At 35.6% G+C, this 138,616-nt stretch overlaps 6 protein-coding genes and 1 pseudogene across 9 annotated transcripts; 3 read left to right on the forward strand and 4 right to left on the reverse strand.

Annotated features, from left to right (window-relative positions):
* Nucleotides 1-26,571: 26,571 nt before the first annotated feature.
* On the reverse strand, nucleotides 26,572-28,892 carry LOC122609145 (disease resistance protein RPV1-like). The gene is made up of 3 exons (XM_043782203.1): nucleotides 27,966-28,892; nucleotides 27,558-27,854; nucleotides 26,572-27,117 (listed from the first exon to the last, which is right to left on the reverse strand). The coding sequence occupies exons 1-3, from the start codon at nucleotides 28,890-28,892 to the stop codon at nucleotides 26,572-26,574; spliced, it is 1,770 nt and encodes a 589-aa protein (XP_043638138.1).
* Nucleotides 28,893-48,761: 19,869 nt separating this feature from the next.
* Nucleotides 48,762-52,672, reverse strand: LOC122606641 (disease resistance protein RUN1-like). Of its 2 annotated transcripts, none has more exons than XM_043779480.1 (4): nucleotides 51,761-52,672; nucleotides 50,615-51,677; nucleotides 49,810-50,124; nucleotides 48,762-49,342 (listed from the first exon to the last, which is right to left on the reverse strand). In XM_043779480.1, exons 1-4 carry the CDS (start codon nucleotides 52,315-52,317, stop codon nucleotides 48,902-48,904), a joined length of 2,376 nt encoding a protein of 791 aa, XP_043635415.1. In that variant the 5' UTR covers nucleotides 52,318-52,672; the 3' UTR covers nucleotides 48,762-48,901. The 2 variants fall into 2 exon arrangements, with proteins under 2 accessions (XP_043635415.1, XP_043635414.1); XM_043779479.1 differs by having other exon boundaries at nucleotides 50,576-51,677.
* Nucleotides 52,673-53,231: 559 nt separating this feature from the next.
* Nucleotides 53,232-99,385, forward strand: LOC122606642 (disease resistance protein RUN1-like). 2 transcript variants are annotated; one of them, XM_043779481.1, is made up of 2 exons: nucleotides 53,232-53,817; nucleotides 98,338-99,385. In XM_043779481.1, exons 1-2 carry the CDS (start codon nucleotides 53,342-53,344, stop codon nucleotides 99,131-99,133), a joined length of 1,272 nt encoding a protein of 423 aa, XP_043635416.1. In that variant the 5' UTR covers nucleotides 53,232-53,341; the 3' UTR covers nucleotides 99,134-99,385. The 2 variants fall into 2 exon arrangements, with proteins under 2 accessions (XP_043635416.1, XP_043635417.1); XM_043779482.1 differs by lacking the exon at nucleotides 98,338-99,385 and adding an exon at nucleotides 53,927-54,906.
* On the reverse strand, nucleotides 85,371-97,191 carry LOC122607044 (annotated as a pseudogene).
* A 2,348-nt stretch (nucleotides 99,386-101,733) lies between the features above and the next one.
* On the forward strand, nucleotides 101,734-103,802 carry LOC122607013 (pentatricopeptide repeat-containing protein At1g09900). Its single transcript, XM_043779931.1, has one exon. The coding sequence runs from the start codon at nucleotides 101,774-101,776 to the stop codon at nucleotides 103,556-103,558; it is 1,785 nt and encodes a 594-aa protein (XP_043635866.1). The 5' UTR covers nucleotides 101,734-101,773; the 3' UTR covers nucleotides 103,559-103,802.
* A 1,162-nt stretch (nucleotides 103,803-104,964) lies between these two features.
* LOC122607316 (CBL-interacting serine/threonine-protein kinase 8) lies at nucleotides 104,965-110,399 on the reverse strand. Its single transcript, XM_043780267.1, has 15 exons — nucleotides 110,109-110,399; nucleotides 108,793-108,855; nucleotides 108,620-108,691; nucleotides 108,436-108,543; nucleotides 108,271-108,345; nucleotides 108,137-108,190; nucleotides 107,887-108,012; nucleotides 107,710-107,799; nucleotides 107,446-107,568; nucleotides 107,164-107,283; nucleotides 106,603-106,719; nucleotides 106,200-106,256; nucleotides 106,012-106,086; nucleotides 105,801-105,907; nucleotides 104,965-105,218 (listed from the first exon to the last, which is right to left on the reverse strand). The coding sequence occupies exons 1-14, from the start codon at nucleotides 110,268-110,270 to the stop codon at nucleotides 105,803-105,805; spliced, it is 1,347 nt and encodes a 448-aa protein (XP_043636202.1). The 5' UTR covers nucleotides 110,271-110,399; the 3' UTR covers nucleotides 104,965-105,218; nucleotides 105,801-105,802.
* A 9,685-nt stretch (nucleotides 110,400-120,084) lies between these two features.
* On the forward strand, nucleotides 120,085-135,729 carry LOC122606650 (symplekin). 2 transcript variants are annotated; one of them, XM_043779491.1, is made up of 27 exons: nucleotides 120,106-120,516; nucleotides 121,501-121,660; nucleotides 122,228-122,320; nucleotides 123,147-123,246; nucleotides 123,356-123,524; nucleotides 125,806-125,977; nucleotides 126,138-126,266; nucleotides 126,983-127,492; nucleotides 127,885-128,505; nucleotides 129,736-129,804; nucleotides 129,873-129,983; nucleotides 130,097-130,336; nucleotides 130,436-130,483; nucleotides 130,880-131,026; nucleotides 131,354-131,518; nucleotides 131,629-131,691; nucleotides 131,767-131,877; nucleotides 131,969-132,052; nucleotides 132,141-132,188; nucleotides 132,361-132,435; nucleotides 132,668-132,763; nucleotides 132,872-132,952; nucleotides 133,036-133,107; nucleotides 133,411-133,455; nucleotides 134,540-134,623; nucleotides 134,723-134,826; nucleotides 135,184-135,729. In XM_043779491.1, exons 1-27 carry the CDS (start codon nucleotides 120,314-120,316, stop codon nucleotides 135,293-135,295), a joined length of 3,912 nt encoding a protein of 1,303 aa, XP_043635426.1. In that variant the 5' UTR covers nucleotides 120,106-120,313; the 3' UTR covers nucleotides 135,296-135,729. The 2 variants fall into 2 exon arrangements, with proteins under 2 accessions (XP_043635427.1, XP_043635426.1); XM_043779492.1 differs by lacking the exons at nucleotides 125,806-125,977; nucleotides 126,138-126,266; nucleotides 126,983-127,492; ... (17 more) ...; nucleotides 134,723-134,826; nucleotides 135,184-135,729 and adding an exon at nucleotides 124,051-124,342 and having other exon boundaries at nucleotides 120,085-120,516.
* Nucleotides 135,730-138,616: the final 2,887 nt, after the last annotated feature.

A 138,616-nucleotide genomic window follows, 5' to 3' on the forward strand; every position in this document is an offset into this window, starting at 1 on the left:
TGCAAATTCGTTCGAAATTCGTGTTAATTTGCGTTTTCGTGCTCTCCTTTGTGTGACACTTCGTGCTTACGTCAGCACGAGGTTGGTTTCGCTTGGTGCTTACGTCATTGTCACTTCGTGTCACGTGTGACTCGTGTGACTTTGTTTTACTTCGTGCCACGTCAACACGAACTACCCTTCGTGACTTAGGTTGTGACGCGTGTACTTCGTGCTTCATTTCGTGCCACGTGTACTTCGTGAAGTCATACAGCTTCGTGCCACATATACTTCGGGCTTCGTGCCACGTGTACTTCGTATCACACGAACTTAGTGCTATTTCGTTTAATTTGTCACCAAAAGATTCGAAATGACTACTTGACCAGCTGCCGCAAACTCACCCAATGCCTTACTTATCAGCCAGATGATCATGCATGATCATGAGGTTGGTAGGGGTAATACACCTCCAAAGCTTTTCCACATGGAAAATTATTGGATGTGGAAGAGACGTTTTGAAGACTACATTCGTCTCACTGACATGGAAATATGGCTAGTAATAACTCAAGGTTTTGATTGGCCTTCATATGAGAAGAACGGAGTAATCAGTAGGTATACTTATGCTGATATGCCTATTGAAGAACGTAAAAGATACGCTGTTGAGGGAAAAGCATTGTCTATTCTAACTATGGCCCTGCCTCAAGATAGTGTACATCTGTTTAAAAAGTACACTACTTCAAAGGATTTATGGGATGCTCTCGAAAGATATTGTGAGGGCGATGTAACTTTGAAGAAAAACTGTATCAAGCTTCTCAAGCGTCAATATGAAGCCTTTAATGGACTGAAAGGGGAATCTCTTGATGAGATTATTATTTGATTCAGTCATCTGACCACTGAATTGTCATACTTTGAAGTTGTTTATTCTCAAACTGAGCTAGTTGATAAGTTTCTGAATTCACTGCCTAAAACTTGGACTGATTATGTTCATCAACTTCAAGATGATCAGGAATACAGTGTTAGAGCACATAAAGTGCACAATTTGTTGTCCGATGCAATAATTCTAAAAAGCTAAGAAATTCGTACAATTGTGCTTACGAAGTTTAAGTTCGTAAGAACTATTAACTTCGTACATATATGCCTTACGAAGATTAAGTTTGTAAGAACTATTAAGTTAGTAAGGCGAAGATTAAGTTTGTAAGAACTATTAAGTTAGTAAGGCCCAGCCCGTTTGTACGAATTTGACAGCCTAGTCCGTTTGTTCAGCCTATAAATATAAGTCTTAGGTCACGAATTTAGGTTGATGATTTAGTTGCAACATAAAGTCATTCACTAGGTTCTCGAGGTAGAGATCTATACCTCGAGATACCGCCCAAACTATTCGTCTCAATGATTGTAATCCGTAATCATTGTAGATGTTGTTCATACGGATTCATCTTGTAATCATATGATTAATGATAGTATTTTTGTGTTTATCTCCTGTTCTTATTATCTTCGTGTGTGTTTATCATCATAGATGGATTCCGCACATCTATGATTGTTAGATCTCGTGTTAATCGATCCGAGAACGTGCTGAAACACGTTTTCACATACAGTACATGGGATTTTGAGAAGGTAGTCTCCAAGCTGAAGAACAGAGACATGAAGAGAAGGATAAAAGACACTCACTCGGATTTTACACAAGATCCATCCTTATATCATGCTAAGTCTGTTCATTTAGCAAGTTCTAGCTCAGGAAATAATGCATTTCTAAGTGGTGCAGAAGCTACACCAATAGTAGATGCTGATGGTATTGTCGGATATGTTGCTTATGACAATACAAATTCAAATGTTTAGAGCAATGCACAATCTTTCCACTCTATGCCAATGAGTATGAGTTCTGCAGAAGGAAGAATGAGTATTTACTCAGCCTTTTGTAATGCTCATGAAGCATTTATTGGGGGAAAGGTTACTGATCCTGCAGTAATTGATGAGGATTACAATCAAATAGATCCTGATGATTTGGAAGAAATGGATCTACAATGGCAGCTTGCTATGCTTACTATTAAGGTCAGAAGATTCACTCAGAGAACTGGTAGACCTATAGGTAATGGCACTAAAGGGTTTGACAAATCCAAGGTGAAGTGTTATAATTGCGACGGATTTGGTCATTTTGCAAGAGAGTGTCAACGACCTAAGAGGATTGATAATACTGTTGCTGGTCGTCAAAATTACAATCAAGGCGGTATTACACCAAATAATCATAAGACGCAAGCAATGATTACATATCCTGTTACTCCGCAGCAGCCAGTTTCGTCACCATTTTCGGAGTCAAAGGTTGTTGTTGTTTAAAATCTAGATGGTACTTATCAATGGGATACACAATCTGATGACACCTCGAATCATGCCTACATGGTAGAATTATATGATGAGGTAGCTGCAACAATTGATTATGCCGTGTACTCAAGTGAAGAAAGTGCATCTGAGATAGTACATAAGACTATGTGTAATGTTGCTGAGACAGTATGATCTGAGAGTGAACAAATGACTGCAGTAAAAGCATCTGAAAAAAAGGAAGAGTCATCAAATCCTGTTGATGACATTTCTATGAAGAGCATTGAAGAATAGATGAAGAACTTTGAGATACCTGAAGGTATGACAACTAAAGATTTTGTTGCACACATGGCAGATTGCAAGGCTGCAGATCAAAAGGTATCCTGCTCTTTATCTTCTATAATTGACGTGTGTAGAATGGTGTCAGATTTAAAACAAGAAGTATTGAAACTAAAAGAAAATTCAACTAGTTTAACTGCTGAAAATGTTATCCGTAAAAAGGAAAGTAATGAGTCTAAAGATTTTGATTTACTTCCACAAGATCACCAACAAACTGAATTAGTTTTTAATCCAGATGAAGTAATATACTATACTTTGAAAGACTGTGATACAATTTTCTATGATAAAGAAGTATCTATAAATCGGATTGAACCTAAATCAAGAATTGATAAAGTTTGGTGTGTGGAAAATAAAGAAGAATGGTTAGCTGAACAAATTCCATATAAGGATAGACATTATGCTCCTTTTAAACCAATAACAAATATGGAAGAAGCAATACAAACGCTTGATACCATAAATGAAATGAAGGATTATGGTATACCAATCCCTGAAATAGAAAATGGTAAATCTAGAAAACAACAAGTAAAGAAATGCTATACTTGTCGTGAGAAAGGCCATATAGCTATTGAATGTCCAAATAGGAAGGTCAAGAATCCTAAGAATGACAGTCAAGTCAAGTCAAAGGATGTTAGTGACATTCCTACTCCTAAAGGGAAGGGTAAACTAGTTGAACAAGTAGCTTCACCAAAATTTATGAGTGCATATAAAAGGGATTATTATGAGGAATATGCCAAAAGACATCCTGATAATAAAAATGCACAGAATTATGTTAAGATACTTAGAAATATGTCATATGGAGAGTCTACTGTTACAGATCAAAGGTTTATTAATAATAGATCTAAGACTCCAAAACGACAGGGACCTTCACAGAATACTACTTTTAGTAGTGTAAGTCTGAGTCGTTCTCGTACACCTCAAAAGAGTAATTCACCTAGGAAGATGACTCAACAAAATCGATCTCCTCCTGTTAGAATGAATAGTTCGTCTAAATTATATGATCGATTAGGGAGTCAACCTAGATTTGGTACTCACTCACCAAGGAATTCACCTCCTAAGACTCGTTTCACTTCATCTAAGAAACAGTCTATGACACCATCTTCACCAAGGCTCCATTAAAGAGCGATGGATATTGGACCGAATTAATCATTATAGATGAATTCGGCAAACCTAAACCTCAAAAGGTTTGGGTACCCTTCAGAAACTGACCATTTTATCGTCTAATGTGCAGAGAGAACCAAGGAAGCCTATTAGTCTTTGGTATGTTGATAGTGGATGCTCTCGGCACATGACAGGGGACAAGAACGTTTTGTCCAATTATAAAGATGTAAATGGGTCGTATGTTAGTTTCGCTGGTCCCAAGGGCGGCAATATCTCGGGCCAAGGTGATGTTGTCAATGGGAAGATTACGCTGGAGAAAGTCAACTATGTGGAATAGTTATCACATAATTTATTAAGTGTTTCTCAGATTTGTGACAAGGGTAACACTGTCCATTTTAATGAGAAAGAAGCACTTATATTGAAACCGGGATATGTTATTCCTGAAGACTGGATCCTGCTGAAAGCTCCTAGGAAGAGAGACATCTATGGCCTTGTGCTAGGTGTTAATAATCCAGAGGACTCTGTTTGCTTGTTATCAAAAGCAAACGAATCTGAATCGTTACTATGGCATAGAAGAATGGGACATATCAATTTCTGAAAGATGAATGACATTGTCAAACATGGTTTGGTTGACGGCGTTCCCATGAAACGGTTTGGAATGGAAGACATATGTGTACCTTATCTGAAAGGTAAACAGCAAAAGTCTGCACATAAACCGAAACAAGAAAATTCTATTGCCAATCCTTTTGAGTTACTTCACATGGATTTATTTGGTCCAGTAAATGTAAGAAGTATCGGTGGGATGCATTACTGTTTGGTGGTTACTGATGATTACTCGAGATTCTCATGGGTATTCTTTCTTAAGTTGAAAGACGAAATTCCGCAAATTTTGATAAATTTCTTTGTCGAAACTGAAAACATTTATGGAGTTCGTGTTAAGAGAATCAGAAGCGACAACGGAACTGAATACAAGAATAATGTGATGGATGTCTTTTGTTTGTCAAAGGGAATCCAAAATCAATACAGTTCTCCGTATGAACCACATCAGAATGGAGTTGCTGAAAGGAAGAATAGGACTCTAATCCAGACAGCTAGAACTTTGCTTGCAGATTCAGGGCTTCCTACTATGTTTTGGGCGGAAGCAGTGAATACAGCTTGTCATATTTTAAATAGGGTTACTGTAGTTAAGCGTCATAATAAGACATGTTATGAGCTTCTACATAAGAAGAAACCGAATTTACAGAATGTTGAACCATTTGGTGTACCGTGTACTTTCTTGAAGTATCTACCTCAGTCAAAGTTTGCTTCAAAGGTTGAAGAGGGATTTCTCATGGGTTATAAACCGGGAACATCAATTCGACGGGTTTACAATAAACTGACCGGCAAAGTTGATTTGGGAACAAATGTCAAGATTGTCAGTCATAAGCCCGCTATTCATTCTGGAAGTGGCAAAAACTTCAATTACGATAGTGTGTTTAGTTCACTACATGGTCCTGATTCTTATTCAGATCCTGAGAAAATTGACGATGTGATTATTTTAAGAGATCACATGGATAATACTCCTATATCTCCGCCAACTCGAAATGTCAATACTACTCCAACCAACGTTCAGTCTACTACTGATGTTGATGAAAGTGGTAAGGACAAGGATAAGACACCAGATTCAGACAATAATGAACCCGCAAACACTACACCACCTACTCCATCGAAGGTTACACTGCCTGATGATGATCCTATTTTTGAAGAATCAGAAGATGATTTCAGCTCTCCTGAGTTTCAAATTAGAACAAATTTAGGAGAAAGTTTGAATGTTGATTCGGTTCCTCAATATCGAATTAATAAGGATCGGCCAGTTGAAAATATTCTTGGAAATGCTACAGAACCTGTTCGAACTAGAAATTAGTTGAATAAGGATTTTACTAGTTTGTTTTGTGAAATGAAAGACACTGGATTGATAACTGAGTGTTTATATTCTGGTTTCATTTCACAAGTAGAACCTAAGAATGTTAAGGCAGCACTTCAAGATCCATGTTGGATTGAAGCTATGCAAGAAGAATTAGCTCAATTTGAAAAACTTGGAGTTTGGGAGTTAGTAGATGTGCCTAGAGGTAAAGAACCGATTGGAACTCGTTGGGTATATAAATGCAAACGAGATGACAAAGGGATCGTTACCAGAAATAAAGCACGTTTGGTTGTTCAGGGGTTTGCACAACGAGAAGGATATGACTATAACGAAACTTTTGCACCAGTTGCTAGGATTGAAGCTATAAGGTTATTTTTAGCTTTTGCAAGTTTCAAAGGTATAAAGGTGTATCAGTTAGACGTTAAAAGTGCCTTCTTGTATGTAGAAGTTAAAGAAGAAGTGTATGTTTACCAACCACCAGGGTTTGAAGATCCGAATTATCCAAGAAGAGCATATCGTTTGGATAAGGCTCTTTATGGATTGCATCAAGCACCCAGAGTGTGGTATGAAAAGTTGTCGACACATTTGTTGACAAATGGTCTTACAAGAGGATCGATAGACAGCACATTGTTTATCAAGTGGAAGAAGCGAGATTATCTGATTGTACAAGTTTACGTGGATGATATCATTTTTGTTCATCTAATATAAAGATATGCAAAGAGTTTGAAATGAGCATGAAAAATGTATTTGAAATAAGTGCTATGGGGGAATTGCAATTTTTCCTCAGACTACATGTAATATCCTATAAAATTAAAACACTATAATTTGATTAAACGTAAAATATTTAGATAAATCTCATTAAATTATAAAGCAAAGGGAAAGTATTATGTTAAGAAAAATATATATGTAGTTAGTTTGTGTCTAGCACTATGACCGAAATTTAAGAAAAAAAAAATACACTAACAAAATTAATGTCACATGCAGAAGTATAATAATACTCTTGCTCCCTTTCATGATATTAATAGAATAAATAAACTATAGTATAATAAAACTAAATTAAAAGCTAGTACTCATAATGATGCTTATAAGTGTATTATCAGGAGTAATCTTAATGAAGGGATAGTGGAAAATAAATGGCAATTACAACATGACTCTTGGTGGAACGAATTGAGTGATAATACGGACGGTTATAGCAATACATGTTTAAATAGACTAAGCAACTAAAAGAAAACTCAATCTTATAATTAACATAATAAAAAGGAACTCTAAAGAACTAAACTAGTATACTGCTTTCATCCGAAATTTTGTAACGAGATTATTTGTGAGTCCCTCGATAGCTACAGATCGCTTTCGAGATCGTCTATGATTATGTCGTGAGTGCGGAATCCTCACGAGATAACTAGTTTGATTAGTAAACGGGTATATCGCTAATTATCAAGTAAATAATCAGCCGTATTATGCTATATTTGTTTCTATATGGTATAGAACAAACTTAGATGTCTGGAGTACGTATCTGTCGAATGTGTTACCTGATTTTAGGGTATTCATTCGTATATATATGTTTCAGGTCGAACTGGGCTTGCTGGGCTTTGTTCTTACGAACTTAGCTGCCCAGCCCATGTAACGAAGTTAATCTTCGTTTGTACCAAACGAAGTTTATCTTTGTTTGCCTCTAACGAAGATATACCTTATCTTCGTTAGATACAAGACTTAGTTATATTCCTAAGTATTTCATCTTAAGGAATCCTAACACATATATGTTTGTACTTGTATATCACACAACAAACATCATACATAACACATATATATAACACCAAAACATGTAATCGATCATTACCAAAACATAAAGTCCATAATCTATCAATTACATATATAGATACGACATAAATTAACATAATGTCTCAATCTAAACGACATATCAAATCTAAGTTGCTGTTGTCACATCAACGTGCATCAACATTATTTATAAGTGGGGCTATGAAGAAAAAGGGATCTTAATAAAATAATGATGGTCATTCCTTAATATATTTAAGTCTCAATTGGAAGTATTTTGGGACTTCTTTTTTTCTTCTCCATGTGTACGTGACTAATTGTCAGAGAAAGAAAAGAAAGCAAATAGATAAAAGGGTTGGGTGTTGTAGGAGTCACAAGTATTATAGAGGATTCAATTTGCAGGCATCATTTCCTTTTGGTAAGTTTTGCTTTATAAGATTTTATGCTATAAATATTATGATGTTTTTACACCATATAGTTATTTTACTGGTCTTCTAGTTGCAAGCTATATTTTAGCTTTATTTCAAAAAAAATTGCTCATTTGTTGATATATAATTTGCTAGTATAATAGTATTCGCTATATCATATATATTTCAAATGTTGATTTAAATCCATTGGTTTTGTTTTAAAAGTTAATTATTGTCGTTTAAAAAGTCTTGCAAAATTTGTGTATATTTTCATTGATAAAATTGATTGTGGGTTGGGCATGAAAATTATCTTTCGTAATACACAATATATTATGGGGAAATCTTTTAGCTCCATAATTATATTTTAGTTTTATGAAACAGATTAATAAAACAACTACATAGATATTATTTTTGGATATAATTAACTAGTGGCATGAAACATATCAATTAACTAATCCTATTCGGTAACTCAAGATTTTATAATCAAATAAGTCCATGCAATATATAAAATAAATGTGTTAATGTCACATTTAACAATCTGTTCAAGTTTGATAAGTTTGATAAATAATTAGTATTTGGTGATGGCATTATGATGTGGAAAATATATATACGAACTTGGCTTATATATATTATTGTACAGAACGGTAAATTAGAATTCTTAAATTTTGTAATATACATCTGTAATAAAAAATAAAAAAGAATTTGTATATATAATGATAATATTTAAAATAAAGCATATATTAAACTCATAAAAGTATCAAGGATATTACATACTCCCTATTTAAATATATTTTGTACTTATACTTTCGTACTTGTTAGATTTGGATAGGTGATCATATTCCTTCGGTGATTCCCTCATGTTAAACATGTTAAATCTAATGAAAATTTAAGTTAATAAGCGTTAAATCAAGATTAATTGACAAAATTATGGTTCGGTCACTATTCACACGAAGCACGAAGAACATCTACTTCGTGCTCGTTTAATTTGAAATAGTATCACTTTCTGGGCATATAATCGAAGCAAAACAAGTCCAAGTTGATGTTATTTATTGATTTTAATTGATTTTAACATCGAATGGAGATGTTTTGTACCTCGTGTTAACTGGGTTCATCATGGCTCATGCTGACGTCACGACGAGGGAATACTCCTCGTGATGATGTCATCACGAAGCAGATGGGAAAAACCCTAACTTTTATTTTTGTTTATTCTAATCTTTGTTTTTCTTGTCGTTTTTGTCTGTTTTTGTGCAGGTATGGCAGGACAAGGTAATAACGCTCGTGTGTTCGTCAAGGAGCACATTGTTGCACTTGATCTAAGCATCACGCAGACGGGGTGCACTGCAGAGTGTTACGGTGTCCTACAGTTTCTTGCACGTTCTCGTGTTCATTTTGCCGTGACAGAGAACCCTCCGTTGGTGATAAGTCTAATTAGAGAGTTTTGGAACTCAGCCCGTTCAGTGCAGATGGGTGCTCATACATACATTCGCACTACTGTTGGAGGACGTTCATTCTCATTTTCTGCTGGAGACTTACGGATGATATTACACTTAGGTGATGTCGCGATAGAGCAAGGTCCGACTGAGTTTTCTGAGGAATTTTGCGACGGTGCTCTACGTCGTATGGGGTATACTGGAGCTATTTCTCACCCATACTTCAGGAATGATCTTCGTGGCAAATGGAAGCTACTTGCTTACTATTTGTTGAGGGCCATTAGTCATCGGAGTACAGGCTATGACCAGATGAATCTACAGAATGCTTCTCAGATGGTTACCTTGGTGCTGAACAAGCCATATAGCTTCTCTCAGTACATTTTTGATAATTTGGAGAAGCAGTTGAGGTCATTTGGTATAGACAAGAAATTCTTTCTGTTTCCAAGATTTGTGATGCTCATAATTCGTCACTATGCAGCTGATTTGCCATTTGACGGACCTACAATTAATTTAGGTCGTCTTACTTATAAGGCATTTGTTGAAAGTTTGAAGCACATGTCGGGAAGAAATGTTCCGATTGAGGTTGATAATCCACCTCTATTCGGACATTTGATTAATCCTAACTATGTTGTACCTCGACAAGGTTGGGAGGATGAAGAACCCGTTGCTACTGCTGCCGCTGGTGATGATCAGGCTCGAGAAGATCCTCACGAAGAACGAGCTGATCAGTTTGAGGGACTCAATGATGTTCCTCTGTATGCTGGAGATCTGGAGGATGATCCAGATATGGACGCTCTTATGCAGGATGTTGATGATCCCGCAAATCTTGTACCAACATCTACTGGAGTCTCTACTTCTACCTCTGCTCCAGTTGATGTTGATGTTGGTCCTTCTGAAGTCCCGGTTAATGTAGTTGAGGATTCAGAAGATGAAGAAGCGGAAGAAAGACTGCCAAAGCGAAGAAGAAGACATGCACGATCTCAAGCTGAAGTTGATAGAGAGTTTGCTACTTATTCTGAAGCCATGGAGAGGTCTCATGCACCTACTGTTGGTGATACTCCATTGGTTGCTGCTTTAAGAGCTTCAGTTTCTGATGTTCCTATTTCGTTGTCTACTACTTTTGCTGCTGGTGTTACTGTTGGGGAGAGAAGGTCGAGACCAAAGTTTATAATAAGGGGAATTGGTTCTCGTGCACAAGTTGTTACTGAGGCTACAACTGTTACGATTCTTACTGCTCCGGAGTCTACAGTTCGTCAAGAGCTAGAGCCGACACTTGTTGCTCCTAGGCCTTCATCTGCTCCCATTCAGGCGACAGTTCCTGTTTCTACAGTTATGTGCTCATATGCCTTCGTTTGAAGCTACGGTGCCACCTCAGGCCTCTACAGAGTCAAAGGTACGTCCCTTGTGCTGACGTCAGCAGCATGAAGGATTACCCTCGTGCGGACGTCAGCACGAGGTGAATTGACTTATTGTTAATTCGGGCCTAATTACGCGATTAAGGCCAAAGCCCACACAACCCAATACGTAACTAGTATAAATACAAGACCTAATCTACGAAATTTGGTTAATGATTGACGAATTCCTGAGAGTTATTCACGAATTAACGAGCTAAGGTTATTTGTTCCTTCGTGTGATCTTCTACACGAACCACAAGCCTTGTGCATCTCCTTGGGTTGGTTAATTGCTTATTAATCAACAAAAGGCAATAGTAATCTAGTTATCTCAAGAGGATTCCGCACTCTTGACATAACGAATCACGTCTTATTACGATCCACACAACAATAGGGCACCTTACAAGTTGTTTGCTGAGGGGGCGCCTAGGAGGTTTGCTTTGGCCCTCATTGCTGTGTTGGATAGGATGTGGAACCACTCCGACTCGGAGCTGGTTTTGGGGCACTTTGTTACTATGATCTATCGGCACATGGGCATTTTTCATACGGATGAGTGCCAGACCGATCTTTCGCCCCCTATCTTTCAGGAGACTTTGACTGAGGCCGAGTTGGTGAGGGCCAAGATTATGAAGAAGATGACGCAGACGGAGAATTCCAGACTGCTGGATGATACTGGGTTTGTTGCACCGCCTCCCGTTGTGGAGGGAGCAGAGGATGTTGAGATGAGGGATGCTCCACAAGAGCAACCTAGGAGGCGGGCTCCCACTCGTATAGACTTGACCCCATTGAGCACCCAGCTCCAGCAGATCTACGATGGGCAGCAGGCCAGCCGCCAGGCTTTCGATGACTACCAGCGGCGTATGGATCAGGAGGTGAGTTGGTTAGGGTCACAGCAGGCCCACACTAACTACACTCTTGATTACTATCAGCCGATGTGGTAGGCCCAGTACACGGGAACGGAGTTTGTGCGGCCTGACCCGATTCCACCTTTCAGCCCTCCACCTATCCGTGTCCCATCGTATCGACAGGATGGCGGTTCTTACTTCTTCACGCCAGCCCAGATGTCCCCACGACCCCATGACTTGGGAGGATCTCCCCGAGGGCCAGTTCAGTTTGGTCGATATACAGGTGGTGATGCTGGGATTTCCTCCTCCATGCCTAGTTTCTTTACAGGTGCCAGTTTTGGATTTGCTGATTTTCTTGGAGGCTCAGGAGGATTCGTTGCTGGAGGTTCTGGACAGGGAGATGATCAGCCAGGTGGCGGATATGGCAGCTCAGGTTCAGGAGGTACACCAGAGCAGGCTACCAGCTGGGTGGATGATTTGTTTGGCCCACCAGGTGCTCCGTATGGTTATCATGGGCAGCAACAGTTATGAGGATGACTTCCATCCGGTACCGTGGGATGGAGTCATATGTTGATTGATATTCATTCATGCTGATTGATGGAATACTGTACTTTGACACATTATCTTATTTCTTATTTCGTGTTGGTATCCACCCTACGGGGTGATGAACATTGTATTTGTTTCTGTTTCTTTTTCTTTTAGTTGTTGCATGAACAAGTAGATATACGTATTGCTTTGATCTATTTTGGGTTGTTTTGATGGAATTTGAGCAGGTTATTACATTCGATGGCTATAGCGCAACTCAAGTGTGTGGGGAACCCCTTGGATTCTCTTCTCATCTATTTTATGGCATCAATGTGTTGATTCTGTGATGGTGTGCGTATGCTAGCAGTAAGTTCAGTGCCTTATTTGTATTGCTATGTTTGATGCACACACTACTCTCGCACCTTCCGTTTTGGCACAAGTTGTTTATCCCGCCAACCAAATTGTCCTTCCTATTTTGGAAGTGCCATTTGTGACACGGGGTCGATAACTTGTTTCAAAACGAAATGTGTCCTCATTCCGGTATGTGCTTTTATTTTTCTATGTCGTTTACCCCTATTTACCTTTGTTTGACCGAATATGGACATTGAGGGCATTGTCCATCTTAAGTGTGGGGGGTGGCAAATAGGTTTAAGCTAGCGGATATATCACTTTTGTTGTTTTGTCATTGAGATTTCTATCAGTTTTGTTGATATGTCCCTCTCGTAGGCTTTTGGATTCTATCTAGGGGTTTGAGTGTCTCTTTTGAGCTCTTAACTGTGATGTGCATGTTTGAAACTGGTGCTATCAATTTGGCAGGATAATAGAAGTTGATATTGATTTTTAAACTTGAGTTGAACTTGTCCTTGTGGTAAATTGCTTTTGACACTTAATTGATTACTTATTAAGCAATTTTACTACAAAATGTTTCCTTGACAAAAATTTTTAATTGGCGAAGTGTGTCCTGAACGGTTATTTGGCAAGTCCTTCGAGATTGATAACATTACTTGCATACTTATATATATCCAAAACACCCAATTCTGAGATATCATCATTTCATATATAGTGTGTCAGGTCACGGTTTTGGTTTGTTTGCTTCGTAAATACGTCCCTCTCTTAGGCTTTTGGATTTATTCAGGGGTAAGGGTTTTCATTTTGATGCCCTGCACTAAGCTGTGCGTGTTTGAGGTATTTCTAAGCCATTTCCGGGTTCTTTTCTTGATAAGAGTATACCGGTGATGTGTTGATTCTAGAACTTGGCCTGGTGATCGTGACGAGTACATTGGATGACGAATTGGCATTTAGGTTTGACCATACTTTTTATTTCCTTCTTTTCATTTTTCTTTTGTATATCCATATCCCTAGTATACAACCTTATACTTATACTTGTTTATATTCACATAATTTTCTTTTCTTTTATACCTTAGCAATATATACACATATACATCACCATAACTTACCTCTCCATTGTATGAATCCACCTATCCATGTAAACTTTACCTCATTATACCGTTAGTCTAATCTTGGGGGCTATTGATTGTCAATGGTTTGTTTGGATGGTTTGGGAGAGTTTCAATGGGTTGATATGTGGAATATTCTTTTCTATGAGAATATGTTAATGGGTTAAGTTATTGAAGATTGTCTTGGATTGTTCAAACAAAGAAAGTGAAGTGTTATAGGCATGTTTATCAATGTAAGAGGGTATCTACTAGTAGAGTAAAAATGGTTCAAAAGGAATAAATGGAATAAAAAAAAAAGGAAAAGAAAGAACTTGGGCTACTAGTAGGTATTTCTCAACTTTAAATGTCTAGAAAGTTGTTGTATCATTAATTTTGGAAGATTTGGTTGATTATAAGTTGTTTGAAGTTGATACACCGCAATGGTGTCGGGATTGCTTGGTACTTTGGAGGTGTTCTCGGAATAGCATCTTATGGGTTAGTGGTTTGTTGGCAATCAATGGTATGGGTTGATTAGACTAATTTGTTCATATTTATTATAACTTAAAATATAAAGTCTTACCTTTCCACTTTCAATCGATAAACTTCCCACCTCCGATTGTACATATTCCTTATACATAATTTTAGTTTAAAACAACCCTTTATGCCTATTTTGACAATGTACTTGATCCTTGCGCCTTAATGGTGGAGTGACGATCTTGGTTCAAGCCTATGGTAAAAAAGTATACATCACGAATGAGCTATGAGTGATCCTTCATATATTCAACCCCGAAGGTAAGTTTGTTGGAGTAAAATGATATTGATAGGATCATTTGTTTTCATTTATGCTTAGTTGATTACCGTGGCTTGCGGATTGTTCAGGTATTGTCAAACATTTCGAGTTTTCATTTAAGATTAAAACTGCTTCACCCATTTTCTGTCATTTGACATGCTTGGTGTTGCTTGTTTTTGATACTTGTCACTTGTTTGATAGTTTGATTGTCAAGGATTACTTTTTCTTAAATTCTGGATTTGCTTGAGGACAAGCAATGCTCAAGTGTGGGGGATTTAATGTGACTAATTTATACCCATTACCCACATCATTATTGGCCATTTTACTATATGTTTTTAGCCGTTTTTGTATGCATTTGGCGCGTTTATGGTGTTTGTTAGTGTTTACAGGCTCTAAACAAGTTACGCGTCCATTTGGTACATTTTCGGGTGATTATTGGCCAGGAAGTATGTTATGTCGATGAGAGTTGATTTGAGTGGAAGATACGGCAGAGTTTGGCGAGTAATCGAGATCGAAATAAGTTGTCTCTATATAAGCTCGTGACTGCGCCGCAGTGGAGGTTGCCATGGCCACTGCGCCGTAGTCCTGATCCACGGAAATTAATGGGTAAACCCCCACTGCGCCGTAGTGGGGATGGCTAGGATTTGACTGTGCCGCAGTCAGCCGAAGTCAAGTCAAACAATACCTCACTGCGCCGCAGTGAGGGAAGTCTCAACTCCACTACGCCGCAATGGGTGCATGGGAGGACCGACCTTTCCTTGTTTCTACATCATATTTTGGAGGGGTATATAAACAAAACCCTAGGTCGAAAATCAGGCATCAAAAATCTTTCTAGGAGCTGTTCTACAAGGGTTCTTCTTCCTCCAATCAAGATTGTTTCTTAGGCGGATTCGTTGAAGATTCACGGGCACCCATCTAGATCGTATCTACTTATTGTCTTGCATTTTTATTTTCTTCAAACAAATGGTACATCATGTTTCTCTTCTATTTTATTCATTATTGTGAATTGATCATGAGTTGCTAACTGTTTAATCATCCACCTTGATGAAACTAGACGGATAATGTGATTGCAATATTTTTAATTCAAAAGGGTTTATTTAATTATCGTTAGTGAGTCCCTCGATAGCTACAGATCGCTCTCGAGATAGTCTATTGTTATGTCGTGAGTGCGGAATCCTCACGAGATAACTAGTTTGATTAGTTATCGTGTATATCGCTAATTATCAAGTAAATAATCAGCCGTATGATGCTATATTCGTTTCTATAAGCTATAGAACGAACTTAGTCGCCTGGTGTATGTGTATGTCGAATGTGTTCCTTCAATTTAGGGTATTCATTCGTATATATATGTTTTAGATCGAAACTGGGATTGCTGGGCTTTGTTCTTACGAACTTAGCAGCCCAGCCCATGTAACGAAGTTAATCTTCGTTTGTACCGAACGAAGTTTATCTTCGTTTGCCTCTAACAAAGATATTCCTTATCTTCGTTAGATGTAAGACTTGGTTATATTCCTAAATGTTTCATCAACAAGGAATCCTAACACATATTATGTTTGTACTTGTATAACACACACAACAAACATCATACATAACATATATATAACACCAAAACATGTAATCGATCATTACCAAAACATAAAGTCCATAATCTATCAATTACATATATATAGATACGACATAAAGTAACATAATGTCTTAATCTAAAAGACAGATCAAATCTAAGTTGCTGTTGTCACATCAACGTGCATCAACAAACTCCCCCTTGACAACAGCACCTTCGATTTCTTCAGTCTTCAAAATCTGGTCATCCATCAAATAACAATCTTCTGCTATTTGCATGGATATCTTCATGTAAGCAAAGTTGAAGAATCTTACGATAACGGCTTTCTTCATGCTTCCAAAACGGGAAGAATGAACATTATGTATCGTATAACTTCTTTAGATCATTTCTTGAGAAGTTCACCAACTGCATCGGATCATATACTTTTCTCAACAAAATCTTCTTCTTCAAGTCTGCATACATCTTCGCTTCACCAGAGTTTCGATCAATTTCCCAATTATCCATCTTGTCCAAGACGTCTTGTGCCCATTTCTTGGCAGGGACTTTGATCATACACTTGACGTCATGTTGAACATACTCAACAGTTTTATCTGGCTTGACCACTCTTTTCTTCGGTCTTGGTTCAATCTTAAACTGCGGTTTGTCTGAATCTTTCATGTTCTTTCTCAACCAGAAATCATTACGAAGATTCTTACCGACAACATCAGCTAAACCATCATCACTTGGATTGATAATCCAATTATTTCCAAGTTCATGTAAGTCTTCTTCACATAAACTCCTGAAATGTCTCTTACACCAAGCTAAGTACTGACAACCTTTTGGTCTTTTAAGAACAAACAGCTTCAGTTCATCATCATAGAACCAACTCCTGATGATTGTCTTGTACTTTGTAGCATCTTTGTCTGAGATATGAGTCCAATACAAATTTGGTTTCCAAGTTTCCCTATCAACTATCCATTCATTAATTCTTCTCTCGGGTACATTTCGATCAACCACATGTAATAGATCATCATCTCTGAGAGGAACTGGAAAATCATTTGGACTGAATGGTCTTGTCAAGTTAATCTCATAATCAGAAGGAATCAATGCATCACCATTCTTAGCATATACAACAAAGTGTAAAACTTTAGTTTGGCTACTGAATGGAACTTGAAGCATTCTTTCCCGAACATCTGATCTCTTCAGATCTAACACCCTACTTTCTTTAATCGATGGATCTTCAGGAATTGAGTCCTAAACTTCATCAAACCCATAAGGCTTCTTGAATATGTTTAGGTTTGGTTCAGGAACAAATTCACCTTCCTTGAGCTCATCACCATCAAAGAATAAATCTGTATAATCTGGATCATCTATTAAGATTTACACAAAATGAACACCAGAATACAAAGAATAATCATGATAATTATAATAAAGATGAAATGTAATTGTATTGAAATAAGATAGATTACATTTACATGTCATAACTTATTACATACAATCGAATATATACATTCTATCTAAATAATCTTTATCATAATCAAAATCAGAAACCTGAATCACGAGGAGAACCAGAAGAACCAGCACTAACACCAGAAGGACCAGCATGAGAAGTATCACCTCCTGTCTCCCCCTCAATCTCTACACCCTTTCCTTTGTCTTCAACTGGGCGAGAATCATTCCTATCACCAGCATTATCAGCATCATCATCGTCATTCTGACGTCTTGGTTGAACCGCTGACAATCTACAAATCTCTTCAGGAACTTCTCCCCCTTGATTCTTGACCCAGTTGATCAAAAATGTCAAGGCTCCTCGGGTATCGGTGAGATCAGACTCCAAAGTACGAACCTAAGTCTCGAGAAGATCAACACGACGAACAAGCGAAGAATCTGAAGGAAGTCTGTAGGATAAGGAAGGAGCCACCAGAGGACGCAGTACTGCTCATCATTGTGGTAAACTGTGGTGTCCAAGAAATCATCAACATAATCCACTATCTGAGCCATATCATCAACTATTTCAGCCAAATAAGCATTATTGGTCTCATCCTGTGGAAGATTCCAAACATAAGAACCATCAGGTTGAGCAGCTACGATAGCCTTGTGATTGCCATTTCCAGTAGTATCATCAGTCAACAAGAGAGCTCTACTTGCATTCTGATTAAATGGACGATTACCACCTCTATCTTAACGTGTAGGGGTAATATTGACATCTCTCTTTGGTCGTTGACATTCTTTGGCAAAATGTCCAAAGCCATCGCAGTTATAACACTTAACCTTTGACTTGTCGAAGCCCTGAGTACCCCCAATAAGCTGTCTACCTGTTCTTTGCATAAACCTTTGCACTCTCCTGGTGATCATCGCCAAATTCCATTTCAAATCCATTTCTTCAACATCATCTGGATCTATTTGGTCATAATCTTCATCAATGAGTGCTGGATCTGTGATCCTTCCTGCAACAAAGGCTTCATGTGCAGCACATATTGCGGCAAATACATTCATCCTTCCCTCAGCTGATTTCATATCCATGGGCATAGACTTGTAACCAGCAGAATTAGATGAAATGTTACCAAACTTCATATTTCCAGGCTTTGCACTTTCATTAGCCTTTCTAGCCTTGTAACCAGCATCAGAAGCCATGAAACCAGCAGAATCATCTCCATCCATAACACAATCAGAACTCTCTTTCGTGCCAGAAGTACCAACCCTAGAAAAGAATGCATTAACGTCAGCTGTTGGATTTTTCATAGTGGCATGATAAAGAGATAGATCTTCTGTGAAGTTGTCTTGGAGATCCTTTGCCTTATCCTTCATTTCTCTGTTTCTTAAAGTGGATATAACACCATCCATATGAAGAGTTGCATAATCTGCTCTTTCTTGCAATCCATGACGAAACTCTTTATAAGCTTTCGGCAAACCATCCAAGAATTTATCCACTATCTCAGTAGGAGTGTACTTAAGATCGAAATAAGCTAACTCAGCAAGAAGATGTTGAAATCTCAATATAAGATCCTCAACTTGTTCGTTCTTGGTAGCATTAAAGCAATCAAATTGTTTCTTAAGCATCTTAATTCTATTTTGCTTCAACAATGGATCACCTTCACAGTGAGCTTCAATAGCATCGAACAATTGTTTTGAAGTCTTGTACTCCTGTTTAGGAAACAGTTTAGGAAACAGGTGCACTAATTCTTGAGGAATGCACATCCGAAAAGTAGAAAGAGCCTTAACTTCAATAGCATACAAAGATTTTTCTTCTCCTTTTAACTCTCCTACCTTGTAATTAGTTGTAACACCGTTTACAGTAAGAGTTGGCCATTCATATCCTTCGGTGATCATTATCCACATGTTCAAATCTTCTCGTTGAATATAATCTTCAAATCGGCCTCTCCACGCCCAGAAGTCAGCCAATGAAACTAACTTCGGTGGAGAATTAGTACGTCCAACGAGATGATCATGATAGACAAGAGAATTCAGGTATTGTGCAACAGCAGTGTTGGTTGAAGAGGAAGCCATTGTTTAACGAAAATGGATGTGAGAAACGAAAATAGTTTTAAATTCGTAAGAGGAGTTGAAACGAAGATAGTTGCTAAATTCATTAGTTGAAACTTAACGAAAATAGATTTAAATTCGTTTGAAGGAATGGAACGAAGATAGGTCTAACTTCGTTTGAAGGAATTGAACGAAGATAAGGCTAAATTCGTGAGGTGAAGGTGAACGAAGATAACTTTAAATTCGTTAAAAGGAACTGAACGAAAATAAAGCTAAATACGTTTGAAGAGATTGTAAACGAAGATGAGGTTAAGTTCGTTTGCTAAATTCGTTTGAGAAAACGAACTTAGCGATTGTTAGGGTGTCGGGAGGTTTTTTTTGAGAGAAAATAATCAAACAAACGATCTCGAACCTTCGATAAGATATCGATTGGGTCTGATACCACTTGTGAGTCCCTCGATAGCTACAGATCGTTCTCGAGATAGTCTATTGTTATGTTGTGAGTGTGGAATCCTCACGAGATAACTAGTTTGATTAGTTATCGTGTATATCGCTAATTATCAAGTAAATAATCAGCCGTATGATGCTATATTCGTTTCTATAAGCTATAGAATGAACTTAGTCGCCTGGTGTATGTGTATGTCGAATGTGTTCCTTCAATTTAGGGTAGTCATTCGTATATATATGTTTCAGATCGAAACTAGGCTTGCTGGGCTTTGTTCTTACGAACTTAGCAGCCCAACCCATGTAACGAAGTTAATCTTCGTTTGTACTAAACGAAGTTTATCTTCGTTTGCCTCTAACGAAGATATTCCATATCTTCGTTAGATTTAAGACTTGGTTATATTCCTAAATGTTTCATCAACAAGGAATCCTAACACATATTATGTTTGTACTTGTATAACACACACAACAAACATCATACATAACATATATATAACACCAAAACATGTAATCGATCATTACCAAAACATAAAGTCCATAATCTATCAATTACCTATATAGATACGACATAAGGTAACATAATGTCTTAATCTAAAAGACAGATCAAATCTAAGTTGCTGTTGTCACATCAACGTGCATCAACATCGTTTTTCTGTGATCTTGATGATATTAATTCTTTTCATTAATTAATTTCGATATTGGTTGCATATGATTCTTCGTTGGTGGTACCAGTTGAATGTGTATGTGATTTTAAAACGGTTACTTATCTAGAAGTAATTATCACTAGTTCATGGTATGATAGTGAATGTCGTTTTAAGAAAAGATTAATTTTGTCAACGTGATTGATATCGGTTGTTGGTACCACGTTATTGTCACATAGGTTCAATTGATAATTTGATAGTAAATAAAACTGATTGTTAGAAGAATTGTCTTGGTTTTGGTGGTACCGGCTTGGGTAATTCGACTATTAGTTAGGTGATTCGATAATTTGTTCACGGTTGGTGGTACCACGTGAGTAGCTTAATCTTGTCACGATTATCTTTAAACTTCAGAGAATTTGTTCTTCGTTAAATGCAATCACAGTTGAAGTCGAGGGAAGTCAAGGTGGATGACTTTTAATTATATTGACTGAAGTGTTCTTTTAAATTTATGCAATCATTTTGCAAACCAATATACTTTATTTGTCAGAAGGATTTCCAAAGCAACACCCGTTTTCCAAAGCATTTTACAAGCAACTAATCATTTCTCAATCCCTGAGAACGAACTAAGACTTACCTCTTAACTATATTACAAACAATCGGGTTCACTGCCCGTGAGTGCGTAGTAGAGAGTTTTTGGGTAGTTTTAGTTTTATAAATTTAAAGCTCAATTTTGCACATCAGGACGTCTTTGGCTAAATGAGAAAATGTTAGGGATGCCAATTTGTTAAGTGCATCCGCTTTTTGGTTCTGATTCCTCCTTATGTGTTCTATTTCGAACGATCCGAAGCAATTTATCAATTCATGAACTTTTTCCAAATATTTTTTAATTGTTGGTTGTTTCGCTTCGAATTCCCCTTGGACTTGCTTGGCTACTAGCTGCGAGTCTACATACACATGTATGTGTCGGACTTTCATGTCCTTCGCTATCCGGAGACCTGCTAATAGTGCTTCGTATTCTGCTTCGCTGTTCGTTCTTTCGAACTTGAATCGTAACGCGTAGGTATATTCCTTCTCATCGGGTCCTATCAGCATTAGGCCTACTTCAGAGCCGCTCTTGCTTGACACCCTGTCAGTATATAGTTTCCATTTGTTGCTATCTCGCTCTTCGGTGATGGTGAGTGTGCTTGAGTGACTTGTGACCCCAATTTCCTTATTATGCCGGGTTTCTGCTATGAAGTCCACAAGCACCTGACCTTTCATGGAGCTTTGAGGACGGAATTCTATGTCGTTTTCCCCGAGTTCGATGGCCCATTTGGGTTTGAACAGCACCTGCTTTATTGGTTTGTCTGTTAGGACTACGATGTTGTGGGCCTGGAAGTATCGTCGGAGCCTTCTAGCGGTATGGACTAATGCTAAGACTAGCTTTTCGAGCTCCGGGTATCGCGCTTCTGCTCCTTGCAGGATCCGACTAACGAAATAGATGGGAATTTGCTTCCTATCTCTTTCAGCCAGCAGTACGGAGCTTACACATTCCTCGGATGCCGCAATGTATATATACAAAGTCTCTCCTGCTATCGGGGACGTCAGAGTTGGCAGCTCCACGATATATTTTTTCATCTGCTCGAATGCTTCGTTGGCCTCAATAGTTCATCTGAAAGTCTTCTTGTCTATGCATCCTTTAAGCGTTTTGAAGAATGGAAGTTGTTAATTTTCCATTCAGGCTTTGTACTTCCTTTATCGAAGTTGGCGGGAGCAGCTGCGAAAGTTTGTTAACTTATGACAGGTTGTCCTGGATCCCCTTCTTCATTATGTAATATCCTAGAAATTTCCATTCTTCCACGCCGAAGGAGCATTTCTTTGGGTTGAGTTTCATGTTGATTCCTCTCAACGTGTTGAAGGTCTCCTGCACATCTGTCAGCAAGTCTTCTTCGCTTCTGCTTTTGATGACCATGTCGTCCACGTAGGTTTCTGCCTAACTGGTGATGAAAGACCTTGTCCACGAGCCGCTGATACGTGGCCCCTGCATTTTTGAGCCCGAACGGCATTTTTGTGTAACAATATATTCCCTTGCTGGTGTAGAATGACGTCTTTTCCTCATCTTCTTTGGCCAACTGTTTCACATCATGGACGTGTTTCCCGTAGCCACGGAGGGACTCTATCGTCCCCACCCCTTCTGGGGTCAGAAACTTGACTACAGAGTGGATCGTAGACGCAACGATCCCCAGTATTTTCATAGCAAGTCTCCCCAATAGTACGTTATAGGGCGAAGGTGACCTTACTATAACGAAGTCTATACTCTCTGTCCTGATCGTCGGAGGTTGGCCAATTCGGATTGGTAAGCGAATTTCCCATATCGGCTAAGTTCGCTCTCCTGTGAATCCGATTAAGGGTGCCTTCGGGGAGGTTATCGAGCTCCGAACTGGATCAGGGAGCTGCAGAAAGCAGTGCTCATAGAGAACGTCACACTCGCTCCCTCCGTCTATGTACATCCTATGAACCAGGATATCACAGACTGCGATCTGTATTACCAGCGGATCCTCTGAGAAATTTTCGACTTCGTTGAAACCGAGGGTTATGTCGGCGATGACATCCTCGGCATCCTTTCTTTTACTGCCGATCTTGGGAGGGACCCAAAGCGACCTGTAACTATCGTTTTGGGTACTTCCAAGGTCTCGGTCGGCTATATGTAGTTCTCTTTGATCAATGGTGGGTTCGGGTTTGCGTTCAGGCGGGTCCCATGGATGGCGCCAATTTGTTTGATCAAATAATCACACTATGGCTCAACCGGAGGTGTGAGTTGGGTTGTAGGTGTTGAACGGCGATTCCCTTACGGTCAGAAGGTCTAGATAACCGCTTTACACCAAATGGTTTTTGTGGCTAAGTCGATTTGTTCGACTTAGGGTTTTATTTAGGGTTTATTCGGAGGTCGAATAAACCATGTGTTGGGGTTTTTAGTTTGTATCTGTGAATCCGTATGATCCTTGTGTCGTGAGGCTCCTCCTCTATTTATATAGAAGGTAGATAACTTGGAGAGGAGGGTAAGAGAATTAGGGTAGATCTCTTCATCTTTTGTGAATATCTTGTTTCCTTCTTGAGGAGATTTGTGGTAATCTTGTTACCAAGTTGTGTCCGAATATATCGGAGCCTCGATATATATTTAATATGTTGTTTTACGGAATAAATCTATATCCGATATTTATTTTATATCTCTTCGGAGCTCGGTATTTATTACCTTTGGATCTCCGGGATGATTATGTTTAGCGGAGGCGAAGCTCCATTATGGTTTACCTGTACGAAGATAACTTCGTTCTCTGTTGCTTCGGATACGGAGCTAGAGCTCCGTATAGGTATATCAACAGTACATTAAATAGTTGTATTATTACTATAAAATTTTAGGGTGAGTTTTCGATATGGAAAAATACAAATCTTTTATGCATGTTAAGTGAATCTTTAAAGGCAGAGACGAAGCCAGAATTTTGAGTTAAGAGGGGCTTACATTATATAGCATAATTTTCGTAAGAACTATATATATTATAGAAACAAGCTAGTGAACAACATAGCAAAGTGTTATAATTACCAAAAAGATAAAAGTAGCCAGAAAATAAGTAAAAAATAAAAACATTAATATCTTGATCCTAATAACTATAAAACAACGGATTTACTAAAAAGCAAAACAAAAAATAACATAAATAATCATACAACTTAATAACATTTTTATTAGAATATGAGTATATGACTATTCATAATGGTAAAAATAAATATATAAACAATAGATATCAAAGGAAACACAATCATATGGGCATATACATATAGCATTAGAGAAAAATGAAGAAATAAAAAAGAATACAGTAAACAATAGAAATAAATAGAGAAATGCATACTCAATACTCAATAGGAAACATAAGAAGCAATCGGTAAACTAAAAGTATGTGACGTATGAGACATTATTATTATATATTCTAAAAGATGAATCGTTTTGGTTGCCCTTTTTTTTTTCTTTTCAAATTCTATTGTTTGAAACAGTTACACCAAACTTTCATATCTTCTATTTCTAACACAAACTTATTTTATTTAGAATTTTAGGTTTTTTAATTTTTGCCACATAACTTTACCCTTTTAACTTTTTGTCACATAACTTTAATTTCTTTTACTTTTGGCACAAAAGTTTTGTTTTATTTAGTTTTGCCACAAAAGTTTCAATCTCTTTGCCACATAACTTTACTTGTGGCATAACTTTAAGTTTTGCCACAAAAGTTTCAATCTCTTTATTTTTTATCACATAAACTTTTAACCTTTTATTTTTTGTCACATAACTTTAACTTTATTTACTTTTAACACGAAAGTTTTGTTTTTAAACTTTCGTTTTTCTAACTTTTGCTACAAAACTTTCATTCTTTTTACTTTTTATCACATAAAATTTTAAACTTTTAGTTTTTGTCACATAAGTTTTATTTCTTTTACTTTTGACACGAGATTTTTGTTTTATTTAATTTTTAAACTTTCATTTTTCTAACTTTTGCTACGAAAGTTCCATTCTCTTTATTTTTTATCACATAAATTACTAAAGTTTTCACCCTTTTACTTTTTGCCAAATCACTTTTCGTTTCTCCTACTTTCCGCACAAAAGTTTTGTTTTATTTATTTTTATATACTTTTAGTTTTCCAACTTTTGCCGCGAAAGTTTCATTCTCTTACTTTTTACATAAGTTTATTTTCTTTACTTTTTATCATATAACTTTGTGTTTTCGCCAAATAACTTTCAACTTTGTAACTTTTTTCACGAAAGTTTTCATTTTTTATAACTTTTCACTTTTTAACTTTTGCTACGAAAGTTTCATTTTATATAATTTTTGCCACATGTGTAGATGTTACCAAATGTCTCCCGGGACAACGCCCGAGAAAAAAAACTAGTTTTGTCTAACGCTCCGCTCGTCGGAACAATAATGTTTAAAAAAAAAGGAAATTGAATATAAAAGATACGACTTTTAAAAGGGGCTTGATATAATTTAAGTGGACATGGGCCACAGAGAACGAGCTACAATTGGGCCATTAGGGTTGGCTAAGCACAAGGCTATTTGCCCTCCCCCCGCCATTGTTTAAAGGATTCATTTAGCATTTTTCATAAGTTATTAACATGAAAAATTCAAAATTTTGAGTTTACCATCCAAAATTATAAGGCTATTTGCCGTCATCTACTATGTTTATATGTTCCAATATTGATGTAACTGTGTAAATTTAAGGTAAATTCAAAATTTTAACTAAACATATATTATATTTATCATTACTGTTTACTATATTTTAACTTCATCATCGATAACTTTAACCACAATTTATTTCATACTCACAAATCATGTATGAGGCATGTTCAAAAAATTTTATGATACAATCCATATAACTATCGTACATTGTACGAGTATTATGATTAGTAATATTGATATACAAGCTGGTATCTCGGTGTTAATAATAAAAGTTAACGTTGTTTTAAAAGAATAATAAAAGCTATGATGCACCGAAACTCCAAACGAGTAGGCGTGTCAGTTTCAAAAACTTCATGGGAACGGAAACTCGTACGAAACGCATACGAAACGTTTCCTTGACGTTTCCATATATACCGAAACGTTTCTGTAAAACTTCCATACCAGACCTAATTAATATTAGGGTTTCAATGACCTTTATATATACCAAGAACGACTGCCATCTTGCGTTTGTGCATACCGCAAACACAAATCAACCACAATATACAATCTGTGATCACCGGTTACCATCTCTCTATATTAAATCAATAAATTTATTTTTATTTTTTTATATTTTTTTATTACCGTATCTTCGCCGTACCCGTATCCTAAATTTTTTAGTTTTGCCGTTCCCCGTTCCCGTATCATTTCCGTACCCATTTGCCGTATCTATTTCGGTGCTAGATAGAATAAAAGTGTAAAACTAATAGTTATGAAGTATATTCTTACATAAATGTGGCAATTAAAATTAAAAACATATACATATAACAAAAGTAAGTTTGTATCTCGGTGTTAATAATATTTAACTTTGTTTTCTTAATGTATATCATGAGATCAAGTTTAAAAGTAATTAGTTATTAAGTACTCGTATATTCTTTTGTACTTCAATACCATAATTAAAATTAATATACATACACATACAACAAAAATGTCCACGTGTAGTATGGAGAATTGAGAAGAAAAAAAAAAAAAAAAAAATTGGTAAAAGATGAACAAAATTGGCTCCTCACTACATGGAGTGATGCACCCTCCATTTAAAATTTTGATCATGACTCTTGATCAGATATACATCTATATATTTGAATTTTGGGAAGGTCGGGACCTCTCCTTGCCCCTTCGATGTTCCATCCATGCTGTCAAGTTTTTCTTTTGGAACGACTTCAGTAGTATAATTGTAAATGTGACTTATGATATTGAAATTGTTGGGTGGGTTCCAAAGTTCGCCCGTGTTCTCAAGTTTATATTTGATGCTGGAAATATTGGGTAGGTTCCAAAGTTCATGGTAGATGTTCAAAATGTTTGGACAAACTTGGAGGTCATGTACTTCAAGAGACGTTAACTTGTGTATCATTTTCCATGGGACCATCTTCAACTCATGGCATCCAGTTAGACATAAAGTAACAAGTTTTTGGAGGCAACCAATAGAGCAATCTAACTCTTCCAGATTTTGACAACCCTCCAAGTCAAGGAGCTCAAGATTCTCAAGTCCAATGAAACTCCCTGTCCTCCTTAACTCCAATGATTCTACTCGTAGAATCCTCAGCTTCTTCATACTCTAAAAATTAACACAAGTAGTAACAAACACAATAACATTGAATACGGTTAATACTTATATTCTAGCTTTTCATATCTAATTTGAAAAGTAAGCAACATATATAGACACTAAAAATACCAAAAAAAAAGGAAAAGAAAAAGGTTTAACCATATATTTTAAAGTTGAAATTTGATACAGTAAAACATACCTGTCAAAAAAATAAATGTTGTAACAGATATAGTAATTATATGGGTGTAAAAGGTATAAAAAATGATAGAAAACGTTGTAACTTTCATTTTGTTTATTTATTATGCGTTTAAAGTGAGATTTGATGGTTCTAGAGGGGACACATCTATATATCAACTAGATGCTGATGATGATGTAAGCCCAGTTCCTTGTTATATGAACTTGTTTTCTTAACAAAAGATGAAATGAGAGAAAATACATACGTACGTACGTACCTTGAAACCTTCCCAAAGTATTTCCAGTTTGCTGTCCCACAATTCAATCACCACCACGTTCCTCATATCAAGTATGTCGAGGCATTTGAAAGGGTACTGAACCCACTTTAAGTATTTCAAATGTTTGAAACGCAAGGGAGGCATTATTTCATCATTTGTATTAAGTGTTATTTCATGAAAACCTTCATGCGGGTAAAAACATATGAACCTCAAGTTACTCATCTTTGCTAAGGCCTGACCTACACTTTCATCCCATTTCAAAATATGAGCCCGGATGCTTATAACTGAATCGGTTCCCTGCATGTATATATACAATGAAGGAGAGTTGTATATATTAGTATAAGTTTCAATGAACTACGTATATACTGATCTATTACATAATATATCATATACTCATAGATATCATACCGAACAATCTTCCAATACATATTCCGCATCGCTATCCTCCAATCTAGAACGTTGTCTAGGATCATCCTCATTTTCTTGGCGTACCACTTCTCGGCCCATATCCCTAATCACGTCATGCATCGTCAATCGATGATTCTTATCTTGTTTAACTAGATATCTATCCATTAGATTTTGAATTTCAATATCTGGGAAGAATGCATTGTCTTTGTCCTCTAATACTTTGATGACTTCATCCTTGTATCTTCCATTAAAGAAACAAGCAATATCAAGAAATAAGTTCTTGGCTCTTGGACTTAGTGAATCATAGCTCACTTTAAGCTTCCCTTGAATATCTTCATGAGGAATTCTTCTAAGTTTCTCCAATAATGTTGGCCATTGTCTCCTTTCATGACTTTTGAAATAGCGAGCCCAAACCTCAAGAACCAAGGGAACCCCCCCAGCAAGAGAAACTATTTCATCTACAAACTCCTCGTCGGCAGACTCCCCATTTTCATATACAAGCCCAGTGAAGAGTTTGGAAGATTCCCATCCATTTAACAACTCTATATCATAAGAAGTGTATTTTCTTAGGCCACAAAGGGACTGTTTATTTGTTGTTGTCACCAGTATTCTGCTTCCCCAACCAAAGGAGGGAGGATCCTGAACACCCAATGCTTGCAACTGCTCATACTTATCAACATCATCAAGTACCAAAAGTACCTTTCGATCTCTTACAAAAATTTTTATGGTTGAAGAAGCTGAAACACTGCGAAACCGATAATCATCTCCATTAAACCGAGAAATGACGTCGCGCTGCAAATGAACCTTCCAATTCGGACCAGTATGTTTGTAACAGGAAATATTCTCGACAAAGCAACTGGCGTCGAAATCTGGAACAATTCTATCATACACAGCCTTGGCAAGAGTCGTTTTACCCGACCCGCTCATTCCAAGAACTGCAGTAATGGAAGGATGAGGATCATCTAACCTTAACTCCGAAATTAAATCTTTAGCCTGTGGTTCAATCCCAACAGCGTGGTCTGCATCGAATAGCTCTACTGGAAGTTTCAACTTCCTAAGAATTTTTACAATTTTACGTACAAATTCCTCTTCGTTGTCCCTAGCATAAAAGTTCAATACTTAGTTTTAGTGTCGATCTGAATCAGTCCGTATATATAAGTAATTAAAAGGAAAGAAGACAGGAAATGGAAAGAAACTTACCCTGTTTGGAAAGCTTCACCACTGAGATAGGAAAAACTCTTCTATTCTTAAACTTGGAGATGGAATCCCTTATGAGGACAAGCTCGCCAAGGCACTTCACGGAAAAAGGGTATTGAGTGGAGAATACTACAACGTAGATCCAAGACTCTTCAATCGCCTTCAACAATGAGGAAGTCTCATCTTGGCCGATAGAGAGACTAGTGTGGTCGGATGTATCAAAACAGTTGCGTTGGAGGGCTCCCTTGAGGTGACTTACGAAACTTTTGCCAATTTCTTCATTCGAATAACTCAAAAACACATCATGTTTCGGCCTTTTAGATCTACGAAAGGGTTTATCATCATCATCATCATCATCATCATCATCATCATCATCATCATCATCATCACAATCATCATCATCGTTATTATCATCACAAGAAAAATCTTCATCCCTTTGCCTATTGGAAGGGACTAACCTTAACTTTGAAATTAAATCTTTTGTTCGTGGTTCAATTTCATGAGGGTTAGTATCAAAGGGTTCATCAGATGAAGAAAAATAATAGCCCGAGCTATCTACATCAAATAGCTCGAGCTCTAGCGGACGTTTCGACTTCTCCCAGCTGCAAGGGTACATAAGTAGAAACATTTAATACTTTGTTTAAGTGTGTAATCCAATCGAGTCCTTTATTATAAATAAAATAAAACACAAGAAACGGAGGAAAACTTACCCTTTCTTTTTCTTGACGGGGTCGACTAGAGATAATGATAAGGATAGATCCATTTTTCGGTTCACAACAAGATTTGAATGTTAGATAAATGTGCAATTCTAGATATGATTTCAAGAAAGTATAATATAAGCAGCTAGCTAATTAGGAGACTAAAAGAATTTCTCAATCAGAATAAATTAAGACAAGTTTTGTCGAAAGACACGTGCTTTTTTTTCTTCCAGCCACCTTCCTCGTAATTGCCTTTAATTACTTTTTTTTTACCTTTTTAGTGGTCTTACTAGATTTTAGATCTGTGTCCGACACTGGATATGGACTTACAATATATTCTCAATATTAGATCTTTATACATTTAAGTCAAAAAAGCTTATAATTTTAAAGATGTAGGTTCCAAGTGTTATACTTTGCAATTTTTGTCGTACAATAATCACACGTTCGTCACTGTCATTATTAGCCGAGACATATATTAATGGAATTGTTTGCCGTAGTCATTTCACAAGGCACATGCTACAATAATTCCCTTATTATAGAATATTTTGAAACCAATTGTACTCATAATGTGATATTATTATGAAAGATAACTAAGAATTAAAATATAAACATATATACTTGTGATACTGTAATTGACATTCAAGTGTATGTCTTTAATCATGATGCTTGCCAATAATATGAATAGGTTTATTTTCAATCACATGTCCTATATTAATTAAATAACAATTAGGTTTGTTTTCATATTCTTTGATAACAATCAGGACTTTTAATTTGAGTTATGTAAACAAATTAAAAAGAATATATACTTCTAGAACATCGAGAACATATATTGTATTTCATCTTTGAAATAATTTTTTGTAAACAGTATCTCATACTTTAAAATATTTTTTATTAGATACATGATTCAAAATTTTTAAAAAATTCATCTCAAGTTGTTGGCTAAAAATAAATATAAATTAATTAGTAAATGGTAAAAAGTGTAAATTATTGTTGGAATTTAAGAAAGTGTAAACTAATGAGACTTTTTCTAAAAATATTAATATAAATACTAATATAATAATTGTTGAGACCTGGATTCGCTGATAAGACTTACTCGCTGACATGCATAGTCAACAAGTCTTCAGTGAGTCCAGTGACTCTCTTCAGCGGGTTGCATGCTGACCAAAAGTTCATCATGGCGGGAAGCATTCAAACCACATGAAGACAAGAGTCACATGGTGGTTCTTCTAACTGTAACGTGCCTTAAATGGCAAAGATACATGTTGGGACCAAAGCAAGGGTTCTCTCTCTCTCATACCCAATTTGGTATAGAAGACAAGGGCACATGATTCAAGTACCATGAGCCAATTGGATGTCGACAACCACCATCAAGTCACAATCAAAGAAGGCTGTGTTACCCCAAGTCTTCCTCTATATAAAGCAACACAGCCACATTGTATCATGTGTGTTAGTCACCTTGAAAGTGTGAATCACTTGTAATTGTCTAAGTTTTTAGTGTGTCTAGGCTTAGCAATTACCATTGTTCTTTTGTATTCTTGTAAGTCAAGTGTGTAAGATCAACCATATATTCATCGTTTAATCAATGATACATATGATTATCCTTGCATTGATGTACTACAATTGAACTTAACATTGTTCTTGTTATTTACTTGATTATTTACTTTCTTGTCTAATTTAATTAAAACATAAGTTGTGCATTCGTGGACCATCAAGTGGTATCAGAGCCACCGTTCCTAAATCATTGGAACAAGATCTGTTTGCCTCCTTGTGTTTACATTTAAAACTTCTGTTCTTTAATTCCTCTTGAAACCTTCTTTTTTTTTAACAAGAACATGTCTTTTGTTCACAGCCTAGTGAACACACGTGACTTTGGCTATGTGTCGACACCTCCTAAGTTCGAGCCCAAAGATTTTGGGTCTTGGAAGGAGAGGATGCTTCTTCACATCTCTGGTGTGGAACCCTATTTAATGACCATATTAACTGAGGGTCCATACGTACTGATGTATGTCCAAAGGACTCCAGGAGCTACACCTGAAGCTCCTGAGATAGTCACTGACCTGGTTAAATCAGAGGTTCAATGGACAGATGAAGAAAAAAAGCTGGTAAATCTTGATGCTAGACTGAAAAACATGATTATCGTTACTCTTCCCACTGAAATCATGAAACTAGTCATCAAGTATCCCTCTTCAAAGGAAGTATGGGACAGACTTGTCAGCACCTATGAAGGATCTGCTGACCTTATCAAAATCAAGAAAATTGATTTGAAAAGAGCTTATGAAAACTTCTTCTCTCTTCCTGATGAAAGTCTTGAAAGCACCTATACTCGCTTTAAAGGGTTGCTCAATGATATGACAAATGTTGGCATTACCCATGATAACTTTGAGGTATGTCATAAATTCATCGACTCTCTTCCTCTTAAGTGGCAAAACTTAAGACAAACACTTCGTACTACAAAGAAAATCCAAGATTTTGATCTTGAATAACTTTTTGGAACTCTTCAATTTGAAGAAAGAGCATTGGCTCAAAATATTCGAGCCTCTGCTGATGCCAAAAGACATGCTGACCCTTCTTCTTCTTCTTCTTCTGTCAGCATCTCCTCTCATCCTATTTCTGACCCTATCGCTCTTGTTTCTACTGAGCCCATCGATCTCTATGATGGTGTCAGTACCTCTAATCTTCCAGCATCCATTCAGACCCTCATTAATGAGCTGGATGATGAAGAAAAACAAGATTTGTTTAATGACTTCATGGGCTTTGCCCTGGTTGCTGGTAGAAGATACTCCAGAAGGTGGAATAATCGCAAAACGGTTACTCCCCTCAAACCTCCTGTTGATAAATCACAGGAAGAGTGCTGGAGGTGTGGCAGAAAAGGCCACTACCAAAAGGAGTGCAGAGTCTCCTTACCCAATCCTGTTGTTCCCAAAACTAATCCTTCCAAATCTGCTGATGAATATAAGAACAAATATTATCAGCTGAAGGCTAAGGTGGCTGAAATAGAGGATGTCAAAGTTCCAGCAAAAGGTCTAATTGCTGAAGAACATGATTGGGCTAACTCAGATGATTCTGATGATGACGATTATGTTGATGCCATGTGCCTTATGGCACTTGCTGACAGTGATGCTCTGACAAAGGATCAAGTCTCCTCTAGTCAGTGGGTGAACGTCACTGTTAAAAAGGTACACTCTCTTCTCTCTTCCTCTTCTAATCAAGACAAGGCCAAAATTATTGAGTCCTTGTCTTGTGATCTTCAGTTCGTGGAAAGTCTATGTGCTGAACTTCAATCTAAACTTAACTCTGCTGAAGTAGAGTTAAGTGAAAAATCTGAAAAACTTGTGAAATTGAAAAATGTGCATGTTGAACTTCAATCTCATGAGTTGATGACTCAGAAACTTCAACTTGAGAATGAAACTCTCAAGGCTGAAGTTTCTAATCTAAAGAAGATTGTGACCTCCTGGTCAAAGGCTTCTAAATTTCATCATCAATGCTTGAGCGAACAAGTCCCTGCTCAAGTACAGGCGGTAATTGGTGGCAATTTTGATGTTGCTGCCTCTATCGCTGACTCCTTTAATGATGATGTAAAGCCTAAAATCTCCATTCCTCCACCCTGTTCATCTTTCATCTCTCAAGAAGAAATGAAAAAGTGGTATTTTGTCAACGGACAAAATGACTACCATGCTGAGATAGATTCTAAGGCTACAGCATCTACCAATGTTCCCCCTTCTTTAAATGCTAAAAGTACCAGTACCTCTGCCAGTACTTTTGACATGTTCTCCCATCTTCCTATTGTTGGCATGATGCCACATGAAGGGAGAATTCAAAACTCTCCTCCAAGAACTTTTAAAGGGGATATCTCAAGTGATGGGTATGTACCCATTGCTCCTCAGCCTCTATCCACAAAAGGTGTTGAGCCCTTTAAAAGAAGCACTATTGCTGCTCCCTATGACTATGGTACCCCTCAGCGGGTCAATCATGTCGTTCAGCAACACTCTGGTGCTCAATCTTCATCTCAGCTGGAACCTACCCATACAAATTCAATATCTGATCATCAAATGAGCAGAAGGGTTAGGTTCGCTGATGTAAGACACCAGCAAGTACTTCCCACAAAGGCTGTACATGCTGATGCTCAAACTGATACAGTATCTCAATCAATGCCCTTAAAATCAAATCTAAGGCATGTTACTCCTAAAAGAGGAAGACAACCTTCTCAAAATAGATCTGACACTCCTCAGCGAGGACACTTTCCTCATCAGCAGGTAAGGCATATAACTCCTTAGCTAGGACATTTGCCACATCAGCAAATGAGGTCTATTACTCCACAAAGAGGACAAGTGCCCTCTCAGCACAGTCAATCCTCAATATCCAACACGGAGTATCTACCTCATAGGCAAATGAGGTCAGTCACTCCAAAACGTCAAGTCAGATCCACAACTCCTAATCATGAGAATCAGTCTCAGCAGGGTTCCTCTTCTTCCTATCCTGCTAGAAAGCAAGCATGGACCATGATTAGAGGACATCAGATTCCTCAAAATCATCATGGTGAATCCATACTTGGTCCTGTTCCTCAAATGCCCCCTCCTAAACTTAGACAAAGGAATAAGTCCAAATCCAAGCAAAAGAGCAAGTCTTCCTCTTCCTCCACTCCACAAATAAATGAACTTACTCAGCGAGTAAATGGTCTTTCCTCTCAGCTGAGGGACTTTCTCCTTCAAAATCAAGGCAATTCCTCTGACAAAAAATGCTATCGTTGTAGCAGCAGAGGACATGTTGCCTCTGAATGTGTTTTATACAGCCCAAGAGATGCTCCAGCAGTTGTATGTAAACCAAACATCTCTACAGTTACTGAAACATCTTCCTCCTCTACTCGAATCAGTGAGAACCTCTCTACTGAACCAGTTATCAGTGACACCTCCTCTGTCACAAATGCAAGCATTGCTGAATACATTGCTACTCAGCGCTTTGAAATTCCCCATTCTCAAAGGGTTATTTCAAATGCTTGGGGGCAACCCTCAATGTTGGTTGAGTACAGCGCTCCTAATGTAGTGAGCAGCTATGCATATCTTCATAGTAATGAAACCAGTATTATGCCCACCAATGAAGATAATACTACCCCTGTCTCTGTGGGAGATCACATTACTCTTGAGGAGGCTCTCTCTGTAGAGCCAACATCCTCCACTGAAGCACCTTCAGATAATCCTGCTGACATAGAAATGGATGAACAGAGTGAACCTTAAATCCTTTCTTTTCATCCATGCAGGGCTCGCTAGGTAAAGGAGTGTGGTATTTGGACAGCGGTTGTTCAAAACACATGACAGGCTCTAAGTCCCTGCTGGATAACTATACTGAGGCACCTGGTCCTACAGTGGTGTTTGGTGATAACTCCACTGGACAGACTAAAGGGTATGGTCTTCTTTCTAATGGCCTCATAAAATTATCAAAAGTTGCTTATGTAAATGGATTAAAGCATAATCTCATCAGCATAAGTCAACTATGTGATGCTGACTACAAGGTAATCCTTGATAAACATCAAGGCACTGTAGTAAACATCAACAAGGAAGTCGTCTTGGTTGCACCAAGAAAAAGAGATGTATATCTTGTAGACTTCACTCCTATCAAGACTGATAGTGAAACTTGTTTCTTTGCTAAGTCAGCATCTGAGTTGAATTGGTTATGGCACAAGCGTATGTCGCATGTAAATTTCAAAACCATAAACTCACTGGCCAAAAAGAACCTTGTTTGTGGCCTTCCTCTTCTGTCCTTTGAAAAAGATAGGCTTTGTGGTGCCTGTGAAAAAGGCAAATGTCATAGAGCTATTTTCAAAACTAAACAAGCCAACTCTGTTAAGGTTGCTTTCACCTCCTACACATGGACCTTTTTGGACCAGTGAATGTCCAAAGTCTAAAGGGTAGTAGATACACTTTAGTAATTGTGGATGAATATTCACGATATACTTGGACAATTTTTCTTAATTCTAAGAGTGATGTTGCTGATGAAATTATCAAATTCATTAAGAAAATGAAAAATCTCAGCAGCATAAGGGTCAAAGAACTCAGAAGTGATCATGGCACTGAGTTTAGAAACCACACTCTTGAAACTTTTTCTGCTGATCAAAGAATCTCACAAAACTTCTCTTCCACTAGAACTCCTGAGCAAAATGGTGTTGCTGAAAGGAGAAATAGAACTCTTATAGAGGCAGCACATAATATGCTCAGTGAGTCCTCTTTTCCCAGTAGGTTTTGGGCTGAAGCAGTCAACACTACTTGTCACACTCAAAATCGATGTCTCATTGTCAAAAGACATGACAAAACAGCATATGAAGTTTTAAGAGGAAAGAAACCTCAAATCAAATATTTTCATGTATTTGGTTGTCCTGTCTTTATTCTTAATAATAAGGATTATTTAGGAAAATTTGATCCTAAAGCTGATGATGGTTACTTTGTTGGATACTCTTCCATTAGCAAAGCTTTTAGAGTATTCAATACTCGACTTCAAAAAGTGGATGAATCCATTCATGTCACTTTTGATGAAAGCTCATCTGCTCTTAAAGATATCCAGCCATCTTCTACTGAAGAGATCTTCAATGAGTTCACTAACCCTCCTATGGAGGATGATGACTCATTCGTTGATGCTTCTTGCTCTCCTCCTTTTAATCAGCATCTCACTGAGGATAGTTCAGTAGACCCTGAGCTGGAGCAAGTTGCTGCTTATATCTATTCGATTGAGCCAGTTGAGCCTATCTTAAGGTCAATCCATGCAGCATCAGCCAAACCTAGATCACTGACTGATGATGTGCAAGTTGATGACTCTGCTGATGATGAGTTTCATGATGCTTCAGCTAACACTGAAAACATGGTGTCTGCTGATGACCCCATCATTGATAACTCAAATCAGTCAAATGGCTCCACTGATCAAACTCCTCTTGATCCTTCCATTACCATTGATTTCTCCTCTTATTCTTCTCCTGCTGATCCCATGCAAATATCTTCCACTGCCACTCTTGGCTCATCAAGTGTCCCATCACTTAAATGGACTTCAAGTCATCCTGCTCACCAAATTATTGGTGATCCTCAGCAGGGCATTGTGACTAGATCAGCGACTAGAAACACATGTCTATATGTTAACTTCTTGTCAATGATCAGTCCTAAGAATATTGGAGAGGCCATGGTTGACCCATCGTGGGTTGCTGCCATGCAAGAAGAACTAACTCAATTCCAAAGACAGCATGTCTGGTTCTTAGTTCCTCTTCCTCCTGGCAAAGAACCCATTGGAACTAAATGGGTTTATAGAAATAAGATGGACGAAGATGGTGTTGTTATACGCAACAAGGCTAGGTTAGTAGCTCAAGGCTACCTTCAAGAAGAAGGTGTCGACTATGACGAAACCTTTGCTCCAGTGGCTAGACTACAAGGAATACGCTTATTCCTGGCACATGCTGCTTATCGAAACTTCACTGTATATCAAATGGATGTCAAGAGTGCTTTCCTAAATGGAAAACTCGAAGACGAAGTTTATGTGGAGCAGCCACCTGGTTTTGAAGATCTAACCAAGCCAAACCACGTCTATCGTCTTTATAAAGCATTATATGGTCTTAAACAAGCTCCCAGAGCTTGGTACGACACTCTCTCTGAATTTCTTCTTTCTCATGAGTTTCAGCAAGGATCTATAGACAGCACTCTCTTTATCTATAGAAAGGGTGCTTATGTTCTCTATGTACAAATATATGTCGATGACATCATATTTGGATCCTCCAGTAAGAAACTTTGCAATAAATTTAGCTCACTAATGTCTTCTCATTTTGAAATGAGTATGATGGGTGAGTTAACCTTCTTCCTTGGTCTACAAATTCGCCAGCTCACTGATGGCATCTTTATAAACCAAGAAAAGTATATACGAGACATGCTGGCCAAATTTGATATGTCTAATATCACCACAAAGCCTACCCCCATGTCTCCTCCAAACAATCTCCATGTTGACCCTGATGGTAAGCATGTGAACTCCACTTTCTATCGTAGAATGATTGGCTCACTAATGTATCTCACAGTGAGTCGTCCTGACATTATGTTTGCTACTTGCCTTTGTGCAAGGTATCAAGCATCACCCAGGGAGTCTCACCTTCTCGCTGTCAAGCGTATTTTTAAATATCTCAAAGGGACTTCCTCTTTAGGTCTTTGGTATCCCAAGGAGTCTAACTTTGACTTAGTTGCATACTCTGATTCTGACTACGCTGGTTGCATGTTAGATAGGAAGAGTACCAGTGGTGGATGTCAACTATTGGGGGGAAGGCTGACTAGTTGGTCTAGTAAGAAATAGCATACAGTTTCCATCTCCACTGCTGAAGCAGAGTATGTGTCTGCAGCAAGTTGTTGTGCACAAGTCCTTTGGATGAAAAACCAACTTGCTGACTATGACCTAAATTTTTCCAAGATCCCCATCATGTGTGATAACACTAGTGCTATTGCTATCACACATAATCCTGTTCAGCATTCCAAAACTAAGCATATTGACATTAGGTATCACTTCATTCGTGATCATGTCATGAAGGGGGATGTTGAAATTTACTTCATTCCCACAGATGACCAACTTGCTGACATATTCACTAAACCTTTAGATGAAAAAAGATTCAAGGATCTCGTCAGCAGGTTGGGAATGTTAAATTGTGATTCTACAAGTTCAACAACATGATCACTCATGTTTTGCTGCCCATATTCCTCTTATGAAGATGAGCAGCGACTTCTTTAGTCAAAGTCATCAATGAGCTCTTCCTTTTTACTCGCTGATCCCTGTTGCTTTGGGAAAAAGCAAAATAAAGGCAATGGAAAGCCAAAAGTTTCCATCCAGTCCACAGCAAACGGTTGTGGTAACGGCACATAAAATCCGTTGATCCCTGTTGCTTTGGGAAAAAGCATAACAAAAGTAATAGGGTGCTGAAAATCCCTATCTAGTCCAGCAGCAAACGGCTGCTGGTAAAGACTTCTAAAATCCGTTGATCCCTGATGCTTTGGGAAAAAGCATAACAAAAGTAATAGGGTGCTGAAAGTCTCTATCTAGTCCAGCAGCAAACGGCTGCTGGTAAGGACTTCTAAAATCCGTTGATAGCTGACAATTTGCCAAAAATTGTTTAATGTTCACCAGCATCCACTCTTTCTGTCTTTATGGTGCTGATTAAAACTTGGTAACCATTCTTCAAAATTATATAAACTCTTCAGTGGATACCTCAATTTAACTGAGTGTATTCCACTTCGTATTCTTGTTAATATTTTATTATATATATCTCAAACGGTTACCTCGATTTTCTTCAAAATGGGCAACTTGTACACTGTACGCACCGTATGAACTCGTGTACAGTTGAAATGGTGGTTCATATAGTCACATCATACCTCTCTCATACGTATATACATACAGTGTCCTATAATTTTAAAATAATATTTTTTATGCCGCGTATGAAAGAGAGTACACATGACAACTCACTTTTTGCAGTCATGGGACCCATATCCATGCCATATATATGCATATCTCTTCCTCTTCACCTTCCTTTACGTTCATTTCTTTCGTTCTAAACTTTCAAAATCTTTCATATTCTCTCAAATCTTTCATATTCCCTCAAAAACATTCATCTTTCTAATCTTCTTGTTTCTTCACTCTCATCTAAAATGGCTTCTTCATCTGCTCCTGAACAACAAAATCTTTCTTATCTCAACTCTAAAGTATATGATAATGAAGGCATCAATCCTTCTAATCAAGTATTTTTCCAAGCTTCAAAACTGGTCATCAAGGCTAACAACTATCTGGGATCTGAAGAGATCCCATCTAAAACCAAAGGATACTTCTCTATGTTGGATTTCATCATGGGATGTCCTGCCAGAAAGGCCATTTACTCTGATCCAAAGGAAATGTGTGTCCACCTCTTGAGAGAGTTTTGGTGGACATGTGATTACAAGGTTGCCAGTAGCACCATCACTGGAACTGTACTTAAAGGAGAACACACTATCTCCATCTCTGTAGAGTCATTAAGAGATGCTCTTCATCTTCCTAAACAATCAGAAGAGCATCCATATGTGGAGTTGGTTCCCATTGGAGTGTGGAAGGAATGGTTGTTAACCATAGGGTATGAGACCAACATGGAACCTGCACAACCTGTGCACAGCAACCCTCAGAAGAAATATCTGCCAGGAGTATGGAGGCTGCTGTTCACCCATGTAATCCAGTGGCTCTTTTGATCAGGCCACTGCTGCACAAATGTAGATGATTTATGCGCTGGCAAATGGTCGCAACATTGACTTTGCCAGCGTAATTTTTGAAGACCTAAAGGGGAAGGTCACAATAAAGAACAGATCAAGCTCAGTGCCCTTCACACGCTTTCTCTCATTGATTTTCAAGAAGGAGCTGAAGGAAAAATATCTCCCTGAAGGGGCTCAATTCATTCTCATTCCAAGGGTTGCAAGCTCTGTTTATAAGATTCCCGCTTGTGATCCTGAGCAGTTCGATTCAAAGTATGATGTGCTCACCCCAGCAATGAAACAGGTACTTTATTCTGTATATCCTGACGTCTATAGACCCAACCCTGCCGGAGCTGGTATGCTGATAATCCCCCAGCAACCTCCAAAGCTCCCAAGAAAACCAAAACACTTGCATCTTCTTCCACTTCACCTCCTGCTGCTGTCCCAAAACAGCAGCAGCGAGTATCAAAGGGCAAAACTACAAAGGTTAAGAAGTCCTCACTGCCCACGGACAATAGAGACCCAGCTAGCCTATCAGCAGCCTCAAAAATGGCTGCTGACGAGAAAAAGGGTAACCGCAAGCAACCACCTCAAACTTCTGTAGGCGAGGTTGGTGAAGATCAAGGGCCACCCCAGCCCATTAGAGTTGAGTCCACCGAACAAATCATTCCTTCTTCTTCTTCTCAACCCTCTGAGTCGTTGTCAGCAGCCATATCACAGGTGATGCTAGAGACAACAAAGTCTACGGCCGATGATGCTTTGGTGATACAACACACTGAAGCTGAGGCACCCAGTTCCCCTACCCCTCTAAATTTTTCGTTGGATGAAAGGATGGAGGTTGAGGTTGGTAATGTAGAGGAAGAAGGAAATGTTGAAGAAGATGATGATGAGGAGGACAGTGATCTTGAGTTGGGAGAGTTTGTTGCTGACGAATTCTAGCTGGATTCCTCCATCCAGGCTGATGAAATTGAGGCAAGTGATATGGAGGTTGAAAAAGAGGCTATTGTTGCTGATGAAAATGCAGCAGCCATCAATGAAAATGTTGAAGCTGCTGCTGATGATGACGTTGCAGCAGCTGACAACGAAAATGTACAAGAAGCTGCTGCTGATGACAATGCAGCAGCTAATCCTGAAGAAACTGAGGTGCTAACTCTAGCCACACCTGTTGATTCTCAAATTGCTGACAGGCTGGCCAGAGTGGAACACCAATTAAATGATCTCACCAAGGCTGCCACACTCGTTGTTCAACTTAAAACTCATGAAGATGACAGATTGGTGAAGATCTTGGAGAGCTGGTACAGCAAGCAAAACGAAAACACTGCCAGCATTGAGACTCTAAAAGAAAAATCTGTCTCCATGGCTGCTGATCAAGAAAAGCTGCGCACTTATACGAATACTATCAAAAAGGATCAGCATGCCATTCGTGGGTTCTCTCGATCGCTATGCAAGATTGGAACTGCTGTAAGGTTCTCAGCAAAAAAGGCATCCAGCAGCAGTGAATCTGCTGCTGCTGAAGTAAAAACAGTTGCTGACCTGGTTTCTCGTCTTACCACCCCGGTTGAAGACAACACCAAGGCTATCAATGCCTTGGAAACTACTGTGGCCAGTCTTCCTCCTCCTCAAGTCTCATTTACTGAGGAAGATCGTAAGTGCCAACAAAAATTGGAGCAAGAGGTTGGGGATATTAAGAAGATGTTGTCCCAACTTCTTCAACAGCAGGCAGCTCCAACAGCGACAGTGGAGGTAGTTATTAATGATACTACCTCCAAGGGGGAGAAAGTTAATGCTGCCGTAATGGCACTTGTCAGTGAAGCTGTTAACAAAGCTGTAAATGATATTTATGAAGCTTCAACTGACAAGGTTGCAAGTGAAGAAAACACTGCAGCGGCCACTGATAAACAAGATGAACTGGCAATAGTGGTCGTCAGTGAAGACAAGGTTAACTCTCCCCCTGCTGATGTTGAGGGGGAGACAAGAATTGATGAAGTTTCCCCTGCTAATGTTGAGGGGGAGACAGTTAATGAGGCAAGTGCTGAGGGGGAGCAACAATTGATAGTTGCTGATGCTCCCCAAATTGAAGAAGAAGGGGAAATGAGTCCTCGTGCAGTCAGAACAGCTTGGGAAGCCGGATTTGCACAAGAAATGGCTAGGGACACATCCAGGGAAGTGCTCAATATTTTCCATCCTCGCTTCCTTGGAAATGCTGAAGTCTCTAAAATAACAGCAGCACAGAGAAAGCAGCTGACTGATACTGGCTTTTTCAAGAGTCCCTCGCCTCTGACTGCACAAAATGTATCCATCACATCCACAGCAGGAAATCAGTTTCAAGTCTTTGATATATTATCAATTACTACTGAGGGAAAAACTCAAGAGGAGGCCCTGGAGGAGCTGGATAGGCTGAAAGCAAATAAAGAAAATGAAAAGAAAAATCTTGAGTATATCAAGCAGCTGGCCCACTTGGAGAAAGATGAGATGGATGGAGAACAGAGAATGCTGCTGACCACTGGTGGGCCTGAAGCTCTCTATAGGCAAAAGCAAGCTGATGTAGAGCAGCTACTGAAGGAAAAGAGAGAAAAATTTGAAATGGAGAAGGCCAAGTGGTTGAAGATCATGAATGATAGGAAGAGGCCTGAGAGAATCACAACAGTTGAAGCTCATAAAGCTGCCATGGGAACTAAAACCAATCTGAAGTTCCTAAGGGAAGGACACAGCGCCCCAACCAAGATTGATGATGTAAAGCTGACCAACTTGGGGGCTTCAGAGTGGTATGAAATCTATATGATTATCAAGGATAAAAAGGCTGCCAGCTATGAACAACTTCATGGGATGCTGAAAAATTACTTTGAAAAGGCACTGAAGTTTGAAACCAAGTTCAAGGCAGACCTACCCATGCTGAGGGCAGTCTTTGGATCTCCAGCTGCTGTCTCCTCTTCAGCAGGCAAGCGTGTCCTGAAAAGAAAGCGTGCCATGCAATCCTTGCCTGCTGACCTTCCTCCTATCTCTAGTGATGCTGGATTAAATTTGAGGCTTCCTCCCAGGTGTTCTTTTGAAGAAGGGAAAATACTTGAAGACCCTGCTGGCATATTCTTCCAAAATTTTAGAAACGATCAACTCTTCTTTAGAATGGCAGAAATTGAACAAGCATCTACTGGTTTCCTGATCAGCATCAGAAGAAGATTTGCAAAGATGATTAGTGCTAGATCTGTAATCAGCAAGATTGATGAGGAATTAATGAAGCCAGCGAGAAGAGAAGATCCGGTGCTGAGAATCGCCAAGCATGAAGATGCTTGGGAGATAGAAGCTGCTAATCTTTAGATGTCAACTTTGTAAAAGCTTTATGCTTAGCTTGTAATTCACTTTGACGATATAAAAGACATATTTTGTTCATATTACATTCTTCTTACTTATTCAGCAAGTCTCTTCAGCGAATAGGGGGAAATTGTTGAGACCTGGATTCGCTGATAAGACTTACTCGCTGACATGCATAGTCAGCAAGTCTTCAGTGAGTCCAATGACTCTCTTCAGCGGGTTGCATGCTGACCAAAAGTTCATCATGGCGGGAAGCATTCAAATCACATGAAGACAAGAGTCACATGGTGGTTCTTCCAACTGTAACGTGCCTTAAATGGCAAAGATACATGTTGGGACCAAAGCAAGGGTTCTCTCTCTCATACCCAATTTGGTATAGAAGACAAGGGCACATGATTCAAGTACCATGAGCCAATTGGATGTCGACAACCACCATCAAGTCACAATCAAAGAAGGCTGTGTTGCCCCAAGTCTTCCTCTATATAAAGCAACACAGCCACATTGTATCATGTGTGTTAGTCACCTTGAAAGTGTGAATCACTTGTAATTGTTTAAGTTTTTAGTGTGTCTAGGCTTATTAATTACCATTGTTCTTTTGTATTCTTGTAAGTCAAGTGTGTAAGATCAACCATGCATTCATCGTTTAATCAATGATACATATGATTATCCTTGCATTGATGTACTACAATTGAACTTAACATTGTTCTTGTTATTTACTTGATTATTTACTTTCTTGTCTAATTTAATTAAAACATAAGTTGTGCATTCGTGGACCATCAATAATATATTTGGATAATGATTAATAGGACTTTTAATTTATAGTTAATCTAAGTGATGACATAAGCGAGGGCCAATTTTATGAAATTGAGCAATTTGATTGGTTAATAAGTCATTAGTTCAACTGTCTTATAATATATAGTAAGATTAAGATATAAATAAAATATTGATAGAAATCTGTAACCTCCCTAATTTTTAGCTATATGTTGTTGTTAGATATACATTATGCAATAAAGTATTAATTATTTTTAAAATTGGGTTCAAAGTGTAAATTGGTGATTGAAAAATAAAAAAGAGTGTAGATTAATTTAGACATGTGTTTATTTAATTAATTTTGAGAAATTGAAAGTTGTGATTGGTTAATTGAGGTTAGGTCAGTTGCCTTTTAGTATATATTAAAATTAAGATTAAGATCAAGATTTTACTTTCTCTGCGCCATTATTGTTTCCTACCTTAAATTACACTTTAAGTCCCTGAACTTGACATCTTTTTTACTTTTAGTCACTGAATTTTAAAAATTGGTTATAAAGTAGTTTGTTAGATAACTTTTTTTTAACGACGATGAAATAAGTTAGTTGAAAGTTTTATTTATATAATTAGATATTTATTTTGTGACCGTGTTTATAAAAAATAATTTACGGTAAAGTTAAAAGTAAAAATACTAGGAAAAAAAAATCAAAATATAACATTTAAAATGAGACGAAGAAGTATTTATATAAAAAAAAATTAAGCTAAATTACACTTTTCATCCTTCGAGGTTAGCCGACTATCAATTTTAATTATGGAATAATGGGTACGACAAAATGTGAAAAAAAAAACTAAGCAATGTGGGCAAGTTAATGGATTAAAACTAATGAAATTGACGCGGTGACCAAAAGTGGAAAAAAAAATGACAAGCTTAGTATAAGAATTGCATTTTTTGAAGTTTAATGACTAAAGTGAAAAACGTGTCGTATTCAGGGACCAAAAATGTAATTTACCATTTTTTTTTAATTTAATCTTCCTCATATATAAGTTCCTAACTCGACGAGGATAATCAATTATCTTAACTGAATCTCGCTACAACAAGCGAAATCATAGTGGCTAATGAAAAACCATGGTAAACTGCCCCCACAAGAACTTAGGGATTAATAGGAGCAAAGCTTGTACATAGCAAGATTTAATCTCCCGCCTCTTAGGGATAACCGAGCACCAAACCACCGGATGATCAAGCAGAACAGGTCACTAAGCCTGTATATATTCAAAAGTTACCTGTGAAAAAAAGACTAACAAAATATCCCCATAATACATGCTTCCAAATAAAAGAAACTAAATTAATTAACACTCTACACTCTAGATGACTACGAACCATCGATCTCAAACAAATTACCTACTCATGAACAACTTATGTATGGGTTAGACTTGTTGGATAACAGGTCAAAGTGGGTAATTTCCTTATTCCAAGTTAAGATGGGTTTTGGTTGACACGGAAACATTCTGGTCATAATAATTATTTTTTACTAATTATATATATACTAAAAACCTATGTAAACGTATAATTATTTTATGCGTAAAATTTTTATTTTTTTAACTTTTACCCCACATCAAAGTTTTTGCTTTCATTTTCGTGATACTAAGCTTTAATTTAGGTTCTCATGTTTTCATCTAACTTTCATACAGTTACGATTTTACTTTTAAACGTTTGGTCTTTGATTATTTTCATTTGTATTTTAATACATATAGCGTTTTCATTATACAATAATTTTTATGATCATTACGTCTTACGTTCATGTTACATTTAAAACATTAATATAGTAGTTTTTTTATATACATCTTAATATTCTTTTACATTATTTTTATTGTATTGCTACGTGTTTAGTTGTTTTTTTAATGAAAGTTTTCATCTTTTAAATTGTATCTCACATCAAAATTTTCGTTTTCATTTTTATCGACACTAAACTTTCAGGTTCTCAGGTTTTCATCATACAATTTGCACACAGTTTTGGTTTTGGTAGTGTTAACTTAGCTGAGCGTTGCCGGATTTTTCTTTGGTAGCATTGCTGGAATTTGTTCCATTAAAGCAATAGGTAGCCGGAAAAAGTAGTTTTTAGCCGATGATGGTATCGTTGAACAGTTTTAGGTTGTCAGTGCTACTAAAAATGGGCGATGATGATACAGATGTTCGTAAAAATGGGACTCGAATGATCCGAGGCGTACCTTCGGGTCAGCAGCCATGGCGTCTCCGACTTTCGAAATTCCCGACCCCCAAATTCTGGGCCCAAGTTTTGTTTTTTACAAAAAAACGGCCACTTTTTTATTTTCCCGAAAAGTTTGATTATAATTCCGGTTACCTTTGCTATGTTATCAAATTGGCAAGTTTTGACTAGTTTTGTTTTATACACCACTTGTTTTGGCTAGTTTTGGCAACGCCACGTGTCGATTTGTCAATGGCCGAAAACTTGCTAATTTGTCAATCTTTTGGCACTACACCCTTGTCCCTAAGCATCTATATATATATATATATAACAATTGCAACAAGATCCAATTTCAGACCTGGCTACTATCTAATGGACCTCCCTTATCAAAAGAAAGCGGAAAGTAGGTGGAAATTGTGTGGTGTTTTCATTAGTTCGGAGGAAGATGAAAGGAAAGTGTTACTTAATTTGTGACTATATTATAGATATATGCAATTGGGATTTAAGGGGTTCACTTTATCATAACACGGGGTAGAATACAATCTCACAAGTTCATTTTCTTTACTCCTTTATAAAAGATATGATATCTTTTTTATTTTAGGTAATTCTACCCTTCAATTATCAGAATTACCCATGACTTTTTATATTTTGCACTTAATGAATTGTAATGTACACTCTAAACCTTTATTTTAATAATTAACACTTTAAGCTCTTATCGTCTAAATTTTCCACTATCATAATTTATTACATCAACCTACACCACTTGACATCGCCACCACCACCAATATTACTATCACCGACACCACTAGACCGTTTTCCCACCACCGCCATTTATTTATCTATATCTTTATCTATCTATATCTATATCTATACCTATATTCCCTTATAAAGAAAAAAAAAGGCTCTTTCTATTCTAAGTAATTATATTTTTGAATTACTCTTGACTTTTTATGTTTAGTCCTTAATAAATTAATTTACACTCTAAACTTTTATTTTAATAATTAACATTTTAAGTCCTTATCTTCTCAAAATTTCCCCTATCACAATTACATCAATATACACCACTTGACACCGCCGCCACCAAGAATAGTACCATCATCGACACTATTAGACCGTCTTCCTTACCACTGCCGCCATATTGTGCGGATATCATGCTCGTTTCCATGAAAAGAGAGATTGAAATTAAGACAAATATACATATTAATTATCTAAGGTCTTGCCGTTCATTAAAAAAAAATTTAAAAAAAATTATCTAAAGTCTTATGAAGACGTTTTTTTTTTCTTTCGGCCACCTTTCTGGCAATATCCTCCCAGGAGATAAACAACTTAATGAAATCCAACATTTTATATTCTTCACATCTCTTTCTTTTCATAGCGTTATTTTAGTTTTTTATAAATAAATTTTAGAATCTTTACGAAAATAATATGAAAATCTTTATGTAACGACATTCAATCATTTTGTCTTTTATTTCAATGGCTCCGTTATTGTTGTGTTCCTACTTGTTTCTTTCATTGAATTTTCCTTATTTTCTGACCCCACCACCATCTAACAAAATAGATTCCCTGAATTAACACCAACAAATGAAAGACATTCCCAAAATTAACAAAAAGGTACGTTAATGTTGAAAAATAATATATCAATGGACCCTGTTTAGTAGGGAGGGAAAAGTGGGTGGAAATGTTATGGAAATTTGTCACAGTTTTATGATGATATCATGACGCATCACAGTTTTATTTTATTTATGAAAAATGACTAATCTTCATAACAAAATAGATTAAAAATTTATTAACACTCTAAGAAGGTGACATGTGGTATTCACTCATTCTCTTTTTTAATCTTACCCCCTGATTTTTTCACATGTCATCATCCAATCGTTAGGAGAATTTTTACGTTATTTTTTTAAAAAGATTAATCATTTCCCTTTATTTATTTCCATGAAATTACCTCAATCAATTAAACTAATGTTAGACAACCATATTAATTTTGATTATGATGAAACTGTGTCATTATGTAAGAGTTTTGAGAAACTATTAGGGGTGTGCATTCGGTTGGGTTTTGGGAGAGTAGAGTTATTCGGTTTGGCTTAATTGGTTTTTTAAAAATTAGTAAACCACCCAATACCCAATCCATACATGTGGTCACCCAATCCATACATGTGGCTTAATTGGTTTTTTGTAAACGTTTGATGGGCGTGCTCCTTATGCATTATTCTTGATCTGGTATTGTATTTGAATGATTTGTACGGATTGTCTAATCCTTGTAATACATTTAGACTTGTCTTTACTTAATTTTCATGTCGTGCTGTGCTTAGTATGTAACCTTCGTGTTTCCCCTTGACGGGGTGTTACACAACAATTATTCCAGTACGCGATTTCTTAAAAATACCGAACAAATGTAAATTTAACAAAAGCTGAAAGAGGACAAAGTGCAAACATCTGTATCTATTATGTTAGTAATAGAGTTGAGAAGAAATGACAAATTGAAAATATATACTTAAAAATGAAGACAAATGGAGTTGAGCCATATAGGCAGATCGACAGTTTGTATTTAAGAGACATGACATGCATCACTTTGACCAGAAAACCTGCACTGACTTTTGATGATAACTCTTAAAACATATATATATGTGTTGGAAATCTGGGAGGGCCGGCTCGCCCATGCTCTCAATTTCACATGAAATGCCCTGAAGTTGAAATGAGTTCTGCAAACGATTGGGTAGGTTCCAAAGTACATTTGAAATGTTCAAAATGTTTGGACAATATTTGAGGTAAATTTTCACAAGAGACGTTAACTTATGTATCATTTCCCATGGGACTTCCTTCAACTCGTGGCATCCACTTAGATCCAAAGTACCGAGTTTTTGGAGGCAACCAATAGAGCCATCCAAGTCCTTCAAACTATGACTGTTCCTTACAACCAGTTTCTCAAGATTCTCAAGTCCAATGAAACTCCCTGTCTTGTTCAGTCCATTCATTTCCACGAATAGAATCCTTAGCTTCATAAGACTCTAGAAATCAACACAAGTATAGTAATGAATACAAATACTGTAATCAACTCTATTTTATTCATTTTTAATTTCCATGATATGCATATATCAAAATAAAAAACACAAAAGAAAAAAAAAAAAAAAAGAAGGTTTAACCATATATTTAAAAGCTGGCTTTGCTAATTAGTTGTAATGTTTTGCCTTGAACTTTTATTGATATTAATACAATTGACCGGGTATATACTTTTACCCAAAAAAGAGTTTGTGATGTTCATATATTTAGCAAGACAGGGCGAAATACTGTGGACTAGATGATGTTAATATTGCAGTTCATGACTTTGTTTCCATAATAAAAGTTTAAACCAGAGAAAATCATAACCGTTAAACAAGTAAACAATTTCTGAAACAACTATATAAAAATGCTTTTGTTCCCTATATAAACAATGGAGCCCTAGCTTGATGTCTAATGATCGATCATACGTACTTACCTTGAAACCTTCCCAAAGTGTATCCAGGTTTCCTCCGTGCAATTTAATTACCACCGCATTGCTCATATCAATTTTGTCGAGGCATTTGAAAGGGAATTCCTCCCATTCCAAGTATTTCAAATGTTTGAAACACAAGGGAGGCATTATTTCATCAATTGAAGAAAAATAAAAAGAAGACCATTGTAGCTTATCATTATAATCACCCAACTTTATGAACATGAGGTTACTCATCTTTCTAAAGGCCTCTACTTGTATAGTTATATCTTCATCCAAATCATACTTGTCCAAATAGATGCTTCTAACTAAATCAGTTCCCTGCACGTATACGTATAATGAAGGAGAGTATTATATATATATATATATATATGTATATATATAAGGTTGTCCCGCACCTAAGCTTAGCTATGAAACCCCACACACACTAAATTTTTTTAATAATTTCTTGTCTAATGAATAAATGTTTGGGCCCTTATGAATTTTATGGATTAAAAAATTTATATGTGATCAGTGTTTCACATCTAAGTTTAGGTACCTAACAACTTTATATAACCATCCCATATATATATATATCTAAATCGAAATTTATGTATAAAATTTTTTTATCGTTTCTTATTGTATTTAATAATTAATGTATTTGATCTACCCCTCGATCTGTCTATTTTCGCTTAAAAAACGATTTATGACAAAAGGGATACAAGTACATAAAATCATTGAACTACATATATGTTAGGTACATTTATATATCATATACTTAAAGATATCATACCGAACAATCTCTCAATACACGAACCACATCCTTACCCACCAATCTAGAACGTTGTCCAGGATCATCCTCATTTTCTTGGCGTACCACTTCTCTGCCCATATCCCTAATCACGACGTGCATTGTCAATCGATCATCGCCCTCACCTTCTCTAACTAGACCTTTATCAATTAGATCTTGAATTTCAATATCTGGGAAGAATGCATTCTCTTCATCATGTAATACTTTGATTACTAAATCCCGGTCCATTCCATCAAAGAAACATGCGATATCTAGAAATAAGTTCTTGGCTCTTGGACTAAGTGAATCATAGCTCACTTGAAGCTTCTTTTGAATATCTTCATGAGGAATTCTTCTTAACTTCTCCAATAAAATTGGCCATTGTCTCCTCTCATGACTTTTAAAATAGTGACCCCAGACCTCAAGAACCAATGGAACCCCTCCAGCAAGAGACACTATTTCATCTACAAACTTCTTGTCATTAGACTGGCTTCTTTCATATGCAATTCCAGTGAACAGTTTGGAAGATTCCGATTCATTTAACAACTTTATATCGTAGGAAGTGTATTTTCTTAGGCCACAAAGGGACTGTTTATTTGTTGTCGTCACAAGTATTCTGCTTCCCCAACCAAAGGAGGCAGGATCCTGAACACCCAATGCTTGCAACTGCTCGTACTTATCAACATCATCAAGTACCAAAAGAACCTTTTGATTGCTTACAATTTTTTTAATGTTTGAAGAAGCTAAAACATTGTGGAACAGATCATCATCTTCAGTTAACTGAGAAAAGACATCTTGCTGCAAATCATGTTTCCATTTTGGACCATTACGTTTGTAAAACCGGGTATTCTCGATAAAGCATTTGGCGTCGAAATCTGGAACAATTCTATCATACACAGCCTTGGCAAGAGTCGTTTTACCTGACCCGCTCATTCCAAGAAGAGCAGTAACGGAAGGATCAGGATCATCTAACCTTAACTCCGAAATTAAATCTTGTGCTCTTGGTTCAATCCCAACAGCATGGTCTGCATCAAATAGCTCTACTGGAAGTTTCAATTTTCCAAGCTTTTTTACTATTCTACGTACAAAGTTCTCTTCGTTCTCCCTGCCGTACATACAAAGAAAAAGTTAATACTTCATTTGAGTGTGTATTCCAAATTCAACTCAAATATTAGAGAGAAAACTTACCCAGTTTCGAAAGTTTCGCCAACCAGTTTACTGACGTCTTCAAGGGCATGCTTCCATTTCTTAACCCTCACACGATCCGCGTGGTTGTGATGATGAGCTTGGAAAGCTTGCAGATAACAACCATGTCGTTGACTTCGTACATGAGATGGATCAACTTTATAAAAGATAGGAAAAACTCTTCTCTTCTTAAACTTGGAGATGGAATCCCTTATGAGGACAAGCTCGCCAAGGCACTTCACAGAAAAAGGGTATTGAGTGGAGAATACCACAACATAGATCCAAGACTCTTCAATCGCCTTCAACAGTGAGGAAGTCTCATCTTGGCCTACAGGGAGACTAGTGTGGTCGGATACGTCAAAACCGTAGCGTTGGAGGGCTCCCTTGAGGTGACTTACGAAGCTGTTGCCTACATCTTCATTTGAATAACTCAAAAACACATCATGTTTCGGCCTTCTAGAGCAATGAAAAGGTTCATTATCATTATCATTACAAGAATAATCTTCATCCCTTTGCCTCTTAAAAGGGAATATAGATAATAATAATAAGGATAGTTTCATTCCAAGAGAGTAGTCGTTTTATCTGACCCGCTGATTCCAATAATAGGATGATTAGGATCACGTAACCTTAACTTGGAAATGATAACTTTCGTTTGTGGTTCAATTCTAACAGGGTGATCTGCATCAAATAGCTCTACTGGAAGTTCGGTCCTTCTACAGCAATGATAGATTGATAGGGTTCATCAGCACAACAAGAAAGGTACTCGTATAATTCTACTCTCATATCAGGGGTCTAGAGATAATGATGAGGATGGATCCATATTTTAGTTCACAAAAAAGTTTGAAATAACTATCAAATATTTATTATTCTACTCTGATTTCAAGGAAAGTATCATATAAGAGAGGGAAATGGATGGAAATTGTGTGTTGTTTGTTGGGACTTGGGGACAAAGATGAAAGGAAAAGTGATGGAAAAGGGTGTTGATTGGAGATTGGCTTTAAAAAGTCAACAATCTTGTAAAGTTTTTTTCCGTATTAAATATGTCAAAATCGGATGGAGATCACTAAAAAAAATTTCAACTTAGAGGGGTCTAAGTTAGAACAATTATAACCCTTGAATTATAATCGTGTCACTTTCCTATCACACGGTTCTTGATTATATAAGCAAATTAAGTATAATAGTGTTTGTAGGTTTCGAAAATAAATTATATATTGAAGTTTTTGTTTGAATGACACTAGCCTTCATATGATTGTTGATGATCATATGACGTTTTTTTGTTTCAGATCTATTTTAGATATTTTTTTTTTATTGACTCAATCATTTTGTCTTCTTTCACTTGTACCTTTATGCTACAATTTAATATTTACAAAAACTGTTTTCAGTTCTCTATTACTCATTATTTTCTTCATCTATTATTGAGATAAATGTATTGTGGACTTTTGACTCATATGGTTATTGATGATCATATGACAATTCTTTTATATTCTTACTTTGAGATTAATTCTTCATAATAGTAATAAACTTTGTTCTTGATATTATATCAGATTTCTTTCAGTTAATCACCAAATCTGTTCTTGATATTTCATGGAACCAGTCCAGCAAACATTTCGGTATGACGTGTTCATAAGTTTCAGAGGCGAAGATACCCGAAACTACTTCACAAGTCACCTCTACGCGACTCTTAAACGCCACAACTTTGATGTGTTCCATGATACCTCCCTCCCAAGAGGACTTGGTATTGCCCCCCAGTTATCAAAAGCTATCGATGAATCCAAAATCTTCCTTGTTGTATTCTCACTCAACTATGCAGATTCCAAATGGTGCCTTGACGAGCTTTCCCAGATGATGCAATGCGTCCACCTCATGAACTCACAACAGATTGTTCTTCCTGTATTTCTAGATGTCAAACAATCTGATGTTGGCACCCAACAAGGTTCTTATAAAGAACCGTTCATAAAACACGATATAGAATTCGTGCAGGAGAGGGTTCAGAAATGGAGGGATGCTCTACAAGAGGCGGGACAACTGCCAGGGTTGCACTTACAAGATGATGCCAACGGGTAAATTAGCTTTCCTTTTCTTTGTAACCGTTTACTGTCATTGATCATGATTTTTTTTGTAAATATAATGATAGTGAGCATAGGGATTTCATATATTTGAAATTGTCAGGGATGAAAAGGAGTTATTGGACCAGGTTGTTGAAAAAATAAGAGAGTTGTTACACGGACAATATGTAAATGCAGCATACATGGACCCGGTTGTTGGAATACAACCGCGGATGGAAGAAGTGATGTCATTGTTAAACAGAAGTTGTGAGGATGATGTCTGTGTCCTTGCAATTTCCGGCCCTGTAGGAATAGGAAAGACGGAAATTGCAAAAGCTACATACAATCACCTTGCAATACCCTTCAAAGCCCAGTACTGTTATTTTCTTCCGAATGTAAAGGCCTTTTATGGAGGAGTGCCAAATGGGAAGGTTGATTTGCAGAAGATGATGATCACAAATTTGCGAAATGATGAGACTTACATACGCATAGATAGCGATTACCAGGGAATTAAAATGATTGAGAGGTTGATAAAGCATCAGAAGGTCCTTCTGGTTCTTGATGATGTTGACAACGATGAGCAGTTGAAGATATTAGGCATGGATCGAGCAATTTTTGGTCCTGGAAGTAGAATAATTGTAACCACAAGAGATGACTCTGTTTTGGGTCGACTTAAACCAGATGAAACATATGAGCCGCGGCTGCTGGATGAAAGCGAGTCCATGGAAGTGTTTTGCTTGACTGCATTTGGACAAAAACACCTAAAGGAGGGGTATGAGGAGGTGTCAAGGGAAGCAATGCGTTGGGGAGCAGGACGTCCTGGAGTTCTAAAAGACACAGCTGTCCGTTTGAGATGCTTTCAAAGCGTACAACAATGGGTATGGGCACTGAAAGATTTGATGCGCAACTCCTCATGGTGATAGATACTGCAACACTTTCCTCATAAAAGATCAAGAAAATCAATGGATGCTTATTGTCAATACTGTTAATATCCTTCAAGATGTATCAGACCAATCACTTTAATATCTATGTATGATGTTTCTCAACTTCAATGTCTTGATGCTGTTATTAAATTGTCTTGGTTTCTTTTGCGGTTCAAGAATAAACAAGATTTTTGGAAATACCAATCTTCCGCTGGTTGGACAATTTCTGCATGTCATATACTCATGATTCTGGTTTACTGTTCTCTCTTTCTTTAGGTGTGTTCAGTCTCAGATTTTTATGTCTGCAATTGTTCTGTGTATAGTCTTTTGGTGAAAGTCTAGTTTCCGTATCTGTTTTTTATACAAATTTATTTGACAGGTTCATAATTATTATTATTTTTCTTCCATGTAGACGACTACGAACCATCCATCTCAAGCAACCACGAACAAATAAGCTATTCATACACAACTGATGTAAAAACCCAAAAAAGCCAGATCATAACACATTACGCATCGGTGTGCTCTTAAAATCTTGTAAAGCTGTAAGTCAGGCTGCAACTAGTTGCAGTTCTTTATGTTATATCAGAGGTAGCATGATGGATGGGTTAGACTTGTTGGATAACGGGTCAAAGTGGGTGATTTCCTTATTCCAAAGTGAAGATGGGTTTGGTTGACGCGGCAATATTATGATAGTGTAAAAATATTTGGTTATCAAGTATGTTATTTTGTACTTCATTACGGTAATTAAAATTGATGAACAAAAATGTCTATGTGTAATAGGGAGAGTTGAGAAGACATAAAAAGTTGTACAAAATGCACAAAATTGAAGCAAACTGGACGTTGGAACCGTCACTAGAAGAATGATGACATCGTGTGCACCACACTCCATTCAAAATTTTGATCATGACTCTTGATCAACAATACATTTATAAGTCTGAATTTTGGGAAGGTTAGGGCCTCTCCTTGCCCCTTTGAAGTTCCACCCATGCTGTCAAATTTTTTTTTGGGAACGACTGTATAACTTAGGAAGTCGGTGGGTACACGTATGATGTTGAAATTGTTGGGTGGGTTCCAAACTTTGTTCGTGTTCTCAAGTTCATATAGGATGGTTGAAATGTTGGGTAGGCTCCAAAGTTCATGGTAGATGTTCAAGATATTGGGACAACCTCTAAGGCAAAGTTCTTCAAGAGACACTAACTTGTTTATGATTTCCCATGGGACCATCTTCAACCGGTGGCATCTAGATAGATCTAAAGTAACAAGCTTTTGGAGGCAACCAATAGAACCATTCAACTCCTCCAGATTTTCAGAACCCTTCAAGTCAAGTAGCTCAAGATTCTCAAGTCCAATGAAACTCCCGGTCATCTTTAACTCAAATGATCCAGTTACTTCTAGAATCCTCAGCTTCTTGAGTCACTATAATTAACACAAGTACCAACAAACGATTAACATCGAATACTGTAAATACTTAAATTCAAGCTTTGCATTTTTAATTTGAAATATACGCAATATATATCAAAACTAAAGGTACCAAAGAAAAAGGGATAAAAGGTTTAACCATATATATAAAAGTTGGAATTTGCTTACCAGACCTACCAGTAAAAGCAAATGTACGTTGTAATCTACATACTAATATGGGAGTAAAAGTATAAAAAACGATTAAAAAAAAAGGGTTGTAATGTTCATTTTATTTCTTTACGAGTTTAAGTAAGATCTGATGGTTACAAATACTGTCGACTAGATGTTGATTATATAAGCATAATTCCTTGTTATATGAACTTGTTTTTTCCACAATAAAAGATGAAATGAGAGAAATCACAACTGTATAAAAATGTTCTGATTACATATTTATAATGATCGATCATACGTGTGTACCTTGAAACCTTCCCAGAGTATTTCCTGTTTGCTCCGCCACAATCTAATCACCACCACTTTCCCCATACCAAGTATGTCGAGGCATTTAAAAGGGTACCCATCCCACTCCAAGTATTTCAAATGTTTGAAACGCAAGGGAGGCATTTTATCATCATTTGGAGAAATCCAAAAAGAAGACCTTACTTTATCTGAATCATTCGAATCATTAAGATCATCCGAATCATCCAAATTTTCAATCTGGCACAACTTTATGAACCTTAGGTTTCTCATCTTTCTTAAGGCCCGATCTACTTGCACAGTTACATGCTCATCCAAGTTCAAACGAATCAAATCATCCAGGTACAAATGGATGCTTCTAACAGAATCGGTTCCCTGCATGTATACAATGAAGGAGAGTTGTATGTATAACAAATTTTAATGAACTACATACATTCTATTATAAATAATATATCATATACTCAGAGATATCATACCGAACAATCTCTCAATACACAACTACATCCCTACCCATCAAATAAAACAATAGGTTTTCTTTCACTAAATATCTCCGTGCATCATAAAAAAAAACATCATGCATCAATATATACTTTTGTACTTCGTGAATCTTCGTGCATCAATTTTATCATGATCTAATGGTCAAGATCTTGTCCTATTTGTTTTACTTTAATACTTGTTTTACAATAACCAACCCCTAATATAATAAAGGATAATGACCTGTGGATGTAGTCAACTATGACAAAATGTCTATGTATGTATTGATCTAATCAGGGGTCTATGTTATGTAACGAACTTACCAAAACTGTCTAAGTGATGCATGTTACCAGGTAATCTACAGGTAGCCGGTTACCATCCAGTTTTTAAACTTGGGATAATGACCTGTGAATGTAATGAACTATGACAAAATGTCTATATTATGCATTGATCTAATCGGGGGTCTATATTATGTAATGAATTTACCAAAACTGTCTAAGTGATGCATGTTATTTATTGTTTCCAACTCCTCCCGAGTATTTGAGAACTAGTATTTTCTTGTTTCCATTTAGTTATTTATTAATATCCCGAAAAGAGAAATGATGAATTCTGAGGTCAAGGGGATTTTATCTTTTCAGGGGATTTTATCTTTTTAGCTTTAGGCTTGTAATGCGTTCTTCTAAGTTTGTTGTTTTGTTGCTTTAACTAATATCTAGCAATTAGTTATTCTTCCTCATTTCAATTCTAAGTTATGCTTCAAGAAGCCATGTAAGAATATGTCCCTAGTCCCTCATTGTTTGTTTGTGTGAGTTGTATATATGTACCCTTAGATTTGTGTGTGTCAATGTGTATATTTTTGAGAATATATGTAATGATTGGTTTCAGGTTCTTGACCTTATAAGGGATCGTAATCTTCAAATACGATTTTAGTTTTTGAGATCTTTGATTTTTTGGTATATGATTGTGTTAAGGTTGATCGGAAAAATGGGGAGGTAGGTGGCGGCGAGAAGATATGAAGGTGTTTACAGTTTTTATATAATTACAGAACTTATATACATATATGTTTCCATAACTTAATTTATTTATATATGTTAAATAAATAAATCAATTATTAAGATTAAAAAATAAAGGGAAAAAAATTGATGACCACCTTTAGCCTGTAACATGCATCTCTTATACAGTTTTGGTAAGTTCGTTACATAACATAGACCCCCGATTAGATCAATACATAGCATAGATATTTTGTTATAGTTCACTACATTTACAGGTCATTATCCCTTAAAAAAATGGATGGTAACCGGCTACCTGTATATTACCCGGTAACATGCATCACTTAGACAGTTTTGGTAAGTTCGTTACATAACATAGACCCCCGATTAGATCAATAAATAACATAGACATTTTGTCATAGTTCATTACATCCACATGTCATTATCCCATATAATAATACTCATATCAAATACTCAAAAGATATCATACTGAACAATCTCTCAATACACGAACCACATCGCTACCCACCAATCTAGAACGTTGTCCAGGATCATCCTCATTTTCTTGGCGTACCACTTCTCGGCCCATGTCCCTAATCAAAGCATGCATCCTCACATAATACTTATTTTCTTCGACTAGACCTTTATCAATTAGATCTTGAATCTCTATATCTGGGAAGAATGCATTGTCTTCGTCCTCTAATACTTTAATGACTTCGTCCTTTTTCAATCTTGCCATTCCAGCAAAGAAACAAGAGATGTCTAGAAATAAGTTCTTGGCTCGTGGATTTGGTGAATCATAGCTCACTTTAAGCTTCCCTTGAACATCTTCGTGAGGAATTCTTCTCAATTTCACCAATAATCTTGGCCAATGTTTGCTTTCATGTTCTTTAAAATAGCGACCCCAAATATTAAGCACCAAGGGAAGCCCTCCTGCACGATGCGCTATTTCATTTACAAACTTCTGGTCAGCAGACTGGCCTTTTTCATATGCTAGCCCTGTGAACAGTTCGGAAGATTCCCGTAAATTTAACAGCTCCATATTGTAGGAGGTGTACTTTTTTAGGCCACTAAGGGACTGTTTATTTGTTGTCGTCACAAGTATTCTGCTTCCCGGAGCAAAGGAGGCAGGATGATGAACACCCAATGCTTGCAACTGTTCGTACTTATCAACATCATCAAGCACCAAAAGAACCTTTCGATTACTTACAAACTTTCTTATGTTTGAAGAAGCAGAGACATTGTGAATCTGATAATCATCTCCATTAAACCGAGAAATGACATCCTTCCATAAATCAACCTTCCAATTTGGACCATTATGTTTGTAATAGCGGGTATTCTCAATAAAGCAACTGGCGTCAAAATCTAGAACAATTCTATCATACACGGCCTTGGCAAGAGTCGTTTTACCTGACCCTCTCATTCCAAGAACTGCAGTAATGGAAGGATCAAGATCACGTAACCTTAACTTTGAAATTAAATCTTGTGCTCGTGCTGGTTCAATCCCAACAGGATGGTCTGCATCAAATAGCTCTAGTGGAAGTTTCAACTTCCCAAGCTGTTTTACAATATTTCGTACAAATTTCGCTTGAATCTTCCTGCAAATCAGCAAATGTACATACAGAGAGAAATTCAGTACTTTCTTTTAGTGTGTAATCCGGTCCTTATACCTACAAAAAAGACAAGAGTTGGAGAGAAACCTTACCCAATTTGGAAGTGTTGGCCAGCCAGGTTGCATACATCTTTAAGGGCATGCTTCCATTTGCCAATCCTCTCGCAGCCATCCACGTGGTTCGTGTGATGAGCTTGGAAAGATTGCAGGAAAGAAGCGGGTAGTTGACTTCGTACATGAGATGGATTGACTTTAAAAAAGATTGGAAAAAGTCTTCTCCTGTTGTTCTTAGATTTGGAGAGAGAATCCATTATGAGGACCAACTCATCAAGGCACTCCTCAGAAAAAGGGTATTGAACAGACAATACCACAACACAGATCCAAGACTCTTCAATCTTCTTCAACAGATCGAAATTCTCATCTTGGCCTGTAGGGAGAGTATTGCGGTCGGATATGTCAAAACCGTTGCGTTGGAGGGCTCCCTTGAGGTGACTTACGAAGCTTTTGCCAACATCCTCATTCCAATAACTCAAAAACACATCATGTTTCGGCCTTTTAGAACTACGAAAGGGTTCATCATCATTATCATCACAAGAAAAATTTTCATCCCTTTGCCTCTTGGAAGAGACTAACCTTAACTTGGAAATTAAATCTTTTGTTCGTGGTTCAATTCCAACAGAGTGATCTGTATCAAATAGCTCAACTGGAAGTTCGGGATTACAGCAATGAAGGAGTTCATCAGCAGAACAATAAGGGTATGTTATTGAGTTTTGTTTTAAAAGGAAATGAAAAGATTGTAAAGGATTTTAAAAATATTTGGGTTCTTGAGTTTTATTTAAGGGAAGAAGAGAAAAGAAGGGACAAGATTTGGAAGGAGAATTGTATAGAATTTGTTAAAGATATTTTTCTCCCACTTTTGGGATGATTTGGAAGGAAGGAAACTCCACCCATTCTCTTCCATTCATCCCTTTTCTCTTCTTTCCCTTTCCTTTACATATAAACTCGAGAACACAAGCTAAGAATCTTCATCCATTTTCCTCTTGTAGGGTACTAGAGAAAATGATAAGGATGGATCCATTTTTTAGTTCACAAAAAAGCTTTGACTCACTATTAGAAAGTATAATTCTACTCTGACTTTCAGGAAAAGTATCATATAAAGCATCTAAATAAGAAAGGGAAGTGGATGAAAGATGATGAAAAATGATTGGTTTTAAATAGTCAACAATGACAATTTCCTATCACACGGTTTGTCTTTGTTTTTGTTTTAATATTATCAAAATCTCATGCCACTATCCTATCACACTGTTCATCATTAAAAATGGGGAACAAAACTAGATCGATGTCGCAGCCCGAGTTCGAACCGGATACCTTTTGCGTGGTTCTTAAGCAAAGTATATAATAGTTTTTGACTTTTTTAGCATTGTTTCGTTTCAAAAAACATTATATCTAAATATATATAAAAAGATAAACCCTAATTAATAATTAGAAAAAGATGGATCCTTCGATAAAGTTTAACTTTTAATTAAAGTATTTAAATCAAATGATGTTATCATATATCTTAATTTAACTTTTTTAGATTTAATTTTAATTTAATAAACTTAAATTATTATTTCTTCTTTATTTAAGTTTATAGACATTAATTATTAATGTTTTTAATAATATATAACTATTAAAATACTAATACTTCATGATATTCTATATTAACAAATTGTAATAAAAGGTATTGCAAAACAATAATGCTATATTTGTTTACATAAAATTAAATGAGTTAAAATTTATGTAAAAAAAGAATTACATAATCTAGATATATAAAAGAAAACTCTAGTGATCAATTCTCCCCATACCAAATCTTTATATTATATTTGTATCATTTTTATTAAATCATTGGTAAGGTCTTAGACATTGTGGGAATACATCAGGGTTCGAATCCTACTTCATACATTTGTATAAATGGATTATTACGAAGGGTTTTCGAGAATCTTGGGTTTTATCCCAAAATTGTGTGGTTCGAGTTACAAATATGATCTCTCGAATGCTAACTACTAACCACCAACTATTAACTCGCAATTCAAAATTTTTCATTTATTAATTTAACAACATAAATAAAAGATGTTTAAAAACGGTGATATTGTCATTTTTATATTTTTTTCATTAATTTTTTAGACATCATATACACATCGGGAATATCTTTTATTTAAATTTCATAAGATATTAACGATGTAAAATTATATATTTATAGCTATAACTTATATTTATTACGCTTTATGATAAAATTATACATAAAGTCATAATTTGAAAAAAAAATAAATCAAAAAAGTGGTTTTAAAATATAATATAAAGTTTAAGAATTATTTTTTATAATTATATTATTAAATTAATTACTTTTTTATGTTTATAAGATGTAGGAAACTGCTTTCCATAATTAGTAATCATACCTGAATTTATTAAATTAAAGTTAAATCTAAAAAAGTTATAAAAGGTATGTAACATCAGCGTTTTGATCTAATGATTCCAATTAAAGGTTGAGTTTCATATCTAAGGGTGCAAGTTTTTTCATTTTGGAATTAAGGTTTCTCATTTATGTATGTTTAAAGATTATTCGAGCAAAATATTAAAGCACAAGTACAATGACAATGCAGACATACCCGGATATGAAAGACATCCAAAGAAACAAGAACCTTATTTAGCGAGACCTCTAATAGATAATATATCTATGTTTCACCTGTTTGGTCACTGTCAATCGAAGTTTAAAAGACAAATAATGTAATTTAATGTTTTTTAGTGGTTTAAATCTTGTTTGATTAGAAAAATTTCAACTTATGAATTATGATATTATAGAAATTTAGCATCTTATTAATTATATATGTTTCTCTCGTATTATGCGGTAAATAATCTAGTTTTTTTTAATAACAGATCTCACATCTAAACTAATTTAATGTTTTTTAGTGGTTTAATTCTTACCTGGTTAAATATTTTCCAACTTACGATACTAGAAATTTAGCATGTTAACAATTATATATGTTTCTTTCGTATTATGCGAGAAATAATCTAGTTTTTTTTAATAATAGATCTTGCATCTAAACTAATTTATAGGTAATTTTCTTTCTTTTTTTATTTCACATTCAGAGTGTGAAAAATATAAACTTGTACCATTTTTTTTTTGAAAGGTGTGGATCACGTAACATTCGTGAAATTTGACCCGTTTGACTTTTATTAAATGTGATTTATTTAACGTGATTAAGTTGATTTAATTCCATGTTTTTGTGGCTTAATTGATTCTCGACTCGTTGACTCAAACGTGCTAAATGTTTTATTAATTTTAGTGATTTAAATAATTCATTTACTTATTTACGAATTTACGACGTGCTTTTATGTTAAACGAGACTATGTGAACGTTTTGATCGGGTTAGAACGTATCCGGGGGATCCATGGATCGACCCATGACCCATCCTTGACCCAACCTCACCAAATCACCACACTCCACCCTCATCCACTAAATCAATTCTTCTATCCACCTATTATTGCAAAACTTCCCTCTCTCCCTCTCTAAATTCTCATCTCATTAATTGTGGTTTCTAACAATAACTAGTTTATAACCCGTGTGAAACGCGGGAGAACCATATAAAAATAGTTAAATTTGTATATATAAAAAGCTGGCAAAAAAATTTAAAACTAAAAGTTATAAAAGATTGGGAGAAAAAAAATGTACCATAATAAAAAAAATATTTTTTTATATACCTCATTTATCTTGTATTTTAATCATCTTGTAAATAAAAACCCTAATTAGAATATGAAGAGTCGATCATAATCATCATATTAAAAAATCAAGAATCTAAAAACATGTAAATAAAAATGTACCGTAATAAAAAGAAATATTTTATTTAATTACCTTATTTATATTTTATTTTAATCATCTTGTTAAAGAAAACCCTTTTTTAGAATATAAAGGATCGATCATAATCATCATATTAAAAAAATCTAGAATCTATAAACTTGTAAATAAAAACCTTCATTAAAATATGAATCGGAGTTAGTAAAAAAAATCGTTAGTTAAATTTGTATATATAAAAAGCTGACAAAAAAAGTTAAAACTAAAAGTTATAAAAGACTAAGAGAAAAAAAAATGTACCGTAATAAAAAAAAATATTTTATTTAATTACCTTATATCTTGTATTTTAATCATCTTGTTAAAAAAAACCCTAATTAGAATATGTAGGATCGATCATAATCATCATATTAAAAAAACAAGAATCTATAAACTTGTAAATAAAAACCCTCATGCAAATATGGATTGGAGTTTAAAAAAAAATCGTTTAAATAAACATTCTCATATTGTTTTGCTATTAAAATATTGGACATGTTTGTTTTGTAATCTATATTGTTTCGTTATTAACAAAATCATTTAATTCCTTTGATCATACTTAAAAGAGTTTCTCATGCTACTTGCAATCTATATTGCTTGCAACTTATATTATGAAAAAAGTAGTGAAAAGTCGAAATGTACGAGTATTTAAACAAAATAATGAAATTTGGAGGACTAAAATCGTCTTTGACTAAAAATTTAGTAAAAGATGATGTAAACATTTCGATCCAAGGGTGGAAAATAAAAGAAAAACTTCAATGTAAAGTCTAGATTTTTCAATTTTTTAATCAAGGGTTCTCCTTTAACATATATAATAGATTATACTAGAATTATTATCATCATCATCCTTTAATCATCATATCAAAATTTGGAAAGTCAAAGTGCAAGAAATCTTGGATTATAGCTAAAAATTCGGGTTTGAAGCTTGTTGGAAAAGTATACTTAGTCTTAATATTGTCATTTTATCTTTGTAAACTTATTTCTAATCATATACAAGTATTCTTGAGTCATTCTCCAAGTCAAATCATTAATGGGTCGAGTTTTAGGATTTGTGGGTAATAAAATGGGTCAAAATCGGGTTTTCTATTTGTTAGATGTTGTGGACTAAATCTCCCAGTAGGTTATGGTTAAAATCACATTTCTAATCCGACACCATCAATTCAGGGTCAAAAATGGGCCAATAAGGGGTAGAAACTGAAATTAGGGTTTTACCCTTAAAATTTCGGTCAAAATCATTAATTAAATAAAATTGATGTTCCAGGATTAAATTTTGAAGAGGGTTGTTGTTGTTCATGTCCATTTCGATTATAATTGACTGAAAACGAGTCTAATTGCAACTCAAATCGATTTAATTGCGACATTAGAGTTCTTAGCAAGAAAGTCAACTTTTTAAAAGTCAACTGCATCTTCTTCCCCATTTTGAATCTGCCCAGATATCTTTCTTTCTCAATGACCGTACCTACGCCCAATGGGGCGTACCTTACGCCCCTATGCATCTCTTATTTGGACCTTACGCCTCCCACCCTCTGTTTACGCCACAAAAATCGAGTTTCGGGCGGCCAAAAACATGTTTTCCAGTTGACCGTAAGCTACGCCTTGCTGAACCGTACCTTACGCCCTCCTTTTCTTGTGCCACCGTACCTACGCTGGGTATAACGTAACATACGTCCCTTGGGTTCCTGCTGCCGTAACTTACGCTCACCACCACCGTATCTTACGGTGGTGTGAAGCTTTCTCTTTTCAGATTTTTCCCAGTTTTTCCTTTTTCTTCTCTTGCAATTGTCCGGTCCTATGTGGGTCCATCCTTGACCTCATGGTGTCGTGTTCTGTTAGGAGAACACATATGAGGGGTGTGGAAAACCCTAAACCGTTGTTGATCAGGAAGAAGTCTTCTTTTATTTTCTTTATATTTTTACAAATGCATATATAAGTAACTATGTGTATGTATATATTCGACCCAGCCACTTCCCTTACTTCTATTTGCTAACTGGGCCATTTCTTCTTTTGGGCCGTCCCTCAGCCCAGTGTCCATTCGGGTCCAGCGATTTCCAAATTAAATGTCAAACAACATTATGTAACAATACAAGAAAATGTGTAATATAAACATCTATATATACATACTTATATTAATCTCCAAATCACATAAACATAACGATAAGTTGTGAACCTCGAGGACCCCCGGACGCTAATAGCTCCTTATATATTTGTAACTCGACCTTTTTTACGTTGGTCATGAGGCCGAAGGGACGTCTAAAGTTATAAATCAATTCAAAAACGTCAAGTAAAGGCTTGTAACGTAAAACATGTGTATATATTGATAGGTGGGGACGTCTGACGATCATTGGACGATATTAATTAATTATAAACCTCTCTTTTGCCAATCAAGGTGAGTTTCGTAGCCCCTACGTTTACTTTATTTGGGGTGGAAAGTGTACTCGTTTGTTAAATGCTTGTCGGTTGATACGATTGATTATGATATTGAACGAGATGATAACTACTTAATTGTTTGCTTGCGATATGTGTTATTGAAACGTTTATTACATATATATACTCACGTTATGGGTTGTTAAACTCACGTTATGGATTGTTAAATCCACGTTATGGGTATCTTTATACTCTTGTTATGGGTATCTTTATACTCACGTTATGGGTTGTTAAACTCACGTTATGGATTGTTAAATCCACGTTATGGGTATCTTTATACTCATGTTATGGGGATCTTTAACTCATGTTATGGGTTGTAAAACTCACGTTATGGATTGTTAAATCCACGTTATGGTATCTTTATACCCACGTTATGGGTATCTTTATACTCACGTTATGGATTGTTGAATCCACGTTATGGGTATCTTTATACTCACGTATTGGGTTGTTGAGCCCACGTTATTGAACGTTATTAATCCTCGTATGTCGTAAAGGTCTTTATCCCGACACACTTGATTTTTATTACTTAAACCTACAAACTCACAAACTTTATGTTGACACGTTTTAGTACATTTTCAGGTGAACAGGTTAACCAAAGACGTATTGGATGATTTGATTGGGTTGATGCATGCTAGGATTGGCCTTGGACTTTATCGTGGATCTGTAATTCATAGTTCTCGCTCATGGGTTATGCTTAGGATCATATGCCATCTTTTGTACTTTCTTTTGTAAACGTTTGATTGTCGTGCTCCTTATGCATTTATGTATGATCCGGTACTTGTAATTGATTGATTAATGGATTATCAAATCCTTTAAGTGCATTTTAGATTGTCTCTACTTAATTTCCATGTCGCGCCGTGCTTAGTATGTAACCCTCATGATTCCGCTTTGTTGGGGTGTTACAGATCATTTGCTCGCAACAAGGGATGACGTTGTCTTAACCGGGTCCGCGCTAGAGAACCCCCTCACTCTCAATACCTAGTAGGAGGAGAAACTCTCAACTAAACTGCCCGAAGGCACGACATTTAATTGGGATAAAACTATGCCCCCTCTGCAGGACTCAAACCTGCTTCACTGGAGGACTTTATGTGAAATTCTTTTTTAAATGTTTTTCTCATGTTTCGAACTCGAGACCTCCAGCATATAAAGCTAGTGCTCCACTTGTACTTTTTATTAACTCGATCTACAACTAAAACATGTTGTCGTCGTAGAGTTTAAATATTTTGTTTCAAATCTATTTTTAGATTTTATTTTTATTAACTCAATCATTTTGTCTTCTTTCACTTGTATCTTTACGCCATAATTGTATAGTAAGATCCAGATCAAATGTTTTAATACAATAATTGAAAATGTTATAACTTAACCTCTCAATTTCCTCCATTGAAATTTCCTTATTGTCTCACCCACCACCATATAAAAAAAAAGTAACTAGAATAAGATAAACAAAATTAAATCACAATATCTGCCAATATACTAAAACATGATTATAGTATTGTTGAAACGACATGTGACGAAATCCTTAATCGACATGTGTCTTTTTGATTAATTTTTTAAATACTTATATCTAAATAAAGAATCCTAATCCAATTATGTTTCTAACTATTATTAAATAATCATACTATCAAATTCGTTTATAAATAACTTTATAGAACTTTGATTCCTTCATTTATCATCCACGAGACTTGTCATTAGTTTGGGCATAGTTCTCAACTTCTCATGAGTTGATATACTCCAATATTCCAACTTAATTCTTCACTTTAAAGAGATTTCATCAACTTTACTAATAAAGTTGTTTTAAATGATCCTCATCCCCTGTGAAGGGGTTAGGCTCCAAGACTAGAGAAAGAGACACAGAAAGTGTTGCAATTTACCTTTTATAATAAATTAATAATGCAAGAGTATGCTTAAATAAGAAACACCGGTCCTAACATATCCATTATAAGAAAAATTGCATTACATGCATATAAACGTGGGAAATATAATGACAATCTTTGAAGAGTTCGAGTCCCTTAAGTAGTTGCTATGTTGACCAAGTCATTAACTGGGTCAAGTTCTGGATCAGTAGCGGTTCAGGTCTCATGGGTTGGGTCAACTTGAGCATGTTTCCCATCTCTTCTCGAGAAACAAGAGGGCTATTTCTCTGTAAAACTGTACATGCTCAATTTCATATGTGGCAATTCTGTCAAGATCTCTTTGTTAGTTGGGGGAAGAATCTGCCTGAATCGGATTTTTTGAGAAATGTATCAAAGAGATCTTGATCTGGTTAGAATATAACCGGGTTGAATTGGTTTTTTTGAGGAATGTATCTGAGAGAATTTGATTCGCTTAGAATATTCCCGGAATTGGACTTGGTTACAATGAGCACGGGTTGTATCACAGGTCGAGTTAAATTCTTGGAGAGACGCCAACTTGCCTATTATTTCGGATGGGAGCCTCTTCAGCAACAGGTTACATCCACTTATATCTAAAGTAACAAGTTTTTGGAGACATCCAACTCTTTCAAACTATGACAGTTTTGTAAGACAAGTTTCTCAAGGTTCTCAAGTCCAATGAAACTCCCTGTTGTGGTAATTGACTTATCGAAAGGTCTCGTATTTAAGTAGTTATTATATAACACTTCTAGAATCCTCAGCTTCTTAAGACTTTGGAAATTATAACAAGTACTGATAAATAAGTACACGGTAAAAACTTTACTCCATTTTTTTCATTTTTATCTAACAACTAAACAATCAACGACTGTATAAAAATGTTTAGGTTCCCAATTTAATTACTGAATTCCTTTGTTTTTAATTATTGATCAATCATACGTACCTTGAATGCCCCTTCCCAAAGTGTGTCCAGTTTGCTTATGAACAATTTAATCACCACCACGTTCTTCATATCAAACTTGTCAAGAGATTTGAAAGGGAACCCCCAATTCCATTCCAAGTGTTTCAGATGTTTGAAACACAAGGGGGACATTGTTTCATAATCTGAAGAAGAATAAAAACAAGGCATGATATCATCCAATCTGAAAGCATTCCATTGATTCTCAATCTGGGACAAATATATGAACCTCAGGTTACTCATCTTTCTTAAGGCCAGAAATTCTTCCTTTCCAAGTGCATTTACAAATTCAACCAAATCATCCTTTTTAAAATTATCTAAATAATCCACATCCAAATAGATGCTTCTAACTGAATCAGTTCCCTGCACGTGTACAATATGGAGAGATTATGCAGATATAATAAATTTTAATTAATGAACTATGTATATGTCAAATACATTAATATAATCAGAAATATCATACCGAACAATCTCTCAATACACGAAACGCATCTTTACCCACTAATCTAGAACGTTGTCTAGGATCATCTTCATTTTCTTGGCGTACCACTTCTCGGCCCATATCCCTAATCACGACATGCATCGTCAAGCGTAGAACATCACCAAGTGCCTTATATTCTTTGACTAGACCTTTATCAATCAGATCTTGAATTTCAACATCTGCGAAAAATGCGTTGTCTTCATCATCTAATACTTTGATCCTTTTCCATCCAATCAAAGAAACAAGCTATATCTAAAAACAAGTCCTTGGCTCTTGGACTTAGTGCATCATAGCTCAGTTTAAGCTTCCCTTGGATATCTTCATGAGGAATTCTTCTTAATTTCTCCAATAATCTTGTCCATTGTTCCCTTTGATGACTTTTAAAATAGCGACCCCAGATCTCAAGAACCAAGGGAACCCCTCCAGCAAGATCCACTATCTCATCTACGAACTTCTTGTCCACAAGTTGGCCTTTTTCATATGCAAGCCTAGTGAAGAGTTTGGAAGACTCCCGGCGATTTAACAACTCTATATCGTATGAAGTGTAATTTTGTAGGCCACTAAGGGACTGTTTATTTGTTGTCGTCACAAGTATCCTGCTTCCTGGAGCAAAGGCGGCAGGATCGTGGATACCCAATGCTTGTAACTGCTCATAGTTAACAACATCATCCAATACCAAAAGAACCTTTTGATTGCTTACACATTTTATTATGTTTGAAGAAGCTAAAACATTGTAGTTGTAAATCCCATAATCCACTCCATTAAACCGAGAAATGACATCGCTCCTCAAACTTAACATCCAATTACCATCTTTGTAATAGCGGACATTCTCAATAAAGCAATTGGCTTCGACGAAATCTGGAACAATTCTGTCGAACACAGCCTTGACAAGAGTCGTTTTACCTGACCCGCTCATTCCAAGAACTGCAGTAATGGAAGGATCGGGATCATCCAACCTTAACTCTGAAATTAAATCTTTTGCTCGTCGTTCAATCCCAACATGGTGGCTTGCATCAAATAGCTCTACTGGAAGTTTCAGCTTCCCAAGCTGCTTTAAAATATTACGTACAAATTCCTCTTCATTCGCCCTACAAATGTACATGCGGAGAGAGTTTAAACAAGGTTTTATGATGTAGAAAGTACGTTTTATATGGTTAACAAATAGAAAGTCTTCGGTGAGGAAGATGACATCTACTTTATCATCCATTTTTTATCTATCAGTAATTAAATTATATTTAGAACCTAACACTTTCTGCTTTATAAATTCAAATTGATCGGCGAACGTATCGGAAAGGTGATTCTCATGATGCCCATAATTATCATATATGTGTTAGATTATTTGTAGGTGTTATAGACAACAGAAAGTTGTTGGTTATTATTATGGTGGTTAATTTTGCATTATTAGTTGGACAATATTTTGTAATTTATTAGTAAAATGAAAACATATTCAAACAAAGTTTATAATACAACCTTTTATAGTCCAATAGACGGGTCTAAAAACTAACCTTTTATGGTGGTTGTGCATTCTTCGTTTTACCAATAAGCTTTGGGTTTGATTTTTTATAGGAATAAGTGTGTGAGTTACTTTTACTAAAATGCTTGTCCACTTTCTAAAAATCTCAAGGTTACATGGATCGTGCTCGATATCACAACTTTAGGCATTATTCCACTAGGGTCATACACTCATATTTACTACGAGTAATTAGTATTAGTATATATATTAAAGCTCATGGTTATCAACAGTGAACATGGGTTTTAATATTCGTACATGTTATCACTACACTAGCATGGTACCCGCACAATGTGGCGTTGGTAGTAGAGAAGGCGGTTTAGTGGAAGTTTCAACTTCTCAAGCTGTTTTACAATATTTCGTACAAATTTCGCTTGGTTCTTCCTGCAAATCAGCAAATGTACATACAGAGAGAAATTCAGTACTTTCTTTTAGTTTGGAGAGAAACCTTACCCAGTTTGGAAGTGTTGGCCAGCCAGGTTGCATACATCTTTAAGGGCATGCTTCCATTTGCCAATCCTCTCGCGGCCATCCACGTGGTTCGTGTGACGAGCTTGGAAAGATTGCAGGAAAGAAGCGGGTAGTTGACTTCGTACATGAGATGGATTGACTTTAAAAAAGATTGGAAAAAGTCTTCTCCTGTTGTTCTTAGATTTGGAGAGAGAATCCGTTATGAGGACCAACTCATCAAGGCACTACTCAGAAAAAGGGTATTGAACAGACAATACCACAACACAGATCCAAAACTCTTCAATCTCCTTCAACAGATCGAAACTCTCATCTTGGCCTGTAGGGAGAGTATTGCGGTCGGATATGTCAAAACCGTTGCGTTGGAGGGCTCCCTTGAGGTGACTTACGAAGCTTTTGCCAACATCTTCATTCCAATAACTCAAAAACTCATCATGTTTCGGCCTTTTAGGGAAATGAAACGCTTCATCGTCGTCATCATCATCATCATCTTCAGAAGAAGAAGACGAAGAAGAATCATCTTTATCCCTATAGGAGACTAGAGATAATGATGAGGATGGATCCGCAGGTATTGAAACGGTGCTGCAGTCGATCGGCAACGGGCAACCGGTGGTTGGACCACATAACCGTCGGTTGGACCGGCAGCCTATCCGTTTTTTTACCTTTTTGTATTGATGATGATGCGGTTTCTGTATTCTGGACCGGAAAAATCTCCACATTAGTAGTGGCACTGGTTTAGCAATATACTTGGTTTAGCAAGAAATGTATATGTATAAGTAATATATATAGCAATGGCAACAAGATCCGATTATAGACCAGCTGCTAATTATTGGAGCCTATGGAGAGAGGGGGAAAAGTAGGTGGAAATTTTGTGGTGTTTGTTGGGAGGAAGATGAAAGATAAATCCTGCCGTAACACTTTAGGGAACTTCCAAGAAATGAAACCTCTTATTTGGCAGACAGAAACACTTGTTCTTGGTGTCAAATCATATTTTATGTTCCGGTTAATTACCTTTATCACTTTCCGCTTTGTCACCAGCAATATTTAGATAGATACTATTGGGGCCTCATTATATCCTAATTCCTATTTCCTAACGGCATAAAGTCGGACAAACATCATGAAATTATGAAAAAAGAGAGTGATATTAAGAGGTAGAAATATATATATATATATATATATATATCTTAAGTTTTGTCGGACGACGCGTCCTTTTTTTTTCTTTCGGCCATATTCCTGGTAATTTCCTTAAAGCTTTATTTCTTTCGGCCTTACTTTTTTTTTAGAGAAAATGCATACAAATTTAACTTTACAATGATAACAATTACACTTTAAGGGCTACTAGGGTACTGGTTAGGTGAATATTTATCTTAATTGATTCAGTAGTGGATTAGACAATGATAATAATAATAATAATACATACAAATCCATGGTATCAGAGAAAAGATAAAAGAGATAATATGTGTGTATTTTCTATTCTCAGATTTGTTATTACATTCAGTAATGAAACTATCATATATATGAGAAAAAATATCTAAACCATGTGAAGGAAATGTACTATATGGTTAGACTCATTGAGTGAGATATAGACTAGGTAATAATATGGTGTATGCTAGTGTAGGTAATCATCTCCTGTGATGGATAGCAAATATATATTCTAACACAAATCCTATTAGTTTCTGTTAGATTTGTTGTAGATTTTTAGTTAATTATGAGATGATTTAATAGCTTGAAAAAGGATTAGTTGATGTTGAGGGGAGTTAATTTTAAGAATATAAAACGTGAGGGGAGGTACTGGAGTAAGTAAAATGGAAGTTTATTACTTTGCAAATTCTTGTTACACTTTGCATTACATCAACTAAATATCTACTAATCTCTTATATTTTCTAATTAATTCTTGTAATTTCTAGATTTACTATCACTAATTAATCTAGATAATTCTAAAAATACATTAATATTTCAACACACTTCCTTAATGTATTTCAATGTTACTATGAGCATGTTGCGTAAGAACTCGAACTTTGGTCTTGGAAATACTTTAGTGAAAATATCTGACTTGTTATTCAGTCTTGATATTTATTAACAATGATACTAATCTTATTAGACTCTATTGGTTATTTCTTTTGGAAAAAAATCCATATCATATATGACTTCTTATTATTATATCAAAATAAACATACATAAATATATGAGACATTATAAATATATTTTATTTTGTCTAAGGGCGTCTTTGTTAAATTTCCATTAAGTGCTGTGTGAATTAAGTGTTTGTCTGGATTTAATGTGTCTGAGACGAGTAAGAAGATAAATAAATAATTGTTGTTTATTTTATGTGCTGAATTAACCGACTGAATAATTAAGATTACTATAATGACCTTAAAATTTAATAATTGTTTTCTTAAAAGAACACTTCTTGAATTAAATGGTTAGTTACGACATCATACCAACAAATATTTATGAACATGATATCAAAAGCATTTACGATATTATAACAAAAAAATTTCAACTTTCATGATTTACAAATATATTTTTATATTCTTATATAATACTATTTAACTTGTACATTAATATAAAATCTATAATTAAATATAATTGCATTACATTATATAAATAAACATGCTATTAAAGCAACAACTACATATATGAAATTCAATTACATGAGAATTTAAAACTGTATCGTTTCATACTAGTCGGTTAGCAATTTCATTACGAAAATTTGTCATATATTGAGTGCTTTGAGTACCCCATTGTGTTCCATCCACTTCTTCTTCTGCATTTTCTTCTAGTTGTTCTTGAACTTGCTCTTCAGACTGTACTTCGCTATTAGCTAAAATATCTTCTTCCAAAAATAATTGATCGTGAATTTTCCATTTTCTAATATAATTATGGATCGCAAAACAAGCAATTACCATGTTTCGTTGTGTTGAAAACTTGTAAGGAGCCATTTTACTTAAGATCGGAAATCTGTTTTTCAAGACACCATAAGAACGTTCAATGACATTTCTAAGTTGCGCATGTGCATGATTGAACTTTTCTTCCTTAGTTAAAGCACGTCGGCGTTTAAAATCCGCTAACCAATATCTTGTATTGCGAAAAGGAGCTAAGAACCCACGAGTGTTTGCATATGCAGCATCACACAAATAATATTTATCTACAAAGAATGAAAGCATTAAAGTAAAGCATAAATATTTTGATACGTATAGAAAAATACTATAGTAGATGCTCATATTGATAAGACATACTAGGGGGAGGAAATGGGAAACCAGAAGTCGGGTTAAATACAACTTCCGTTAATATTCTAGAATCATGTGCAATTCCTTCCCATCCAGCCCAAACAAACGTAAATATCATGTTGAAATCGCATATTGCTAATACATTTTGATAGCACCGACCTCCTCCTCGTCCTCGATAAGCGGTTTGTTGGTTAATAGGCACAATGGCATGCACAAGAGTTCCTTCTAGCGCGCCAATTGCCCCCTTTATTAAAGGAAAAATAAAATAATGGTTAACTATAAATCTTATTCTTTTGAGGAAAACTATAGAGATTTAATATACCGGAAATATATCTCTTAATCTTCTTTGTCGATTTGACATATTTGAGGTGGAATCAATAGGTGTTGGTCGTATGATCTCTTTTGCGAATTCCATCATTCCTGGTAAGACCTCATGAAAACAACTATGTATAGTCTCCGTAGAATGTTGAAATCTCCGTTTCAATGCTCTAATACGATCATTTTGTCCTATAACAGTTAAAAAAATTGCCATTTTTTCTTCGACAGTTATATAGCGACTATCTTGCAACCAACTTCTTTCCTTGAAATGATCGCATAAACTGATAAATGCATCACGAGAGAGACGTAACATTTCTTGACATTGTGTATTGGACCCCGTTAATAGCTCTAGTGTATAGGCATGCCCACTTAATGCCGAATTGTTATCCTTTATCCTTTCTATCCTTGTATTATATCTTCGTCTCACAAACCAAAATAGGAGAACCAAAAATAACATTTCTTCTTCGAGATCCATAACCTTACAAATAACAAACGAGAGTTTTAGTGCAGCAAGAATCCACATTTAACTTTAAACATGAGAAACAAATAATAATACACTTTAAACACATTGGAAACCATGACAAACATCTAATTGAAAACATTAAAAAAAAAAGATACCATGAGTTTTAACAGAAACAAAACACATCTAGACCATGTCAAACACATTCCTAATTCCTACAACATGGTCCTTACGTACGACAAATTAACTGATTACAAAGCAAGTGCATAGACTCTTCTAAAACGAGAATCACGAAACCAACTATACGACCTTCCTAAACAAGCAAACTACCATCAAACTAGGCAGTACATTTCCCACATAAATCCCTTACTACCACCGACCAGTCTAACCCAATTAGTACGCTTATCGGCATTCATCTTCATCCAAGCTTGCGTATAATGATCATTTGGCTCGCAAAAAATTGCGAGTGCAACATCATACAACGGATCAGTATCTTCCCACCCAATCTCATTCAACTTTTTAAGACAATCATCAAATGTAGGAACCTCAAATTTCTGATCCTTTAAATGATGTTTTCCAGCCATTATCTTCAAAACGCCAATTATTTCTTCTTCAACGATCGCCATCATTTCTTTACCCTTCTTCTTTTTATCAAGCTTAGGTTTGGGATGAGGATTGAGGTGTCGAGGATTGAGATGTCGAGGATTGAGATGCTGTAGAAAACGGTTGGGGTGTATATTCAAGAATATCCAGATCTTGTTCTTCTTCATTGACAATAGGCTCAACCACATGAGGTTCATCCCTGGGCAATGGTTCATTCGAGCTCGGACCCCAACTTTTTATCCCCGTAGCCATTGCTCCATCAAAAAGTTTTGCACAAAGATCAGGAAATGGTAATGTTGTGTTTCTCAAAGATGGTAATGTTGTGTTTCTCAAAGATTCCACGTGTTTATTTTTCTGCAGTCAATAGAACATATAACTACACACGTACATGGATATCAAAACCAAGGGAAAGGATATAAAATAATTAAGAAAGTGACCTTCATTTCCATCTCCCATTCCTCGTCGGTTAGATTAAACATGTTAGTAGATGAATCGTAAACATTCCCAGTTTTGTTTCTTAGTAGTAACCATGCTTCATATTTCCCCTTGAGATAGTCATAATGGTTTTTCATTTGCTTACGGTCAACAATCAAGTTATGGCTGTCTTTAAGGACATCCGACACAGTTTTCCATGAAATTGTTTTCAAACTTCCACCTTCTCACCCGTTAACAGATATCTCATGGATGCAAGCCTCGAGAAACGTTTTCACCACATTCAAGTTTTTCCAACTAACTCTAATTCGTTTTGATTTGTGGGTCTCACCAGTTTGATCCATACCTAACACTATAAAAGCCCACATGACCCTCAATTAAGCATTCTATGTTATAAACATTACTCATAAGTTTAACAGTTTACAATACTAACATAAAGCATGTCAAATAAATATATATGAATTATTACATGTTGAAAGCATTAAAACCATTTTAATTAAATTGATAATTTGTTGCATACATGATGTAACTCTAAAAAGCTAAAGAACAAATAAAATTGATTACAATTTGATCGATCAATTTATTAAGAGAAGACCACATAATAAATCAAGAAGACATTAAAATAACACATATTAGAAAAATACCAATTGTTAAAAAAAAAAGGAGGAAACCGTACATTGGTTAACTTGATTAGATGGTGAAGAATGTTGGGGAGATAATGACAACTCTGGATATATATATAGAGATAATTAAACTCATATAACTATTCTAAAAGGTTTAATTTGGCGCCATACATATTTATCAAGTTTACCGCCAAATGATTTTAATGCCATACATATTTATCAAGTTTACCGCCAAATGATTTTAATGATCGTGGGAGGTGGGATGGGAATATTAGGAAGTGGATAGTGGGATAGTTATCAAGGATAATTATGTAAATTATCAATTAGCTGTACTTTTTAATTAAGTGGTGACTTATTAGATAAGTCCTAAACAAACATGATTTACAACTTAGGCAATTAAGATTAAGTCATGCCTTATGGATTAAGTGGTTATCAAACACCACCTAAAAGTTACATTTTTTTGAACAGATTAGTATTATTACATATACTAAATCTATGGGCTAACATATTGTTATAAATATACTGTCCCACTAAATATGTCTTAGTTTGAATATTCAAAGTCTTCTTTTTTAAACTTCGACCTTAAATATTTTGATTTGTGTTATATAATATTTGATGAAAATTGTACCATTAAAAATATATTTAAAACTCAATCAATTCATACAACTTTAATCAAATATTATATAACACAAATCAAAATATTTAAAATCAAAGTTTATAAAAGAAGACTTTGAATATTCAAAATAAGACACATTTAGTGAGACAGATGGAGTATAATTTTTAAATGGAACTTTACGAACCAAACACATGTTACTTCATATGGTTTATTTCACGACTTTTGTCATGAATATATTTTAAGTTTTGTTTAGCATATAATTCTTATATATACCCGTATATATACGGGTCTAAAATCTAGTAACGTAATCTAAATGACATAAATACAACTCTAATTATTTAGATATGTTAATCCTAACATTTTTGATACACGTATTTATTTTTATTTAGATATGTTAATCCTAACATTTTTGATACACGTATTTATTTGAATAACCTCGCGTGAATATATACATCTCGTGATCACTAAGTCACATGGTATGCATCACTTTGACCAATAAACCAACACTGACTTTTGTTGATGACTCTTAAAACTCACATTTATATATCGGAATTTCGGGAGGTCCAGGGTCCCTCCCTGCCTCTCTGATGTTCCGCCCATGACAGTATCAAGCTTGTATGAAGACGCCATCAGTTTGGAGTGCGAGTACCTGGCTAAGTTCCAAAGTCTGCCCATGCTCTCAAGTTGATATGAGATGTTGAAAATGTTGGGTAAGTTCAGAAGTTCATATGAGATGTTCAGAATGTTAGGACAAAATTGCATGTAAAGTTTTTCAAGAGACGCTAACTTGCATATCATATTCCATGGGAGGCTCTTCAAACGGAAGCATCGATTTAGATCTAACTCTTTCAAATTGTGGAGGCAACCAATAGAGCCATCCAACTCCTTCAAATTATGACATCCCTCTAGATTTAAAGTGACAAGTTTTTGGAGGCAGCCAATAGAGCCATCCAACTCTTCCAAATTTCTACAACCACGCAATTGAAGGACCTCAAGATTCTCAAGTCCAATAAAACTCCCTGTTTTGGTTAGTCCATTCAAATCGAGAACTAGAATCCGTAGCTTGTTAAGACACTGAAGATTTACACAAGTAGTACTATAAATACATTAACGTAGAATATTGTAACTTAACTCCATTTTTAAATTCTTATTTTGAAAAGTATGCAAATATAAATCAAAACTTAAGAGGCAAAATAAATAAATAAATAAAACGTGTTAACCATGTACTTTAAAGTTAAATTTTGCTAACCATACCTGTTAGAATATACAAAAGAATATATATATATATATGTGTGTGTGTTGTAATGTTCATATACATATATATGCATGTGTGTAAAAAGTATAAAGAAAAACATAAGAAAAGGTTTTGATGTTGATATTTATAGTGAGATGTGATGGTTAGCAAGTTGTGAGAAATACTATGAACTGGATGATGATATTAATATAAGCTTTGTTATATGAATTTGCTTCCAATATTATAAAAGACTAAATTTCAACTACTAATTAAACTATGTTCATTAATATTGTTTTGGTTATATATATTGAGGTTCTCTATTTAATCAATGGACCCCTTGGCAGAGGCAGAAACAGAATTTCACGTTGAGGGGGCTCAGCCGTATTTCTTTCCCTATCGTTGTATACAATATAATGTGAAAGGCATAACCATTTAATAAAATGTTAGTAAAATACAATTTTATTGCGATGGTTAACTTTTATGTACCGAATGTAAAGGTTTTACTTGAACTGTTATGGCTAGAATTCAAACATTTATAAATTGGGGGTGACTTGTTTCAAAAAGACTTTTGTATTAGTTGGCTATGAGCTAGCCTTGCAATGGAAAACAGAAATAGTTGGCGGGGGCTAAGCACCCCCAGTCCCCCTACTAGCTCCAACCCTGCCCCTTGGTTTCTAATGATTGATCATACGTACCTTGGGTTCTCCTTCCCAAATTACTTCCAGTTTGCTTAGGAACAACTTAATCACCAACACATTTCCCATATCAAACTTGTCGAGAGATTTGAAAGGGAACCCTTGCCACTCCAAGTATTTCAAATGTTTGAAACACAAGGGAGATATTATTTCATCATTTGAAAAGGAACACTTCATGAGCAACTTTATGAACCGCAGGTTACTCATCTTCTTAAAAACATCTACTTGCAGAGTTACATCTTCATTTGAATCAGAACAGTCCAAATAAATGCTTCTAATAGAATCAGTTCCCTATACAATGAAGGAGAGAATTATATATAATGATTGAACACCAAACCGCGTCTTAGGTTGTATACTGAGCCAAATTTTTTGTTAAACCCCACCATCCCCCCCAAGCATTGGAAGGTGGCCAATATGTTTCAATGAACTACATACATATATGTTAGATACATTTATATAATAATATCATATAGTCAGGGATATCATACCGAACAATCTCTCAATACACGAACCACATCCTTACCCATCAATCTAGAACGTTGTCCGGGATCATCCTCATTTTCTTGGCGGACCACTTCTCTACCCATATCCCTAATAATTACATGCATCGTCAATCGAATCTTATCTTCTTTTACTAGATATCTATCAATTAGATCTTGAATTTCAATATCTGGGAAGCATTCATTGTCTTCATCCTGTAATACTTTGATGACTAAATCCCGATTCATTCCATCAAAGAAACATGCGATATCTAAAAATAACTTCTTGGCTTTTGGACTCAGTGAATCATAGCCCACTTGAAGCTTCTTTTGAACATCTTCGTGGGGAATTCTTCGTAGTTTCTCCAATAATCTAGGCCATTTTTTGCTTTCATGACTTTTAAAATAGCGACCCCAAACCTCAAGGACTAAAGGAACCCCTCCAGAAAGATACAATAGTTCATCTACAAACTCCTCGTCGGCAGACTGTCCTTCTTCATATGCCAGCCCAGTGAAAAGTTCGTAAGATTCCCATAAATTTAACAGCTCCATATTGTAGGAGGTGTACTTTTTTAGGCCACAAAGGGACTGTTTATTTGTTGTCGTCACAAGTATTCTGCTTCCCCAACCAAAGGAGGCAGGATCGTGAATACCCAATGCTTGCAACTGCTCATACTTATCAACATCATCAAGTACCAAAAGAACCTTTCGATTGCTTACAAATTTTCTTATTTTTGAAGAAGCTGAAACGTTGTGAATCTGATGATCATCTTTGGTAAACCGAGAAATGACATCCTTTTGCAAATCAACCTTCCAATTTGGACCTTTATGCTTGTAATAGCGGATATCTTCGATAAAGCAATTGGCGTCAAAATCTGGAACAACTTTATCAAACACGGCCTTGACAAGAGTTGTTTTACCTGACCCGCTCATTCCAAGAACTGCAGTAATTGAAGGGTCAGGGTTTCCCAACCTTAACTCTAAAACTAAATCATTTGCACGTCGTTCAATCCCAACTGGGTGGTCTGCATCAGATAGCTCCACTGGGAGTCTCAACTTCCCAAGCCTATTTGCAATTTTACTTACAAACTCCTCTTCGTTCTCCCTGCAAATGTACATATGGAAAAAAAATTCTACAATTCATTTGAGTGTGTAATTCAGTCCTTGTACCAGTGATGTAAAACCTGGGCTAGTACTCGATCGGATTCCGTGGGTAAAACTTGGCAGCTCATCCGAAACTCTGGTGACTTGATTAAACATTTTTTTTTGTGAAACTTTAAGTATCATGTTTATTTTTCTAAACAATTAAGTTTGAACTTCAAGTGTTATGATAAAGTTTCCAATGTTTGAAGTTTTCAGCCTATCTCTAATGTTCTACATACATGTATTTTCAAAAATTCTAATTCTTCTATATGAAATCCGAATCCAGGTACCCAACGAGTCTGAGTTTCCAAAAAAACTCGTGACTCCTCTCTCACCGAGTCGAGTCACGAGTTTCCCAATCTTTCTGAAATAAGAAAAGAAATGGAGAAACTTACCAAGTTTCGAAACAATAACCAGCCAGGTTACCTACGTATTCAAGGGCATGCTTCCATTTCTCAACCCTCTCGTCATCCACGTTGTTGTGATGATGAGCTTGGAAAGCTTGCACGAAAGAACCATGTTGTTGACTTTGTACCTGAGATGGATTTATTTTATAAAAGATGGGAACAACTCTTCTCCTGTTCATCAATTTGGAGATGAAATCCATTATGAGGACCAACTCATCAAGGCACTTTTCAGAAAAAAGGTATTCCATAGAGAATGCCACAACAAAGATCCAAGACTCTTCAATAGCCTTCAACAGCTCGGATGTCTCATGTTGTCCTGCAGAGAGAGCAGTGTGGTCGAATACATCAAAATCGTGGCGTAGGAGGGCTCCCTTGAGGTGACTTACAAAGCTTTTGCCGATATCTTCGTTCGAATAACTCAAAAACACATCATGTTTCGGCCTTTTAGAACCACGAAAGGGTTCATCGTCATCAGCATCATCATAACGAAAATAATCTTCATCCCTTTGCTTCTTGTAAGGAACCAGAGATAACGATAAGGATAGATCCATTCCAATGGTCGTTTTACCTGGCCCTCTGATTCCAAGAGCTGTTGTAATGGAAGAATCAGGATCAGACGACCTTAACTTGGAAATTAAATCTTTCGTTTGTGGTTCAATTCCAACAGGGTGGTCTGCATCAAATAGCTCTACTGGAAGTTTCGGCCATTTACAGATTCGAAAGGGTTCATCATAACAAGAATAATCTTCATTTCTTTTCCTCTTGTAGGGTACGGAAGATAACGATGAGGATGGATCCATATTTTTCAGTTCACAAAGAAGTTTGAAAGAACTATATAATTCTATGAAATTGGAAAATAAGATAGGGAAGTTGATGGAAGTTTTTTTTTTTTTGTGAACTGGCGACTTTCAATTTTTTGGGGGCCTGAAGTCACGACAATTAATAGAGGTAAACCCTGCCCCCTCAGATCTGAACCTGAATATTCTAGACCAAGCCAAGGACCTCCAAATATCTCTCAAAGTGTTGCCATGGGGTTTCGAACCTGGGACATAAATGTCACAACGCAAGGTACCAACCACTGGACTACTTGTTAGATATGAAGTTGATGGAAGTTGTGTGTTGTTTGTTGGGACTTGGGAGGAAAATCAAAGGAAAATGATGAAAAAGGGTGTTAGATTGTATATTGCTTTTAAAAAGTCATTAAAATATCATGCCACTTTCCTATGATTGGATATTGCTTTTAAAAAGTACTCGTATTATACTAGTGTTACCGCAATCAATTAAGTTAATGTTTTTGAAGCACTATTAGACGACCATACTAATTTTGATCTTGATAAAACCATAAAACCGTGTCATTATTGGCTCTACGGGTTAAAAGTTTTCGATAAACCATTATCAAGACCCACATTCGACGTGTAAAGGGGAACGTCCAACGTGGGAAACTTTCAACTTTAAGTATGAAGATTGGTATTTTATGTTTAACTTTAATTTCGTAGTCATAGTGGTGGAAAAAGAAATTTGGACTTTTTTATTGACTCTCTGTATTATCCATTCTTTTCTTGATGTATGATTTGAGATATATGTATTCAGAATTTTCGATTCATATTAATATTATTGATGATCATATGACTATTCTTTCATATTAATCCTGCTTGTAAAAAGTCAACTTAGTTCATGGTGTTATATTAGATTATTTTTTTCAGTTAGTCACCAAATTTGTTCCTAAAAACTGTACTTTGATATTAACTCTTGATAAAAGTAATTACTACACATCCTGGTAATATATCAGATTTCTTTCAGTTTGTCACCAAATTTGTACTTGTTTTTTCATGGAACCAATCCAGCAAACATTTCGGTATGACGTGTTCATAAGTTTCAGAGGTGAAGATACCCGAAACTACTTCACAAGCCACCTCTATGCGACTCTTAATCGCCACAATTTTGATGTATTCCATGATACCTCCCTCCCAAGAGGACTTGGTATTTCCCCCCAATTAACGAGAGCTATCAAGGAATCTAAAATCTTCCTTGTAGTATTCTCACCCAACTATGCAGAATCTAAATGGTGCCTTGACGAGCTATCCCAGATGATACAATGTGTGCACCTCAACTCACAACGGATTGTTCTTCCTGTATTTTTGGACGTCAAAAAATCCGATGTTGGCACGCAACAAGGCTCTTATAGAGTACCATTTACAAATCACGATAAGAAATTCGAGCAGGGGAGGGTTCAGAAATGGAGAGCCGCTCTACAAGAGGCAGGACAACTGCCAGGGTTGCACCTGCAAGATGATGCCAATGGGTAAAACCTTCCATTCCTTTTTAACCATTTACTGTCATTGATCCTCATCATTTTTCCCGTATATAGAATAATGTAAATTAAAATTATCAGGGATGAAAAACAGTTATTGGATGAAAAACAGTTATTGGAGAAGATGCAGATGTAGCATACCTGCACCCAGTTGTTGGAATACAACCTCGTATGGAAGAAGTGATGTCATTGTTAAACGGAAGTTGTGAGGATGATGTTCGTGTCCTTGCAATTTCCGGCCCTGTAGGAATAGGAAAGATGGAAATTACAAAAGCTACATACAATCACCTTGCAATACACTTCAAAGTCGAGTACTGTTGTTTTCTTCCGAATGTAAAGGCCTTTTATGGAGGAGTGCCAAATGGGAAGGTTGATCTGCAGAAGATGATGATCTCAAATCTGCGAAATGATGAGAATTACATACGCATAGATAGCGATTACCAGGGAATTAAAATGATTGAGAGGTTGATAAAGCATCAGAAGGTCCTTCTGGTTCTTGATGATGTTGACAACGATGAGCAGCTGAAGATATTAGGCATGGATCGAGCAATTTTTGGTCCTGGAAGTAGAATAATTGTAACCACAAGAGATGGCTCTGTTACAGGTCGACTTAAACCAGATGCAACATATGAGCCGCAGATGCTGGATGAAAGCGAGTCCACGGAAGTGTTTTGCTTGACTGCATTTGGTCAAAAACACCCAAAGGAGGGGTATGAGGAGGTGTCAAGAGAAGCAATCCGTTGGGGATCCGGATGTCCCGGAGTTCTAAAAGACACGGCTGCTCGTTTAAGATGCTTTCAAAGTGTACAACAATGGGAAAGGGCACTGAAAGGTTTGATGCATAACTCCACATGGTGATTGATACTGCAACACTTTCCTTATAAAAGATCAAGAAAATCAATGGACGCATATTGTTAATGTTGTTGATATCCTTCCAGGTGTATCAGAGCTATCACTTTAATCAATGGTTACTTTTGTGGTTCAAGAACAAACAAGATATTTGAAAATGTCAATCTACCACTGGTTGGACAATTTTTGCATGTCACATATGATTCTGGTTTACTGTCCTCTCTTTCTTTAGGTGTGTTAGTCGAATTTCCATTTCTATTTTTTATACAAATTTATTTGACAGGTTAATAATATGTTTCTTCCATCTAGACGACTACGAACCATCCATCTCAAGCAACCACAAACAAATAAGCTTAGTCATAAACAACTGATGTAAAAACCCAAAAAAGCCTGATCATAACACATTAGTTACATGCATAGCACATCTCTCAAACCCATACATTACGCATCCGTGTGCTCTTATAATCTTGTAAAATTGTAAGTCAGGCTGCAACTAGTTGCAGTTCATTATGTTATATCAGAGGTAGCATGATGGATGGGTTAGACTTGTTTGATAACGGGTCAAAGTGGGTGATTTCCTTCTTCCAAGTTAAGATGGTTTTCGTTGATGTGGCAACATTATGGTCATAATCATTATTTTTTAATTAAAAATGAAAATAAGTACATGGGCTGAAATCTGGATTATTCACTCAAAAAGGTGTAGAGTACTGCATTATAACACTTCAACTTTGACCCAATTTAAACACCCGTTTGACCTGATGTGAATTATAACACTTCAACTGTTGTCATTAACATTGTGACTAAACTGGATATAGCGTGTACATAATTAGTAATTTACAATAGTGTGATCAAAAATATAAGTAGTGAAGGCGTAGAGCATCTATAGATATGAAAAATCCCACCGAAAACCAGGGAGCTGAAGACACACCAGCAAAAGACGCAATATATGGAAAGGTGCGGTACTCACTCAAATAATGTTTATCGATATCATAGTGTGTGGACAGTATTCAACAAAAGATTGTATTTTACAATCTTTCCACATACCTCCATCACAACAAACGATTCTTCTCTTTCGCCCACCACAATAAACAGGAACTTGATACTAAACTTCACACTAGACATCCCATTTTAAGAAATGCCGCTAGACTACTTTCTTCATAATTAACAATGTATCTCCGTGACCACTCCATATACCCATTCCTCATCTCATAAATTTCCATGCATTTGGGATGATAATCGCCTGCATAAGAAGCAAATAACAAACAACCACGGGATTTCTGTGGTTGTATCAGGTGGATGCTCTACATCTAACTTGAAATGCCTAACCCGATTCCAATGATCCAACCAATGAATTGCATCGTTCCAATATAATCCCTAGTTAAAATCCCCACTGAACCATACTGTAGGATATTTAATACTACCTCTTCTCCAACAACTTGTTTCTGAAGAGTAGATCCGTGTTTGAATCCAATATGGTCGTCAAACATAGAACTCCCCAGAGATGTAGAAAATAAACGGATAGTAATCTGTAATAACGACTTTCTTTTTTTGTTGAGGTTTTTAAACCTGGAGGTTTCTGCAGTATTTTCTGGGACACCATCACAGGCAACTTCATGTGCAATTCTATCACGTAGTCTGATAACATTGGTTGCAGAGCTGACAAACTTTAGTCCTGTTTCCACAAACTTCCTGATCTTTTAATGACATAGTATACAGCATATGTTAAATACATGCAGAACGGTCAGTTTGGTTTGTCAAGAGAATTTTGGTAATTACCTGATGCTCAAGTAGTTCAATTGCAGGCAAAGGAAATTCACAATAATCACAAGTAACGATTCTTAAAGGAAATTTTTCGCCTTCTTGTACAGTTAGGTCCCAAGCTCCATTGTCCAACAACAGTTACGCCATCGAATATATCAGCTAATAAGATGTTTAATTTTGCTCAACTATAGAAACACTTTGGAACAGACACGCGTATAGTTAACTAATTAATAATGCTTTTAGAGGTGGACATACCAGAGCATGGGTGCTCAAGTAATGTTCTTCTGCGTGCTTTTTGGGTATCATATCATCACAGGTTTTATATTTTTCTAAATTGCGGGAACAGTGAGCATAACGCAGATCGATATTTGAAGAAGGAATTGCTCTGTCACAGCAGATGTAACATTGTAGCTGTTCAGCACTTAACTATGGTTATCCAGAAAACTTGTAACTGTTATACAGCAAGCTCTTACATAGAAAAATAGCAAGAATATCGTTTAACAAGGACGGATATCACAAGACTGAAAGATACAGAAATGAAGATGCCAATGGAAGTCGAAAGGTTAACGAAACAACACTTGACTTAATATACAGTTAAACCAAGTAGGAAAGTAACTATAAGATGAGAAAGCAAAACAATGTTTTCTATAGAATTACAAGAAACTCAGAGGGTACAATGAAGTTCAGTTGGCTATGAAGATTACTTTCACGGATCCTTCTGCCTTTAACAAACCCCTAGTAGATACGCAATTTACAGAAATGCAATTTGAAGATTCTTGTGGCAACAAAATAACCACAAATTCCAGTTATAAGAAGCAACCAATGCCAATATTTAACTTAAAATCCTTAATAATTTCAAGAACAGAGAGCCTATGTAGTGAATAGCGACGGTCCCACTATTATGGGTGATATTTACCCATATCCCAGCATAATTTATGAAACTTATTAACACCAATTTTTCAAATATTGACACATTTAAGCTAGACTTTTGATATTCTTATCAAGTATTATGGATTAACTATTTTAAATATATAGATATGATACGGATCAAGAGGCCTATTGGGCTGGGTCACCAATAAGAAGACAGGAGGGCCGCATAATATTATTATAAGTCATTAATAATGTTATTATTATTATTTACTTGTGAGTCAAGTTAGGTTACAGGCTCAGTTTATTTAAATAAGGCCATAGGACACGGCTTATAGGTATGGAGATTATTATTTCTTAGGAACTTAGAGTCACTTGGGCTTGGGCATTATTCCAACTGGAGCTTATTCAGATTATCTTTCTTATGTTTATTACTTTTTGTTCGTGTATCCAATTTGTTTGAATCCTCTATTTGTTGCTGTTTTCTGCCCTGACTCTTAGCGTTTACAACCCACCAGTGCAAAATTGAGACATCAGTTACTACCTACCATTTACAGTCAAAGTTGGAAGGTAAGCAAATTAAGGCATAGTTGTACCTTATATATATTATGAGTACATCTGTTCTTTTGAAAATAGAAAACACTGTCTCCTCACCGTTAAGCATGCCTAGACCACTCAACTATAGAAAGCCACTGAATATCAGCATAACATTTCAGGCCACCCCTGTATCAATTTGGTTTCGTTAATCCTAAAACTTGTAAATATTCCTTTCATGGACGTGATCAGGCAACCAAAATTCATAACTACACAGACTTTCAGGAGTAACCTAACTTGAAAGAAAAGTAAACGAAACCAAATTGATACATAAATGACTTATAACGTAATTTTAATATTTCGGTGGCCTTCTCTAGCCTTTTGAATACTTTTGTGGCCTGTGTGTACATTATCTCATTGGGCAAAACCCATGGGCCTCATTAAGCTTCACAATTTATGTGTGTGTGATATCTACCCTTGGGTGATAAACTAACAAGTCCGATTGAGTAAGACAATAATTAGATGGCAAAATCAATCAAAGTTAAACTTGCGAACACAACTTAATCGCCTTAAATATCAGAAGAAACGGATAACATAGATAACATAAGGGTAGTTAAAACCTAACTTAGTTTTGATCACCTATTATTTAACCCATTCTTTACAGCATCCTATCAACAACAAAACAACACATTCAAGATATAGGATAACTTGGATTTTGGTCCTAGAAAACATATGCTAGGCCAGTAAAAACAGAGTAGCTAAGCCATATATATTAGCAACCCATACCTAAGCAGGATAGATCAACGAGTATTTTACTTTCACATTTATCCCTTACAGACATCGAACAATTGTCGTACAATTAGATCATAAAAAGATTGTTTCGTGTCCCTTACGAGCCATTAAAAATATTGTGTATATAAAATATATGTTTTCAAAAAGTTAAACATATACACAAAAAACAAACAATAGTTTTTGCATATCAAAGTAATCGACTTTATGAGATTTTAATGACCGAATTGTACAAAAAAATTGTTCGATACCCTGAAACCGGAAATGGCAATAAACCCTAGATATATATATATATACACATATATATTTGACCTAACAGCATAACATCCAAGATTTATGATAAATATATGAATAGATACACAAAATATAAAAAAACCTAAAAAGTAAGATTACCAGTTACTGCAAATGTTTGTGGTGGTGGTGGTGACGCCGTTAGAAGAAGCTACTTCCATTGTTTTTGTTGAGACAGAATTTAAATTCATTCAAAATAATTTAAATTCCACGTTTAGTTTATTTGGAGGTGGAAAGGAAAGCAGAAAAGAGGCGAAAATTATAAAATACATTCTTTAGATTTTTTGAAGGCGAAGAAAAGGAAGGACGGGAAAGGATTAGGAGGGTAGTGTAGTTGTTTTGTGTTTAAAAAGTTTTCCTCTCATTTTTTAAGTGATTGGGAAGGAAAACTTTCTTCCCCTCTCTTCTCTTTTCCTCTCTTAACTAAACAATACTGCGCAAAAGTTGGAATTAGATATTATTTGAAATTACAGAGATTAAAAGTGGAGATCACAACCCTAATAAATGAATAAAGTGACAAGATATACCCACGGATATGGAATATGGTTGATTTTCTTAAGATTTTTTTTTTTCTTTCTTTTTAAGGAATATAATTTAATTTGGGCATACCTAACTGAATAACTGAATATCAATGGGAAACATGTCTCAAAGCCGGATAACTTTTTACCCGGACTCAAAAATCATAAAAGGATTTAAACTCAAGACGTTAAAGTGTTAAACAGTTAAATGTTAGACCTTCTAAATTATACTAATCAACTCTTTGCCCTTAGGATTAGTTGATTTAACTATAATGTAGTGGATTTAATTATAACGTCTTGATATTTGGGTGGTCGGGTTTTCAACCACATTGAATTGTTATATAGAAGTAGATTGTGTCATGTTAACTAAATTGTATAATTAGCTCCGCACGGTGGGACTGTGACTAACATGTTTGTGTTTGTGCTTGTTATTTATGTTGTTACGTTATGCTAGCTGTGAATCTAAAATTCTTGTTATGAAGATCGTTCAAAAGGCTAATTACGAAGATCAGTATAATATTTATAAATCCAAAAATCTCATTACAAAGATCTAAATTAATACCTAAACATATTTATAAAAGCCAAAAACAGGGATGCCAAAACTATGTTCAAAATTTGCAATTCAAAATAAAAGAAAAGGTAGCTATATAAATAAAAAGTTTGTTATTTGAATATAAATATATAGGGTATATAAAGGTAATATTATAACTTTGTACAATTTTTTTCATATTAAATACATATATTTAATCTGTGTAAAAGAATAAGAAATTATAACCGAAAAATATTGTTTTGGTTAAAATTTTGACAAATAAAATATGTGTTTTTAAAATAAATAGCATAACCATGGTATAATGTTTATCATATATCAAATACATACATGTATGTACTAAGAAGCCTAAAAAACAAATAAATTTAAAAGTAGGCTACAAAATTACGAAAAAGCCATTTAAAAACCCAAAAAATCAAATAAAGCTATTTGGGCCACACTAAACAATGGCCCGTTATTGTCATCGGTCCATTTGTCTTAACATTGGTATATAATATAATCAGTTTCATATAAGATTTTACTATTTCATTCAATACATTATTATATTTTTTTTAACGACAAATTATTTTAACTCTACTTATAAATTACTCAAATGCATGTCATGTAACTCTAAGTTCTTGAAAAACTCATTAATAATTCACCTCTATAATTGTTTGAAGTAAAACTCAAACTTAAATGATTTAAACTATTATTTTACTTCATCCTTATGCATACATGGAACTTACTATAAGTTAGTAGTAATTAGTAATCTTTGTGGTCTAAAGAATTACCTATTACGGAATTTTGAATGTGTGGGTCAACACCAAGAGGTTTTACAAAAAGTGATTAGGGAAAATTAAGTCATAAAAACAAAAACTTTTAATTTTCAAATCGACCTTGCTATGGAAACATATAAACTTTTGATATGCTTGTTGCTCCGAAAATGATAACATGCACCCCTTACACAATATTAGGCCTCACAGTGCACCGACTCTACTCACCAACCTTCACTTGGGTTTGACTGAGCACCCGGGTTGTGTTAGGCTTTCTAGTGAGCTTAAATTCAACTACCTTAACTTGTAGTAATTTTGATCAATAGATCTGTAAAAAGATGATTCCACATATGTTAATTGTTTATGCAATGATAGATTTTAGACACCCATAGATTAAAGAAATCTTGGTCGATAATATTCTCTTGGTTGTGTGATACGTTCTTATCGGTTATGACCCGGTAAACAAAGTGATATGTGATTTCGCATTAAAGAATCATGCACGTATAGTTATTTAGTTATTTTGTAGTTTTGTTTATAACCTGGTCAAATTAGAATTAGTGGGCAGTTATTATAAAACTGCATATCCTCCGGAATATTAGGGAGTGGTAGTTTATTTTACATCTTTGTTTCTAAGGCTATATATTGTCATATGTAGTTCTCTATTGAGGTATGAATGGAATATGAAAGTTTAGTCTGTTCTTCTCTCTTTATTCTTGGAGTATCACCCACTCTACGGGTTTTATCTTGGGAGTTTGTAGGTTTTCTCCGTAAACCTATCATTGTGATCCATTCAATTCATTTGTAACAATCGTAACTTTTGACTAATTGACTATGTGTACATTTTGACTAAGTATTAGTAATCAATAAATGTTCTAGTGCAATTTAAGGTTCAATTGAATGCATGTGTTCATATGGGTCAATTTATTGTTCAAGTTGAGAATTATGTGCTAGTCGAGATCATTAATAGGTGCTAATCGAATTTTCACTTAGATGACATTCAAGCTAACTAGTAAAATGTAAATGGATCTTACCCATGGGTTGTGCCTAACCCATGACCCACTCAAGTTAACCCAACCCTATCCCTTTTTCCCCCCACCCATTTCTCCATCTCTTTCTCTCTCTTATTTACTTTCAATCACACACACTCAAGCTCTCAATCTCTCTCTAATTTAATTCACAAATTTAATGATGTTCAAGTAGAATCATAACAAAATCATCATCCTTATCATCTAACTAGCATCATATCACAATTTAAGGTTTCAAAGTACAAGAAAAAGCTTCATTTAGGTCAAACTCGAGTTGGTTGCTCGTGATAGCTTTGGGTAAGTGTTTTCTAGCTCAAATTCATCTTTTCAAGTTGTTAAACATGTGTGTCAACTAAATCTAAGCACACTTGGTCTTCCTAGCTTCAAAATCCGAAATTAGGGTTTCAAGTTCTTCAAATTAGGTCAAAATCGACTTGGAGTCAAAAGTGATGTTATGAGGTGAAACTTTTGAGTGGATTATGTTCAAATGAGTTTATTATGTGCAAAAACGAGTTGAAGAACTTCTCAAAACTAGTTCTAAGCCAAAAACTTGGTTTGGGTCAATTTTGTATTCAAATGGGTCAAGAATGTTTTAGACATGTAAATGTGTTATGGGTTTGGATTTGAATGATGAAACATGTTTAATTATACTTAATGATGTTTACTTACGCTTCAAAATGAGTCTTGGAGCCTCCTAAATCGATTTCTAGATCAAAAATGGAGTTTGGGGGTCGTTTCGGTGCTGAAACTGCTGCACCTGAAGTGTAGGTTCTACCCACTGTGGCGCAGTGAGAAGGGCAAGACTCCACTGCGGCGCAGTGGCAAGTTTCTGGCCAAAATTGTGTTTGTCTCACTGCGCCGCAGTCACGTCTAACTGCGGCGCAATGAGACTAGTTTAGCCGAACATTTTTCTAGTTCAACTTCAAACGCTTATAACTTTCAATCCGTAAGTCTAATCGAGTCATATGACCTATCGTTGGATTCGTATGAGAGTCTATTTTCTAGTAGTAACATCCTTTTGAAATGAAAGCTCCTCCATTTACGAAAATATCGAATCTTTTGGGTCTAGTTGTCACGCGGGAAGGTTGCTAGTACATTGGTAAGTTGTGGTCCAACTTTAACTTAACCTAGACCACACCTAGACGTTCTAACGACCGTATCATGTTCCGAGAGTCTCTTAGATTTGTGAACATTCTTGGAAGCTCAACTAAAATTCATGCTAATAATCGCATGAAACATTATAATTATAGGTGGTGGACGTGCGTTGAACGCAAAACGACTTTAGCTCGATTATAAATCAATATTTCCTTCTCTTAGCCAATCAAGGTGAGTTTTCATGGTTTTCCTTACTCTTTTAAGAGTCGGGCTAAAAAGTTTACTTCGTGCATGATGACAAATTGTGAATTTCATGTTGTGTGAAGGTTTTGATGACGTGCAATTAAGTGTTTCGTTGTATGGTTACTTGTGTATGTATGATGAGTTGGTTTTAAGATAGTTGGGTATATATGGAGGATGATAATGCCTTTGAAAGGTTGGAGATGTGGTGGGAAGACTGCGGGTGACCCTATATATAAGCATCAAAGGCCTTTCAAAAGTAGTATCATACAAAGTATATACACACGGCGTTTGGTTATGTGTGGACAATGATGGTCATGGATGATCAATTTATGTGCAATGAATGAAATGAAGGGCATGATGACAATACAAACGGGCACTTTTAGTGCTTGATGACATTATAAGGGCACGATACGTACTTGATGACGATTATGGACGACATGAGAACAATTGTGGGACATTGTGTGCAAGTGTGAGATCATTGGTCATGTTAGATACTTAATTGATGTCTAAATTCTTGTTCTTTATGTTGTTTATGTAATGGATGGCATTTGGTACGTGTTCTTGTTCCATATTCTCCTACAAACTCACCAACCTAGTGTTGACATTGTTTAGTACACTTTTCAGGTAACCAAGAGAATCCAAGAGCTTGATTTCATTGCTAGGAGTTGGACTATGACCATGGATCCGTGATTCATTACCCATTGATGGGACCGTGCTTAGGATCATGAGCCATCTTTTGATATTGTTTTGTAAACTCTTGATGGTTGTATGCTCCCTGTGCTTTTGTGACATTGTAAACTAATTGTTGAGTTCGCGGAATCCTTTTTAATTCATATAGTCTCATTCTACGATAATTCCATCTTGTGTCATGCTTTTCTGTGCATTCCAAGCCTAACTCGGGGTGTTAAATCATTACATTGAGCAATTTTACAGGCCGAATTGACACCTCTCCAAGGATTAATTTCACACCATGAGCACCTGTCTTTGGGCAACCATTTTCATTATTACGGACACAATGTAATTAGCTAGGTTGACAGCTGACATGTTTCCTCAATATTCACATAGTAAAAAAGTCAATAAATGGTATATGAGTAAGAGAACCATGGACTAAAGGTTCAGCACCAAGTGTATGGGCCAAGAAGAATTATAACATATTGCCGACAACCAGCTTATTAAGGTTGAAACAAACATTGTTCAGACTATTGTTAAATTAAAATGATTTGTGAGTAGCAAATTTAAATGCATCTAGGATGCAGTAGCCATACAGTTGTAAAGAAACAGTTCAAAGCTCCTCAATTGAACTAACCTAGCTAGCTCGTTATCTTTAGGACCATTGCAAAAAAACAGTTTGTCTCAATCGTTGTCTAGATTGCTATCAATCGCTTTTGTAGATAAACATCACTATACTTCAAGCCCGTTGGGAGTCGACCTTTAGCAGCCAAAAAGTAGCAATTAGAAGACAAGAAAAATGAGTACGATGCAATTCTGGTCCCCTCGTATAGTTCAAGCTAGTAAGCTTTGATTAAAGATGACACGTTTAGCAACAAAAGCCTTATCAAATACAAATATAATTTGTATAGTTAAAGACAAAACATTTGGAGCTTTGATTTCAAGAGAGACAGTAGGTCCAATATTATTCGACTAGTCTCCATCGAAGACCAAGTTCTTAACACTTTTAGAAGTGAAAGATTTGATGCATAACTCCTCATGGTGATAGATACTGCAACACTTTCCTCATTAAAGATCAAGAAAATCAATAGAAGTTAAATCATTAGAAGTTCATTGTTAAGTTTGTTAAGTTGTATGATGTCTATGAACTTCAATATCTCGATGCAGTTCAGGAGTAAATAAGATATCTGAATGATAAGGCCAACTTATAAACACTGTATAGCTGGATTGGTTGAACAATTCTTGCATACCGCCCTCTCTTTCTTTAGGTGTACGTGTTCAGTCTCAAATTTATTAACAATGACAAAAGTGTCAACTGACTAATATGAAAAGAACTTATATAAATATATCCTAAATGAAAGTTAATGATATGTGTTTAAACTATTTCGACTTTGCAGACACAACTCACATATTACATATAGAGGAAAAAACAAACAACTTTTTTCTCATTCCATTAGAATACATTCCAGGCCTTTACCGAATATCAAAATTGGAGTAATGGGAGCGGATCATATCCAAAATAATCCGGTACCCGGCCTGTTTGTTGGCGTGCCACTTCTATTCCCATTTCTCTAATCAGGTCATGCATCTTCAATACATAGCGTGTAACACCATCTTCATAATCATATTCGTCCAACTCAAGTCCAGCCCAATATTTACTGCTCATTTTCCTTTGTGCAGTTCTATCATCATAAAATTGGTATTCAAAAATGAGACCTTTATCTTTTAGATTTTGAATTTCAATATCTATATACCCAAATTTTTCCTCGACTCTATTCGTGTAGATTCCATCCGGATTGATACAAGCGATATATAGAAATACTTTCTTGGCTCTTGGACTTAGTGAATCATAGCTTACTTTGAGCTTCATTTGAACATCTTCGTGAGAAATTCGTCTTATTTCCTCCAATAATCTTGGCCATTGTTTCCTTTCTTGACTTTTAAAATGGAGACCCCAAATGTTAAGCATCAAGGGAAGCCCTCCAGCACGAAACACTATTTCAAATACAAACTCCTCATCGGCAGACTGGCCTTCATATGCAAGCTTAGTGAACAGTTCAAAAGCTTCCTGGTAATCTAACAGCTTCATATTGTAGGAAGTGTGTTTTTTTAGGCTTACAAGAGACTGTTTATCTGTTGTCGTCACAAGTATTCTGCTTCCTTCAGCAAAGACGGCAGGATCGTGAATACCCAATGCTTGTAACTGCTGATACTTAACCACATCATCGAGTACCAAAAGAACCTTTTGATTCCTTACACATTTTAATATTTGTGACGAAGCTAAAATGTTGTAATTGTAAATTCCATAATCAACTCCGTTAAACCGAGAAATGACATCGCGCTTCAAATCTAACATCCAATTATCATCTTTGTAAAAGCGGACATTCTCGATAAAGCAACTGGCATCGAAATCGGGAACAATTCTATCATACACAGCCTTGATGAGAGTTGTTTTACCTGACCCGCTCTCTCCAACAATTGCAGTAATGGAAGGTTCAGGATCACTTAAACTTAACTCTGAAATTAAATCTTGTGCTCGTGGTTCAATCCCAACAGCGTGGTCTAAATAAAATAGCTCTAGTGGAAGTTTCAACTTCCCAAGCTGTTTTACAATCTTACTTACAAATTTCGCTTCATTCTTCCTGCAAATAATATATGTACATACACAGAGAAATTCATTACTTTGTTTGAGTGTGTGTAATCCAGTCCTGAATTATACCTAATTAAAAAGACAGGCCCGGATTTGACTCATTGACGCCCCTAGAATCTCGTACCATTACCATTACTATTACTAATAGCAAATGTAATCTTATTATACATGTTTCTTAATATTCGACTAGCATTACCTCAGATATGATTAATCGTACAATATATAGTCAATCCGTATACGGTATATATTAAGACTAGTAATGCTATTAACGCTTTGTAAAAGAAAAGACAAGTAATGGAACGGGGAGAAAACTTACCCACTTCGAAAGACTTCACCAGATCGGTTACCGACATCTTTAAGAGCATGCTTCCATTTCTCGACCTTCTCGTTATCTACATGGTTGTCATGGTGAGCTTGGAAAGCTTGCAGGAAAGAACCATCTTGTTGGCTCCGTACATGAAAGGGTTTGACATCATAAAAGATAGGAAAAACTCTCCTCATGTTCTTAGATTTGGAGATGAAATCGTATATGAGGACCAACTCATCAAGACACTTCTCAGAAAAAGGGTATTGAGTAGAGAATACCACAACAAAGATCCAAGACTCTTCAATAGCCTTCAACAGCTCGGAACTCTCATCATGGCCTATAGGGAGAGTATTGCAGTCGGATATGTCAAAACCGTAGCGTTGGAGGTCTCCCTTGAGGTAACTTATGAAGCTTTTGCCAATTTCCTCTTTCAAATAGCTCAAAAACACATCATGTTTCGGCCTTTTCCCCTCATGGCGGAACGATGAGGATGGGTCCATTTTTCACTTCACAAAAATGTTTTTATTATTAGAAATGTATATAATTCTATGAATGATTTCAAGAATATATCATATAAACATCTATATCTGTATACGAGATATATTTGGTTTATACCGACCATATAATGGAACCTCTAAACAGAGAAAAAAAAGTGGATGATTATAGTGTGTGGTGTTTGTTGGGAGGAATTACAGATGAAAAGAAAAAACTGCTATAACAGAATAAAAGAGGCAGTATATATATTATTTATTTAACAAACATGATGAAACCAAATAAGTTAATGGTAGCTAAGTATTTTATTTATTTATTTGCAGAGTGAAAACCATGAAAAGGAGAGCAAAAATATATACATATATCCAAAGTTTTGTCGGAAGACAGACGCGTGCTATCTTTTCTTTCGGCCATCTTCCTGGTAATTTCCTTACTTTTGTGAAAAAAATAACTAGATATAAACTAAATTAAATTATTTTACTATATAGATAAAATGATACTATGAGACAATATGCTACTAGAACTTACTACTTCTTATAAAAACTGTTTTCATTTTACTGCATTTTCATATAACAAAAAGGTTAATGTCGTTGAAAGATAAAATTTATTTAACAAAGTTTAACTTGATATGTTAGCTTACTAATTTTATAAGTATAAGTGCAGAGTTATTGCGAGGAACAAAGATGGATTATTGAGATATACTGGATTCTGGCTTTTGTATCTCATTATATGATTATTATTAATAATCTCATATTTGTTCAAGTAAGTTTTTTTTCTAAACAGTCCTAATATCTCATATTATTACTTTCAGATTAATATTTGATAATAATAATAATTAACTTTGTTCTTCCTGACGAGATTTCCCAGATGATGCAATGTGTCCACCTCATGAACTCACAACAGATTGTTCTTCCTGTATTTCTAGATGTCAAACAATCTGATGTTGGCACCCAACAAGGTTCTTATAAAGAACCGTTCAATAAACATGATATAAAATTCGAGCAAGAGAGGGTTCAGAAATGGAGAGACGCTCTACAGGAGGCGGGACAACTGCCAGGGTTGCACCTGCAAGATGATGCAAACGGGTAAATTAGCTTTCCTTTTCTTTGTAACCGTTTACTGTCATAGGGATTTCATATATTTAAAATTGTCAGGGATGAAAAAGAGTTATTGGACCAGGTTGTTGAAAAAATAAGAAAGATGTTACACGGACAAGATGTAGATGTAGCATACATGAACCCGGTTGTTGGAATAGAACCTCGGATGCAAGAAGCGATTTCATTATTGAACGGAAGTTGTGAGGATGATGTCTGTGTCCTTGCAATTTCCGGCCCTGTAGGAATAGGGAAAACAGAAATTGCAATAGCTACATACAATCAGCTTGCAATACACTTCAAAGCCCAGTACTGTTGTTTTCTTCCGAATGTTAAGGCCTTATTTGGAGGAGTGCCAAATGGAAAGGTTGATTTGCAGAAGATGATGATCACAAATTTGCGAAATGATGAGAGTTACATACGCATAGATAGCGATTACCAGGGAGTTAAAATGATTGAGAGGTTGATAAAGCATCAGAAGGTCCTTCTGGTTCTTGATGATGTTGACAATGATGAGCAGTTGAAGATATTAGGCATGAATCGAGCAATTTTTGGTCCTGGAAGTAGAATAATTGTAACCACAAGAGATGGCTCTGTTACGGGTCGACTTAAACCAGATGCTATATATGAGCCGCGGATGCTGGACGAAAGCGAGTCCATGGAAGTGTTTTGCTTGACTGCATTTGGTCAAAAACATCCGAAGGAGGGGTATGAGGAGGTGTCAAGGGAAGCAATGTGTTGGGGAGCAGGACGTCCTGGAGTTCTAAAAGACACAGCTGTCCGTTTGAGATGCTTTCAAAGCGTACAACAATGGGTATGGGCACTGAAAGATTTGATGCGCAACTCCTCATGGTGATAGATACTGCAACACTTTCCTCGTAAAAGATCAAGAAAATCAATGGATGCTTATTGTTAGTATTGTTGATATCCTTCAAAAAGATCAAGAAAATCAATGGATGCTTATTGTTAGTATTATTGATATCCTTCAAGGTGTATCAGAGCAATTTTGATGTCTATGTATGATGTCTCTCAACTTCAATGTCTTGATGCTGTTATTAAATTGTCTTGGTTTCTTTTGCGGTTCAAGAATAAACAAGATATTTGGAAATGTCAATCTTCCACTGGTTGGACAATTTCTGCATGTCATATATGATTCTGGTTTACTGTTCTCTCTTTCTTTAGGTGTGTTCAGTCTCAGATTTTTATGTCTGCAATTGTTCTGTGTAGTCTTTTGTTGAAAGTCTAGTTTCCGGATCTGTTTCTTATACAAATTTATTTGACAGGTTCATAATTATCATTATTTTTCTTCCATGTAGACGACTATCCATCTCAAGCAACCACGAACAAATAAGCTAGTCATACACAACTGATGTAAAAACCCAAAAAAGCCAGATCATAACACATTACGCATCGGTGTGCTCTTATAATCTTGTAAAGCTGTAAGTCAGGCTGCAACTAGTTGCAGTTCTTTATGTTATATCAGAGGTAGCATGATGGATGGTTAGACTTGTTGGATAACGGGTCAAAGTGGGTGATTTTCTTATTCCAGGTTAAGATGGGTTTGGTTGACGCGGCAACATTATGGTCATAATTATTTTTTTTAATATAAAATAAGAATAACTACATGGGCTGAATTATTCACTCAAAAAGGTGTAGATTGCATTATAGTACTTTGACCGGATTTAGGCACCCATTTGACCTGATGTGAATTATAACACTTTGACAGTTGTCCTTGGGTGCTTGAAATCTCAATACAGTACATTAACTTATTGTTATTGATGTGGATTCTTTTTCAATAGTGCAAACGAACATTGTGACTAAACTGTATATAGCTTCAACAACATGAGTAATTTACAATAGTGTTAAAGCATCTTTAGATATGAAAAATCCTACCAAAAACCAGAAAGCTGAATTACACACTAGCAAAAGATGCAATAAACGGAAAGGTGTCGGTCAAATAATGTATATCCATATCACAGAGCGTGTGGAGAGTCTTCAACAAAAGATTGTATTTTACAATCTTTCTACATACCTCCATCACAACAAACGATTCCTCCTCTTTCGCCCACCACAATAGACAGGAACTTGAATCCAAACCTCACACTAGACATCTTTTGCATTTTAAGAAATGCTGGTAGACTACTTTCTTCATAATTAACAATGTATCTCAGTGACCACCTAGTATACCCATTTCTCATCTCATAAATTTCCATGCATTTGGGATGATAATCACCTGCATAAGAAGCAAATAACAAACAACCACAGGACTCAAACAACTCTTTATAGTTGTTCCAATGCAAGGTTATCGGGATTTCTGTGGTTGTATCAGGTGGATGCTCTACATCTAACTTGAAATGCCTAACCCGATTCCAGTGATCCAACCAATGAATTGCATCGTTCCAATATACTCCCTAGTTAAAATCCCCACTGAACCATTCTGTAGGATATTTAATACTACAGCTTCTCCAACAACTTGTTTCTGAAGAGTAGATCCGTGTTCGAAACCAATATGATCGTCGATGTGGACCATAACCTATCAGTTGAGCATGCAGTACTTTGTAGTGAGGTGATTTTGTAGGATCAAAAGCCAATCTTATCTTATCCAATTGTCTGTTGTATTTCATATTAAGTATTGGTGGAAGCATCTTAAACACATTATTGGATGGATTGTATACGTAAATCTTGTCAGCTGGATCAGTCCTTATACCACACAAAATCAAACCGTTGCAGGACTGCAAAACTTCCACTTTGCTCGCGTCTGAGCCAAAACATCCAAAAGTGAATGCTGTTAATTTATTCTTCTTCTTCATGCCGTGCTATCTAACCACATGAAATCGCGTTCAAAGTGGTCATGGTTAAAAAACTTTTGCTGCAGAAAGAGACCAGACGGGGGATGGATAATTGGAAACAGCGTTGGATACGGACTTGAAGAAAAAGAGTGAGATAACAGGTAATCGGACTAAGATTTCAATCAGAAGGTCGTCGTAGAACACGACTTGGTGTACGGATGATGATCCTCCATCTTCGTCGGCCATGATGAGATGAGAACGCAAATCAAAAACCCTGTGTATAGAAATTTATACACTAATTAGGAGGTTTTTATAGTGAAACTAATAAAAAGGTTCGTTTACGTTAAAAAGAAAAAAATACAAAGGTTCGGTTCAATTCTTATAAAAAACACACCTACAGGCTACAACAATTCTTTGGGCCCATTAGCCCATTATATAAACAGCCCATTATAATATACTAGCCCACTTATCTCTACAAGGCAATCCTTTTCCCTCCCACTCACATAGGGGACACACACAAAAAAAGAAAAAACACAAACACAAACACACTTCATTACACGAATTCGGATAAGACAATTAGGCGGTATACTTCTTCACCATTTTCTTCCAAAAAGTAAGCTTCTTTCTTTTTCCTCATTTTATTCTTGATATATATATAATATAAAGCATCAAACTTTAAGCTTATAATCCAAGTTTATGGTCTAAATATGGAATCAATTGTGTCAATAAAGCAAACCCATGAAGGGTTTTGTTCATTTCAATGTCTACATAGAAAACCCATCAAGAATTGTAAATTTATAGTTCATAATTCTGTTTCTGTAACTACTGGAAATGATGGGAAAGTGAATGAGAAAAATGGGTTTTTGAATAGAAAATTTAGAAGGGTGTCTGCAGTTACAAAGTCTGAAACTTTTGTTCCTAACGGGAAGCCGGTTAACGGGTCGAAAACCGCGCAGTTAAACGGGGTTAACGAGGCTAACTCGAAAAGAAATTTTGAAGAGTTTGAGAATAATAACCATCTTAGGAGAATGATTAGGAATGGTGAGTTGGAAGAAGGGTTTAAGTATTTAGAAAATATGGTTTATAGAGGGGATATACCGGATATAATTCCGTGTACGAGTTTGATTCGAGGTTTTTGTAGAACGGGAAAGACGAGAAAAGCTACTAGGGTTATGGAGATACTTGAAGAGTCTGGTGCTGTGCCTGATGTTATTACTTATAATGTTTTGATTAGTGGGTATTGTAGGGCAGGTGAAATAGATAAAGCACTTAACGTTTTTGATAAAATGTCTGTTGCGCCTGATGTTGTGACATACAACACGATTTTACGTTCTTTGTGTGATAAAGGGAAGTTAGAAGAAGCGATGGTTGTGTTAGCTAGACAAATGCAGAAAGAGTGTTATCCGGATGTTATTACTTACACGATTTTGATAGAAGCTGCATGTAAGATGAGTGGTGTAGGACAAGCGATGAAGCTTTTGGATGAGATGAAAACGAAAGGATGTAAGCCTGATGTTGTTACTTATAATGTGCTTATTAATGGTTTTTGTAAAGAAGGGAGATTAGATGATGCTATTAAGTTTTTGAACAATATGCCGTCAATGGGTTGTCAGCCGAATGTTGTGACGCATAATATTATATTGAGGAGTATGTGTAGTATGGGTAAATGGATGGATGCCGAGAAATTTGTGGGTGATATGCTTAAAAAAGGGTGTGCTCCGAGTGTGGTTACTTTTAACATCTTGATTAACTTTTTGTGTCGAAGAGGATTGTTAGGACGAGCAATTGATATCTTGGAAAAGATGCCTAACCATGGTTGTACACCGAACTCTTTAAGTTATAACCCTTTATTACATGGTTTTTGCAAAGAAAAGAAAATGGATCGAGCGATCGAGTATTTGGAAGTAATGGTTTCTCGAGGATGTTACCCTGATATTGTGACTTATAACACGCTTCTGACTGCTTTGTGTAAAGATGGGAAAGTTGATTTTGCTGTCGAGATTCTTAATCACTTAAGTTTTGAAGGGTGTTCGCCTGTTTTGATCACTTACAATACTGTGATTGACGGGTTGTCAAAGATTGGTAAAACAAGTCGAGCAATCATGCTAATTGATGAAATGAAGCAGAAGGGGCTGCAGCCTGATATAATCACTTATTCTTCTGTTGTAAGTGGGCTAAGTAGGGAAGGAAAAGTTGAAGAAGCGATAGAGTTTCTTCATGATTTAGAAGGGTTAGGTGTCAGACCAAACGTGTTAACTTACAATGCAGTGATGTTGGGACTTTGTAAGGCTAGAAAGACTGATCGAGCTATTGACTTTTTGGGATATATGGTTCAAAAAGGGTGTAAGCCTACAGAAGGTACTTATACTATCTTGATTGAAGGGTTGGCTCATGAAGGATTTGCTGAGGAAGCTTTGGAGTTGCTGAATGAATTGTGCTCGAGAGGTGTTGTGAAGAAACGGTCGGCCGAGCAGGTGGTGGTGAAGCTTTAAGGTTAAGACTATCGTGAGTAGTTCTTTCGGCTTTTGGGGTCTTGTGTTTAAATAGAAGTCTATGTTTTCTATGTTGTTCACTTTTAGTATCAGGTTTAGTGAAATATAATCAGTTTTGTCATATGTCCAGTGTTCATGTTGTTAATATAGTTTGTTTTGAAGTGCATTTTGTGACAAGACTTTTAAAGTCAAACTTGGGGTTTCAGATATCAAACTGATTCTGGATTTCCATAATGATTTACCACCTTTTTGTGTACTGATATATCATAGTTATTATGAAGTTCAAAATCTGATTACTCGCAATCTGGTTTTTGTGAGTTTGTTACAACTTTCAATAGAGATTTTAAACCAAGTTGACACTCTGTGAAGTCAAACTATGGTGACATACCCACACCAAAAAAAAAATGAAACAACGATAATACATTATTGAATACCAGAAACTTATTGGCGAACAACCTGTTGGGAATCCATTGCCTAGGAAGCAATTAAAAAAAAAAGAGAGATGCAATCCGAGTACTCGATGGCAAAAAAGATGCATACACCTTCAAGTGATGAAGATATGCAGCATTAAGCGGGGTTAAGAGTTCAAAGCATTTCTAAAAAAAAGTGTTCAAAGCACATCATGTCTCTAATCTTGGTTAGCATGATTTATGTATTACATGTCAACTGAGAGACATGTTAGTGGCACCTAAAGGTTGGGTTCACCCTTTGAGCGCACAAGAATACGAGTGATTCAATTTTCGAGTGATTCAATTTTGAACTGACCTGACCCAACATCAAACCAAACTTCAATATTCAACATCTGCTTGAATTTGATGGAACCTAATGTCCAGAACCACCAACTACTACAAACACTGGTCATATTTTATAATATAAACTTACAATTGTTTTATTAAGATTGTGATTTTGATGCTGGGGATTTCTGTAATTTCCATGTGTTTTAAGTGAAGAGTATCACCACATTGTACAGAGTAAACCTCCATCTTTTGTAAAGGCAAGAACAACTCGTTCTCAGAAGAGTCGTCCCATCTCAATACAAACGTAAGTTAATGTCCAAGTGAGTTGAATTGCTAGATTCATCCCTTGCACAGTTATATACTTATATATGGGAAAGAAGTAAAAAGTGAACAAAAACCAAGCAATTCCTAATTTTGAACACAGCCCATTAAGCCAAACCTAATTGACCAACTAATTAATTCGCGAACTATCAAAACCAAGCAGATGAACTGCCAGACTTGTAAATAATGCACCACAGATTGGAAATCAATATGATAAGCATCTGGATTAACTGATGATTGATGATAAAACTTGTCAAATGCTTGAGCTGTTAAATTTAACCTAGAGCTTGGAAAAAGTAAGAAGGAAAATGATGACATTCTAGACCAAAGGCGATTAAGGAGAGAATATGGAGATTAGATGGTGGGCTCATCCTTTGAAATCATATCATTTTTGGGTTCTTCAAACAAAACAAATATATATCATCCGTTCATTACAATGCTTTCTACATACACAATAGGGTCTAAAAAACACATTAACACCAAACATTAAACCTGTACTCTCGGGTTTATACACCTACGGAATTCAGTCAACTAACGCTCATCAACTTCAGATTGACATTCTTCTGTTCTTTTGGAGGTAGGAGGGGGTTAAAAGTCTTGGCCTGCAACACAGGATAAATACATTTATCACTACTTCACAGCCATAATTAATGATGAATATTTCAATAAACATACAATACTAGAGTCTGCAATGATGAAAATTTTAAACCAACTGATTCAAAAAAATTACAATAGACATTCTTTATCTGATTCCTTTTTACAAGGATTAGTGTTTTGTTCCATTTGGACAATAAACAGAAGATTTGGGTCAACAACTATCTTAATGAACGGCAAGTAACCGGTTTCTGTAAGCAAATCATTTTTACCAATGTGCATGAAATGAAGGAATATAACAGTTAACCAAAACGATGCACCGCTTAGAAACTTGTCCAAAATGGCAAAATGACATAATCACTTGGTTTTTTATACCGTGGTGACCTTTTTATTGTGGCATTTTCTTAACAATGATCAGTTCAGATAGAAACAAATTATAATGTTTCAAGCCATTTCAAATCAGGAAAAGAGGCAAGGGCTTTTTGAACATTTGACCCTATAATGGGGGTGTGGCAATGCAATTCAAGCTGAAAACCCAATTGATAAGTGAAAAAAGTTTAAATAAGATGAACTGATAAGTGATTACTAACCATTAACGTCGTTTGCTCTTTGTTTTTGTAATCTTGGATTTTCCCTGATGTTCATTAGGTGGTTTCCAGATGATATCCTCAAGATTGTTGCAGAAATTCTTATAGAACTGAAAATATAAAATAAACAAAGTTTAAATATTGTAGCAGAAATTCACTTTGATATGAAACCACATTTTTCACCGTCAAATAAAAAATAAATATAAAAAAATACCTTAAGGTACTCATCACCATCTCCAGCTGCTTTCTGAATGTCAACCATGACAAAATTGGAGGTAACTTGAAAAACCTGGTTGTAAACATGATGGATTGATCATATAATATCATAACTACAATAATAAAAAAATAAAAAATAAATAAAAAAAAAAAAAAACCATTAAATTTCGAGTAGCAGAAACTCACTTCCAAAATAACTGAGAAATGGGACTTCTTAGTAGCAGACAGCCCTTCTACTCTCATCTGAAATTCATCAAATAATTTGTAGGTTAGGGTAACATCCATTCTGTGAAAATTTGTAACAATTTCTGTTTTGGAAATATTTAAAGTAGGTGATCTTGGAATAGTTTGACTTTTGGTGCTTATGTGATCCACCATTGTAACCACAAATTGGTTTCAATTTTAGAAACCTAAGCTACTGGTGTACTGCCCCTTTTGGGCTTTTTAACACCAACTGCTGTTTCAAAAAAAAGACGCACACACTATTTAACTCACCATCACCGTAAAATTGATGATATGAATTTGGGTCAACTAAAAGTCCTTTATCAGTAATTGGGGACGTTTTAGAACACATCATGATAAATCTAACCTTGTAGTTACGAATGTGTGTCTTGAAACCCATCGACTGAGAAACAACTTCCATACTTGATAAAACAATCTTTGCCGGTTTTTGAGAAACAAAACGAGTTATGTGCTTCACAGAGTCCTGTCAAAGCATAAGAAGCTTATTTTTACATTAAAACTAGTATAATTAGAAATGAATTGCTAATGTTTTATGGTACACGATTAATCGCTATCCAGCAAGAGAAAAACTACATCCATAGCAAGAAAGATGAAATAATACTGTATAATAATAGCAGTAACATTTGACTTTCATGTCTCAAATATATCAGTTGTCTTGTCTAAATCCAAAAGTTGGTTATGGATTAAAAATATACTATTCCAATGAAGTATGACATGTTCTGAGACAAAAAAGATGAAAACATCTGTTTCAATTTTAGATTTGTAAAACATAATCTTCTTCCAAAATTAAAATTCAAATCCAGGACTCTTCTTTTGGGCCAATGCTACATAAGACTACGTGCTGTTAAGATGTGATGTTGAAAATTCTCAATTCCATAGGGTAGAGGTCGGGGCTAAGAATTCAAACCTGACCACGGTCAAACATCGAAGACAGGTTCAGGCCTTGAGATAGAATTATCATATCGAATGCATTTACTGATAAAGGACCTGTGTCTTCATCTGTTTGTTGTTCATCAGCCCGTTCTTCCTGGATGGCACAACATATAAGCAAGAATCCATTAGTAGGAAAATGCTGCAACCTCAACTAGGCATATAGTTCAATTTAAGCATTTAGCTGTATGATATACAGTAATATGAATATGACATGAATATCATAAAATATATAGCATCTTTTGAGTGATTTGCCAACCTCAGAGTCATCAAAAACAGCGTTTACATCATCAAGATTAACGTCTTCATACTCACAAAGTCTAGCAGGAACGTAATTCTTTTTGAACCATTCATCATTCTTTATTTCTTCAATACAAATTCGCTGCACATGCAACAGTTATTGTCAGACGCTGCAACATAATGAAAAGTTTGTTCTATCTTGTTTAGGGCTGCCTTTACACACGAAAAATTAAATGCCTTGACAGTAAATATATTACAGTAACCAACATCATGGAACACTCACTGTATCGGGATTTGGATCTAATATTCGATTAATTAATGATTTTGCTCCTACTGGAAACCATGTTGGGCATGAAAAGTCAGCTTTATCAATCTGCAGAAATCAATATTGAGAAATGTGGTTATTACTTTGTACCTATACAGTTGAAGTTAATGATTTACACAACCAAATTTAACATGCCTTGTTATACAATGTCGTTAGATCCATTTCATCAAATGGGAGGTATCCAGCCATTAACACATATAGGATGACACCACACGACCATACATCAGCCAATGCACCATTGTAACCTTTGTGACTGAGTACCTAAAGCGAGAACAAAAGATAATTTAATAAAACTGCCTTTAACCCTACAGAAAGTTCTAAAGATATAATACGATACATATGAGTGATTCGGCAAAAACTGAGGATAAGTTGCACCTGTAATTACCTCGGGTGCAACATAGTTAGGAGTCCCACAAGTTGTTCGAAGGATGCTGACACCCTGCATGTTTGTAGATATCAATGAGGATGATGGACACAACACGAACCTTAAAATAATGTACTTGACATTAAGAAACTTACCTCTGCAGGCAATGCACTGAGTCCAAAATCCGAAATTTTTAGATTTCCTTGGGAATCCAGCAAAAGATTTTCAGGCTACAAAAAGAAAGTAAATTAAGTGGTTAACGATGACAAGAGTTCATTATGGAGGAACAGAAATAGAATAGAATGAAAAAAGAGAATAACCTTCAGATCTCTGTGGTATACCCCTTTACTGTGGCAATACTCTACACCATCAATTAGTTGCTGAAAGAATCTTCGAGATTCTGCTTCACTGAGCCGTCCATTGTGGACCTGCTCAAAACATGTATGACATTTATGAGCTCAAGAATTCAAAAGTACAGCTAATTCACATTGCTTAGAGACTTACAATTTTATCAAATAGCTCACCACCTGTGATAAATTCCAAAATTATGTAAATTTTTGTACGGCTGGCCAGTACCTAAATGAAAATTCAACATTAGTTATCAAACTCGGTTCCTTCAATAACTCAATCTCTGACAAAAAGTAGAACAGTTTAGAGTCCAGATCATGAGATCATGCCTCGTGCAGCCGAACAACGTTGGGATGTCTAACCAACTTCATTATGGATATCTCTCTTTTGATCTGCATACAATTATAACAGAACAAGTTAAGTAAGCTTTTGAAATACATATCACAGGAATTTTAACCTTCTGTTCCAACCACCTTCCCTTCACTGTCAGTATAAGAATATCTTTTAATCTACTCGGCAGCAATTTCATTTACAAAAAAGTATCAGAAAACGTATCCAACTTTACACGAATTGATACTAAATTGTGAACATCACCTCATGCTGCAACTATGCTATGTGTTATTACTTCTATCAAACTTTAATCAAAAATCTATTCAAAGTATAAAGCTTAAAAAGATGCACTTTTATGCATTGAACTTCCAATTTATCTGGTAACTTCTTTACCAGGTGACCAGCATCTTTCACTGAAATGACAAGCATATAATCTGAAATTTCATAATTTTGGTACCAATTTCACCAGTTTTTATAGGAAATAGTATTAACTAAAATCTCTGGGCAGAAAATAACATGTTTTCAAGTAAGATTCATACAATAAACATTTGAATAGAGTAAAATACATTTAAAACACTTGACCGTATCTAATACAATCTAAATCTAGTCATCAATTCTGTTTCCCATTTGTTTTACAGTCGAATGCTTGCAACTCTCCCCTACTCTCAAGGTAGCCAGACTCAGCAGACTGGTATATCTTCCTATGATGTTTTCGGGCGACAGGTATGGTATCTAATCACTTTACACTTCCAGACTTTTACCCCTTGGTGGCCGGAGGTCCTTATGGAAGCAGTCTCTCTACCTTTGGGTAGAGGTAATACTGTCTACAACTAACCTCCCCCATACCCCGCACAGGGATTGGGTCCTATTGTTGTTGTATCCAACTTAGAAGGCTTTGTATCCGATTGTGCTTTTGCTGATGTCACATACATACGCACAATAATAACATCTAAAAGTTGGTTACGTACTCTAGATTCCAAGCTACAACTGATGCATTTTCAACGACTCCGCCCTCCCGAAAATAACTTAGCACACTACAAACCATCATTAAAACCCTAATCTCTACCAAAACTAAATAATCATTCAAAATGTAACTAAATAAAAAAAAACACCTAATCAATTTTCAACTTCAACAAACTTCTAATTATATCCATCCATTATATAGATACATATATACAAACTTCTATTTATAAATTATAACCACAATTTTAGATCAACACACACACAGAGAGAGAATATACATATACATATACATATACTATATATATATATAGAGAGAGAGAGAGAGAGAATAATAAGGAAAGGGGAGGAGGACCTGATCAACCATCTTATGTTTGATAATAGTGGAACGATCAAGTAATTTCATGGCAACACTTTCACCAGTTTCAGTATTCTGAGCAAATTTCACTTTTGCAAATGTTCCTTCTCCGATTGTTCTTCCTACTTCATACTTTCCTACTTTCCGCAGCACCACCATCTCTTTACTATTTCTTCTTCTTCTTCTTTCTCTTTTTCAGGAACATAATAATATGGAATAAAAAAGGGGAAAGTGTTTTCAGGACACAAAACAAAAGAAATGAAAGTTTGGTGTGTGAATATATGTTAGGAATAAAAAAGGGGGTTTGACGGGGAAAAAAGGATAATATATTGTATTTTTTTTTTTTACAGAGGATGGGTGGGGACTACTTTTTTAATGTTTATGATGATGAAAGAATAAATAAATATGGAAGAAAGTTGATACTTGATGGTGGAGTTGATATGTGTTGTGATGTGATTTATATCTTCTTTAAAAAGATGATGATTGTTGGGGTAGACATAATTGAGGGTGTTGTACAACATCTTTTTTGGTCCATTTGATCGAAATCTGTTGGTTATATATCTTTTTGTTTGTTATCTATAACTCGAACACGAATAATTATATATTTAGACGTTAATTTTAATTAAGCTTGTTGGACTTGTAAATAGGTTGCTCGACTAAAGTAACTAAACAAAATTTCGAATGAGCAGGGTTAGATATCAAATTGTTAAACTAGCTTACGAAAAAATCGAATATTGAGTTAGTGTTTGAGTTTGATTCGAGTTCAAAATTACTAAACTCGAACTCGCTCTAAACGGGTTGAAACCAAGGACCTTTCAATCAATTTTATATCGGCAGACCAGTATAACATTTGACTGATCATAAAGTAAAGAGAGGAGGTGATGGCAAAATTCAAACCAAAGACCTCTCAATCAAAGTAAAGGATGCAACACCCCCATCAACCTTCATATATGTTTTACTTTTAGTTCAATAAAGTTCTCTTTTATTCAATTTCCTTCTCACAAGAATTAATTTCAAAAATAATTGGATGACAAGGAAATTGAATAAAGGAGAATTTGATGATCTGTGAAAGATAGGTGAAAATAACAAGGAAAGAAAAACTGAATTGTTTTTTATGGAGTCGTAAAAAGTAAGAAAGAGAAAAAGGATAGGTGTAGGATTATGAAGAATATACGAATATACTTTCACATGTGTGACACGTGATCCCATTTAACGGGGGGAAAAAAATTGACGACATCAACCACAAGAATGGAACACGCAACAAATTTGCGTACTTTGGATCTATTCCACGAAAATTCTTGAGTATGGATGTAAACCACTAAAATGGACAAACCACATGGACGAATCGTGAAATTACAAAGCTGTTTGTGGGTGGCAGATTACTAAACTGCCCTCACGTGCAGCTCACGTGCGTCGACTTAACGGCCAAATAATAACGTCATTAGCCATAAGAATGTAACTTGCAAAGAATGTTACAAGTTTTGACAGATTTGTTTAAAAAAACTTAACAAGGATGTAAAAATGGGTAAACCATAGGGACGAATCTCGCAATTAACTCATAAATATATATACCATCTTTGATGTTAATGCGAAAACAACTTTCACTCTTTTGAAAGGTAAGTTTCAAAGTCGGTTTTCAAGGTTCAATTAGATCAAGGTTTGGGATTCATCTGATTGTGTTCATGACTTAATTATATGCCTAAATGTTGTTGTTAATGAAATTTAGCATTCGCAACGCATGTGTGATGTGTAGCCGATTCATAACCAAAATTCATAAAATCCTTTAGACTTAGTGTAAAAAATTTTTTGGACGTAATCTATTTTTAAATAGTTGTATTATGATGAAATTTACAATACATGAAAAAAAAAGGTGTGTGGTTTACGTGCTCCTTGAAGTACTCCTCTGGGCCACTCGTGATAAACGAATCATTTGCCACTAGTCTCGCCATTCCTATGTGTATACAAATTTCATTTATAGCAACCACTTTGCACTCACAATGAAATCCAGGTCCCCTCACAAGTTAGTGACTATACAAACAAAATAAGATAATTATTATCAAATTCATTTAGACTTAAGAGCGAATAAATATTTTTCTATCGTTATATTAGTTTGTTTAATGAAAGCACTCTCATCTTATTTGTAAAAAACACCATTTCAACTATTCTCAAGTCTTACAACCACTTGTTATCGTCAAAGTTAACGTTTCCTTTCGTCTACGTGACTTGTCCACTTAAAGTGTTTTTTTTAAGCATTGAAACCGACTAGACATTTACCTATCTAATTGAATTTGTAATTCATCGGAATAATCAATAATCAATATATATAACCACTATTGACTAACATCTTTTACCATCTACATTCTACAACTCGAACGTTATTAGTACAAATGATAATGTGTGGGTTGCTTTCTAAAACAAACATTAAGAACGTTATACCTCATTCTACAAACTAAGGTATATACAATAATCATCTTTTTAATCGCTACGACCAAGCAATCTATTCTTAGCCAGAATTCAATTGTCCAATATTACGATCCACGTCTGAATCATCAAAATAATCAATGACTAAACTGTAAAGAAAACGCTTAGTAAGTTCAATGATCATACAAACGACAAGTAAATAATCATAAAAGAGAACGCACACTACACTTTCACATACGGTTAAATAACTCATGTAGGTGGGGACTACGAATTCTACAATCTATGATTTCTTTAATTTGTATGACCTGTTCATAATCAATAAAACTCAATGTTCAATATCTTAACCTAAGGCTAAAAGGAGTGGTATTATTGGGGATTGAGCTACTTGCATCATGTCGCGCTATGCGACATCCTAGGTTGTTGGGGATTGCATGAGAAAAAAACAAGTGAAGTTGCCTGGATAGTAGGGTAGCCATAGATTGATTTCTTTTTTCTTTTTCTTTTTGTGTTTGACTTTAAATAAAAAATAAAGTTACATTTTTAGTACCTAAACTTTAATAACAATTATATTTGCATAAAAGTAAATAAAATACATTAATATTAAACACTACATTTTTATTAAATAAAAAACAAGTTACACGTACTAATATAATTTTAAAAAGACCAACGTAACAACATAAATAAAACTATATATATCCATATCTTTGGCGGATATCTTATTGCGCCTTCAACATAATCAACTTCTCGGGTTCGCCAAGATGACTGTAGTCAGTTGTCAACACTCGTAACTCAGCAAGCTTAATCGCACTTTCCTTCGCCTTAAGCTTCATTTTAGCCAACTCCATCTGTTCCTTCCCTATACCAACACGTCCCTTGTTTATGTCCATCAAACCTTCCAATTTGACCGATAAATTGTCACACATCTCATTGTATCTAGCCTTTCCCTTGCCCTTGCCTCCCGAACCTGAAGAACCCTCTTGCACTACTTTCCTAGTCGCGTCTCAACCACCAACCCTTCCTTGAAACACCGGCTCATCCTCGTCCAATGAGTAAATGTCAAAATTCATACGAGCATCCATACCCCACTTGTGGCATGTTCCAATTACCAAAACTCATTTGTGACATAGATTGACTAGGTGGTTGTGTCGTAATTTGTTGATTAACATTCATTTGTCGAATAAAGGGGATGAAAGTTGGGTTGTTTAGTATGTTTGGATCGTTAAAATCGATGTTTTTATTTGTGAAGTGAAAGAAGTTTTTCGGTGTGAGAATTGGAATGGAAGTGGTAAATGTAAAGTAAAAAGGGTAAGTTTATATATATGTAAAAGTTTAAAATAAAAAAAGTGAGATTTAAAAAGAAACTAGTTGTTTCAATGATAGTTTTTTTTAAAAACAATTGGGCTGGTCAAACGTTTATCACCCGAGCCGTGTGGATCGCTTGGGAGTTGGATCGGCAAGGCGGGGCGGTGTGCCTGGTGACTAGCCAGCAAAATCCGTTGGATTACCTACCCAAACCGCCCCACTCCCTTTAGCCTAACATACTTATAAACCAATCTCATTTTAATCATATTCCCACTTTACAAACCATAATTTGTTTCTAAATCAAATCTCACCATCATTTTCGTTATTACAGCATGACTTTATAGCATGTCAAATCATATGGTTTCCTTTCTACTTACTTATCATTTTTCTCGATTCGTTTCAACAAGTTTATCTTATCAAAATTACATTTCTAAGTCAACAATTATAGTGGACTTTTCAAAGTCAAATTACCAGTTTCTATCAATTTGACAATACGAATATTATAATAAAATCTCAATTTTTCAGCCATATACCCTATTTAAAAACGTTGGGTCATTTTGTATGTTAGTATGGTTTACACACATCTCTTTAATGATCTAAACCATATCTCATTTAAAAGTTTGGGTTCTTTTCTATGCAAAGAGACGTATCCCTTAAAACTTTAGTTATTTTGTATGTAACGGGATTAAAATGACTCTTTTGATATTTTGAATTCACTTGTATATATACATTAACTTTGGTCATTGGCATGAAGACTCCATCAATATTATATCAATATTTCTTTTCTCTTGACATCTTGTTACTCAAAACCAGATGGCATCCTACTACTCAAAACCTTAACAATAATCTCATCATAACTCATCACATTTATTCTCCAACAAAACACTATCATATTAGAAAACCACACAAGATATTGCTTTAAAAAACCAGACAAAAAGAGTTCAAAAAAGGATAGGAAAAGAAGGTTAAACATGCATGACAAACAATGGCAGCTTAAGGTTTTTGGTGGCCTTAATCGAAATGAATTTTGGGGGCTAGGGTTTTTTAACATATAAATTTTAGTAAACAAAAAAGAAAGAGAAAAAAGCAAAGATAGCTCGATATATGTTGTTGAATTACCAGTAATAAAAAGATGCGGATGTTGATGCAAAAATCAATAAGTGTGTTAGTGGAATGCGAATTATATAATTGTACCTAGCTCAAAATCCAAACACTGAAGCGTCTGTTTTGTTTTATAACTATTAAGTAACTAAACGGATAAAATGACTGAATGGTTAAATAATGTATGTATGAATTAAGTCACAGTTGTTTGTTTGTTTACTAAGTCAAAAATAAACAATTTTGATTGACTTAATGAGTCAAGTAAGTTCTCAACAAACGAAACCTAAGTCTACAAAGACCCTAGATTTTTGGGGGCCTAAAGCAATGACTTAGTCTATATAAATGTTGAGCTGCCTCTATTTAAATGTTGAGACGCTTCTGATGACAAAGAAAAAAAAATGACAAAGATGCCCCCTTGATAATCATGCTAAAAAAAATAAGGGTAAAAAAACATGACGTCACCCAGTGGCAGAGGGAATAGGGGGACTGGGGGGTGCCCAACCCCCTCCAATAGCCCAATAGTAGTAGATTATATAATTAACCCATGACCACAATTTTGGGTCTAGCCCCCTCCAATGGACAACGTATATCTTTTGACTCATCCTCAAGCATAAACACAATTTTCTTTCCCTATATTTGTCTGTTTCCTTTAATTGATTGTATGTTTTTTTTTTCACCATATCATAATGTTTTCATAAATACTAATTATATTAGAAACATACTTACACAAGAAGTGTCAAACTTCGAATGCACAAGATAGTTTTTGTATATAAATCATTTTTTTAATCTATATTGTATTAGATACAACTTTTTTGACTTTCTTTTTTTAACTAATTTAGTTACCCAGAATGTTCCCTCATGAAAAAATGGATCGATATCTAGGATATTCACAATTTTAAGAGTTTTTTTAAAGAACTTGCGTATAAATCCAATACTTATCTTGTGAGTTTTTGCTACCTATGTTGTAAAATTTTGACTATCGTTTTTATCGTATTGTTTGAACTGTATCGTAATAATACTTACTTATATTGTTTGAACTATATCGCTTTTATCGTATCATTTTATTATGTAAGCCCTCGCCACTCTGAAATCCTGGCTCCGCCTCTGACGTCACCTATTTTAATTGAATTAGAGATGTGTAAAACATACCTATAAAAGATGATTAAATTATCATAAAAGGTACTTAAATTATCATAACATCCCTGGAACAAAACATAGTATACAAAAATATATTGGGATTTCAAATCCTCCAAAACCAAGGATTTTATATCCCAATACCAAAAATATCAAACCAAACCATGTAAATATTTTGAAGCAGGAAAGAAAAGAAGCTATAAAACAACAACAAAGAACACAAATTAAGATAATTACATCTTGATCAAATATTGTGTTGTTTATACCATCAACATTCAACATATTAAGCAAACAAACTAATAGGGTGATGGTTTATTCACAAAGTTTTGGTTCAAAATAAAACAAGTATTAAAATAAAATAATTAAACGATTTTTTTCTCTTAATTGAAAATCATTATACATCATGAGAATCTTCATGCATCAGTGTATATACTTGTACTCTATAAATTATCATGCATCATAAAAATCTTCATGCATCATTGTATATACACATGGAGAGAACTTTACATGTGACACGAGTCTTTAGTTAATATATTTACATGAAAGAAAAACTTTTCCAATTTACCCATGAGATTAAAGTTCTTTTTACTTGATTCTTGATTCATAAGAAATTTAGTGACCGTATCCCTTCGAACACCTTCTGAATGGACATTTATATGCCATAAAATACAAGCTCGTTTCTTGCTTTTCATATACTAACATGTAATAAACATAACTAATTTGAAACATAATTTTTCTTACCGAGTGTAGCTGAGATAAAAATATAGTCTTACTATACTATAAGTAAGGATAATTTTATCATATGTGGCAGTCGAGAACTTAAGGTATAGATCTTTACAATAAATCAATTGGTAGATCATGTTTGTTAAGTGTTAGGCGTGTTGATTGAATAGAGACAATTTAGGTATTATTGTTAGTTGCACAATTTAGGTACTGATAGCCACAACATAATGTTTTGATTTGCGACAATGAAGATTATTTTACAAACCAAACAACAAATGTCGTTTATAAATAAGTGATGATGGTACATCAGGACTCCGGAACTTCCGGATTAAACATATTAGCGATTAATATTGTCCCCGTTTGAGCTCACCAGGACAGGCATCGGAACCTACCACTTGGTAGACTCCGATGGCTGCGCTCGAATAAAAGACAGAAGGTACAACCAAGAACGTGCACCAGCACGATCAAGCCCGTACTTGTACCTTCGGATCAGAACTTGTTACAACAGCTTTCAAACGATAACGGCTACTCCTTAACGATCGCCGTTAGGCCCAACTTCTGGATCCTTCGTGGGAGGCCTATAAATACCTCCTCATGAAACTCACAAAAACCCTAATGCATTTCATATACAATAACACCTTTCTTTCTACACTTGGTGGCGTGAGACTAACAATACTCACACCATTAGGGAACCGCCAACAAGTACGAAGATATACCATAATCATCATATTAACCACCTTTTACTGTTTTCTCATACGAGTCGGCCATAGGACTTTTTCCCACCCCATACTTAGGAGGCTCCGCAACAAATTCACCCTCTTTGTTCTGATCACCTTCATCATCCTCCAATATCATGTAATCTCGAGCTTTCATTTTCTTGTGAGATTTAGGAACAGATTTCTTCTCGGATTTCCTTTTCCGCTTGATATTCTTACCGGAAGTTTCGCTGGTTGCGATTCCCTCTTTGTCATTCTTTTTCTTGCCCAACGACGATTGTTTAGCAAAATCCTCCTCAATATCTTTCCGGCGAGCAATAGTCTCCGGCGTGTCCTTCAAAACGGTAATTTCTTGCTCATGACAAATATGAGGAACCTCCGGAATAGTCTGACCTTCCGGAAGGTCCGGAACAGCATCCACGTCTTCTATGTCGCTACCCATATAAGATAAGAAATCCATAACTGAAATAATAACAGGCTACGTCAGTATACACAATAATAACATAAATAAAAATAAATGAATAATAAAATGGCAAAGCGACACAACAAAATTGAACAAATGTATATATAATAGTAACAACTGCTAGGATTGGTCGGAGGCTCCGTACCCTCCCCTTTCTCATTTACAAGCCTGGGAGCTGCTGGATGGTACGACCAAACTGAACTCAACTTTGCTAAATATAAAACAGGCTCCGGAAGTGTCCGACTCAATGTTGGTTTACATAACTTCCCTGTGAGCTCCTTATCAAACTCAATTTCAACTGTATTGTCGGCAAGGGACCCACGGACATTATTTTTCTCAACTAACAAAGAAGGATATCCAGAAGGAATGACGGAGGCATCTGCATAGAAAAATCTTTTCTTCCATCCTTTAATGGAGGCAGTCACGCCAAAAATGCACTCTGGCAACTTCGACCCAGGTCTTTTTTGAATAGTGAACCAGTCACCATCGGCCCCCATACAATAAAACTTACGGAAGTTACCTACTGTAGGCTCCGCCATATGGGCGCGACAAATAGCTTCGAACATGGTTATACGTTGGGCTCCGAAGGGGGTAAGTTGGGAAATGTGGCATTTAAAATGCTTTAAAACTTCGAGAAAAAAAGTAGTAAAGGGTAAGTGCACGTTGGATATTTCAAACATGGACATATATAAAACCACTTTACCAGCCGGAACCATCCTCGCATTGTCGGAGGGGCACGGGAGAGTATAATGATAACCTAAAGGGAATCTATAGTCGGATAAAAATTTCACTAATTCGTCCTTTTGTACGGTACAAAAATTAACGCATAAATTTTTTCTATTAACCATGGCAAAATACAAGGCGGAGGCTAAGATAATCACCTGCGGAGCGAAGAGAGCAAAATAGATTATAGAGGCTACGACCGCTACGGAAGCTATGAGCAAAAGAAAGAAGAAGGCAAGAGTTTTGAACGTCTGGAGAAAAGTGAAAAGTGAAAGGATTATGAAGATATTTATAGGCAGAATGAGACGCTACAGTGCCATAGGACGAGGTGTCATGAAGTGACACAACTTTAGAAACCCCCACGTGTACTCCACTGAACGTCGAAAACAAAAAACATTTATTACGGTGATTCCGAACACGACACGTGGACCCCACTAATAAACCCTCTGACAAACTAAAGGCAATAATTTGCTTTGGCAGCCTCAAATTTCGAGGGTATCACATTTTTCAAAATTCAAAAGATTTTCTTATTTTTTAATTTAATTTTTTGGGGGGAAGAGTATAGGTCAATACACATATACGAAGGCTCCAGGCAGTTTCCCAATGGCACTCGAAAAATGAGTAGATAGCTATAAAATTTTAAGTTTTTCTTTGCCTAACCCCACCATTATAAAAGGAATATAATGCTAGGCTGGGGGGCTTGATGATGTACCATCACTAATCCTCCGGAACTTCCGGATTAAACATATTAGCGATTAAGATTGTCCCCGTTTGAGCTCACCAGGACAGGCGTCGGAACCTACCACTTGGTAGACTCCGATGGCTGCGCTCGAATAAAAGACAGAAGGTACAACCAAGAACGTGCACCAGCACGATCAAGCCAGTACTTGTACTTTCGGATCAGAACTTGTTACAACAGTTGTCAAACGATAACGGCTACTCCCTAACGATCGCTGTTAGGCCCAACTTCTGGATCCTTCTTGGGAGGCCTATAAATACCTCCTCATGAAACTCACAAAATTCCATATACAATAACACCTTTCTTTCTGCACTTGGTGGCGTGAGACTAACAATACTCACACCATTAGGGAACCGCCAACAAGTACGAAGATATACCATAATCATCATATTAACCACCTTTTACTGTTTTCTCATACGAGATTAAACCCCTACCAATTTAAGAGTAACTTTACCCTTAAACAATAAGCAAACCGTACATGGTACAAGTTTTAATCTAGTTTCGTAACCATAAATCGGAAGAATCCTACGCCACACCCTCATTTGTAATACCCACAAAGTCACACGAAATCAGCAAAGTGATCGAAACAAAAGGGAATGAGATCACCAAGCGAGCAAAACTTGAAAGTCTACAATATCCTCACTTAAATCCACGGACCCACAAACCCACATACAAACCCGACTTTTTTCCCCCAAATTCAACCATCTTCTTTCTATCCATCTTTCTCTTTCAATAATACAAAAAATAAAACCCTAGAAACCCCAAATTCCCCAATTCATGAAATAAAATAAATTCCATTATAATAATTATTATTACACATACAATAATATATATAAATATATAGGGCCAATTCTCACAAACACACACACACCGATTAACAATGGCGAATTCATCACAGAGAGAGCAAGCACTCTCTCTGTTAGCCGCTGCAAACAACCATGGCGATTTAGCCGTAAAGCTTTCTTCTTTAAAACAAGCCAAAGATATTTTATTAAATTCCCCTGATCTTTCGCTCGAATTATTTCCTTTTTTTGTTGAAATTCAATCTTCTCATGAACCTCTTGTTCGAAAAACCCTAATTGAGTAAGTCTCCCTTTTATATTTTATTTGTAATTCAATTATAATATACATATATATATATATATATATATATATATGAATTATATATATGTAAGTTATATTGTTCACATATTAGATGATATATATAGATATAAAAGGTGAAAGCTTTAATAATAATTTGTATTGAGAGGAATATGAGTTTTTTTTTTTATTGATTTAGTGTTATGTTAATTATTTTATTGTAATAATTTTTTAAAAAATTCATTATATGTGTCTGTTTAGCTCATATACTGTAAACTGGTGTTAGTTTTTGATGATGTCAGCAAGATAAGAAGTAAATCAATGGATACAATAGCATGGATTTGAAAGTTTGATATAGTTGGATATGTATAATAGCTGAAGTTTCGATAAATTGGTGAATTAAACCGGTTTTTGTGTATGGGCATGTATATTTTTTGAACACCCTTTACATTATATTTTAATTTATTAAAATATTGCGAGGTTGGTTATCTGAGTATCTGAGTGTAATATTGACTAGCCAGAAACTGATTGAACTTATCAGCTCTATTGTTTTAGTCGCATAAATTTAGGGTCAGGGCGCCTTTTTTATGCAGTTTTTGGTTCCAGAGTAAAAAAGAATTTTATGCAGTCACTTACCTTTGGTGTGACCATTTTTTGGTCAGGATCTTGTTTCGAATTCGAACAAGTATTTCCATTATTCTTAATCTATTGTAACATTCTGAGCAGACTACGTGTGGTCTTCTTAAGTCAAGATGTTTCGTTTGTCCACTTGCATCCAGGTACTTTAGCATGATGCGTAAATACCATTGTGTTTACCTTGCTAGTGTCAGATGGGTGTGATGTGTTTTTTTTACATTCACTCAACAAAATTAGACAAATTTAAGGCCGGTGCTGCTTTATGAAATGGAATACACTAGAAGTATGTGGGGTTGCATGTCCTCTCAGTTTGCTTTCTTTCATACTAATACGGTTTTTATGGTATTATAGGGCTATTGAGGAGATAAGTCTAAGAAAATTGGAGTATTCAGCAGTACTTATGCAAGTGTTGTTGACACTACTAAGTGACGATGATTCTGTAGTTGCTAAACAATCCATTGTTGCTGGCACACATATATTTTGCAAAGTGTTAGACGAGTTAACACTGCAGGTCTCTTTATATTTATGTTTGGCCTCTATTGTTGTACATTTAAAGGCATCTAAATATTTTGACTATCAAATTTGAAAGGGGCTATACTATTTTCATTGTGCATTTTTTTTTTCTCTGTGAAGGTTGAACCCTGTAATCTATAGCTAGTCACTTTTATTTAGAAAATATCGAGGATCCATTTACTATGAGTAAATATTGATAATTATGTAACTTGATTACTTGAGATCAAGACATGCTTTTCATGTTTGATACTTACTAAGATGTTGTGGTTGCCCTGGTTGGCACTTGATTATACTAGAGGTTTGGTGATCGATGGTACCAGACTGCCAGAGACAACTATATTCTGTTAGACAATCATATGTAACCACTAATCTATAAACTATATTTTACAATGTTGCATCTTTTTGTGGGAGTTGCTAGGTAATCTTACGTATATAAAGAAAACTAAACATATGGTGTTTTAGATATTTATCTTTGTTTTCTATTTTTTTTTTCATTCTTGCGTTTCCACATCTTATTAAGTTGATTTATCTTGGCATCGTGAAACTTTGTTTTGAAAAATTACAGTTTCAGAGGCATGGTTTTGTTGAGAGATGGCTTGAAGATATCTGGTCTTGGATGATTAAGTTTAAAGACGCTGTCTTGCAGATTGCGTTGGAGGTAGTACTACTACAAACATTAATAAAGCATTTTTTTTTTTGAACTTTAAAAGGGTGTTTGGGATTATGTTTTGAAGTGATTATTTGATTATTATGTTTGTAAAACACAGATAATCTAAATAAGTTTTTGGATAAAAAAGTGATTAATAGCTATGAAAACACAGTTTTGAAGAAGCATGTAGATACATGCTTTTTCTAAACGCTATTTTGAAAACGCAAACGCAAAATATCTTCTGTTAACGCAACCCTAAACAACGCTAAATTATGTTTAATGTGATTTCTGTTCTTATTGATATTAAAGCTGGTGTTCTTTGCTATGTTTGTGTAAACATCCATATACAAAGTTTGTTATGTATCTTTATAGGATTTATATAACTGGAAATATCGGAATTGTTTATTGGTTCGTGTTATACATGTATAAACAAACCAATTGAGAAAAATAGGCTGTATCTTCACCGGATGAATTTTTAAAGAAAAGTGGGTGCTTTATTTGCTGTTAGAGTTGTTTTTGATGCCTTCAAAAAATATCTTTTTCAGAGGCTACATTTTTATCATTTTTTGTATCTGATGAAGTATTAAAAACTAGTGAATTGCCAATTGGTAGTGACCTACTTGATAGCCAAGCCAAGGGCATATTTAAAAACTTACTTTTAAGTTTATACAAAAGTCCCCCCACATTCTTTTTGTATTTAGAATTATTTCCCAATTTTCTTTTTCTAACTTTTATCATAGAAGCTGATGCATTCTTACTTTGTAATATATACAGTGTAAAACTGATGTCTTTTGGAGTCCATTGCCTAACCTAATTGAATTTGCACTTGTTGTAGGATAAGTCTGTCGGTCCAAGGTTGCTTGCTTTGAAGTTTTTGGAAACTTGTGTGTTGCTCTTCACGTCGGACAATGATTCTAGAGGTTATACCAATGAAGGTATTGGCTATTATCATTGATGTTCATGGTGGTTTTTCTTCTATACATCTTATTTGATATGTTACTAATGTATGTTGGTTTGTTAACCATATTGATTTTGATATGGCAGTGAATAGAAGTGTACAGGTGTTCAATATATCATGGCTGGCTGGTGGTCATCCTGTTTTGGATTCAGTTGCACTGCAGTCAGAAGCAAACAAATACTTCATGATTTTACTCGATTTGCTGAGATTAGCTAGTAGTCTCCCGGGTTCCATTACCATTTCTGTTGTTAATAGGTGAGATACCACCCATCTGTTTGCCTTATCTTTGTGGTTGTGCATTCACTTGATATGCTTTTTATGATCAATATGTCTTGTGTGTTAATGGTTATTATTTTTAGTGGAAGGTAGGTGACATAAAGTACATGATTTTTGTAATGGCTATAGCTGACTTGTTGGTGCTTATTCTCTTAATTCTCATCTCTGGGTCAAGTAATTGTATCAAAGTATGTTTATGTTTGGTTTGCATTTGTTGGATGACATCCCATTTTTTTGTCTAACATGTTACCATTAGGTGCTTCTTTGTAAAGTTGTATATGTATTCCCAACTTATAATGTGATTTTTTTGTGAACGTTACGATGATGTTTGTGCTTTTGTGTCCTCAGTAGGCTGGTTACTGGTAGTGGTAGCCATCAATACTCTATTTCTTTGTCCAGTGAGATAGATATGTAAGTTTTGGGATCTATGAAAATAATTGTACATGAAAACAAATTGGAGGTGTTAATGTACACCTTGAAGTACTTGTTTGTGGTATTGTTGCAGCATATTTAGCAGCATTGTGCAAGGTTAATGAGATTGGATGTATGCATGGAACTGCTGAATCTGTGATTCAGATAACTGGATACTACAGTTAGCTGGTGTCAAATATCCTAGCGAGCAGTGCGTGATGACTTATTTCCGTTGGGCTTCAGCAGAATAGCAGCACTGTTTATAAATTATAAACTGTTTGAGATCTAGTGCCCTTTCATTATCTCGCTGTACATACATACCCTTGTATAAGTTGACCTTTGACATACTACAAATAATTATAATTAATCAAATATGGTCTTTTGTTGATAGCAGCTTCAGTAAAATGTGCATCTTTTTGTTGGTTATGGCATTTGCTTCTTGGTTCCTCTTTTGTAATTTTGTCTACACGTCCTTGCAGCCTACCTACCCACAGTTTTTTTTATTCAGATCTCAATGTCTCACATATATCGATATTAATGGAAGGGTTTTCGCTTGCATAAAGAAAGTTCCAAAAAGTATAGTTTTCCCAGAGAAGACATGAATAATAATGTTGTATCAAATATAGTTTTTTTCTTTAATAAAATTTAAGAGAAAGAGTTAGTGTCGCCGAACAGATTCTGTTGCCGTCAGTAGGCGTGCTTTATTTTGCATTAATTTAGCTAGCAGTCTCATAAAAAAATTAATACAAGGTATCTTAATACTCTGAGGAAATTATGGAAGGGGACTTTGTTTTCTGTATGAGTGAAAATATACCTCGTTCAGGGAAGGGGACTTTGTTTACAGTATGAGTGGAAGTATACCTCATTCTGGTTCAGGAGTTTAAAGGACAAGAAGCTATTGTATATTTCCATGGGGATAGCCTATGTTAAATTTGTTTAACATTAAGCTAATGACATGACCTAAGTTGATAGTGTGTACTATTTTTAGGGGTTATAGCTGAAGCTGTTCCTGCCACACATTTCTACACATACCAAATCTTCTAATTTCCGTAGCATCTTTTCATGTTAAGGATAACATATGTACATACATAGATACATATACGTATACACACATACATACATATAGATATATATGTGTGTGTGTGTGTATATATAAAGTAAATATCAGAAAATGTCGTCTACTCGTGCCTTATTGGTTGCTAGGTAGCTGTGTTAATATATGTCCTCAACGTGTACAGCTTTTAAGGGTGTTGGCTGTGTACTGGATAAACTGACATTTGGATGGTGCTGGTATGTTTCTTGGTATTGTTTCATGCTATACGTTTAGGATGCTGATTATACGGCGACAGTTAATCTGCATATCTACAGTTAAATGCTATTACTTTCTGATTCATTGCACTGTTCTTTGTTCGATATCAATAGAATTCTGAGCATTTTATATTTGGTCTCAATGTTGTTGACTTGTTATCAAGTTATAACGTGTAGTGATGTCGTGGTTGATTGATGAGGTTTATGTTCCACAGGCATATTTATCTTAATGATTGGTCCTTTGTGTTATTGGCAGTATATTTATGAATAATTGACTTTATATCTGTTATTTATTCCTCTATCTATTGTAAGACTGGCTGCTTGAGTTATTACATGAATTTATCTGCTCTAGTCTTCGGAAATTGTTCAATAAAAATCAACTGCTGATCTTCATTTATTTTTGTAGTTACTTGCTACATGGTTACTCTTAAAAGAATTTATAGGACAATATTAGCGAGTTGATTTAATCTGTTCAATGAATGCGTATGCATTATGCTGACCTCTAATTTGTTTAGACTTACAGTTTGCATTTATTTTTCAGTCTTGCTACCATTGGCCGAAGGAAGCAGATCCAGTATAGCTCTGTTCTTTCTGCTCTGCTTGATTTCGATGCTAATTATATAGCAAAAGGATCCCACAATGCAAGCATACAGTACTCTTTAAGAACTGCACTCTTAGGATTTTTGAGGTCTACACACCCTGTAATTATGGAGGTAATTGTTCATGCAACATGGTGAAAGATGTACATGTATATTAACCGAGTGGAGCTTTCAAGAGTCATCTAATTAATTTATAAGTGCTGCACCATAATTTCTTATTGTTTTTCTTGATAATGCTGCTATACTAGTGATAAATTGTTATATATTAATTCAGTCAAGAGAGAAGCTGCTGAAGGTTTTGCGGGCAATGAATGCTGGGGATGCAGCCGACCAGGTGTTGAGACAGGTTGATAAAATGATAAGAAATAGCGAGCGTGCTTATCGGGATGCTCGCGCTAACAAGGTAATATTACATGGAAATAGGTGTTCATCCTCTTCCCTGAAATACGGATAGTTTGGGTTTATCTTTGACAGAGCAAGAATCTAATAATTCTTTTAACAGCAAACCCACTTACCTCATACCCAAGTGGGAGTTGCCACCGCTTGATTATGTGTTATTTAGTAATCAGAATTACTTAATCATCCGGTATAATTATTGCTTGGTATAAATATTGCTCAAGTATGTTTCAGTTGCATGAAGAAGTAATAGTTACATAAAAGTATTTCAATTGTTTGAGAAACCCTTCTTTTCTAGAAAACTATGACAAAATGACTAAAAAGGACATATCCGCATGTTGTAGTCTGTAAACTTAGCATATAAGATTATTTTATACCAACTATAAGATCACTTTCAGTGAATTATATCTTCACAAACTTTTTTGAAACATTATCATCTACAATTTTATTAATAATCTCATTCTTTATAAATTATAATAAAAGGAAGGGGGTAAGTAAGATTGATATTCTTATGAATTAAATAACTACTTTTGTTGTCATGTAGTTGATTATCCCAAATTTGATTATCTGAACAGTTAAATAATCTGACTCACTTTATATACACCATAGACTGGTTATTGTGACTCACTTTTCACTTCCATAGCTTTCATCTAAACACCACAATACACTTTTTAGTCTGATCACTGGCATTCTAATTTTGTTCAATCCTCTTTCACTCTCCAGGACGAGCAACCATCAAGCCATATGATTATGTCAGGGGACTTACCTAGGAAACGATCAGCCTCTACGGATCAAGACCATATGGTTTTGTCTGATTTAGCATCAAAAAGGAGCCGCTATGCCTCTAATAATGATTCAGCACATGATCACCCAATAAATGGAGGGTCGACCAAGATGCCGCCACCAGATAATGGTCTGACGCCTGTTGAACAAATGATTGCCATGATTGGTGCTTTACTTGCTGAAGGAGAAAGAGGAGCTGAATCTCTTGAAATCCTTGTATCACAGATACATCCGGATCTTCTAGCTGACATTGTTGTGACAAATATGAAACATTTGCCTAAAAGCCCTCCCTTAATATCGAAGCTTGGCAGCCTCCCTGGATCCCGTTCTTCGCAGCTTGCACCAACTACACAGAATGCTGTGCTTTCAGCAAATGCAGTTGGCACACCGCTCCCCACTACTGCCACTTCTACTAGTCTCCAAGCAGATACAAAACGTGATTCACGAAGGGTGGGTCTTTTTATTTGCTTGTATTCATTTCTTGTTTTGTTTAGTAGTGGGCAAATTTGACCAATTTACTAATAAGTGGGTTGATTTGAACTAGTTCTATATTGAGCGTGTCATACGGATATTTTACAAAAACTAAGCTATAAAGAAAATAAGTCGGAAGCCGCCAAAAGTTTTAACTGACAAAGCTTTCTAAATCATTTTATTCGGGAACTTAGATTTCTTTTTGAAATTGTACACTTTCTTTAATCATGTGTTATCCTTCATTATTAATAAAAAGTACAAGTTTTTTGTCTAAAGTATTTCTCATCAACTCACCCCAGTCCCCCTGCCCATTTCACTACCTCTATTTTCTCACCTCATCGAAATTGAGTTTCTGTTGTGATGTTTAACAGGATCCACGACGCCTTGACCCGCGACGTCTGTCTCTACCAATTGATACTCCATCTGAGCATATTGAAGATTTTGGTTTAGCAGAGCCTGAGGTTGACACATCTTCCTTGTCTAAAAGACAATCTCTGCCACCTGTAGTACCAAGTTCCTATAATGCACCAGATATTCTTGTGCCCAAATCAGAAACCATGTCGCTCATCCCTGAACATATTACAATTCCCCAAGTTCAGGTTCCGGATGAACAAGTACACACTACACAAGGCATGCAAGTTGGTACTGACATGGAAAGTAATATTACTTCAGATGCAGCAATATCTCCCATTGGTCATGCTAACACGGACTCAGATGCACAAATATCAACAGATATTGTAATGACGGATGATGACCACCCACTCTCGTTAGTGGAATCCGACCAGCTTTCACCAAGCCCAGTGGACACACCCGTCTTGGAGGAAATCTCTGTTGATTTACCAGTGGTTCCATCTTATGTGGAATTGACTGAAAAACAACAAAGAGATATAGAGAAATTGGCAATTAAAAGGATTTTAGACTCTTATACGCAATTAAGAGGGACAGAGTTTTTGCAGACACGGATGGCATTGCTTTCTCGACTGGTTGCTCAGGTGGGGGTCGACTCCTCTCTTGATTGGTTAACGTTTGTGAAGTTTAACTGTTTTTCTTGTTTCCCCTTTGGGGAGACACTTCTATTGTTTCTAGCTTTGTTCAACCTATTATTACATATTATCACGGGATGTTTATTTACAATGTATGACAACTTTGTAAAAGTGACCAAGACATACTTTATATACAAGTAATATTATATATATGTTCTTCATAACATAATTAATCTTTGAGGGTTTAATGTGGCTTTTGTTGCGATGTGGCATGTTCAAGTATTCTTACTGTGCGAGCTTTTTTAAGCAGTGCCCAATACGTGAGATGCAAGCTTCTTGTTCAGTTATCCGAAGTATACCAGTTTGTAGGTGTTAGTAACTTCTTCCTGCTAGGTTACTGTGCGTTTCAACTATCTTGAGCAGAGTATCGTGGAAGAATAAAATGACTTGTTGCCTGTGTATCTGCTGGAAGTCATTAAAGTTATATGCAAACAAATATGTTAAACATAGTCAAACTATCAGGTTGTGAACAGGAGCCATTGTGAAATAATCAGGATGCTAGTCGCCCCATAACAGATAGTATTAGCATGTAGTCAACCCCGTAGTTCGATAAATTCGTGCCCTTGATATGGTTATACAAATTCTGCATGTTATTCACCAGGGTGTCTACAGATCCTAAGTAGACAAATATGAGAGGATTTGCTTAATGTTTGTTACCAATTACGTTAAGCAGACATTCATAATCCTAAAATGTAGTGATAGAAGAGTTCTGCATGCAAATAGTCAGATGATCCTTATAAGTATACGGTCTTCTACTGATGAGGCAAAAGATGTTAATTATGATCTACTATATTCCCTCCAGTTCAGGGCCACGTCAGTTTCACTTGCCTGATTTTTGTATTTGTTCAGACTGGACATCCTTTTCTTTAATTTCAGACATGTTTGATTTTCCTCATCCTAATACTATATATATAACAGATTGCTGCAATTTTGTTTCACTGAATGAGTTTTGATCTATGTAAAGGTGACTGGACATTATAATAGTTTAGTTTTGCGATCTGAAACTGTTGCTTAAACCCAGTATTTTGGCTGCACATTGGTTGTCTAGTTGAATTATTATTGGCAAGCTCATTAGAGTACCCTCTTGTATTTGTATGGGAAATGTGCAACAGCTTCATGCAGCAATTTTATTCAAGACATGAAAACAAGAATTATAATAGAATCTATGTGATGCTGCAGGTCAATGCTGATGATGATGTAATTTCAATGATACAAAAGCATATTGTCTCAGACTACCAGAATCAGAAGGTATCAGCTTTAAATATCTTTAATCTTGTTTGACGTTGGGTTTTAATATGCGTTTGCATTTTCACCAGGGGCACGAACTCATTATGCATGTGCTATACCACCTGTATATTCTCAAGATTCCAGATTCACCTGAAGACTCTTCAGTGACTATTGTATATGAAAACTTCCTTCTGGGAGTGGTAAGAACTTGTAATATGGCGACTTGAATCTCTAAATGTGTGGAATTTGATGGATTGTTATATTATTAGTTTTTTAAGTTTTTTTTTTTTTTTTTTTTTTTTTTTTGGTCTAGGCGAAGTGTTTGCTGGATGCTTTGCCAGCAAATGATAAGTCCTTCAGTCGACTTCTCACTGAAGCTCCTTCTTTGCCCGAATCTGCATTCAAGCTCCTTAATGATATATGCTGCTCAGATAATAATTATGGAAAAGATCTTCGGGATGGTGACCGTGTACATCAAGGTCTTGGTTCTTTGTGGAGCTTAATCTTGGGACGTCCTAACTATCGTCAGGCTATTTTGGATATTGCCTTGAAGGTAGATTTGCTTACACGTTACGCAGAATTATTTCTTTATCTGTCCAATTCTTGTGTGTTGCTTGTCGTATCGCTTCTACATTGATATCTTAAAATGCAGTGTGCTGTTCATCCAAAAGATGACATCCGTGCAAAAGCTATCCGATTGGTAAGAAAGGGGGATCACAACTTACATTTTTGTTATGCTCGTGGGCTTTTAACAGTCTTGTTTGGTGACACCTGATTTGTTTATTTACATTCTTATATGAGGTGCGCGATGCTGCGGTTTGTTATTTATCACGGTCTAAACTAGTTCAATAAAACTAATTCGCTTTATAGAATGTGAACCACAAAAGTTGCAGTCTCTAGATTTCACATAACTTTTTGTTAACTGATTAGTGTATTCGAGATAAGCATGCAGTTTCTGTGTAGTCGCCCTTTTAATTTTCCAAAACATAAAGGAAAACCAAACCAAGACTGTTGCCAGACAACTCTAAAGGATTTTTTTTGGAATTTTAATTGGAAAATGTGAGCTCTCCTTGTTTGTTCTGTTTGTTTTTGTTAGGTGGCAAACAAACTTTTTGTGATCGATTACATCTCAGAGAAAATTGAAAATTTTGCTACAAATAAATTGCTCTCAGCTGTCAATAGACCAGTATCAGATGCTGGACTGTCAATGTCAGGTCTTGATGAGCAAAGAACTGAAGGGCAGGTGCGTTATGTTTAGTTAACTCAATAAAATGAGTAGATTTTGATTTTCCTATATATATATATATATATATTCTTCGAGTGTCTATATGTATATCTCTCTAAAAAGGTGGACGTTTCAACCTGTTTACTTTTGAATGGGTTTAATTTGGCTGTTTATTTGATTAATATCATACATAATATATATCAGAAATAAAAATGGACCACAAAACTGCCATTTCAGTTAGAATCCAATTTGACTCGTTCATCCTGTCCACTACTCACCTTTATTGCTTTACGATAGTGAGTAACTATGTTTCTGTTATGTTCTTCATTTCCGCATTATTTTCAGATGGGAAGTCAAGAAACATCAATTAGTGGCTCTCAAATTTCAGAGCCAGGGACTTCTGAGAATGATTTTGCATTGGGAGGACAATCTAATTCTCAAAATGATTTGTCAATGTCACCTGCTCAAGCTCAACAACACCTTTCTTTGTTTTTTGCTTTATGTACCAAGGTTTGTTTTTCTGTTATTGCCACGCAAATGGTTGTTCATGTTCTGTTTCAGTTTGGAAATAGTATTGATATCATGACCCTTTCCTTGTGTCTGTTTTTGCTATTGTGCAGAAGCCCAGTCTTCTTCAACTTGTATTTGACAGATATGATCATGCCCCAAAGGTTGTTAAACAGGTGGGATATCTATCAGATATTTTATTTAAAATCTATATCATATATCTGATATCCTTTTATTGTCTGACACTGTAGGCTATCCATCGCCATGTTCCTATTCTTATCCGGGCCTTAGGTCCCTCATATTCAGATTTACTCAAAATAATCTCGGATCCACCCCAAGGAAGTGAAAACCTACTAACACAGGTGTAAATTCCTTCATTTAATGGTTCAATGTTTTCCTCCAATTATTCATTGCAAAATAATAACTTACTACGATGTTATTGTGTTTTACAAGGTGCTGCATGTTTTGTGTGAGGGCACGACACCTTCTGTTGATCTGGTTGCCACTGTCAAGCGATTATATGAAACTAAACTTAAGGTGATAGATTTGACGAGTTTCCGTTGGTCCTGTACATTTGAACAGGTTTTGCTATAATATTGTTTGTACATGGTTTTATATCTTGCAGGATGCTACAATACTTATACCGATACTGTCTACCTTTACCAAGAATGAGGTATCCTTCTCTTTTCTGTAGCTTTTTCATTAGTTGGTAAAATTAGAAAACAATTGGCTTTAGGCGATACATAAAATATTTTCGAGATTTAGATTCTTGAAAATAATTTAGCTGCTCTGAAGATCTGAATATTTATTCTTGTGATCTAGAGTAACTTGAATTTTTGTTCTAGGTTTTGCCTATTTTCCCCCGTCTTGTTCAGCTTCCATTGGACAAGTTTCAGACGGCGTTGGCTCACATTCTACAGGTTCTAGTTATCCTAGTCTCATCTTTGGTACTTCATAATTAACATATGAATGAAAATGAGTTATTTTATCATCGACAATATGAAAAAGATCAAATTTTGTTTAGCATATTATGTTGGTATTATAATTTCACCCATACCTGTTATGACCGGTTCGACCTGCCCGTTTTGTCAATCAAATTTTCATTTGACAAGTAACAGTATGTTGGTATTTAGAAGCTTGTTTGTTGTGCAGGGGTCTGCTCATATGGGGCCTGCACTAACACCAGCAGAAGTACTAGTTGCAATCCATGATATAAACCCTGAGAGGGATGGCGTTCCACTTAAAAAGGCATGTCTACTCATTTTTTCATTTGCAATGTTTAACACCAGCCATATTTACTCTTTAAATTTGTTACTACCAGCCATATTTAATCTTCAAATTTGTTACTTATTCCAGATAACGGATGCTTGTTCAGCTTGTTTTGAGCAACGCACTGTTTTCACACAACAAGTTTTAGCAAAGGCATTAAACCAAATGGTATTATTCTTCAAAATCTGTAACTTTTTAAGTTTAAACTGTGTGTAATTCTAATATTGTTTTTATTTTGCTACTATTTATAGGTTGATCAAACACCTTTACCTCTTCTCTTCATGAGGACAGTAATCCAGGCGATTGATGCTTTCCCCAAGCTGGTATTCACACATCTTTAGATTGTTCTGATTTCTTGATTGATTTTTGTTTCATATATATCCATTATAATTACAGTCTTCAGTTTGCCTTGGTTGAAAGTATCTGCGTATCTATAAATATTGGATTATCTGTGAATGAAAGTAACACAAACAACACTGTTGGTGCATGAGACCCTTAGATATTGCATAGTGGCTCGTGTTTTCTTTCTTTTCCTTTTTTAAATTTTTTTTTTCTCTTTATACTTTTCGTTTTGATATATCGAAGGATATTTAATCACTTGGTAACACTCATGTTTTTATATTTAGGTCGACTTTGTGATGGAGATACTTTCCAAACTTGTTAGCAAACAGGTACATTGTTCATTGCTGTGACAAATTTATTTTGTTAGCTTGGTAAAAGTGACGAGATGGGTGGGTACTGGGTATATTGTTTGGCCAAAACAGGTTTGGGTTGAAGTAGGTCCTTTTTACTATGTGGCCAGGTCGGGTCGACTTGCGGAAACTTCTGTACTTGTCCACCTTCAAATTTTTCTAATTAGTTAATGCATTAATGATGGTTATAACTTATAAGGATAATATAGAATATTGAATTAACTATTTAGGAGGCTGTGTAAGCTGTAACATATACTCTGGGTAATTTGTTACCTGTTTGACTCATTCATCATTTGGCTATTTTTTCCTGTTTTGACTCTATCGACCCATTGTAGATAAGAAAACCCAAATCGACCAATTTATAAGTAGCAAAGTTACCACCTCTAGTGTTAGTAGAGTATCTTTCTAGGAGTACTGCATATAGCATTCCTGGTTCGAGGTGCACAAATGACCCCTATCAGAATATGCTCACCTTTTTATCTGGGATGATGCCTTTGCAGTAAAGGGTGATAGTGACAAAATCAATGGGTTGGTCGCCAGCTGTCAAAACGGGTAATTTTTTAGGAAACTCAAAATGGGTGGAGCTTGGGGTTGACTTAGCGATTTTTTTTATTATTATTATTATTTATTTTTTTTATCGTTTTTAAATTGTAATTCTACAATTATTTGATAAATTAACTATGGTTACAAAAACCATCTTATTGAGTCAAATGGTCCAATCTTTCTGAATTATAGTAAATTAGGAGGTTCTTAGACTTCAGTATGCTGTCAGTAGCTCGTAAGTTTTTGGACCTGTTTGGCTGCTATCTATTCTAGCCGTGGTTTTTGAATATTATGCTGTTTGACCTGTTTGCTACAGAGCTATACCCAAACCAGCTCATTTGCATACAAATGATCTGTCTGTGTCTCCTCCAAATTCTAATGTTACTCAACTATCCCCCCTCGATTCTGGAAAGTAGGAAAAGCCAAGAACTTTTTGCAACTTGCTATCGTTTTATGCTTGTGTTAACTACAAAAAATGTTACTTTGTGTCGTCACATAACTATTTCTGTGGTTGATTTAGGTGTGGAGGATGCCGAAATTGTGGGTTGGATTTTTAAAATGCATTTCACAAACGCAACCACATTCTTTTCGTGTATTATTACAAGTATGTTCAATTCCAATCCTTGTGATGCCCCTCAATTGTTTCTCTCTACTTTTGCGATGCATATAATCTGTTAGTATAATATCGAATTGTTTTTTGCAGTTGCCATCACCACAACTTGAGGGTGCTTTGAACAAATATGGTAGTCTCCGGCACCCACTTGCTGCGTATGCCAATCAACCTGGTGTCAAAGCTTCATTGCCTAGGTATAGTTTCTATGGTATCGTTGAACAGATAAAATCTTTGTCAAGTGCATTCACATATTGTTGTTTTTTGTATTCAATGGCGTTTCTTGCTTGTGTACCATGTGGGTTCAATCTAATGAGGTGGTATAAAATTTAAAACTTATCTCACACAAAGACTAAGTGTAATTTATGGATGATTTACGCAAATATGAATTACAATACTGATCAAGTGTTTAAAGTTAGGGGTAGCTTGGTAATTTTACATCTGTCTTGATGTTCAGTTTGCAACCACAAAGAGCTTCAAAAAAATAACTATTATATATATTTCTTTTGGTTTGTCAAACACTCATCTAATCTTTATTAGAACCTAAATCTCAGGCCTACTCTACAAGCCCTTGGTCTTGCAAGTGAACCACAATTGGAGCAACAAAATCATGCTGCTGCTTTCAACAATCCAGACACAAGTGCCAAAGTTCAAGGGACATCATGACAATAATAAACCAAGGACTACACAGTTTTCAGGCCTTAAACAACCTTTTTTCCGAGTACGCAAAGAGGCGTGGGACCCTTTATTTTTCCCCGAGTAAATATAGTAGAATTCAACATTTGAGATATCATGTTGTTTATCGAGAGTTTGAATCAAAGGGGATCCTAGGTAGGGGTCGGCTCGTGTACACTGAGGTGTATCATTAATTCATTGTTATCTTTTGTAATTCCTTCTTCTATATAATTCGGAGGTAGCCTTGTAGGAACTTCTATAAAGTAGCACGTACTCAAGTACATCTCATATGGATACTGAACAAACATCACAGTTTCCACCTTGATGATGCTTCATTTATGAATGTTCCAAAAGTTACTGTATAATAGTTTGTTTTTGCAAGATTATCAGTTGGCAATGAAAGCTATACATTTTTGAATTTTTTATAACTGATCTCCGTAAGGCAAGTACAAAAGAATCGTTTTGATCTCATATATCACTATTTATGACTCTTAGTTGTAGCTTAATTCACTGCAAGTTTACATGGACACCAAAGCTGTTTAGTACAGCACCATTTTGGTATCGCGATTGATTCACATGAATCATAACCTTTAGATCTTTCTGATCTATGCAAACTTCACCTAATCTATACTCTATAGGCAGGTGTGACCCGTTGACTAGAGTGCTCTTCCCATAACTTAATAGCACCAAGTCGAATGCTTTGTTGGATTTGCAGGCGGGTTAAGCCACTTGTTCAAGTACAAATTACATTGAATATCCACCATTATGTTACTGTTAAATACAGTACTTTTTTAGATGTTTTCTTGTTATTATGATGGAAACTTTGATAAGCACTTGGAAAAGTAACTTTCTAGTTGAGAAAAGTCGATTGTATAGTAATTCATATTCTTTTCATCGTCGTCATCTTTCTTATCGATATATCACAAAGTTTGAAGCCATCCACAAAGCAGCTATTTTCCGATGTATTTAAAGTTTCTTAACACAACGAAATTAAGTGATCGAGAAAATACAAAGTGGGCCTGTATACTATTTCGCGTGTTACTTTTCAAAAACATTCCAAAATATATAAATGTCTTTCATTTAGTGAAAGTGTGAAATTGATATATAGACACAAAACTTGTCCTTAATTTTTCAAACTTTGAAGGCCCATTGAGCTCACAAGTACACTTTATCATACCGGGTGTATCTTATTTACCCCACAAAGTCTAACGAGTTGGAAAAACAAAACAAAACAAAACAAAACCAAGTACATAACCTAATCACAGGACGATAACTCGTTTAGCGAGTAGTCTGGAGCCATCGGGAGTGAACTTCTGTGGCCACAAGGAGGTACATCAAGAATCGTGTTCCAATTACAGAGATAAACTTTCGATTGTTGATAAACGTCAAGACCTTGTTTCCGTAAGGTGGTACAAACGTCACCTAAGTCTTCCATATGCTACAACTTTATCACAAATTGTAAACACTTCAAGAAAGAATATGCACGACACCACTAAACACATGATTTAGTCACTTAGTGTGGAGAGTTTGAATGGTGCAAGTATCAGTATCACATTTTAAATATGGCTTAACTTACATAGTTAGTTGTATTTTTTACCATAAAATTTAAAGAGTAGAATTTTAATATGAAAATTACAAATCTTTTTATACACATTATCGTTAGCATATTTCCTATCTAATATAATTGAAGCTATGATAACTACTATATATATTACCAATTAAATACCTAACAATGTTTACCAAATTGGTAAATGACGAATGCATCTTTCTTATCATCAATTGTTACTAAAATATGTAATATCGAGAATTGAGATATCCAAATCCAATAAAATATTAGATATGTTACAATGTACGTTGTGCGTCGAGACTTATTAAACGTTTTAACAATGTAGATTGGTTTAATCTTCAACAGAATCAAATGGCTAGACGAGGAAACTAAAAATTATACTTTTGACCCGTGTCTTCAACATCAAGAGGTTTTCTATCTGATTTATCCCTGTTTGGTATGAGCAATTACATTATCATACATGTTATTTGGTTAAATTGGAAGATGAGGGAGCAAGTACCTCATTACCTGAAAAGAATTATCAATCAGCTGGTTAGTTCAATTAATTAGGCTACCATATACATGAACTCTTGAACTTTTCAATGGCAAAAAGTATTTTTTTTAACAGGTTAACTAAACACTTTATGATAGCTAAAGGCTACCGTCAGCTGCCCAACTTAACTGGATAGAGGCAAGGACCGTTAGTTCCACAATCCAGGTAAAACCCATCAACCGTTGGTTCACAGAATGTTTTGGGAAGGAATGGAATCTTTCAAAGGAATTGGAATTTGAAGGAATGGAATTTGACGGAATGAAATTTGACGGAATGTTTTTGATTTTTTGAAAATTCAAGTGATGGAAGGAATGAAATTCCTTCCTTCATCCCCAAGGAATAGAGATTCCATCAAATGATGGAATGTTTACATTCCTATGGAATGAGATTCTCTCTTCTTTGTGTAACCAAACGCACTAAGGAATGGAATACCAATTAGGCAATCATTCTAAAGGAAATATAAGACTTTAAGCCGATCCGTTGCTTGGAGCCTTGGACTAAACTTTTTATGCAATTATATTTTGGGAAAACATTCGGTGTCGTGAATTTTTATAATTCAATAATTATATTTATGTTTTATAGTTTATTAAATGTAATTTTCCCACATAGAGGTAAAACAAAAACAAAGACAATCCATCGAAGAAGGGCATATTTATCTGTTAGATCCTTGCTATATGAAAACACTTGTCAGCTTAGCATTTCTCTGTCCCTACTCCCAAACACTGTGTAACACTAAATTCTCTGTTATTTGCCGTCGACACTTGGCATGTGACAGATTTTGGCTTTTATTATTGACGTTGGTTATATATTTAAAAGATTTTGTTTTATAACGTGGTGTATGATATTTTTATCAAAATTATTTATTCGTTAAAGACTCGGTGCATTACACGACGAAAAATACTCAAAAAACTTGTCACATCCACAGCTAAATTATTAAATATAGAGAAGCAAAAGCAAAATATTCTACAAACAAAGAAAACGAAATGTGCTTTTAACTATTCATGTCAGTTTTTTCCCTCTATGATTTAGTTTTACTATATATCATACTCAGATAGTCAGATCCCCCATATGCCCTTACGAACTAGATTAGTATACGAACACAATACAAATGTAAATCGAGGTATATATACGAAATTACGAACTATATCGCATAATTTGTACAAACCGTTTCCGCAGCCCATCATTACTAACCGATTTTCTTTTCGAGATGCTA

This window comes from Erigeron canadensis, chromosome 7 (assembly GCF_010389155.1).
Source record: "Erigeron canadensis isolate Cc75 chromosome 7, C_canadensis_v1, whole genome shotgun sequence".
In the NCBI taxonomy this organism is placed as follows: domain Eukaryota; kingdom Viridiplantae; phylum Streptophyta; class Magnoliopsida; order Asterales; family Asteraceae; genus Erigeron; species Erigeron canadensis.

What these genes read in the sequence shown, in the direction of transcription:
- LOC122609145 (XM_043782203.1), bottom strand. Translation starts at nt 28,892, where the DNA reads ATGAGCGGGTCGGGTAAAACGACTCTTGCCAAGGCTGTGTATGATAGA. An exon ending in ATGTATTGGAAGATTGTTCG is followed by an intron (nt 27,855 to 27,965) that starts GTATGATATCTA and finishes ATATACATGCAG; the next exon opens with GGAACCGATTCAGTTATAAG. An exon ending in TACTTTGGGAAGGTTTCAAG is followed by an intron (nt 27,118 to 27,557) that starts GTACGTACGTAC and finishes GTTAATTTTTAG; the next exon opens with AGTATGAAGAAGCTGAGGAT.
- LOC122606641 (XM_043779479.1), bottom strand. Translation starts at nt 52,317, where the DNA reads ATGAAACTATCCTTATTATTATTATCTATATTCCCTTTTAAGAGGCAA. An exon ending in GTGTATTGAGAGATTGTTCG is followed by an intron (nt 50,125 to 50,575) that starts GTATGATATCTT and finishes GTATACGTGCAG; the next exon opens with GGAACTGATTTAGTTAGAAG. An exon ending in CACTTTGGGAAGGTTTCAAG is followed by an intron (nt 49,343 to 49,809) that starts GTAAGTACGTAT and finishes GTTGATTTCTAG; the next exon opens with AGTCTTATGAAGCTAAGGAT.
- LOC122606642 (XM_043779481.1), top strand. Translation starts at nt 53,342, where the DNA reads ATGGAACCAGTCCAGCAAACATTTCGGTATGACGTGTTCATAAGTTTC. An exon ending in TTACAAGATGATGCCAACGG is followed by an intron (nt 53,818 to 98,337) that starts GTAAATTAGCTT and finishes TAAAATTGTCAG; the next exon opens with GGATGAAAAAGAGTTATTGG.
- LOC122607013 (XM_043779931.1), top strand. Translation starts at nt 101,774, where the DNA reads ATGGAATCAATTGTGTCAATAAAGCAAACCCATGAAGGGTTTTGTTCA.
- LOC122607316 (XM_043780267.1), bottom strand. Translation starts at nt 110,270, where the DNA reads ATGGTGGTGCTGCGGAAAGTAGGAAAGTATGAAGTAGGAAGAACAATC. An exon ending in TATACCACAGAGATCTGAAG is followed by an intron (nt 108,346 to 108,435) that starts GTTATTCTCTTT and finishes TTCTTTTTGTAG; the next exon opens with CCTGAAAATCTTTTGCTGGA. An exon ending in CGATGTTTGACCGTGGTCAG is followed by an intron (nt 106,720 to 107,163) that starts GTTTGAATTCTT and finishes ATGCTTTGACAG; the next exon opens with GACTCTGTGAAGCACATAAC.
- LOC122606650 (XM_043779491.1), top strand. Translation starts at nt 120,314, where the DNA reads ATGGCGAATTCATCACAGAGAGAGCAAGCACTCTCTCTGTTAGCCGCT. An exon ending in AAAACTTCCTTCTGGGAGTG is followed by an intron (nt 129,984 to 130,096) that starts GTAAGAACTTGT and finishes TTTTTGGTCTAG; the next exon opens with GCGAAGTGTTTGCTGGATGC. An exon ending in ATGGCGTTCCACTTAAAAAG is followed by an intron (nt 132,764 to 132,871) that starts GCATGTCTACTC and finishes TACTTATTCCAG; the next exon opens with ATAACGGATGCTTGTTCAGC.